The following is a 144179-nucleotide window of genomic DNA, read 5'->3' as shown; positions in this document are numbered from 1 at the left end:
TGGTTTGCGACTGAAAATAACCATACCATAATATAACCGGCTGGCTTCACCAACATTAATGAAATACGTCACGATGTAAGCAGGGCATAACCCTTCAACATTACTGCCTTCTTCTTTGGTATCATGGCATTGTGCATGCCCCCACTTACTGTGTGGTAGTGTTTGTTCATCCTCTTACATTAGTGATATAAAAAGGGGAACAATTGTTTTAAAAAATTGCACACCCAACCCTACACCTATATAACACTATTTAAAAAAATAAACATCTCAAAACATCTTAGAACTCATCTGCAGTAAAATCTCGAACACCCAGGTACTTCTCTGGAGCTGCCACCTACACTCATTAAAAACCCACTACCCCATTCCACTACTTTGACCCTATTTGCTCCTTCACCATGCCAATGGCCTGGGAGGATGGGACATCACCCCACAACACACCCTGTAACTCTTCTGTCAAATCTCATATACCCAAATACTTCTCTGCAGCTGCCACCACAAAATACATTTTCTGTGATTTACGTTCCATTTCTGCAGTACAGTTGATAACCATTGCTATGAACGCTAAGAAGCCAACCATACTTAAGCAATAACGCTCGAGGGGGTGTGGTATATGGCCAATATGCCACGGCTAAGGGCCGTTCTTATGCACGACGCAACGCAGCGTGCCTGTATATAGTCCTTAGTCGTGGTATATTGGCGATATACCACAAACCCCCGAGGTCCCTTATTGCTATTATAAACGGGTTATCAACGTAATTAGAAGAATACAAATAAATGTTTCGTCATACCCATGGTATACTGTCTGATATACCATGACTTTAAGCCAATCAGCGTTCAGGGCTCGAACCACCCAGTTTATAATGAAGCATATATCAGTCGTTGTTCTATCCCTCTGCTGGCTTAAATCCACTACTCACTGGGATCCTCTCAGGATCTCTCACCCTTAACCCAAGCATATGACACCTTCTGCACTATACTCTGACTCTGGCCACTTCAACCTGCCTCTAGCACTTTCGATCCCCAGCAACATGGGCACCCCTACAGTTGACACACACAACTTTATCCACCGAAAACTACACAATCCTCTGTCCCATGCCCTTCTGCACAAGTCCCACATCTTGGAATCTCCCTCCGACACACTGCTGCAACATGACCATAAACGTTCCACCTGAAGCAGCGCAGTGGATTCGACAAAAAAGCTCTAACAGGATAACTGATGTATCCTAACATGACTTTGTCCGGTAGAGACTGACTCAACACTAAAAAGGACTGACAGTGACTGATCTGATGAAGATTCTCTGGTCTGATGAAATCAAGATTGAACTCTTTGCCCTGAATGCCAAGCGTCACATCTGGAGGAAAGTACAGGGAGATCCTTGATGAAAACCTGCTCCAGAGCGCTCAGGATCTCAGACTGGGGCAAATGTTCACCTTCCAACAGGACAACGACCCTTAGCACACAGCCAAGACAATGCAGGAGTGGCTTCGGGACAAGTCTCTGAATGTCCGAGCCAGAGCCCAGACTTGAACCCGATCGAACATCTCTGGAGAGACCTGCATTGTTTCCCACCCACCACCCGCCAACCCCCTCTTTTATGCTACTGCTACTCTCTGTTCATCATATATGCATAGTCACTTTAACCATATCTACATGTACATACTACCTCAATCAACCTGACTAACCGGTGTCTGTATGTAGCCTCGCTATTTTTATAGCCTCGCTTCTGTATACAGCCTGTCTTTTTACTGTTGTTTTATTTCTTTACTTACCTATTGTTCACCTAATACTTTTTTTGCACTCTTGGTTAGAGCCTATAAGTAAGCATTTCACTGTAAGGTATACATACACCTGTTGTATTCGGCGCACGTGACAAATAAACTTTGATTTGAAATAGCTGTGCAGCGACCCTTCCCATCCAACCTGACAGAGCTTGTGAGGATCTGCAGAGAAGAACGGGAGAAACTACCCAAATACAGATGTGCCAATCTTGTAGTGTCATACCCAAGAAGACTCAAGGCTGTAATTGCTGTAGCAAAATGTGGAAAATGTCAACGAGTCTGCATACTTTCCTAAATCACTGTACACATACAGAAACAGAGGGGCGATGTTTCACTCGGTTGGATGCTTTCTCTGGTGAGACAATTTTTATTTGTCACATACGCATGTTTAGCAGATGTTATTGCGGGTGTAGAAAAATGCTTGTGTTTCTAGCTCCAACAGTGCAGTAATATCTAACAAGTAATATATAACAATTTCACAACAATACACACAAATCTAAAGTAAAGGAATGGAATTAAGAATATATAATTATTTGGGCAAGCAGTGTCAGAGCGGCATAGACTAAGATAAAGTAGATTAGGATAGAATACAGTATATACATATGAGATGAGTAATGCAAAATTATTACATTACAAAATTATTACATTACATTATTAAAGTGACTAGTGTTCCATTATTAAAGTGGCCTGTGATTTCAAATCTATGTATATAGGGCAGCATCCTCTAATGTGCCAGTAATGGCTATTTAACAGTCTGATGGCCTTGAGATAGATGTTTTTCAGTCTCTCGGTCCCAACTTTGATGCACCTGTACTGACCTCGCCTTCTGGATGATAGCGGAGTGAACAGGTAGTGGCTCGGGTGGTTGTTGTCCTTGATTAACTTTTTGGCCTTCCTGTGACATTGGGTGCTGTAGGTGTCCTGGAGGGCAGGTAGTTTGCCCCCRGWGATGCGTTGGGCAGATCGCACCACCCTCTGGAGTGCCCTGCGGTTGCGGGCAGTGCAGTTGCCATACCAGGCGGTACAGAATTGAAATTATAAAAACACAGAGACGAAAGAGTTCCTTTTATTCTTGGTACATTTCTTGGGGAAACCTTGGCATCCATGAATACGCGCCACTGGGTGAATGTGCTGCTAAAAAAGCAAAACCGAGCGAACATAAAGAACAAACCACTGTTCATGATTGCACTCGTTCGCAAAGAAGGCAAGCGTGATTAGAACTGTCAGATCAAGAATATAAGCGTTCAGAGCTTTGATCGATGCTGGGAGCAATATTTAGATGTTGACACGTAATTGATTTTCTTTACAAAATTTATATTTTGCACTATTCATTCGTTTTTCAAATTAGAAAAGAATTACGAGACCCGGACCTCGTTGTCCTCATATGTAGTTATGGCTATGAGAGCCCTTTATTGCAATAGAAGGCTCTGGTCTGTAAACTATACAGACAGTCGGACCTATTTTATGAGGCAAGATTCTCTGACACAGATTAGAGACATGGTTCTGTGTCAGGTGATAAATTGTATTAACAATATAATATGTCATGTCATCTTATTACATGAATTTGCATTAAAAGATGGCTTGATGTCTGATAGGATGGTTATTGCTTGAAATACTATTTAAACAAAATTTCACCTTTATGGCTTGATCATGTTTGACAGAAGAATACCTTACATCAGTGGCTCCCAAACTTTTTATAGTCCCGTATCCCTTCAAACATTCAACCTCCAGCTGCGTACCCCCTCTAGCACGAGGTCAGCGCACTCTCAGGGTATAACAACACAAGGCGAGATCCAGATGCAGACACAAGAGGCAGATGGTTTAAACTCTGATATTTATTATAACCCAAGGGGTAGGCAAAAGGCAGGTCGGGGAGGGGCAAGAGTTCATAGCCAGGGCAGAGTCAAAAACGGTACAGGGCGGCAGGCAGGCTCAAGGTCAGGGGCAGGCAGAGTGGTCAGGCAGGCGGGCTCAGAGTCAGGACAGGCAAGGGTCAGAACCAGGAGGACGAGAGAGAAAAAACAGGAGCTAAGAGAAAAACACTGGTTAACTTGGTTGAACTGGCACAGACAGACAGAAAACACAGGTATAAATACACAGGGGATAATGGGGAAGATGGGTGACACCTGGAGGGGGGTGGAGACAAGCACAAAGACAGGGAAAACAGATCAGGGTGTGACACAGGGCCCAAATAATAATAATATGATAATAATGAGTAATGTTGCTCTTTATTTAGCCATCTTACATATAAAACCTTATTGGTTCATGAAAAACTGTGAATAATTCACCACAGGTTCATGAGAAGGGTGTGCTTGAAAGGATGCACATAACTGCAATTTTGGGTTGTATTGGAGAGTCTCAGTCTTTAATCATTTTCCACACACAGTCTGTGCCTGTATTTAGTTTTCATGCTAGTGAGGGCCAAGAATCCACTCTCACATAGATAAGTGGTTGCAAAGGGCATCAGTGTCTTAACAGAGCTATTTGCCAAGCCAAGAACCTCTGAGCGCAGCCTTATCCAGAAAACTGGCAGTGGCTTCTGATTAAATTCAATTTTCACAGAACCGCTTGTTGCAATTTCCATGAGGCTCTCTTGTTCAGATATCAGTAAGTGGACTGGAGGCAGGATAACCAATCCAGTTGTTTGTGTCATCCGTTTCGGGAAAGTACCTGCGTAATTGCACACCCAGCTCACTCACTTTTTTAAAAACCTTTATTTAACTAGGCAAGTCAGTTAAGAACAAATTCTTATTTCCAATGACAGCCTAGGAAGAGTGGGTAAACTGCCTTGTTCAGGGGCAGATCAACAGATTTTCACTTTGTTGCCTCAGGGATTTGATCTTGCAACCTTTCGGTTACTAGTCCAACACTCTAACCACTAGGCTACCTGCCTCCCCAATTTGACATAGTCTATAAGCTTGAGTTAATTTGCACACAAAAAATCATACAATGATGACCTGTGTGTTGTCCTTGTTAATGCAGACAGAAAAGAGCTCCAACTTCTTAATCATTGTCCAGCACATTAAATATAGTTACGGAGACTCCCTGTAATCCTAGATTCAGATCATTCAGGCGAGAAAAAACATCACGCAGATAGGCCAATCGTGTGAGAAACTCGTCATCACTCAAGCGGTGAAAATTGCTGTGAAAATTATGGTAAGTAAAGAAAACTTTAAGCTTGTCTATCAATACATAAAAAACGTGTCAATACTTTGCCCCTTGATAGCCAGCGCACTTCTGTATGTTGTAAAAGCGTTACATGGTCGCTGCCCATATCATTGCATAATGCAGAAAATACACGAGAGTTCAGGGGCCTTGCTTTAACAAAGTTAACCTTTTTCAAAACGTCTTTCAAGCTGTCAGGCATTCCCTTGGCAGCAAAAGCCTCTTAGTGGATGCTGCAGTGTACCTAAGTGGCGCAGGGAGCAACTGCTTGCATTCGTGTTACCACGCCACTATCTCTCCCTGTCATGGCTTTAGTGCCATCAGTACAGATACCAACACATCTTGACCACCAAAGTCCATTTGATGTCACAAAGCTGTACAGTACTTTAGAAATATCCTCTCATGTTGTCCTGGTTTCCAGTGGTTTGCAGAAGAGGATGTCTTCCTTAATTAACCCCCCATAAACATAACGGACATATACCAGGAGCTGTGCCAGGCCTGCCACGTTTATTGACTCAACCAGCTGTAACGCATATAATTCACTGGCTTGTATGCGAAGCAGGAATTGTTTCAAAACATCTCCTGCCATGTCACTGATGCGTCATGAAATAGTCTTGTTTGATGAAGTCATTGTCTGTATAGTTTTTTKGGCCTTTTCCCCCAGCATTGTCCCAGCCATATCCGTGGCAGCAGGAAGAATTAAGTCCTCCACAACAGTATGGGGCTTGCCTATCCTATCCACTTGGTAGCTCACCATATAAGATGCTTCTAGCCCCTTCTTATTAATGGTATCTGTTGCTTTTATACGTCTTACTACTCGAAAGTCATCTTTATTCTTGCAAAAAAACTCCCGTGGCTTATTTTTTAAATTGTCATGTATACGTCTGAGCAAGAGTGAAAGTTTCCCTCGAGAGAGTAACGGTTAATGTGATTGGATGTTAATGATTTGACTAGGCTACCTGTATTTGACATTGTGTTGTTATTTYGCTGAACACTAGAGGGTTTCATTTTATTTTTGGCAGTGAAATGAGGCTACTCAGGCGAGACAAAAAACTCACCCAAATGTATAGCCCTGTTGGAAAATATAAATTTACTGTTAGAAAATGTGAAGAAAAAAAAGAATATTTTTTTAATTTTATTTTTTTAATGTGAATCACATTTTTATTTGGCGTACCCCGGACGGCATTACGCGTACCCCAGTTTGGGAATACCTGCCTTACATCATCTTATATAATGAACATTAACAGCAACCTTCTGGTATATCTGCTTAGTACAACATTTAACAGTGTCACATGTTATGTAAATATATGTTTATTTTTTACATGAAAATAGATACATGAATATACAAGGCATAGACAGTTAGTGCAAACTTGGAACTATTTTGGCATTAAGATTGAGAAGACTACTACTCCAGTCTCATTTTCAGTTAATTTATCACTTGATTTACTTGACAAAAGGAACATATAAATAGGTGGTCCATCAGACCAACCCGTCGAATGGCCTACTCCATGAAGTTTGCACTTGTGTCTAAAAAACTCTAATTTGCTCAAAACATATTGTTTGTACCCTTAAGTGTGTGTATATTACTGTATTTATACGTGGGATATTGTTTTTCAACAGGAAAAGTTGATTTTCTTTAAATAGCTGGAGTGCGCCTTTAAAAAGGGGAGGGGAACTAAAACTAAACACAGTCAATGAGTGCAAATATATGTGAGGTCTGCTTTACTGTATCATAGAAAAATATGCTGCAGACCTTGACCTAATCAGGTCTGCAGCTTGACCTAAAATATGCTGCAGACCTTGACCTAATCAGGTCTGCAGCTTGACCTAAAATATGCTGCAGACCTTGACCTAGTCAGAAATGTTGCAAATGCAGATTATTGGCTTATATAATAATGGTTTAAGGCATTTATTGAAAAAATAATATTATATTAACAATACAAATAAATGAATGACGTATGCTATTATATAAATACATATTTTTATGTAGACAGCGGCAGTATTCCAGTGGCGCATTTTCAATTCTCAAGTCCAGTTATGTTTGTTTTTCCATATTGGTGGCCCATTACTCCGCAGCAGGCCATGTCTTTTGAGGACTAGTGGGGCTTCGAGTCTTGGTCGTCCCCTGAAAGAAATATACCAATGTTTTCAGCCTGATAGTAATAAAACAGGGCAAAAATCACAATGAACAGTAATAAACTGGAGGGAAAAAATACATGGTGCTTTATAGAATATGCTCTATGGGTCACTACTGCTACACATGTCAAGACAGGATCTTTCAACTAGCAGCCAACATACCACACCCAAACTAAACATTGGAGTGTAGCCGAAGCGCTAAAATTACACACTTCAAATAGTAGCAACATTGCGCATGACACAGATATGTTGTGAGTGCGACCTATACTGGATTCAAAGCCTAACTGGCTGTTTGTCATATAAAAAAAGGCAGGCCCCTCGGCCTCCAGACCAGAGTCTGGGGAACTCACAGCTGTCTGGGCTTTGGCGTAGTTCATGTGGGCGTAAAGCAGCACAGCTGTGTCATTGTGAGAGGCCTCCAGGGCGATGGACAGAGCATTACTGCCGTCCTAGAGAGGGAGGAACACGAAAGGGAGAGCAGGCTTAGCTATAAATCCTCTGAGGCGGGATACACATAGCACTCCTGCCCATTCATAGCCACAACACACAGTTTAGGAAGATTAAGAAGCTATATGCCAGAACGTAATTACAAATAATTTGTAGACGCAAATTGACTTGAAAATCTATGGCAAGACCTGAAAATGGTTGTCTAGCAATAATCAACAACCAATTTGACAGAGCTTGAAGAATTTTGAAAAGAATAATGGGCAAATGTTGCACAATCCAGGCCTGGAAAGCTCTCAAGAGACATAACCAGAAAGACTCAAAGCTGTAATCGCTGCCAAAGATGCTTCGACAAAGTATTGAGGGGTGTGAATACTTTGACATTTCTGTATTTAATTTCCCAAAATTTCTAAAAATATGTTTTCATTTTGTCATTATGGGGTATTGTGTGTAGATGGGTGAGATTTATTTTTATTTAATCAATTTTGAATTCAGGCTGTAACGCAACAAAATGAGGAATAAGTCAAGGGGTATGAATACTTTCTGATTAGAGTATTCTACCCCCTGAGTCAATAGATGTTAGAATCACCTTTGGCAGCGATTACAGCGGTGAGTCCTTCTCTAAGAGCTTGGCACACCTTGATTGTACAATATTTGCACATTATTCTATTTTGAATTTAGTTATTGATCATTGCTAGAAAGCCATTTTCAAGTCTTGCCATAGATTTTCAAGCTGATTTAAGTCAAAACTGTAACTAGGCCACTCAGAAACATTCAGTGTTGACTTGGTAAGCAACTCCAGTGTGTATTTGGCCCTGTGTTTTAGGTTATTGTCCTGCTGAAAGGTGAATTTGTCTCCCAGTGTCTGTTGGAAAGCAGACTGAACCAGATTTTCCTCTAGGATTTTGCCTGTGCTTAGCTCTAATCTATTTATTTTTATCCTAAAAACTTCCTAGTCCTTGCCAATGACAAGCATATTCATAACATGATGCAGCCACCACCATACTTGAAAATATGAAGAGTAGTGCTCAGTGATGTGTTGTGTTGGATTTGCCCAAACATAACACTTTGTATTCAGGACATAACGTTAATTTCTTTGCCACATTTTAGTGCCTAATTGCAAACAGGACGCATGTTTTGGAATATTTTTTATTCTGTACAGGCTTCCTTCTTTTCACTCTGTCATTTAAGTTGGTATTGTGGAGTAACTACAATGTTGTTCATCGTCAGTTTTCTCCTATCACATCCACTCTGTAACTGTTTTAAAATCCCCATTGGCCTCATGCCTGTATCCTTGTAGTGACTGGGTATATGGATACACCATCCAAAGTGTAATTAATAACTTCACCATGCTCAAAGGGATATTCAATGTCTGATATTTGTTTTTACCCATCTACCAATAGGTGCCCTTCTTTCCGAGGCATTGGAAAAACTCCCTGGTCTTGAGGGTTGAATCTGTGTTTGACATTCACTGCTCAAATTAGGGTTTTTACAGATAATTGTATGGGTGGGGTACAGAGATGACGTAGTCATTCAAAAATCTGGTTAAACACTATTAATTGCACACAGAGTGAGTCCATGCAACTTATTATGTTAAGTTATTTAGGCTTACCATTACAAAGGGGTTAAATACTTAACATTTCTGCTCTTCATTTTATTTTAGTACTTTTACCCCTTTTTCTCCCCAATAGGTAGTTACAGTCTTGTCCCATCACTGCAAGCCCCCTACGGACTTGGGAGAGGCAAAGGTCGAGAGCCATGCTTCCTCCTAAACACGACCCTGCCAAGCCGCACTGCTTCTTAACACACTGCTCGCTTAACATGGAAGCCATCCGCACCAATGTGTCTGAGGAAACATCGTCCCGCAGGCAACCGAGGTCAGCTTGCAGGCACCTAGCCCGCCACAAGGAGTCGCTAGAGCACGATGGGACAAGGAAATCTCGGCCAGCCAAACCCTCACCTAACCTGGTCGACGCTGGACCAATTGCGCGCCACCTCATGGGTCTCCCGGTCACGGCTGGCTGTCACACATATTGGGATCGAACCCGGGTCTGTTGTGACGCTTCAAGCACTACGATGCAGTGCCTTAGACCACTGCGCCACTTGAGAGGCCTTCTGCTTTTCATTTGTTATTAATTTGTCAACATTTCTAAAAACATGATTCCACTTTGACATTATGGGGTCTGTAGGCCAATGACACAAAATCTCAATGTAATCCGTTCTAAATTCAGGCTGTAACACCATTTTTTGGGGAAAAAGTCAAGGGGTGTGAATACTTTCTGAAGGCACAGTATATATATATATTGTCCTCAGAAAACTTGGGGCATCAAATAAAATCACCTGCGGGCCAAATTTGGCCAATGGGCTGCCAGTTGGGGAACACTGGTATATTGTCTATGTGAGGTGTGGCCACTCTTAAGGATCTGCCCCTTTTTTTTAATTTTCACCTAAAATGACATACCCAAATCTAACTGCCTGTAGCTCAGGACCTGAAGCAAGGATATGCATATTCGTGATACCATTTGAAAGGAAACACATTGAAGTTTGTGGAGAATATAACACATCAGATCTGGTAAAAGATAATACAAAGAAAAAAGCACATGTTCTTTTAATATTTTTTTTGTTCCATCATCTTTCAATTGCAAGAGAAAGGCCACAATGTATTATTCCAGCCCAGGCGCAATTTAGTTTTTGGCCACTAGATGGCAGCAGTGTGTGTGTGTGCAAAGATGTAGACTGATCCAATGAACCATTGAAAATATGTTCAAGATTTTTTATCAAGACTGCCCAAATGTGCCTAATTGGTTTATTAATACATTTTCAAGTTCATAACTGCACTCTCCTCAAACAATAGAATGGTATTCTTTCACTGTAATAGCTACTGTAAATTGGACAGTGCAGTTAGATTAACAAGAATTTAAGCTTTCTGCCAATATCAGATACAGTGGGGCAAAAAAGTATTTAGTCAGCCACCAATTGTGCAAGTTCTCCCACTTAAAAAGATGAGAGAGGCCTGTAATTTTCATCATAGGTACACTTCAACTATGACAGACAAAATGAGAAAAAAAATCCAGAAAATCACATTGAAGGATTTTTAATGAATTTATTTGGAAATTATGGTGGAAAATAAGTATTTGGTCACCTACAAACAAGCAAGATTTCTGGCTCTCACAGACCTGTAACGTCTTCTTTAAGAGGCTCCTCTGTCCTCCACCGTTACCTGTATTAATGGCACCTGTTTGAACTTGTTATCAGTATAAAAGACACCTGTCCACAACCTCAAACAGTCACACTCCAAACTCCACATGGTCAAGACCAAAGAAGCTGTCAAAGGACACCAGAAACAAAAGTGTAGACCTGCACCAGGCTGGAAGACTGAATCTGCAATAGGTAAGCAGCTTGGTTGAAGAAATCAACTGTGGGAGCAATTATTAGGAAATGGAAGACATACAAGACCACTGATAATCTCCCTTGATCTGGGGCTCCATGCAAGATCTCACCCCGTGGGGTCAAAATGATCACAAGAGCGGTGAGCAAAAATCCCAGAACCACACGGGGGACCTAGTGAATGACCTGCAGAGAGCTGGGACCAAAGTAACAAAGCCTACCATCAGTAACACACTACGCCGCCAGGGACTCAAATCCTGCAGTGCCAGACGTGTCCCCCTGCTTAAGCCAGTACATGTCCAGGCCCGTCTGAAGTTTGCTAGAGAGCATTTGGATGATCCAGAAGAAGATTGGGAGAATGTCATATGGTCAGATGAAACCAAAAAATAAACTTTTTGGTAAAAACTCAACTCCTCGTGTTTGGAGGACAAAGAATGCTGAGTTGCATCCAAAGAACACCATACCTACTGTGAAGCATGGGGGTGGAAACATCATGCTTTGGGGCTGTTTTTCTGCAAAGGGACCAGGACGACTGATCCGTGTAAAGGAAAGAATGAATGGGGCCATGTATCGTGAGATTTTGAGTGAAAACCTCCTCCATCAGCAAGGGCATTGAAGATGAAACGTGGCTGGGTCTTTCAGCATGACAATGATCCCAAACACACCGCCCGGGCAACGAAGGAGTGGCTTCGTAAGAAGCATTTCAAGGTCCTGGAGTGGCCTAGCCAATCTCCAGATCTCAACCCCATAGAAATTTTGGGAGGGAGTTGAAAGTCCGTGTTGCCCAGCAACAGCCCCAAACATCACTGCTCTAGAGGAGATCTGCATGGAGGAATGGGCCAAAATACCAGCAACAGTGTGTGAAGACTTACAGAAAACGTTTGACCTCTGTCATTGCCAACAAAGGGTATATAACAAAGTATTGAGATAAACTTTTTGTTATTGACCAAATACTTATTTTTCACCATAATTTGCAAATAAGGATGTTGCATTAAAAATCCTACAATGTGATTTTCTGGATTTTTTTTCTCATTTTGTCTGTCATAGTTGAAGTGTACCTATGATGAAAATTACAGGCCTCCCTCATCTTTTTAAGTGGGAGAACTTGCACAATTGGTGGCTGACTAAATACTTTTTTGCCCCACTGTATGTCTATGTCCTGGTAAAAAAAATTGTTACATACAAGCTCATGCCATTCGCATTAACCTCTACGTTAGCGCAACCGTCCCGCGGGGGACCCACCGATCCTGTAGAGGTTTTAAACTGCTGGGCTGGTGTGGGTACAGGCTTTTCTTCTAGGCAGCTAAGCAACACACCAACTAAATGAAGCTGGAATCAGGCTGGAACAAAACCCTGCACCCACACTGGCCCTTAAGGTTGCCCACCCCCGCTCTAGGTTACACACCAGCAAAGTGTTAACCCACATCTCTGTCTGTCTCCCAGTCCTCAACAATTAGCTGTATCCAATTGTCACAGGGTTGGGAAAAAAAGCATGTTCCCAAATACTTTCCCAGCCCCTCTCAGCCCAGCTGTGTCCTACTGAAACCCAATCCATGTGCTGTACGGCTAACACATTTCCCCCCAGATATGAGTCTGGACTGGAGGTTCAAAGTAGTCTGAGAAAAATGTATTATAAAGTCATACTGTAGAAAAACACTTGGTGTATAGATTATAAAATGATTATCTCTTATTGTGAAAATAAAAGTGTTCATACAAACAAGAATTTATAAAATAAATAAATAAAATAAATAAATTTTGTATTCACTTCTTGGGTGCATCTCAATAATCAATTGTGGTTTCCTCCCCTGCTCTCCTGTCCTTCATCTGCAGCTCTGATGTTAAGATGGGAAATATCGCTAAAGCCTATCAGAGCATTTGCTTTGATCTGCTTAGTTTTTTCAGTTCAGCGTGAAACGGAAAAGAAGTAGAGAATGAGGAAAGTGGACAGGAAGAGGAAGCCAGGTAAGCATATCAAGAAACACTCTGTGAGTGTACAGGGTAAACAGACAGGTGTACAGGGTAAACAGACAGACAGACAGCAAAGGAACTCACATTGTCCACAATGGAGATGTCACAGCCCGGCTGGTCCAGGAGCAGTGAGACAATCTCGGCGCGGCCGTGCTCGCTGGCGCACATGAGCGCCGTGGAGCCCTCGTCATCCTGCACGTTCACGTCAGCCCCGCAGTCTAGCAACGCCCGCACCATCTCCTGCCGTCCATGGCTAACAGCTAGCATCAGCCCCGTCTGGCCAGCCTAAACACAACTTAGCCCAGTTAGCATAGTGGTAGTGAAACACACATAAGCAGTACTGACTGAGGGGATAGACTGGATGTGAAGTGATTGAGAAGGACTTGCCTGGCTGGCCTTGGCGTTGACGTTGCCCTGACTGAAGAGCTTCCTGACCACCACCATGTCATCCTCCTCTTTCACAGCTGAGAGGGCCGCCAGCATGATCGCAGTGTAGCCAGCCTTGTTCTGCTTATCTACACAACACATGCCTGCACAGAGCACACACACACACACCTTATTGAAACCCCGGGGCATGGCATAACTAATGTAATTTTATGCCTGTAGTTAAACCATAAATAACCAACCTTCTGAAGATTCATTATAATAGGCCCTCTTCACTAAGGTCATAAACCTTGACCCTAACACAACTTCCCAAAGATAAGTGAGGACTCCTCACTCAAACTAACCTGTGTCCAGCAGTAGCCCCACCACGGTGAAATTGGAGTGGGAGACGCTGTAGTGCAAGGCTGTGTTGCCATTGCCATCAGTCATGTTGACGACGTGGGCCAGCAAGGCAGAGGAGACCTCTGTGAGGGCCATTAGGTAGTCTGAGACACGGGGCGGCTGGGCCAGCTTGGCACTGGAGATGCGGAACCATTCCAGCTGCACAGTGTGAGTGCTGGAGATCTATAGGACAAGACAAGGGAGAAGAAGAGAGGACGTGGGATAAGATCAAGGATGTAATACTACTACATAAAGGTTATCATACTAACATGATTATAAACACTTCAAGTCATGGAACTTTAAAATATCACTCTTAATACTGAGAGGGAACACTTGAGAGATTATGTGCATTTTGGGAAAAAACTAGCCGGAAATTGTAAAGGAAATTTAAGATTTCCAGGATATTATCAAACAGAGAAATTAGAGGCATGCTGAAACCCACCACTTCTTTACTCTTCAGTGTTTTGACATCATCATTCAGATGGTTCTTCAAAATGAGACAAGCTTCACGCATTTTTGCACTCAGCTCAAACCTAGGACAAAGGATTACTGCAATTAGATGTGGAAGTTATCTATGGGTTGTGACAAACGGGGGATCTAACACTTGTGCAGTTAGCCAATGGATGAGGCTCCTATATAAAGTATTCAACTCATTTTTGTAAACATCTTGGCTATAATTCCTCGGCAATATTATACACATGCATAGCTTCACAGATGATAATGTTGCGAAATAACTTTGACTGCAGTAATATTAGGGTTTCATATGTTAATTCAGGACTGATTTGCTCCAATTACTTTGACATTTATGCTAACTTTTGCAAATGCAGGCTACCTATAGGCTACAAACCAAAATAAAGGATTCAAGTTTTACTACCAACAGACTTCTTTCGAGGAAAGCAAACTATCAACAAAATATGAAAATTCTGTTAATTATCCCTTTAAAATTATGTTGAATACCCATTTACATTTTTTACAGTGCCTTCAGGAAGTATTCACACTCCTTGACATTTCCAGATTTTGTTGTTGTACAGCCTGATTTTTTTTGTCATTGTCCTACACATAATACCCCATTAACGTCAAAGTGGAATTATGTTTTTAAAAAATTTAACAAATGAATTCTAAGTGAAAAGCTGAAATGTCTTGAGTCAATATGTATTTGTTACGGCAAGCCTAAATAAGTTCAGGAGTAAAAATGTGCTTAACAAGTCACATATGTTGCATGGACTCACTTTGTGTGCAATAATAGTGTTTAACATGATTTTTGAATCTCTGTACCAGACATACAATTATCTGAAATGCAGGGCAATGAATTTCAAACAGATTCAACCACAAAGACCAGGGAGGTTTTCCAATGCCTCACAAAGAAGGGCACCTATTGGTAGATGGGTAAAAAAAAAAAAATATTAAAAGCAGACATTGAATATCCCTTTAAGCATGGTGAAGTTATTAATTACACTTTGGATGGTGTATACACCCAGTCACTACAAAGATACAGGCGTCCTTCCTAACTCAGTGGCCGGAGAGGAAGGAAACCGCTTAGGGTTTTCACCATGTGGTCAATGATGACTTTAAAACAGTTACAGAGTTCAATGGCTGTGATAGGAGAACACTTAAGATAGATCAACAACATTGTAAAAACTCCACAATACTTACCTAATTGACAGCGTGAAAATAACAATGCCTGTACAGAATAACAACATCCTGAGACCAAGGCCATGGAGGAGTACACAGAGGACTCTCTGGCTGCTGGGAGCATTCGTCCTTCTGCCTTCTCTGCCAGCGCAGGGTTCTTCTTCATGAAAAAAAAGGACAAGACCCTGCGTCCATGTATCGACTACCGGGGCCTCAATGACACCACTCCTCTCCTTGACTTTCAAACCTCTCCAGGGGGCAACCATGGAGTGGAAGACGGCCTTCAACACAGCTAGTGGACACTATGAGTACCTGGTCATGCCGTTTGGACGCTCCCGCAGTGTTCCATGCCCTGGTCACCGATGTGCTCCGTGACATGTTGAATCGATTTGTGTTTGTCTACCTCGACGACATCCTTGTTTCTCCTGTTCTGCTCAAGAACACGTTCTCCATGTCCGACAAGTCCTTCAGCGCCTCCTAGAGAACCAGTTGTTCGTGAAAGCAGAGGTGCGAATTCACCGCTCCACTATCTCCTTTCTGGGATACGTCACCGCTGAAGGGAATGTTCACATAGATCATGAAAAGGTGAGAGAGGTGGTGGATTTGGGATTTCTACCGCCGCTTCATTCGGGGCTACAGCACCCTGGCTGCTCCCCTCTCTGCACTCACTTCTCCCAAGGTGCCGTTCACATGGTACCCAGCTGTTGACATGGCGTTTTTGGACCTTACGCATCGGTTTACTACAGCCCCCAACCTCATCCATCCAGACCCGTCCCGTCAGTTGGTGGTTGAGGTCGAGGCTTCTGACGTTGTAGTGGGGTCTGTCCTGTCTTAGCAGTCTGCCCAGAACCAAAAGCTGTATCCCTGTGCCTTCATGTCCCATCGTCTCAACCCCACTGAGAGAAACTACGACGTAGGAAATCGGGAACTTCTGACTGTCAAGATGGCGTTGGAGGAGTGGAGGCACTGGCTGGAAGGGGCAGAACATCAATTTTTGGTGTGGACCGACCATAAGAATTTAGAATATCTTCGCATCGCCAAGCGCCTTAACTCTAGGCAGGCCCGTTGGGCTCTGCTATTCACCAGGTTCAACTTCACCATCTCCTACTGCCCAGGGTCCAAGAATGTGAAGCCGGACGCTCTCTCTCTCACCTGTATAGTCCCGTTGCCACACCTTCTGACTCTGAGATCATCCTCCCTACCTCATGTCTTGCAGCTACAGTTGTCTGGGGTATCAAGAGCCAGGTTCGCAAGGCACAACATTCCCAGCCGGACCCTAGGGGGGCCCTGCTAACCGGATGCTTGTCCCTAATTTGGTCCGATCTCAGGTGCTGGAATGGGCTCATTCCTCCAAGCTCACCTGCCATCCCGGCTCCCGTCGAACCCTGGCCTTCCTCCGACAACGCTTCTGGTGGCGCACTAAGGTTCCTGACGTCTCAGCCTTCGTCGCCGCATGCACGGTGTGTGCTTAGAATAAGACTCCGTGGCAAGCTCCGGCTGGCCTCCTTCAGCCACTCCCTGTTCCTCTGGTCCCATATATCCCTGGATTTTGTCACTGGGCTTCCTCCATCTGATGGCAACACCACTATCCTGACAGTAGTGGATAGGTTCTCTAAAGCCGCCCATTTCATCCCTCTCCCCAAGTTACCTTCAGCCAAGGAGACGGCCCAGCTCATAGTGCAGCAGGTCTTCCGAATCCATGGAGTCTCTGTCGACATTGTGTCTGATTGTGGTCCTCAAATCTCGTCCCGATTCTGGAAAGCGCTCTGCACCCTCATTGGGTCGTCGGCCTTCCTGTCCTCCGGGTATCATCCCCAGTCCAACGGCCAGTCGGAACATGCCAATCAAGACCTGGAGACGACGCTTAGGTGCCTTGTCTCGACCAACCCCACCACCTGGAGCCGGCAACTTGTGTGGGTGGAGTACGCCCGGAACACTCTTCACTGCTCGGCCACTGGGCTCTCGCCCATCGAGTCCATAGGGTATCAGCCCCTGCTCTTCCCAGAGCAAGAAGAAGAGATCAACATACCCTCGGCCCAGATGTTTGTCCGCCGCTGTCGGCTTACCTAGAAGAGAGCTCGGTCTGCTCTTCTCAAGACCACCTCCAGGTATTGTCGACAAGACGACCCCCACCGGACTCCAGCTCCCCGCTATCGTCTCGGGCAGAGGGTATGGCTGCCCACTGCTGTTTATCTTCTGTTTCCCCGTACCCTCCATATACATCCCACTTTCATGTGTCCAGGATTAAGCACTTGTCTCACAGCTCTTTGTCTCCTGTTTCCAAGCCCACCCCTCCTCCCCGTCTCATCGACAGCCATCCGCCCTACACGGGGAGACGCCTACTGAGTGTTTGACATAGGGGCAGGGTTTTCCAATACCTGGTTGACTGGGAGGGTTATGGCCCGGAGGAGAGGTGCTGGGTCCCCACTAAGGACATCCTGGACCCGGCCCTCATTGCCGACTGTCACCACATGCACCCCGGTCAACCATGTATGCACCCAGGTAGCACACCAGGTGGCGCCCCTAGAGGGGGGGGTACTGTCACACCCTGATCTGTTTTACCTGTCTTTGTGCTTGTCTCCACCCCCTTCCAGGTGTCGCCCATCTTCCCCATTATCCCCAGTGAATTTATACCTGTTCTCTGTTTGTCTGTTGCCAGTTCGTCTTGTCTCGTCAAGCCTACCAGCGTGTTTTTCCGTGCTCCTGTTTTCCTAGTCTCCGTTTTCTAGCCCTCCCAGTTCCGACCTATTCTGCCTGCCCTGACACTGAGCCCGCCTGCCTGACCATTCAGCCTGCCCTGACCTCGAGCCTGCTTGCCGCCCTGTACCCTTCGGACTCTGATCTGGTTAATGAACTTCTGCATGTCCTCAACCTGCCTATTGCCTGCCCCTTGTATTTTAATAAATATGAGAGACTCTAACCATCTGCCTCCTGTGTCTGCATCTGGGTCTCGCCCTGTGTTGTTATAATTCCAAAACATGCATCCTGTTTGCAACAAGGCACTAAAGTAATACTGCAAAAAATTTGGCCTGAATAAGTGTTATGTTTGGGGCATATCCAATACAACACATTACTGAGTACCACTCTCCATATTTTCAAGCATAGTGGTAGCTGCATCATGATATGGGTATGTTTGTAATTGTTGAGGAAAACCTGGTTCAGTCTGCTTTCCATCAGACACCGGGAGATGAACAGTGCATGGGTAAAATCACCAGGGAAGCCAATCCAGAACAAAAAAAGCCATATTACAACCTATGTGTTGTGATAATTGCATTGTTTGCTCTATAACCTGTTAGTTCATATGCCTTGACATCGTGATATATAGGCCTAAGGCCGAGACAATAAGAAGACACAGTGGCAGAATAAATTCAACCACACATGAATTCAACCACACAAGCAAGATAATGTTTCCGACATTTCGGACTATTAAACAACTATTGATTTAGAACCATGGAGATTTACCGCAAGTCGCAAAGAAAACAGGAGCTGCCGCCACTATTCCAGCATGTAACGATGTTCGTCTGAGGAAGAAGGAGTAGACCAAGGTGCAGCGTGGTACGTGTTCATGATTTTTAATAAAGCTGAACACTAGAACAAAAAATAACAAAGCGGAACAAACGAAACAGTTCTGTCTGGTGCAGACACACAAAACAGAAAACAACTACACACAAAACACAGGTGGGAAAAGGCTACCTAAGTATGGTTCTCAATCAGAGACAACGATAGACAGCTGCCTCTGATTGAGAACCACACCAACTTGGTCCGGTCATTTCCCTGACGACGTTCGTGACAGAACTACCCACCACAAACGGACCAAGCAGCGTCTTGGACATGGACATGGGAGGACATCCTGAATGGGAAAGGATCCTGGACGTGGGAGGAGATCCTGGCGGGAAAGGATCGCATGCCGTTGGAGCAGGTGGAAGCAGCGAGGAAGGCGGAGGCAGCGAGTAAAAGGGCCCAGGATTACACAGGGTCACGGCTGGCACGAAAGACCAAAATGTGGGGTGGCACACGAGGAGATTGGCTGAGTCAGGTTGGAGACCTGAGCCAACTCTGCGTGCTTACCGTAGGGAGCGTAGTACTGGTCAGGCACCATGTTATGCGGTGGAGCGCACGGTGTCTCCAGTGCGCGTTCACAGCCTGGTGCGCTACATTCCAGCTCCCCGCATCGGCCGGGCTAGAGCCAGCCAGGACGGATGGTGCCGGCTCAGCGCATCTGGCCGCCAGTGCGTCTCTACGGCCCAGGGTATCCTGCGCCGGCTCTGCGCACTGTGTCTCCGGTGCGCCTGCACAGCCCAGTGCGTCCTGTGCTAGCGCCCCACATTTGCCGGGCGAAAGTAAACATCCAGCCAGGACGGGTTGTGCCAGCTCTACGCTTGAGACCTCCAGTGCGCCTCCACGGCCCAGTGTATCCGGTGCCTGCCCCACGCACCAGGCCTTCAGTGTGTCTCTCCAGCCCGGTGAGTCCTGTGCCTGCTTCACGGACCAGGCCTCCTGTGTGTCTCCCCAGCCTGGTGCGTCTGTGCCTGCTCCACGGACCAGGCCTCCTGTGTGTCTCCCCAGCCTGGTGAGTCCTGTGCCTGCTCCACGGACCAGGCCTCCTGTGTGTCTCCCCAGCTTGGTGAGTCCTGTGCCTGCTGCACGAACGAAGCCTCCAGTGATGATCCATGGCACGAACTCTCCAGTGGTGATCCATGGCACGAAGCCTCCAGTGATGATCCATAGCACGAAGCCTCCATTGATGATCCATGTCACGAAGCCTCCAGTGATGATCCATGGCACGAAGCCTCCAGTGATGATCCATGGCCCGAAGCCTCCAGTGATGATCCATGGCACGAAGCCTCCAGTGATGATCCATGACACAAAGCCTCGTTTCTCTTGGCATTTATGAATACATGCCACTGGAGATGAATTCACCTTTCAGCAGGACAATAATCTAAAACACAAGGCCTAAACTACACTGGAGTTGCTTACCAAAAAGACAGTGAACGTTCCTGAGTGGCCTAGTTACAGTTTTAACTTAAATCTGCTTGACAATCTATGGCAAGACCTGAAAATGGTTGTCTACCAATTTGTCAGAGCTTTAAGAATTTGTTAAAGAATAATGGGAAAATATTGCATAATCCAGGTATGGAAAGCTCTAAGAGATTTTGCCAGATAGACTCACAGCTGTAATCGCTGCCAAAGGTGATTCTACTGTATTGACTCAGGGAGTTGAATCCTTATCTAATCAAGATATATTAGTGTTTTATTTAGAATTTTTTTACAAATATTTGAATTTTTCTTCCACTTTGACATGACAGAGTATTTTGTGTAGATCGTTGAAAAAAATAAAATAAAATGCAATCCCTTTGAATCTCACTTTGTCAAGGGATCAAGTGATGTGAATACTTTCTGAAGGCACTGTATCTGCCACCACTGAGTTCTATGAGCTGTAGTCATAATCAAGCATACTTCTCTTTCACTGTATCTGGAATCTCCTCAGTGGCTCCAGTCCCTGCTGCTAAGGCCACATCATCACTATCGGTGTCATCCATATTCATGTTCCTCTCCTCATCGGAGGTCTCCTCCAGAGCGGCCGCTGCATCTTCATCATCACTACCGTCTGAGCAATCACCTACTTCACTGCCACCTGAGGAACTCCCCTCTTCCTCATCATCATCCTCCTCCTCTTCACTAGATGTCGACTCATACCTGGACAGAAGCACATGTCTAGTTAGTTATCTTTAAGATTGGTCATAATTTCCTTCGAATATGGCCCGTGTATTGTCAGTGTAATGGTAATATGTGCTATTTGACACATTCATTGATGGCAAAAGCGACACTTACCCCCCGTTGAGAATGCCAACAAACTGCAAGCTTTTCTTGCCGCTGCTGCGTGATTCACTGGAACTACTCCCATCCTTCTTCTTCATGATTGATTTCAACATACCTATGGCCACAACGGATGTGGCGAGTGACCCAACCAGTATGCTAGTACATTGAATTCTATATTACTTTTCTACCTGCTTTATTAGTGTGGGGGAATCATTTATCTTCTATATGAAGTACTACTGTAAAACAGTTAAATAAATACACTTGGCACTCACTTCCAACCGTTGTTGCAGTTGTTGGAGTGCTGGGCGCCATTTCCTCCTCTTTCACTTCCTTTCCTTCGGGTAAACTGACCGTCTCCTTGCCAGGGTTGACCTTGTACTCCGCGATGGTCGTCTGTCTCCTCTTCAGCGCAGTGACTGGAGCTTTCTGCTCTATGTCCTCCTCCTTGTACAGATTCTCCCATTGACTTCCAGTGCTGACCAGTACTACTGGAGTTGATTCCGCTTCTGCAGGGCTCTCCACAGAGTCAGTCTGAGTGCTCTGGTCGTAATATCCGGCTCTCAAATCCTCACCTACACATGCGTCAACCACCTCAGGACAACAGGAGACTGCAACATTCTGTAAAGCTGGTGTGGACATTGTAGAGGCTTCAGTCCCCACTTGGGCATGGGCAGAGTCTGGTTTGGCAAGGACCCCCTTTTCGGACGTTGCCTTGGACTTCCTTTCATTCTCCTGGGCTTTGAGCGCCGCCAGGTCCTCGTCAGCCTGGCCAAGTCGCCCCTCCAGAACCGAGATGGACTCCTGCTGGAACTTGATGTTGTCCTGTAGGGTGTCGATCTCCCTCTGGGCATCGCTGCTTAGCCCCAGCTGGGATTCCATCACCCAAACCGAGGCCTCCTCTGTCTCCACTACAGCCTGCACCCCCTCCTCGCGGATGGCCGGCGCCTCCGTGGCCACTCCTTTCTCGCAGACGTCCATCTGCGGCGTGCCCTCTGAGGCGTCCTTGGTGCCCAGGCTGTAGTAGAAGACCCCAGCATCCAGCAACATGTCGTCCCCGATGGCCACAGACTTCTTCTCCACAACCTTTTCCGGAACTTTCTCAGAATGTGCTCCATCTTTTTCTGTCTTGCCTTCGAACTTCTCTGTCAGCTTTCTGAGGTCCCCTAATTTACTGGGACTCTTTGGACATCTGGGACTCTTAGGGGATAAAATAGGACGTTCCTGACTCCGTGTGCCTGCGTCCAACGTGGTGGTATTAGTACTGCTGTCTACTGTTGTAGCCTGTTGTTGGGCCACCAAAGTCTTCGTCTCCTGCAGTGCCAGCAGGAGCATGTCTTTCTCAGCCCGTAGCTTGGCCACCTCTCTTTCCAGCACTGGGACACCCTTTACTCGCTCCTCCATCTCCTTCAGTTGCTTCAGGGCAGTGGCCATCTGTTCTCTCACCGTCTGCAATTGGCTGGGGGGCAGAGTAGCCATTCCGGTGCTAGAGGCCGGGGTGCTCTTACCGGAGGTGTGGGGACTGGGTCTGTGCAGGCTACTCTGAGATGGGCTGGGAGATGCAGAGGACAGGTGCAAGGGCTGGCCATCCACGCTGGCTGCTGCACTAGCTGGGGTGGCATGGGTAGGGGCAGTTCTGGGGTTTTGCTTTGGTGGGTCTGAGAGCTGGAAACGGGTGCCATTTTGGTGCTGATGGCTCTGCTCCTGCTGCAGTCTCAGGCTGGTCTCCAGGAGGGTCCTCTCTACTCTGGGGTTACGTAGTGGAGGTGGTGGTGGCACTTTGGCGCCGGCTGAGAGAGGAGGGCTGAGGACAGATAGCGAGGACAGGGGTTGCCCCTCACTGGGAGCAGAGCCAATGCGATTCCGTGGGGGCGGGGGAGGGGGCACTCGACCATCTTCGCTGGCGGGCGAGGAGAGGGACTCTGTGGAGGTCCAGCCGCTGGCGCGTCCCCCCACACTCGGGCTCCGCTGGGAGACTTTGACCCCCCGGGATGACCTGCGGGAGTTGACGGGTGCCCGTCTGACGTGGTGGCCGCTTTCTATTTCCTCCACATACTTGAGGAAGTCCAGGTCCAGCTGGAAGCCATACGGTGTCTGGACCGAATAAGAACCCTGTTGATCCGCCTCTTCCTGACTGGAGTATAGAAACGGTGCGCCCAGATCTGCAAGCCGCAATAAAACATTATAATAACAGGTAGCAATTAGACTATATCCATAATTTGTTAACACATAATGACTTGGTAAATACCAGCTGGAACTGAACATCTAATGAAGTGAATAGCGGTGAAATGTGCTTACCAGGCAGCTTTGGGTTGACCTGCACAGACTGAGTCATGGTTGTGGACTGACACCTTTCAGCAGAAGCCCCCTGAGAATCTACTCACAACCTGGGCAGAGAATGGACACACAGACTCAGATACCTGTGTACTGTATGTGTGTTTCTGAGGATAGTTTTCAGACCCCTTGACTTTTTACACATTTTGTTATGTTACAGCCTTATTCTAAAAAGGAAATATCACATTTACATAAGTATTCAGTTTGGCACACCTGTATTTGGGGAGTTTCTCCCATTCTTCTCTGCAGATTCTCTCAAGTTCTGTACAGGTTGGATGGGGAGCATCGCTGCACAGCAATTTTCAGGTCTCTCCAGAGATGTTCGATCGGGTTCAAGTCCAGGCTCTGGCTGGGCAACTCAAGGACATTCAGAGACTTGTCCCGAAGCCACTCGTGCGTTGTCTTGGCTGTGTGCTTAGGGTCGGAGCAGGTTTTCATCAAGGATCTCTCTGTACTTTGCTCTGTTCATCTTTCCCTCAATCCTGAATAGTCTCCCAGTCCCTGCCGCCAAAAAACATCTCCACAGCATGACGCTGCCACCACCATGCTTCACCTTAGGGATGGTGCCAGGTTTCCTCCAGATGTGACGCTTGACATTCAGGCCCTTTTGGGGAGTTTCTCTCATTCTTCTCTGCAGATCCTCTCAAGTTCTGTACAGGTTGGATGGGGAGCATCGCTGCACAGCTATTTTCAGGTCTCTCCAGAGACGTTAGATCGGGTTCAAGTCCAGGCTCTGGCTGGGCCACTCAAGGACATTCAGAGACTTGTCCCGAAGCCACTCGTGTGTTGTCTTGGCTGTGTGCTTAGGGTCGGAGCAGGTTTTCATCAAGGATCTCTCTGTACTTTGCTCCGTTCCTCTTTCCCTCAATCCTGACTAGTCTCCCAGTCAATGCCGCTGAAAAACATCCCCACAGCATGACGCTGCCACCACCATGCTTCACCTTAGGGATGGTGCCAGGTTTCCTCCAGATGTGACTCTTGGCATTCAGGCCAAAGAGTTCAATCTTGGTTTCATCAGACCAGAGAATCTTGTTTCTCATGGTCTGAGAGTCTTTAGGATGATCAATGGGAAAATTATGCACCTGAGCTCAATTTCAAGTCTCATAGCAAAGGGTCTCAATACTTATGTAAATAAGGTATTTCTGTTTTTTTAGTTTTTTTATTTGCAACCATTTCTAAAAAACTGTTTTTGCTTTGTCATTATGGGGTTTTGTATGTAGATTGATGATGAAAATGTTTTATTTAATCAATTTAAAGAATAAGGCTGTAACGTAACAAAATGTGGAAAAAGTCAAGGGGTCTGAATACTTTCCTAATGCACTGTACATACAGTGGGGAGAACAAGTATTTGATACACTGACGATTTTGCAGGTTTTCCTACTTACAAAGCATGTAGAGGTCTGTAATTTTTGTCATAGGTACACTTCAACTGTGAGAGACAGAATCTAAAACAAAAATCCAGAAAATCACATTGTATGATTTTTAAGTAATTAATTTGCATTTTATTGCATAACATAAGTATTTGATAACCTACCAACCAGTAAGAATTCCGGCTCTCACAGACCTGTTAGTTTTTTTTCAGTCATGGCCAAAAGTTTTGAGAATGACACAAATATAAATTTTCACAAAGTCTGCTGCCTCAGTTTGTATGATGGCAATTTGCATATACTCCAGAATGTTATGAAGAGTGATCAGATGAAATGCAATTAATTGCAAAGTCCCTCTTTGTCATGCAAATGAACTGAATCCCAAAAACATTTACACTGCATTTCATCCCTGCCACAAAAGGACCAGCTGACATCATGTCAGTGATTCTCTCGTTAACACAGGTGTGAGTATTGAAGAGGACAAGGCTGGAGGGTACAGCTCTTCCATGCTGATTGAGTTCGATAACAAACTGGAAGCTTCAAAAGGAGGGTGGTGCTTGGAATCATGTTCTTCCTCTGTCAACCATGGTACCTGCAAGGAAACACGTGCCGTCATCATTGCTTTGCAAAAAAGGGCTTCACAGGCAAGGATATTGCTGCCAGTAAGATTGCACCTAAATCAACCATTTATTGGATCATCAAGAACTTCAAGGAGAGCGGTTCAATTGTTGTGAAGAAGGTTTCAGAGCGCCCAAGAAAGTCCAGTAAGCGCCAGGACCGTTTCCTGAAGTTGATTCAGCTGCGGGATCGGGCACCACCAGTACAGAGCTTGCTCAGGAATGGCAGCCGGCAGGTGTGAGTGCATCTGCACGCACAGTGAGGTGAAGACTTTTGGAGGATGGCCTGGTGTCAAGAAGGGCAGCAAAGAAGCCACTTCTCTCCAGGAAAAACATCAGGGACAGACTGATATTCTGCAAACGGTACAGGGATCGGACTGCTGAGGACTGGGTAAAGTCATTTTCTCTGATGAATCCCCTTTCCGATTGTTTGGGGCATCAGGAAAAAAGCTTGTCAAGAGAAGACAAGGTGAGCGCTACCATCAGTCTTGTGTCATGCCAACAGTAAAGCATCCTGAGACCATTCATGTGTGGGGTTGCTTCTCAGCCAAGGGAGTGGGCTCACTCACAATTTTGCTAAGAACACAGCCATGAATAAAGAATGGTACCAACACATCCTCCGAGAGCAACTTCTCCCAACCATCCAGGAACAGTTTGGTGATGAACAATGCCTTTCCAGCATGATGGAGTACCTTGCCATAAGGCAAGCTGCAGCGATCAACCAACTAAGTGGCTCGGGGAACAGAACATCGATATTTTGGGTCCATGGCCAGGAAACTCCCCAGACCTTAATCCCATTGAGAACTTGTGGTCAATCCTCAAGAGGCGGGTGGACAAACAAAAACCCACAAATTCTGACAAATTCCAAGCATTGATTATGCAAGAATGGGCTGCCATCAGTCAGGATGTGGCCCAGAAGTTAATTGACAGCATGCCAGGGCAGATTGCAGAGGTCTTGAAAAAGAAGGGTCAACACTGCAAATATTGACTCTTTGAATCAACTTCATGTAATTGTCAATAAAAGCCTTTGACACTTATGAAATGCTTGTAATTAACTTCAGTATTCCATAGTAACATCTGACAAAAATATCTAAAGACACTGAAGCAGCAAACTTTGTGGAAATTAATATTTGTGTCATTCTCAAAACTTTTGGCCACGACTGTACATATTCGTCGCCAAACCCACTGGCTCCAGGTCATCTATATGTCTTTGCTAGGTAAGCCCGTCCTTAAATCTCAGCTCACTGGTCACCATAGCAACACCCACCCGTAGCACGCGCTCCAGCAGGTATATTTCACTGGTCATCCCCCAAAGCCAACACCTACTTTGGCCGCCGTTCCTTCTAGTTCTCTGCTGCCAATGACTGGAACAAATTGCAAAAATCACTGAAGTTGGAGACTTATATCTCCCTCACTATCTTTAAGCATCAGCTGACAGAGCAGCTTACCGATCGCTGCAGCTGTACACAGCCCATCTGTAAATAGCCCATCCAACCAACTACCTACCTCATCCCATATTTGTTTTTGTTTTTTCTGCTCTTTTGCACACCAGTATTTCTACTTGCACATCCTCATCTGCACATCTATCACCCCAGTGTTAATTGCTAAATTGTAATTACTTCACCACTATGGCCTATTTATTGCCTTACCTCCTTACTTAATTTGCACACACTGTATACAGATTTTTCAATTGTGTTATTGACTGTACGTTTGTTTATCCCATGTATAACTCTGTGTTGTTGTTTTTGTCCCACTGCTTTGCTTTATCTTGGCCAGTTCGCAGTTGTAAATGTGAACTTGTTCTCAACTGGCCTACCTTCTTAAATAAAATAAAAGTATTATTTAAAAAAAAAAGCCAAATGTTAGCTTGCTAGCTAACACCTTCTACAAATTAGCTAAAGTTAAGACTTTGTCAGCTATATGATATGGTAATTATTTGAACTGGCTAGCCAGCTAACTTAAGCTAACTGAACTTAACTTTAGCTAGCCAGCTAACAAGCTAGAAACTAACAAAAATATTGTTTAGAAAGTTGCTTTTAGTTGCCTGGTTTGCTAGATTGACATATACTAAATTCATTTTTAAACGGATGGGTTTATTGGTGTTAAAATAAACCAGTTATGCTATTTTGGAACACCAGGCTGCTGATGCCATGCAGCCTGTCGTTTTGTGTTTATACTTTTTCATAAGAACAACGACAAGTTTGATGTCGAACAACAATAGAATGTTGATGATGTCACTGCGACAACTGTCTACAGACATGTCAATAGAGTATAGTACTAGTATAAACCAGTATTGAAATCTATGGTTGTTTAGCACATGGCCTCAAGTGAATCCATAAAGAGACGGGTGGGGCTAAGGCTTAAGAGGGTGTGACGATGCTGAATGAGTGTAGACAAAGAAGAGCTTTCCAGTAGGTGTACCAAAATATTCAAGGAACATTTTCTCAAAAGTGGTGTTACAAGTTTATCAACTTTCAAAGCAGAATTACTTTCCAATTGTTCCGCAACTGTTGTGTACGATATACCCACTTTCTAGCTCTGAGTCTTTACTGTTATCCAATGTGAAAAACACAATTTCAAATTTTGCTACAGAAGACCGAATTGAGCCAGTCGGTCACATATGTTCTCACATGGCTTACAAGACAGCCTGCTGGGCAAATTAAAAGTAGAGAGAATCCATTTAGCAATATTTCTGAATTCACCCCTTGTTGAAGAGCAATTTCCTACATTGGTCTGGGGTGGGGTTTTTAAAGCCTTCATAGCTAAAGTAGTATGTTTTTTCTCTCACCGACCCAGAATGACAACTCTCGTAGAAAAGCTAACATACACACCAACACATATACAGAGTTCAGAGTTGTGGGTCACATTTCCTTAGACAACTAGACTAAGAAAGAGAGATTGACGCAGGGTCAGAGCACCCTAACACACAAACACACAGATTCTGTTTCCCTATAGCCTCTGGCACATTCCACCACACTTCCCTCTCACAACTTGCTAGCATGGACCAGGCTGGAACATGTAGACCTACATGGTAGTTGTGATAACATAGAAGGATAAATAAAAAAACATCTCCAAATACATGGAAATGTTGACACTGTAACAGCAAAGCCCAGCGTAGCCTACATTAATATTCCACAAAGCAAGGCGTTGGATTAAAATAAAACACAAAAACTGATTGCAGAGGCTAGTCCCTACAGCCCCTTCCCTTCACCTCACCAAGCCAAGCTTATCACAAGAGAATGCCATCCACTGTCACTGGCCATTAGCCTGAGAAGTCAAGTGGAGATTGGTCTGAGGGACTCTGGTTAGCTTCAGACATGCCTGCTGTCACCACTTCGTTCTTCCAGCCAGAGGAAAAACCCTCTCCCTCAAACACAGGGTTCTAAGGCCATCTAGCAAAAACATTTTCCTGGCTAGGGAAAACTCTGGGCCTTAGTTATAGCCTATAACTTTACTAGGGCCAGGATTTCAATTCCCAGTCTGGAATAACTCCAAGGCCTTCTTCACAACATCCAGTCTAATTAGTCAAGGTGCTGCGCAGATTAACCAATCTGTAAATTATCTCAACTTCCAAACAACTCATTTATTTTATTTAGCCAGGATAGTCCACTCAGTAACAATTGCCACTGTTGAACATATCCTTATGTTGGAATGATTAGGTAATCTACACAGCCACAAACTCAGAACCAACCTTGTGAAAAAGCAAGGGGTATCGAGGCAGGATCGACAACACTTAGATAAACACAAAGAAACCCTTAGTCAGGTATTAGCAACCGCCAAATTCCAAGTGTCTCAGATTTGCCCTAGATGCCTGTTCCTCAGATCAGAAGAGTGTAACATAGACAGACACGTAGCCTCCATCCCACCCACTCCCTCTCCTCAGATTAGAGGAGTGTAAAATAGACATGTAGCCGAGCCTCTATGCCACCCACTCCTTCCCTCACTCCTCCTTACTTAGTGTCACCAGCTCCCACTCAGCACAAGCAGGCCAGTTCAAGATGTTTTCCCAGGTCCTGATGACAGGCACCAAATTACAACACACACACAATCAGGGGGAGAAGCCACATCCCTCTGCCTAGTGGTTAGAGTGTTGGGCCAGTAACTGAAAGGTTGCTGGATCAAATCCCCGAGCTGAAAAGGTAAAAATCTGTTGTTCTGCCCCTGAGCAAGGCTGTTCCCCGGGCACCGAGGACGCGGATGTCGATTAATGCAGCCCCCTGCACTTCTCTGATTCAGAGGGGTTGGGTTAAATGTGGAAGACACATTTCAGTTGAAGGCATTCAGTTGTACAACTGACTAGGTATCCCCCTTTCTTTCATCACCAGCAGTGAGCCACAGCCACAGCCATGTCACACACATACACCCGCAGGTGTGACCACACACGCACACACAGACACATGCAAGCGCAACAACAACTGTCTGTTACACAATGTTCTATGTTGTTGTTGCAATCTTGTAGATCATGTCATATGATCCCATAAATGACCAAAACAAATGCCTATGGCTGTAAGTCAATATAAAACGAATAGAATGGTTTAACTTTGTAAAGCCGTCATTGGATTCGGACACAGTGGAATACTCTACAAATTGAAGCCAAGCAACTATAAACTAAGCAATTGCACATATTTCCAATAGCTGTTGATGGTTTCTATAAAGATTTGGCATCCTGTTTAACATAACGACTCTCTACCATTACCGTCATCACTGAGGTGGCTGTTTCCCCGGCATTCACCATAATTCTAACACTGAAGAATACTTTTCAGCGCTGCTTTTCAACAGGAAGTGTTCTGGCCGAGGGCTGCTGGCTACATGGCAGGAGCCATGTTTTGGAAAAGTGACCTCATCCCGGCCACCACCTCCCTTTTCCCTCAACATGAATGAGAGGGTCAACAGCAAGCCCGGCTGACAATAGAGAAAGCAAGGCTTCTAGCTCTACAGATAGACAATAGTCACTCCAGATCAGCTCACACTTATTAACCCAGATTCGGGTCTTAGTGGGCAAGGCTATTCCTTCATCCTTCCAGCCCACCCCACCACAACTACAGGCTCATTTTTACCATCAGACTACTTAACATAACAAAAGCCCCATTCAGAGGAGACACACACTCATAGGGTAGTGCCTCACTCTCGTCCTTGTATGAGTCAGTGTGGCTCAGCTCAGTACAGCTCAGCTGCTGAGATAAATCTGCAGTTTCCTGAAGGGAAGCAGCAGGGGAAACCTCCTATTGTCTCGCAGTAGGAACTCAGGGCCGCTCCAATCCTGACAGGAAACCCATCGCTAAGGCCAAAAAGCTGCTTCCTGCGACACCAGAAGAAAAATCCAGGGAGAAGACATGCAAAAACGAGGAGCTGAACAAACACACTACTGGTGTATTGCCATGCAGGATTAACCCCTGTGTTTTACCCAAAAGGCTCACTTTTCTGTTTCCATCTACACGGGCCGGTACCCGTGCCTCACTGGGCCAAAGCCAGGCTACTGTTACTTTTCAGCTGTAATTTACATAACAATATCTAACTGTGAACTTTAACACCTTCTCACAAAGCAACTATTTTGGTTATGCAGAGGTTGTTGATTATGCACTTCACAAGTTCTCACTCTCAGCCCTAGCTTTGGAAACACAATTTCCCTAGTATAAACAAAGGGGATGTACACTAGTGTAACACTGCTGTTACTGTCGAAAAGCAGCCTAAGTTGCTGCGAAACAAGAACGCACACAGGAACGCAAACACACATTAACGCATATCCACTACAGCTCCTGGTCTTTTCCCGGCGTCCAAGCATCCCATCACGACACATAATGCAGAAATTAGACAACATGCAAATATGTACACAGCATGAAGTGCCTGGGAAGTTTACAGAAATAACCCCCTGCCACCAGATGTTTCCCCAGGTATTTAGGGCCACATCCTTATCCGTAACTCTGTCTCGTAAATCATGCGTTGATGTCAATGAGGGATTTCGAGATACACAAACACAAACACATTACAGTCCAAAGTTTAGCCCTTACAGTCTTAAATAAGCTTCTAGACTAAAACCCTATCTTTTAACTATCAACTTGGGTATCAAACATCACATGCATCCCCCCCTCCCTCACACACATTCAAGCCTCACAATGAGGCATTATGCCACTTCGGTGGTGAGGCTGTTCGCAACAGTTTTCTGAGGTCTCCTTGTTCCTTGTTCAATCTCCCATTCCCGTTCCCCCTCACTCTCCCTCTCTCTCCCCAAAGGGTTCAAAATGTCACAAAGTGAATTCAATCAGGCATTGGGGAAGTCCGTGGCTTTGAATGGTGTTTGGAAGGCCAAGTACAAAACCCAGTCTAACAGGACCTTGTCTTCCCACCCAGATACCATGTTGGCTCCAAGCACCACACTCAAAGTGGAGCTATTTGCATGCAGATTTTACAATGGTCTCAATGTACTGCCCAAGCTCTTTCTAAAATGGTCTGAAGGTCTAGCTCCTCAGCAAGGGTCCTCATATAGGCCTTAGTGGAAAACAGAAATGGTAAGACATTCTGACATGTACTGTCTGTAATGTCACTGGGGAGAAAGTGGATCAAATTAAAATGAGTGCCATGGTTCTGCAACATCTTACTGTTCAACTTCAACCCTGTACTGAGATTGAATTAACTACTTTACTTTTTCAAATTGTTTATTTTCAAACTGTTATATTGTCAACTAAGAAAACTGAGAAAATGACTTGACTGGACTTGGAATGGTCCAATAAATGATGCAATAAAAACATAGCCTAATGTCTAGATCTCCGGAAACATGATCTTATTGACCCATTTGGCAAGCCTAGGAGCTGCATGCAGCATAGAGACTGAACCATTTGAGACTGAACCATTTGAGACTGAACCATTTGCCTTCTTCACAACAGTAGCAAATGAAGCCTCCAGATGTTTTATTTTCATACCTCCAGTAAAAAGACCAGATGTCAGCTAGCCGCAGTTATCTAAAACCACACTCCAAAACCTGTTTATTAGTCACTTATTTCCTTTACTGGTGCAAATTACACTTATCAATCTGTCACGTGTGCTCCCTCTCTGGCCTCTAGGTCACCAGGCTGCTCGTTATGGCGCACACCTATCACCATCGTTACGCGCACCTACGCGTCGTCAGACTCACCTGGACTCCATCACTTCCTTGATTACCTGCCCCATATATGTCACTCCCTTTGGTTCCTTCCCCAGGCGTCATTGTTTCTGTTTCATGTCTCTGCATTGTTCAAGGTTCTTGTTTTGTATTATGTTCTGTTTATTTTATTAAAACACTCCCTGAACTTGCTTCCCGACTCTCAGCGCACATCGTTACACAATCTATATAAAGCAAGCTTGAATAAATTCGAGCCCAGTTACTTTGCTCACTGCATCCTCCTTTGATTGTCTCGTCTGGTTGCCATGAAAAGCCCCCACCTTGGAAACAGTCAATCACATAATTGTGGAGCTGCTGATCTGCACGAAGTGTGTGTGACACTGGCGATGTACTTTGCTGGACCTGCTAGCTGTTCTTGGCTGCGCATCATCACTTCAAACGCATTCCGTCTTGGTGTTATCGGTTGGCCTACTACTACTGGTAGTACCGGTAAAGTTAGTTATGGTAAAGTAAGTTATGAATCGCAAATCACCATACAGCTGACACACTTCAATTTCATCAATCAATTTGACTTCAATTTGGTTGTCCAAAATACTATCAGCTTGCACTGCGTCTTTACTGATGAATGCCCTGATCTCTGGTAGGATGGACAATAGAAAGAGTCAAAATTCACCCAAGGCTAAAAAAACGGCAAAAAAAAACGTTGGCTAAGCTGGAACACTAGCGCGAGCCCATAGCAAATGAATGGAATCAAATGTTCGCAGAGCCTGTTTTGACTGGAGTGGTGCTTAGAATTCCATTTAGACTAAATGGCACAAAAAAATGTATCCCTTTTTATTTTACCACTACAATCTGATAGTCGGACGAAACTGGAAAAAAATTACTTTCTAAAATGTAGAAAGTAAACATCCGCACCTAGATGGTGTCAACTGTGCTTATTTCTGCGTAATGAGAAAGTAGGGAAAAAATAAAAACTTCTGACTATTTCTGGTCTAGTGATCGATGACAAACGAGCTCGCTGCCCAGACTTACATAATTACAAAGAGGAGAGTCCTGATTTAAAATGGTGCCCGACTTGAAAAAATCTAAATATACACATTGTGAGATATTTGGCGAAATTGCCCGGCATGCCTCTCCATAGGAAAACAATGGGGGGAACTCAGCGTTCCAAGGGCAAAAAGTATTTTGGGGCTAGCATTTGATGACAACCGAGCTCGCTGCCCAAACGTACGTAAATCGAAAGAGGAGATTCTCATGATTAAAATGACGTCCGACTTGAAAAAATTAAAGTGTACACATTGTGAGATATTTGGGGAAATAGAAAGACATGCCTATATTTCCCCTATAGGAAACAATGGGACAACCTCAGAGTTCCATAAGTACTTTTTTGTTGTTTACATTTGAACTATAAACAACGTGAGCAGGTCTCATTGCCAACAATAGCGAAGCAGGCATTGTGACATAGAACAATAAGCTTGGAATAGAACGCTTGGAAGGCGAGTTGGTGCCACGGTGCTCAATAGAACTAATAGGAGCTGTCAGGGTGAAAAATGCCCTAAAATAAGGCCTGTTTTTTCGTGATTACTTCAAAACGACGGCAAGCAGCTGGGAAATATGGTCATATTATGAAACTGGTCTCTACGGCGGATGCAATGAACTAGTTTTTATCCGAAAAAAGCGTTGTTAAAAATGTACTGTGTCCAACCTATATCTGGCCAGTCAATTGGTTCAATGACATTGTTGTTTCGTCTATTAATCGCTTCTAATAGATCTGGAAATTATGCATTAACCATGAATTTAACCAAATATTTGTTTATAACGAGGGACGTCGCACGTTAAACCTGGACACATAAATAGTAGGAATATCCGCTGACCTCAGCCATGACAGCATGAGAGAGAAATGAAACATCTGCACGTCGCCTACAGGTGCAAGTGTGTGTGTTTCACTGTCCAATCCGAGGCTCGAACATGATCTGAGCACGTGATCTGAGGCTGTTTGGTCTCTTGCGCATCAACTTGGGAAAACCTCAAGGGAGAGCAGACAATGCATTATAAACAAAGCACCACATATATTGGCCAAAAAATAACACATCTGATTTTTGTTTTTGTTTTTTGCGGGGTGTGGAGAAAAGTAAGGCGGGGCATCCGTTAAACAGTAATTCAACTTTGGCCTTAAGGTAAATCATTAAGTTAACTCATATTAAATGTAATATGACATAATACACTTAAAAGTTGGCTTTGGAAAAATAAATCAATATCAAATGTGCAATTGGCAATTTTCACTCTATGAAATTGTGAAGGTCAAGGTTTCATACAAGTAGAGCTCCAATTCACCTAATTTGTAAATGCGATTGGAGCTCTGTCTGTGTGTTCATGAGATATAACAGAACACTAACTACTGGGCAATACAGTCTGTATATTCCATGAAATAAACACTGAGAACTAAGCGATAGCTTACTCCTCAGTGTCAAACAGATCTTTCACTGTGAATAATGTAAATTAATTCAACCAACTGAACATCAACAACCATAGAGTTATGACCTGCATTAAAGTGATACTTCGGCATGTTAGCAATGAGGCCATTTATCTACTTCCCCAGAGTCAGATGAACTTATGAATACTATTTTTATGTCTCTGTGTCCAGTATGAAGGTAGTTTCGCCATCCAATGCAAACCAGCATTAGTGCAATGACTGGAAGTTTATGGGTTTTTGCTAGTATGGGTATCTAGCGCTAGCATTAGTTAGCAACTTCAAACTGCACTCAGAGACATACAAATGGTATCCACGAGTTCATCTGACTCTCGGGAAGTAGATAAATGGCCTCATTGCCAAAATCACAAATTATCCCTTTAAATGTTTCCAAAAGTGTCCTTGGGGAAATTGTTAGAAGCAGCTGATTGCACTTTAAGCGAGAATAAACAGCATCTCAAGGCACTAGATTCAATTAGTAAATAGGCTCTCTCCCCCAGACCTTATTAGAAAGTTTACATAGGTATTTCATAGGTATTTCATATTTTCATAGGTATTTCATATTTTCACTTTAGTATTGCCAGTGTAACAGTACAGCTTCCGTCCCTCTCCTCGCTCCTACCTGGGCTCGAACCAGGAACACATCGACAACAGCCACCCTCGAAGCAGAGTTACCTATCGCTCCACAAAAGCCGCGGCCCTTGCAGAGCAAGGGGAACAACTACTCCAAGTCTCAGAGTGAGTGACGTTTGAAACGATATTAGCGCGCACCCCGCTAACTAGCTAGCCAACCTAATCTCGGGAGTTGATAGGCTTGAAGTCATAAACGGCGCAATGCTTGAAGCATTGCGAAGAGCTGCTGGCAAAACGCACTAAAGTGCTGTTTGAATGAATGCTTACGAGCCTGCTGGTGCCTACCATCGCTCAGTCAGACTGCTCTATCAAAGCATTAATTATAACATAATAACACACAGAAATACGAGCCTTAGGTCATTAATATGGTCGAATCTGGAAACTATCATCTCGAAAACAAAACGTTTATTCTTTCAGTGAAATACGGATGTCACGTTCCTGACCTGTTTTCCGTTGTTTTTGTATTTGTTTAGTATGGTCAGGGCGTGAGCTGGGTGGGTAGTCTATGTTATGTGTTTCTATGTTGGGTTCAATGTGTTGCCTGATATGGTTCTCAATTAGGGGCAGGTGTTTGACGTTTCCTCTGATTGAGAACCATGTTCTCACTGTTTGTTTGTGGGTGATTGTCTTCCGTGTCAGTGTTTGTTACCACACGGGACTGTTTTGTTTGTCTAGTCTGTTCCTGTTCGTGCGTTCTTCGTTTATATGTAAGTTCTCATGTTCAGGTCGGTCTACGTCGTTTTTTGTTTTGTAATTTCTCAAGTGTATTTCATGTTCGTCTTGTTTAAATAAATTCATCATGTCTTCACAACACGCTGCGTTTTGGTCCGATCCCTACACCTCCTCTTCAGAAGAAGAGGAGGAAAACAGCCGTTACAACGGAACCGTTCCGTATTTTATCTAATGGGTGGCACCCATAAGTCTAAATATTCCTGTTACATTGCACAACCTTCAATGTTATGTCATAATTACGTAAAATTCGGGCAAATTAGTTCGCAAAGAGCCAGGCGGCCCAAACTGTTTCATATACCCTTACTCTGCGTGTAATGAACGCAAGAGAAGTGACACAATTTCACCTGGTTAATATTGCCTGCTAACCTGGATTTCTTTTAGCTAAATATGCAGGTTTAAAATCATCCTCCGTTTGGCGAAGTTGGCTGTCTTTGTTAGGAAGAAATAGTCTTCACACAGTTCGCAACGAGCCAGGCGGCCCAAACTGCTGCATATACCCTGACTCTGTTGCAAGAGAAGTGACACATTTTTCCTAGTTAAAAGAAATTCATTTTAGCAGGCAATATTAATTAAAAATATGCAGGTTTAAAAATATATACACTTGTGTATTGATTTTAAGAAAGGCATTGATGTTTATGGTTAAGTACACGTTGGAGCAACGACAGTCCTTTTTCGCGAATGCTCACCGCATCGATTATATGCAACGCAGGACACGCTAGATAAACTAGCAATATCATCAACCATGTGTACTTAACTAGTGATTATGATTGATTGATTGTATTTTATAAGATAAGTTTAATGCTAGCTAGCAACTTACCGTGGCTTCTTACTGCATTCGCGTAACAGGCAGGAGTGCAATGTAAAGCAGGTGGTTAGAGCGTTGGACTAGTTAACAGTAAGGTTGCAAGATTGAATCCCCGAGCTGACAAGGTAAAAATCTTTCGTTCTGCCCCTGAACAAGGCAGTTAACCCACCGTTCCTAGGCCGTCATTGAAAATAAGAATGTATTCTTAACTGACTTGCCTAGTTAAATAAAGTGTAAAAAGGTGTAAAAAAATAAAACATTTGGCCAAATCGGTGTCCAAAAATACCGATTTCCTATTGTTATGAATACTTGAGATCGGCCCTATTTAATCGGCCAATCCGATTAATCGGTCGACCTCTACTTAGGTTAATTATGTGGATATATTGAAGCAACATCTCAAGATATCAGTCAGGAAGTTAAAGCTTAGTCGCAAATGGATCTTCCAAATGGACAATGACCCCAAGCATACTTCCAAAGTTGTGGCAAAATGGCTTAAGGACAACAGACAAGGTATTGGAATGGTCATCACAAAGCCCTGACCTCAATCCTATAGAAAATTTGTGGGCAGAACTGAAAAAGCATGTGTGAGCAAAGAGGCCTACAAACCTGTTACACCAGCTCTGTCAGGAGGAATGTGCCAAAATTCACCCAACTTATTGTGGGAAGCTTGTGGAAGGCTAACCGAAACATTTGACCCAAGTTAAACAATTTAAAGGCAATGCTACCAAATACTAATTGAGTGTATGTACATTTCTGTGTCACGACTTCGGCCGAAATTGGTACCTCTCCTTGTTTGGGCAGCGTTCGGCGGTCGACGTCACCGCCGATCCATGTTTAATTTTCGTTTTGTTTTGTCTTTATCATACACACCTGGTTTCCATTCCATTAATTATGTTCCTTATTTAAACCTCTGACTTCCCTCTCTGTTTTGTGCGTTATTGTTTGTCATGTGGGTTCGTGTTGTTAGTGCTCTGGATTATTGTGTTTTTTCCTTGTTGGAACTTTACTTATATTTTGAGTACATTTTTGACTATTAATCATATCCGTGTCCTGCGCCTGACTCTGCATTTTCCATTCACCAACACCCTCACATTCTGACCCACTGGGAATGTGATGAAAGAAATAAAAGCTGAAATAAATAATTCTCTATACTATTATTCTGACATTTCACATCCTTAAAATAAAGTGGTGATCCTAACTGACCTAAGACAGGGAATTTTTAATAGGACTAAATGTCAGGAATTGTGAAATACTAAGTTTAAATGTATTTGGCTAAGGTGTATGTAAACTTCCGACTTCAACTGTATGTGGCAGGGTCTACAGACAATCACAGTTAACAAAGGGAAAACCAGCCACGTCGCGGACACCGACGTCTTGCTCCCGAACAAGCTAAATACCTTCTTCGCCAGCTTTGAGGATAACACAGTGCCATCGTAGCACTCATTTCTGTCATCATGAAGTGCTTTGAGAAGCTAGTTAAGGATCATATCACCTCTACCTTACCTGACACCCTAGACCCACTTCAATTTGCTTACCGCCCCAATAGATCCGCAGACTGTGCAATCGCCATTGCACTGCACACTGCCCTATCCCATCTGGACAAGAGGAATACCTATGTAAGAATGCTGTTCATTAACTATAGCTCAGCCTTCAACACCATAGTACCCTCCAAGCTCATCTTCAAGATCGGGGCCCTGGATCTGAACCCTGCCCTGTGCAACTGGGTCCTGGACTTCCTGATGGGCCGCCCCCAGGTGGTGAAGGTAGGAAACAACACCTCCACTTCACTGATCCTCAACACAGGGGCCCCACAGGGAAGTGTGCTCAGCCCCCTCCTGTACTCCCTGTTCACCCATGACTGCGTGGCCACACACACCTCCAACTCAATCATCAAGTTTGCAGACGACACAATCATAGTAGGCCTGATTACTAACAATGATGAGACAGCCCACAGGGAGGAGGTGAGGGGACCGGCAGAGTGGTGCCAGGAGAATAACCTCTCCCTCAACGTCAACAAAACGAAGGAGCTGATCGTGGACTTCAGGAAAAAGCAGAGGGAGCACGCCCCTATCCACATTGGCGGGACAGGAATTGTGAAATACTGAGTTTAAATGTATTTGGCTAACGTGTATGTAAACTTCCGACTTCAACTGTATGTGTGTGACCAATAACATTTTATTTGAATGATAACTCCTCCAATGTCAGAAACAGCCAAGTAGAGGCTTTCTTCGCGGAATATTGGAGCCATTTGCATCATCAACAATAAACAACATGGCCACTGTAGTGAATGATATCACTCTAGTGGTGTGGGGGCTGTGCTTTGGCAAAGTGGGTGGGGTTATATCCTGCCTGTTTGGCCCTGTCTGGGGGCATCGTCGGACAGGGCCACAGTGTCTCCCGACCGCTCCTGTCTCAGCCTCCAGTATTTATGCTGCAATAGTGTATGTGTCAGGGGCTAGGGTCAGTCTGTTATATCTGGAGTATTTCTCCTGTCTCATCTGGTGTCCTGTGTGAATTTAAGTATGCTCCCTCTAATTCTCTCTTTTTTCCCTCTCTCTCTTTCTCTCTCTTCTCTCAGAGGACCTGAGCCCTAGGACCTTGCCTCAGGAATACCTGGCCTGATGACTCCTTGCTGTCCCCAGTCCACCTGGTCATGCTGCTGCTCCAGTTTCAACTGTTCTGCCTGCGGCTATGGAACCCTGACCTGTCACTGGACGCGCTACCTTGTCCTGGACCTGCTGTATTGGACCCTCTCTCTACCACAAATGCTGTCTCTAACTCTGAATGATCGGCTATGAAAATCCAACTGACATTTACTCCTGAGGTGCTGACCTGTTACACCCTCTACAACCACTGTGATTATTATTATCTGACCCTGCAGGTCATCTATGAACGTTTGAACATCTTGGCCATGTTCTGTTATAATCTCCACCCTGCACAGCCAAAATAGGACTGGCCACCCCTCAGAGCCTGGTTGCTCTCTAGGTTTCTTCCTAGGTTCTGGCATTTCTAGGGAGTTTTTCCTAGCCACCGTGCTTCTACATCTGCATTGCTTGCTGTTTGGGGTTTTAGGCTGGGTTTCTGTACAGCACTTTGTGACATCAGCTGATGTAAAAAGGACTTTATAAATACATTTGATTGATTGATTGATTGATGGAGATGCAATAGAAAGACCTCTCTATGGGAGATGGACCCAACTTAACCATGGGGATGCAGACCAAAGGAGATCAAAGGAGATGATTGTACAACTAGTGTTCAGGGAACGGTCAAACCTCAAGTGGCCTTGAATGAATAAGTCAATAGTCTAACTCAATCAAACAATGAACAAAACTCTCTGCAGATTGGATATTCAAGGTGAATGAAAGGTAAAGGGAACAGGCAGAGAAGAAAACTAAACATTTACTATGATGGCATCAAGGTTTCGGAATATAAACCTATATATTACAGAATATAATATATATTTTCTTGTTTTGTTAGACGCTGAGAACGTCCTCAGCATCAGACAGTTTCACTGTCCCCACAACACCCGTCACTACATTTATGGTGGTTCTATTTTTGAAGACAGACACTGTAAGTCATACTCAAGTGTACAGTTGCAGGAACCCGACCATATCCCCCTGTGAGCTCATCAATGTTGCTGAAAGCTTAACATGTTACCGTCCAACACGCGTAATTGTTGTGATTTGCTACAATGAATCTCAAGACATATATAGCAGAACAAGACATCAGTCACTGCTCCTCGAAGGGGTTGACAACAGGCTAAAGCAAGTGCTTTAGCTACTGTCAATCTGAGAAGGGCAATTTCATCTCCTATTAAAGCCTTTAAACCCACTTTTTTGTTTTTTTCCCCACATTGCGTTTTGGTTAAACATCTAACTGAATGACTGAATTAATACAAATGTGCCAACTGCCAACTTTTTACCATTAATATTTTCTTGGATAGGAGGATGTTCACATTGCTATGAAGCTGTTTCATATGGATACTTACTTACAACAACAAAGGTTAAATATGACGTTTTACTAAAACTTTGGGGTTGTTCAAATAGATCTCAGGAGGAAATATTGCTTTCAATAACAGTTTGAAAAGCATTGCATTGATGGTGGGAAAATGTGGAGGCAGTGAAGTCATGCTTAAACATAAATAATCACACTCCAAAACTTCACATAAAACTGTTTGCATATTTTAAGAGACAACAGAAGAAAAGCCACCTATATTTTAACTCTGGAGGCTACTGTCTAAGGGCACAACAAGTCAATGCAAAGTCCTATGTACAATAGAGGCCTCTTGTTTGGACAGATATTTGCTGCTCAAATATGATTCATTCTGTTTTACATCCAACCTTAGCTTAGATCATTTCTTTCCCACATAACCAGTGAAATGTTTAATTATGTTTGTCTGTATATTGTTGTAGAAATTATCTAGCCTGCATCAATGGTTTATGTTCCATTAAAATATAAACAAACAGATTTAGGAATGTACATCATGAACCAGTATGTTCTTGTAGATGCACAACATTTTGTCATCTTACAATTAACATCTACATTTCAAAGAAAGCCCGATAGTTCACAACATGTGAATTCACGATGAAAGCATATGGAAGTTACAAAACAATGATTCAATGAATCCGAGCTGGCAATAAGACAGTTTATAGCATAGAATCACATGACAGACAACATGGGGATGGTTAGCAGTCAAGTGGATGAATTACAGTCTGGACAAGCCATGTCTGGGGCACAACTCACCCAACAATAAGAGAATCAATTGTGATCACAACAAGCCAATTACACGAAGCTGTGATTAATTTTGTAATCCCCATATCACAATGTGATTATCACAATGTGATTATGTGTGTTATTATGAAGCAAGACACAACTTTCTTGTCCTCCACAGAGTGAATACAATTGACAGCACCACAGATTGTTGCCCTAATGGGGGATGTGCACAGGGGTGGGGGGGCAGTTCACTGACAATGGAGTATTTTCATACCATGTCATGTCTTACTGTTTGATGATGACTTTGTTTAGCTACAACTCCAAATATTTTTTGCTTGGTGTAAAAAAGTTTTTTTGACTTCCTGAGTGGATTATAATCTCAAATGTACTTGTCTAAATCTAATGTCACTAATCAACAGACATCCAGCCTCATGTAACACCTTTATAACGCCTATGCGTTCAGTAGCCTATACATCTATGAAGTACTACTTTAACAGTTATCTTGCATGGGGTGTGTCAATTTCTCTCTCTTCTCAAGACTAAATTCACTATAAAAATGTATAATTAATTTTTGTTAAATTCAAACAGATGTTCTTGGACTAGCCCAGTTTTGCTCAAATGGGGCTCTTTGTGGACCTGACGATACTGTCTTTATGCACACATAGGATATTAATTGTGGCGTTTCATGTGCTGTCTCTGAACAGTGAGCTAAATAAATGCACAACGTTATGAACAATTATTCGTATATAACGTTACTTGATTGGTTATACACAAATATAAACGTACAGTTCATGTTTTAAACTATGGCAGACGGTTCGCTACAGATTTTTCAGAATACAGTTGGTTACAGACAAAATGTATCGTAGGGATATGATGGGCTTCGTACGGGTCGGTAACATTCACAACTATCTGAGCACTATTTTCAATGCACTAAATCAGAAGCGCACACGATATGTTATGTAGGCCTACGTAAAAAGGAAAAGAGATAGAAATCAATCAAGGCATGGTCCATACGGTTGATAGAGCGGCAACTTTACCTGTAACTTACCCTTTTGCTTTTACGCAAATGTTGAGCCCATTTGATAGACTATCGTTCGAGGAATATGTAGTGCATGCAATAATGTATCATTGAAATGTGTTTGTCTTACCTTTCAGACTTCCTAAGGCTTTCTTTTAACTTTCACTATAATTTCTCCGAGCATTGTTGGTAATAAAGTTAGGAAGGAAGGAAAAACATGCCACCCCTTGCGCTTTCCCACTCAGGTTTATGAGTCAATGATAGACAGGCGAATCAACCAATCCGTGCAAGGGGATGTGTGCCCAATAGAAGTAGTAGGGGACAGAAACGGTGGGAAGTTCTTTATACCTCAGTGGAAGTGATTTATGCTACGTATTATGATGTTATAGCCATAATATAAATACTTTTTAATATGTTTCGAAAATTAAAATCAACTTTGCATATGTATCACAATATCTAAAAAAATACGTTTGTGGCCAAAATTCTTGAGTCATAATTGAGCAAAAAAAATATTGTCATGTTGTAGTTGGCCTAGACTAGTGCCAGATGTCAATGGGGAAATTTTGTTGCAGTGTCATGTACACTTTAAACATGTACATGACACTGCAACAAAATTTCCCCATGGGGACAAAAAAAGTCAGTAAGTAATGAGAAATACGTTTTTATTGTTTTGCCAACAGATCTTCTTTCTACATTTTATAAAAATGGCGAAAGTTTCACTACCGCTCTAATTCATAAATGTAGTCTCTGAAGTGTAAAATATACTTTATTTATTTGAACAAAGATGTGTTCATGTTTGCCTTCAAGCTATTTAGTGCATAGTGGAATGTTTTGGAATTAAATTAGCTTGTGATAACTGTATGAAAATAATTATGAAGAATACACATTTGTCTGGTCAAATACCAATGTAAATCAGAACACATTGGAAAGCCTGCATAGGAAAGGATATTGCCTTGATTTGCCATGAAAAGGATGTCAGTGACGTTTAATATGTTCTGCTCAATAGCATTATCTATTTAGAACGATCATGCCTTCATAATCAAAAATAATACACTGAACAGTAAGGTTTTGTTGCTATGAATTACTTTTGCATGATGTTTTTATTCTATGTGATTCAATTGTGTTAACTTCAAAGCATTCATAGGATGTCTGCTCTATTGCAAGTCATTTTGAGGTGACTGTAATAGGACATTGAATCAGAATCAGGAAACATTACAGCCATGCAACAAACAATACTAGGAATTTATCTTGGTGTGTTGGCTCAGAACAAAAACATCATCAATTCAACATCGATACAGATATACAATATAACACTGTAGAAACCACCATTTACACAATACATTCACAGGAATGTCCCCAATGTGAGGTAATGTAATGAGGTAAGTGATGCATGTGTGTGTAGAAAGCGCATGGAGGGCAGGAGTGTTTTGGATAAAAGCAATTGAAGTACTTCCCACTTGAGAATGCAAAGATGTTGGATGGGGAAAGTCACCTTAATATTTACCATTCCTACAATGCCTGGTCAGCATAGTGTGTGTGTGTGTGTGTGTGTGTGTGTGTGTGTGTGTGTGTGTGTGTGTGTGTGTGTGTGTGTGTGTGTGTGTGTGTGTGTGTGTGTGTGTGTGTGTGTGTGTGTGTGTGTGTGTGCGTGTGTGCGTGTGTGCGTGTGTGCGTGTGTGCGTGTGCGCATGTGCGTGCATGTGTGTGTGTGTGTGTGTGCGAGTGCGTATATAGCGGAAGCCAGTAAAATGAGAAACTGATTTATTTCATGAGCATCCTTCTTGTACTTGTAGCTGTTCCTTTCTGCTGACCAGCAGTTTTTTAATTACAAACAGAAACAGCTACTACAGATGTTATGTTTTCCAGACAGCAGTAACTATTTTATTGTTCAGTGCTAGTTACAAAAACTCAGTAACTGGGAATAAAATTGCAGTCTGCTAGTATATGTTAAAAAAAATGTAAGCTGAACTATAATCTATAAAGAATTAACCAAGTCTAGGCTTCGCAGAGTAAGAATTAACAAAGTCTATGCTTCGCAAAGTGGGAGGGTCATCTTCAATGCCTTCACTCATCATGTCAACACGTCTCACAATTTCCCCTATTGACCTGGCTGCAACCATATGGCCTAACAGTAGAGAGCACTATTGCATTACAGTTACTGTATTTCTCAGATTGTACAAAGCACTACTTACTGACCAGTAAAGCCTCTAAGGGTAGGGTTAAGATAAATCTGGTCACTGAAGAAAATATTGTTCCATTTTACAAGAGCGTGACAGAGGGAACAGTGCTTGACTAACCACACACGTAGCTGACCAAAGTTTTGTAATGGCTTCCCTGCTCTGTCATGAACATTGAAAATATCTTTGCTTTGATGAATCAGCAGAATGTGTCTTCAAGTAAGAGAGACATCAGCCGTGTTAGAGAGCAGTTGCTGATCAATGATTGAGCAGACTGACTGATCTACAAATAATAATGAGTAGTTATTTAGGATGAAAGGTGATTTGTAGATCATTCAGTCTGCCGTCACCGACTGCTGTGTAGTCGATCTCTGACATAGCCACTATTTTCTAACAGGGTTTTTACTGCGGAAATAGACTGCAAGGAGAAGGCTAAAAGTGGGAAAGGGGATACCAGGGTGAGCACACAGATAGCGCTCCTTCTCTGTGATTTACCAGAGAAACCGAGCCAGTGACACTTACGGGAGATAAATTAAAGGAAAATTTCACCATTATTCAACTTCATATTCATAATCTCCAGCACCACCCCAACATCCATCATATGGGAAAACTGCATGGTTCATTAGTCGTACAACAAAAGGACAGGCAGTGGGGCTGGGGCAAACAAGCACTGATTAATATTGAGATAATTAATAAAGCATATTTTAAAAATCCCTTGGGGATCAACATCCTGAGGAGGAAAAGGAGACTGTTTTTATTGCTCCAATTCTAGGTTACTGTTGACCCTACCTTGGTATGGGTCCAGGTGTAAAACTGACGAGCACAACACGACATTGACACAATGTAACAACAACAAACACTGGCAAAGACCTTCAAGATCCATGAGAGAATGGCATAAGTGATAAATCACTTCAGCTACTAACTTCTACAGTTTCCCATATCTCATTTTAAAATGTCCCTTCCATGTTTAATCACAGTTATGTGTGCCAGTTGAGTAATACAATTAATGTAGGCTAGGTGTCAATGAAGGCCACTGACTAGTTTCCCATGTCTTTTTATTTCCAGGGTTCCTTCTGCCAAGCATTTAGATTAGTTGCGCTTCACAGTTTCATTTTGAGCCATAGATATTAAAAGTCCACGTCTGTTTATTCTTATATCTATGCTCAGAGTGAAATGTTTTGAGTGCGAAAATACTAACATAATATTTCTCTCCCAGATCCTTAGTTCATTGACCTCTAAGGTGGAGTGGAGGATGCCAGAGAATGGAGCCAGGATGAGTGTTGTGGGTTTACCTCCAGGTCAGAAGCTGACCCCCGGTTGATGGCCACAGCAGAATAGAGAACTCCCAGGGGATGAAGAGTCCTGGGGTTACTGTTAGACATTTAGCTGAGGTCACTCTCTGACTGATTACCTTTCAGTGAGCCATGATAACATAGTTAGCTTCCACGCTACTGTTCACTGAGAGGCTAAATTACAACAATTACTAGTCATAATAACATCATCAGTTGACCTCTCTATTTATTTTTCCATTCCTGGGGGACTGTCATGCCAAATAGTGTCCCCCTCAATGGGATTCGATGAGTTCTGACGCAGTGGGGGACACTATTTGAACAGGGACATTATTTGGCATGACAGGCCCCCTTGCTCTGAGACATGGCTGTAGGAGTCTACCATGTCTCAGGGCAAGCAGACCCTTACAGATGTAGGATCTTCATTTGATCACTCTTTTCTTGCCGAGAATTTGCGATACAAACGTGTAGTGTATTCAAGGTTTAAAAATGCTTCTAAAGTTTGTAATTTACACTTAAAATGTCAGACTTGATTTACCCATAACGAAAAATGCATCAACCCCAAAAAACATTTCCATTAATTAAAATCCACATAGTAATTCACATCCTGTTGCTGCAGGATTATTGTCATGCTGTAGCAAACTAGCTCAAATTATGATCCTATATCTGTAGGAGGTTGCATGTTAGTTTGTTTCACCAAGCCCATTTCATTAGTTGAATCAGTTGTGTTAGTGCTGGACTAGAACACAAATATGCACCCTCAGGAATGGAATGTGAAACATTGTTCTGTTATGTAAGTCCCTTATTGTCTATACAAGCTGCAGCAGACAGAGATAGGCTATTTCTAATGTCCTATCTAAAGGAGATAAAGCTTAGTGTGGGTGAAGGTTGTATGGGGGCTTGCCATTGTCTCAGACGCACACTCTCTAACCCCTCAGGTTGGCACAGTATGTTACTGAATATATCCAAAGTTCTATTGTTTCTCTCATCTTATAACAGTAGTTGACTTAGTTGACTTAGCTCCCGAGTGGTGCAGCGGTGTAAGGCACTGCATCTCAGTGCTAGAGGCATCACTACAGACCCTGGTTCGATCCCGGGCTGTATCACAACCGGCCGTGATCAGGATTCCCATAGAGTGACGCACAATTGGTCCAGCGTTGTTCGGGTTGGGGAGGGTTTGGCCTGGGTAGGCCGTCTTTGTAAATAAGAATTTGTTATTAACTGACTTGCTTAGTTAAATAAATGTTAAACAAAATAAAAAGTTGTTTCAGCAGTGTAAAGCCTATGTAAATAGCAGGCGTGATGTGTTTTTTTTTATTTTTATGCATTTACGTAACACTTCGATTTCATCCTAATTGTGATTTACAGACGATATATACACATAAATGATGATTACCTAGTTGATTTTGCCAGCAAAAAACGGTAAGAGGATGACCATTGGGAACAGTTGGCATTGTTGTTCCCTAACTGACTCAGATTTTCCATGAGTGCGCTATCCTCAGCTATGTAATACTGAAACTGCTTGTAAGGAAACCAAATTCAGCAATTACTGGATTATCACACTCTCCCCTGCCATAGGCAGCAACCAAGCTCGCTCTGTCATTAGATTCCAGACTCTAAACTACCACCAACAACTATGGCCCAAACTTCTTCTTCGGAAAATATATTTTCCATATGGCCTGTAAATTAGCCAAAGGGATGACAAGGGATATACACATATTACTCTATAAAGTTCTTAGTTATAATTTCATCTGCTAAAAGTTGAAGCCTAATGGCAGAAAAAAAGCACTCTTTGTACGTCACTCCTTGTCCCATCAATAAGTCATAAAATCCTTTGGATGTTGTGTACTGGCAAGAGAAATGGTGTCGTATCCTACCTACTGTAAGATAAGAAACCAGTCATTTTTAAGGACATGCTAAAGTCCAAAATGGAGAGGAAAACATATTTGTTATATTTGTTGTCCTGGTAAAAGGACTCAAAGAATATTGTATTTGACAGACAGAAAGTTATTTTAAATATCTGAATGAGTTGAACATAGTCATGATAAAAAAACCTTGAGTCACGCCCCCTCTGAAATCTAATTAGCATAATATAAAAAGCCCCATCAAAATCTGTCTGTTTAAGAGATATCTGTTATCTTGCATGGGCTGCGTCTCAATCCACCACATCCACCAATGGTGGCCTTCCGTATCTGCGGTGGAAGGTGGCCGAGCTACAACAGGGTTTGCCAGACCATGAGACATCCCAAAAATTGGTATTCTCACGAAAATGTCTGTAGCGTCTGAACGGTTTGTCCTACAAAACTAATATGACCCCTCTATGGAAAAGTGACTTTCACGAAAAAAATACATGTAATTTGTTTTGCTGTAGGACACCCACAAGCCTCATCTGAAGGTAGCCCGGTACTAGCATATTAAAAAAAAATATGAAAAAAGGATGAAAGTCAAAATATTAGTTATGTCCAGTCCATTTCACACATTTTACCCTGTGGAAATCTCTTTGAGTTGGGATTGGGGTGAATGAAAAATCAAATGACTGTTTTACCACAAGTCCTGGCTCATCAGACCAATGAGCATTGAGGCAGAGTGATGAACCAATGAACTTTACCGGAGCAAATAGATTCAACTAAAGTTGAATGCAACAGGGGTAAGAGTTAAATACATTTCCAGGATACAGTGACTGAAATTGGGCAGAACCCATTTCCAGGTTACAGTGACTGAAATTGGGCAGAATGTAGGAGAGTATCTTCATGTCACCCCACAGTTGCAACATCATGGGAAAATCTATTTGATTAGCTGATTAAGGGTTGAACATGTGTGTATAACCATTTTTTAAGTAATGGTCACAATGTTTGCTCCAGCAGGCATTCCACTCATGACACTTATCTTTAAAAAGTAAGAAAATTCCAGTTGAATCCAGTAGACACATAATGAGGTATTTCTTACCACATCTACAATTAACTTGGGGTGTACATTGATTTGTGGACAAGTATGTGTATGTTACCAATTGACCATGTATCTCATGGCGCATGACATTTCTGTGACATTAAGGGCATGGAAAAGTTTAAATGGAATCCTTGGGATGTCCCAACTCTGACGTCCCCCATTGAAGTTGAAATTTAAAACGGTTAAGGTAAGGGTTAGGTAAGGGTTAAGGGTTAATGATTGAGGTTGGGTAAGGTTAAGGGTAAGGGTTAAGGTCGGGGTAAGGGTAGCGGGTAAGGGTAAGGGTAGTGGTTAAGGTTAGGCTTTAGGTTAGGGACGTCACAATAACCCTGGATAGCACTAACTTGATAGCATTTGGTCACATCACAAAATAGATTTTTCAATGAAAAGAGGCAACAAGTCAATTAACAGTGAGATAGAGAAGATAATCTAGGACACAGTTCATATAAGGCCTATAGAAAGACAAACAACATGCAGAACACAGGTACTATACATTTGGAATCTGGGTGATGGGTCAACATGAAGGTGAATGGAATTTCAGTTCCTGCATTGAAAATAACAGCTGTGTGGTTGCTAACATAAATGTAAATTCCCCCACCACACCCCCTGAAATAAACAAGTGTAACCATGTGTTTCATGGAATGGCGTATATAATAATGGTATATCTACTGTCCTCTAGTCTTCAGCTCAATAACAATTTCTGCAACTTGATGTTTTTAAGATATTGAATGATCCCTTTAAATCAAAATTAACAATGTGAGCGTACATTAATCAAAAATCATAATCAATCTTACAGCCATTACGGCCAAGGATTAACACATTTACACTTAGAAGCCTGTTTGTGGGTTTATAGATCGGAACTAACCAGTCGTAGAACACTCCAGCTGTGCATGTCTAATCAGAAACAGCCATGGTACTTCCCCCCAAAAATAAACATCCCTTTTTCAGGACCTTGTCTTTCAAAGATAATTCGTAAAAATCCAAATAACTCCACATATCTTCATTGTGAAGGGTTTAAACACTGTTTCCCATGCTTGTTCAATGAACCATAAACAATTAATGAACATGCACCTGTGGAACGGTCATTAAAGAGGCCTTTCTACTGAGGCCTTTCTACTGACTCTGAAAAACACCAAAAGAAAGATGCCCAGGGTCCCTGCTCATCTGCGTGAACGTGCCTTAGGCATGCTGTAAGGAGGCATGAGGACTGCAGATGTGGCCAGGGCAATACATTTCAATGTCCGTACTGTGAGACGCCTAAGAGAGCGCTACAGGGAGACAGGACGGACAGCTGATCGTCCTCGCAGTGGCAGACCACGTGTAACAACACCTGCACAGGATCGGTATATCCAAACATCACACCTGCGGGACAGGTACAGGATGGCAACAACAATTGCCCGAGTTACACCAGGAACGGTCTCACCTGGGATGATGGTCGGATTCGCGTTTATCGTCGAAGGAATGAGCGTTACACCGAGGCCTGTACTCTGGAGCGGGATCGATTTGGAGGTGGAGGGTCCGTCATGGTCTGGGGCGGTGTGTCACAGCATCATCGGACTGAGCTTGTTGTCATTGCAGGCAATCTCAACACTGTGCGTTACAAGCAAGACATCCTCCTCCCTCATTTGGTATCCTTCCTGCAGGCTCATCCTGACATGACCCTCCAGCATGACAATGCCACCAGCCATACTGCTCGTTCTGTGCGTGATTTCCTGCAAGACAGGAATGTCAGTGTTCTGCCATGGCCAGCGAAGAGCCCAGATCTCAATCCCATTGAGCATGTCTGAGACCTGTTGGATCAGAGGGTGAGGGCTAGGGCCATTCCCCCCAGAAATGTCCGGGAACTTGCAGGTGCCTTGGTGGAAGAGTGGGGTAACATCTCACAGCAAGAACTGGCAAATCTGGTGCAGTCCATGAGGAGGAGATGCACTGCAGTATTTAATGCAGCTGATGGCCACACCAGATACTGACTGTTTTTGATTTTGACCCTCCCTTTGTTCAGGGACACATTATTCAATTTCTGTTAGTCACATGTCTGTGGAACTTGTTCAGTGTATGTCTCAGTTGTTGAATCTTGTTATGTTCATACAAATATTTACACATGTTAAGTTTGCTGAAAATAAACGCAGTTGACAGTTTTTAATTTTTTTTGCTGATTTTATTTTCTGCCTCAAGAAGCTGATACAACACTCCTGGCACATGATATCATCTTCACCATTCACACACAAACCTGCAAAGGAAAAACAATAATGAGAGTTATTATTGCTGTGGTAGAAATCTAGTCTTCACAATCCCACACCATACCAGGGCCATATGGTATTTAAATGCATATGGCTTTGCACAATACTTGGGTCGCTCCACCAATTCGGTGCCTTTTGAGAAGTGTAACTTGGTCAAAAGAGACGTTTGATTTAACCTCATTTTAACATTCAGACAAAGAGCACATGTTCAACTTCATAAAAAACAAGTTTGCCTATCTCAAGAGGTTAAATAAAAATAACAAAAAAATTCTAGAAATTAACAGATTTGATAATTTTTTCTTTTAACCAGCCATAAATCCCCTTGTGACGGGGGAATGGAAGCTTGTTGTGTACAACAGGAATGCAAAATTTACACACAATTTTTTATATATATATATATATATATATACAGTGGGGAGAACAAGTATTTGATACACTGCCGATTTTGCAGGTTTTCCTACTTACAAAGCATGTAGAGGTCTGTACTTTTTATCATAGGTACACTTCAACTGTGAGAGACGGAATCTAAAACAAAAATCCAGAAAATCACATTGTATGATTTTTAAGTAATTAATTTGCATTTTATTGCATGACATAAGTATTTGATCACCTACCAACCAGTTAAAGAATTCCGGCTCTCACAGACCTGTTAGTTTTTCTTTAAGAAGCCCTCCGTTCTCCCACTCATTACCTGTATTACTGCACCTGTTTGAACTCGTTACCTGTATAAAAGACACCTGTCCACACACTCAATCAAACAGACTCCAACCTCTCCACAATGGCCAAGACCAAGAGAGCTGTGTAAGGACATCAGGGATAAAATTGTAGACCTGCACAAGGCTGGGGTGGGCTACAGGACAATAGGCAAGCAGCTTGGTGAGAAGGCAACAACTGTTGGCGCAATTATTAGAAAATGGAAGAAGTTGAAGATGACGGTCAATCACCCTCGGTCTGGGGCTCCATGCAAGATCTCACCTCGTGGGGCATCAATGATCATGGGGAAGGTGAGGGATCAGCCCAGAACTACACGGCAGGACCTGGTCAATGACCTGAAGAGAGCTGGGACCACAGTCTCAAAGAAAAACCATTAGTACCACACTACGCCGTCATGGATTAAAATCCTGCAGCGCATGCAAGGTCCCCTGCTCAAGCCAGCGCATGTCCAGGCCCGTCTGAAGTTTGCCAATGACCATTTGGATGATCCAGAGGAGGAATGGGAGAGGTCATGTGGTCTGATGAGACAAATAAGAGCTTTTTGGTCTAAACTCCACTCGCCGTGTTTGGAGGAAGAAGAAGGATGAGTACAACCCCAAGAACACCATCCCAACCGTGAAGCATGGAGGTGGAAACATCATCCTTTGGGGATGCTTTTCTGCAAAGGGGACAGGACGACTGCACCGTATTGAGGGGAGGATGGATGGGGCCATGGATCGCGAGATCTTGGCCAACAACCTCCTTCCCTCAGTAAGAGCATTGAAGATGGGTCGTGGCTGGGTCTTCCAGCATGACAACGACCCGAACACCCCAGCCAGGGCAACTAAGGAGTGGCTCCGTAAGAAGCATCTAAAGGTCCTGGAGTGGCCTAGCCAGTCTCCAGACCTGACCCAATAGAAAATCTTTGGAGGGAGCTGAAAGTCCGTATTGCCCAGCGACAGCCCCGAACCTGAAGGATCTGGAGAAGGTCTGTATGGAGGAGTGGGCCAAAATTCCTGCTGCAGTGTGTGCAAACCTGGTCAAGAACTACAGGAAACGTATGATCTCTGTAATTGCAACAAAGGTTTCTGTACCAAATATTAAGTTCTGCTTTTCTGATGTATCAAATACTTATGTCATGCAATAAAATGCAAATTAATTACTTAAAAATCATACAATGTGATTTTCTGTATTTTGTTTAGATTCCGTCTCTCACAGTTGAAGTGTCTATGATAAAAATTACAGACCTCTACATGCTTTGTAAGTAGGAACCTGCAAAATCGGCAGTGTATCAAATACTTGTTCTCCCCACTGTATATATATATATACACACAGTGGGCTCCAAATTACTATAGAAAACAATATAATTATAGAGATACATTTCAAAATACCACATGTAAGAAATACTGTACTTTATTAATGTTTCAATGGAACCAACCAAAATCATTCAATTATTTAATACAAATAAATTTAACCAAAATCAAGGTTTCATAATTATTGGCACTCCTCATTTAGTACTTCGTGCACCACCTCTGGCAAGGATACAGCATGTAGTCTTTTCCTGTAATGTTTGACAAGGTTAAGGACACATTTGGAGGGATTTTGGTCATTCCTCTATGCAGATCCTTTCAAGATCCTTCACATTCTTGGGTTTGCGCTTATCAACTGCCCTCTTCAACTCAGCCCACAGGTTTTCGATTGGATTGAGGTCCAGCGACTGAGATGGCCATGGCAGAACATTGATTTTGCTGTCACAGAACCATTTCTGTGTGGATCTCGAGGTATGTTTTGGGTCATTGTCTTGTTGGAAGGTCCACCTATGGCCAAGTCGCAGCCTTCTGGCAGAGGCAACCAGATTGTCAGCCAAAATTGCCTGATACTTGGTAGAATTCATAATGCCATCAATCTTGCCCCTGGACCTCTGGAATTAAAACAGCCCCAAAACATCACTGATCCCCCTCCATATTTCACTGTGGGTATGAGGTGCCTATCCTTGTATGCATCTCTGTTTCGACGCCAAACATGCCGAATCTGACCAAAACGTTGAATTTTGGTCTCATCTGACCAGAGCACCTTCTTCCAGTCATAATTTAAATGACGTTTGGCAAACTCCAAGCGCTTGCATCTGTGTTTTGGGGTCAGAAAGGGCTTTCTGCTGGCAACCCTTCCAAAGAGCCTGTGGATGTGCAAGGCCTGCAATTCTTTCACAGTGATTCTTGGGGATTTTGTTGATTCTCTCACCATCCTCCTCCCTATCCTGAGGGGCAAAATGCGTTTGTCCTCTACCCGTGAGGTTTTCAACTGTTCCATATCTTTAGAATTTTCTAATATTTGCCCTGACAGTGCTCAGTGGTATATTCAATCGTTTGTGGATCTTCTTGTAGCCATTACCAGATTTATGAAGGTCTATGACCATCTATCTCTTTTGAACTGCTAGTTCTTTTGTTTTCTTCATGGTGTTGGATGACAGCGGGATATTGCATGTGTGTTACCTCGTTTTTATACCCTAGTGAAACAGGAAGTGATGTAATGGCTCAATATAGTTCCTTAAGACTTAGATAAACTTAAATAAGTTGAATTTAATTTGTGGTTTAATTTTGGTAGATGTTATTTACAATAATCGTTCAGGGTGCCATTAATTGTGAAACATTGATTTGGAGGACATTGATTTTTAATTAAATCAAATTATTTTGGTTGGTTCCATTGAAACATTAATAAAGTACAGTATTTCTCACATGTTGGTATTTTGAGTTTCTCTCTATAATTATATTGTTTATATTTGTTTAAGCATTGTTTGTGCATTGCCAGTCATGGGTGCCAGTAATTTTGGAGCCCACTGTATATAGCTGGTCCATCTATGTGTAACAGAGTTGTAGTGTTATGCTGGAACCACTCCATTTTCCACCAAAAAACACCAGAAAACGTCCAAAAAGACTAAAACCAGCTCATATTGAAAAAAATATTTCAAAAGGAATAGTTTCACCATATTAAAACGAGACTTCAGTTCACTTAAGTGTTATTCTTAAAATGAGGGACAGACATAAATGAATCACTAATCACATAAAATAACTTTGTCAAAGCAACTAAATAGGGCCCTACAATGATAGTGAAACTTGGAGACATTATGTGTGTTAAAATCTTCCTAGAAGTGAAACACAATTGACATGTCAAAATGCTTAATTTTGCCACTTAAGCAAATGTTTTTGGGTGGAATTCGCTATTGATCTATTTAAGGGCACTTCATATAAGAACATTGGTACACAATTTCTACATAAAAATATCTAAAAGGCACTCATTTCGTGGAATGACCCACTTATTCTTTAGAATGCTGTGACATTTAAACCTTTGGTTGGGAGCGTTTGCGTCTTGTGAATGTTTCCTACACTGCTTATGAATGAATTTTATCATTATTAGCTACATAGGCCTTATACCAGAATAACGACAGTAGCTCAGTACTGGTACCCTCTGTATAAAGCCTCATTATTTTATTGCGTTACTTTTTTTTAATGTATTTTTTACTTTAGTTTACGTAGTAAATATTTTCTTAACTCCATTTCTTAAACTGCATTGTTGGTTAAGGACTTGTAAGTAAGCATTTCACGGTAAGGTCTACCACTTGTTGTATTCAGAGCTTGTGACAAATACAATTTGATTTGAATAACCAATGCAAAGACCTTGAAACAATGTTGCACTGTACATTGTAAGTACCTTTATCTATACTGAACAAAAATATAAATGCAACAAATGTCCCCAATTTTTTTTGTTGCCCTTTTTCCTCCCCCAATTTTTGTGATATCCAAATTGGTAGTTACAGTCTTGTCCCATCGCTGCAACTCCCGTACGGACTCGGAATAGGCGAAGGTCGAGAGCCATGCGTCCTCTGAAACACGACCCCGCCAAGCCGCACTGCTTAACATACAACAATTTCAACGAGTTACAGTTCATACGTATTTAGGAAATCAGTCAGTTGAAATAAACTCAGACCGTTGTCTATGGATTTCACATGACAGGGGCACAGCACAGCCATGGGTGGGCTTAGACCCACCCACTGGAGAGCCAGGCCCACCCAAACAGAAATAGTTTTCCCCCACAAAAGAGCTTTATTACAGACAGAAATACTCCTCAGTTTCATCAGCTGTCAGGGTGGCTGGACTCATCCGATCCTGCAGGTGAAGAACCTGGATGTGGAGGTCCTAAGCTGGTATGGTTACACATGGTCTGCGGTTGTGAGGCCGGTTGGCCGTACTTCTCTAAAACAACGTTGGAGGTAGAAAAATGAACATTAAGTTCTCTGGCAACAGCTCTGGTGGACATTCCTACAGTCGGCATGCCAATTGTACACTCCCTCAAAACTTGAGACATCTGTGGCATTTTAGAGTTGCCTTTTATTGTCCCCCAGCACAAGGTGCACCGGTGTAATGATCATGCTGTTTAATCAGCTTCTTGATATGCCACACCTGTCAGGTGGATGGATTATCTTGGCAAAGGAGAAATGCTTTGAGAAACTAACAGGGATTCAAAACACATTTGTGAACAACATTTGAGAGAAATCTGCTTTTCGTGTGTACAGAAATTCTGGGATCTTTTATTTCAGCTCATGAAACATAAGACCAACACTTTACATGTGCATTTATATTTTTGTCCAGTATAGTTTGGATGACTTGACTTAAAAACATTTTGTAATATGCAAAACATACAATTTGCAAACATATTCAGATTTACATAATAGTTTGTGTGAAGTTTTTTTTTACTATGAAATATTATTTTTTTACTATGAAATTATTCAAACTTGTAGAAGCAATTGTTTTTACTGGGTCAGGAAAAGCGTAGGTTCATCTAATTACAACTAAGTTGCATCACAAAGTTGACCATTGTGTTCTGGTGTGCATTAAAAAAAAACACTTCCTGGACACTAGTGGACTAGAGGTCAACAACCACAGTATCCTGACCTACAGTATCCTAGCAATACAAGGTGACGTGCAGGATGGCAGTCCAGGATATGTAATTTTATATATATATATATATATATATAAAAAAAAAAATTTTTTACTTTCTTCTTGGACATAAATGACTAAAATGACTAAAATCACCCACAGAGGCATATGTGATCATATCCCAATGTAATCAATGTTTGAAATTACTCTGTTTTTTTCAAATATGTATATCTGTTTAGAATTCTTTCGGTGAATTTTCAGCGCACAAATAATTTATAACTATGTTCCGGCCCGACCACCCAGTCAAGGTAAAAAAAAAAATTGGCTGAATGGAATAGGGGACCCCTGCTTTAAAGTTTCCCTCAGATAGTTTTGGAAAAACTCTTAGGATGCTTATTATGTTGCATAAACATAGATGCTTTTTTATTCCCCACAGGAACTTTTCTGGTTTCAATACAGCACTATGTTCTCTTCAGTCTCTTGTTCGAAACAATGGTTTCTAGTCAATATAACCTTGACTATGTGTCATAACCTAGCTTGTGAAAAAGGTTATGCAACTTGTGTACAACCGAAGATGCTGTCAAAATGCTACCATTCACTGACATATGGAACGTAAGCATCATATTAATTTTAATTAGCCAACTACATAAATACACAGTAATATGTATAAAACCATTTCATAAAAGTACTTCAAGTAAAATTCTTAGTCAAAAGTACCATTGATGGAACAGAAAAACATAGTATTAATTAAATAAATATCCTCACAAATGTTTGGCATAGTGGATCTATCAAAACAAACTTGAGTGTCTAATGCAAGTCAAATGCTGTCACCACTTGTTTCATCAAATTGATATTCCCCAAAATACCACTATTCTCTGAGCCTGAACTTTCCCCTAATTCACACTGCCTCTGTTTGAATCAGCTTTCCACAACACATAATGATGATCACGACTGTCCTGCTAGCTAGACACTTGAGTGCACCAGAATAACAGGATCTAATAGGATAGGCTATATCTATGTTGTGCAACACTGCTAAACAAACAATAATGAATGTGAAACATAATTTAGTTTAACAGCAACTTCCTTTAGAGATGAGACAATTACGGAGGTGAAAACTAACTTCCTTAAAAGGAAAATCAAGATAGATAAACACATCATCTCACATCTTCTTTCCCAAAATACTTTCAGCAATAAACATTTTTGTTGAATATGGCCCAGAGATTGGGAGGTTGGGAAAATGGGACCTGATGAGTCTCTGCTTGGCACTCAGCATTGAGATAGATTGACGGTAAAGTCCTGAGATAGAATAGCATCCTATCCAGGGGGTGTACTTGTACATCAAGCTGCCTCAGGCTACTGAAACTCATTTGAGCCGTTCTGGATCACACAAGCCAAAGCTAGTTACTTTATTTTTTATAACGTCACATAATGCATACTGGTCCTGTCAATAATGTACTATGAGGGTGTATTATGTATATTTTTTGTTCAATAGGAGGTAAAGTTTGATTGATATATCAAAGTTGCACAGACAGCTTATTGCTCATCAAGGTGCATGTTCCCTAAAAGAATGTGACTAGAGTGACAATGGAGAGTTAGACTTTGCTTGCTACACCCCTACTACCCGAGGAGCATCCAATCAGAACTGCCTAGTATCCGCAGCATGTGACCAACAGGATATATAAACCTCTGAGGCTGTATAACAGAAGAAAGAACAAGACTTCTCCAGCTGAGCTGAACCAAGATCAGCATTGTCGCTTCGACCAAAGACACTAGTGAAAACAAAATATGAAGCCAACACTGGCATTCCTACTGCTGTTAGCAGCCATCTTGGTCCATATGGTGACCAGTTTCTCATTTGGGAGAGACAGGGCTCAGTACGCCTCCTGGGATGACGTGAACGTGGTGGCCCACCGGCTTCTTCAGCTGGGCCAGGGCCTCAAAGAACACGTTGAGAAAACCAAGAGCCAGATGAGAGACATCTCCATCAAGCTGAAAGCCTTCAATGGCACAGTGGCCAACTTGGGCAGGGAGACCAAGAGCCTGTAGGAGGGTGGAGAGGCACTGAAGACCAGAGCCCAGGAGATGGTGGTGAACATGTCTGCTGAGGTGCATGCGAGTGCTGAGGAGCTGAGGGCAGAGCGCCAGAGAATCCACACCAGGATGGACAGGCTAGAAGAGCGGGTGGATGGAATGCAGCAAGGACGGGGGCTGAAGCTGAACAACAGCAGTAACAACCGCAGTGATGATGCCAACTTCATCCAGGTAAGAGAATAATCTGCCACTTTTTCCACAATGCACTGTGGGTGATATCTAAAATATTATCGGGGAGTAAATCTTCCATTACTTAATTAAAATGATTAATAACATGCTAAACAGAATAAAACAAAAACGTGTTGACTCACATCATAGGGTTCCAATACATGTTTTTTTAAATACTTTTTTGTATTTTAATATTTTCAAATAATGTGGGCCAAATAAACTAATTCTATGGAAGTATTTTAAAGATGTTTCAAATACTTTCCTATAAATAGCCTACTATTTGAAAGTATTTTCAAAAACGGAATTCAAATACAGTACCAAACAGACTTGATTCATATGCATGAGAGTATTTTTATATTTCTATAAATACTGTGTATTTGAGTAATTTCAAAGTGTATTTCCAACTACATTCTAATTCCTAGTTGTTTTTTTAAAGATTGAAATACTTTCAAATGTCTTTGGAAGTCATTGAAGTACCCTAAATAGTATTTGAACCCAGGTTTCACTAACATTGACAGTTTGATCTTGTGATGGACAGTGAAGTTATACAAGTCAAGCTTCAATATACTGCAATTACAGAAAGTACATCCGTGTCCCACATTATGAATATAGTCGGAAGAAGAGATTGTGAACAACGAAAAACAGAAAACAGATCTCATGTGTCACTTCTTTCCTCAACGGTTACTGGAGGCACAGAATAAACGGATAGATTACCTGGTGGACAGAATAAGGCAACAGCAGGACAAACTGGAGAAACAGAACATGCACCTACAGGCACTCCAGGGCGAGGTATGTACTGTACAATAACCCCTATTGTGTGTAGGTGTGTGTACAATATCTGATGGTACATGTTTGTCTTTTCCCTCAGGTTAAACAGAGGAGAGTGAAGTCTGTTGTAAGGCGGAAACATCAGGAAATATCAATGAAGGATTACACTAAAGGAGACGCTTCTCTAACTGGTAAGCCTAATACATCCTAATAGAATATGGACATTGAATTACCGCTAGTCAATTTCGTTGAATTTCCAAAACTCCAATTCACACTACCTATTCTTCAACACAAAACCTTTTCTCCAGTTTGTCAAAAGCCAGACCATATCCCTCTGAGTTCCTCTTCTACACCATCCTGAACTGTTACAGCTGTTGAAAGGGAGGAGAACGCTACAAAAGCTGAAAAACACTACAGTCGTGGCCAAAAGTTTTGAGAATGACAAATATTAATTTCCACAAAGTTTGCTGTTTCAGTGTCTTTAGATATTTTTGTCAGATGTTACTATGGAATACTGAAGTATAATTACAAGCATTTCATAAGTGTCAAAGGCTTTTATTGACAATTACATGAAGTTGGTGCAAAGAGTCAATATTTGCAGTGTTGACCCTTCTTTTTCAAGACCTCTGCAATCTGCTCTGGCATGCTGTCAATTAACTTCTGGGCCACATCCTGACTGATGGCAGCCCATTCTTGCATAATCAATGCTTGGAATTTGTCAGAATTTGTGGGTTTTTGTTTGTCTACCCATCTCTTGAGGATTGACCACAAGTTCTCAATGGGATTAAGGTCTGGGGAGTTTCCTGGCCATGGACACAACATAGATGTTTTGTTCCCCGAGCCACTTAGTTATCACTTTTGCCTTATGGCAAGGTGCTCCATCATGCTGGAAAAGGCATTGTTCGTCACCAAACTGTTCCTGGATGGTTGGGAGAAGTTGCTCTCGGAGGATGTGTTGGTACCATTCTTTATTCATGGCTGTGTTCTTAGGCAAAATTATGAGTGAGCCCACTCCCTTGGCTGAGAAGCAACCCCACACATGAATGGTCTCAGGATGCTTTACTGTTGGCATGACACAGGACTGATGGTAGCGCTCACCTTGTCTTCTCCGGACAAGCTTTTTTCCGGATGCCCCAAACAATCGGAAAGGGGATTCATCAGAGAAAATGACTTTACCCCAGTCCTCAGCAGTCCAATCCCTGTACCGTTTGTAGAATATCAGTCTGTCCCTGATGTTGTCCTGGAGAGAAGTGGCTTCTTTGCTGCCCTTCTTGACACCAGGCCATCCTCCAAAAGTCTTCGCCTCACTGTGTGTGCAGATACACTCACACCTGCCTGCTGCCATTCCTGAGCAAGCTCTGTACTGGTGGTGCCCCGATCCCGCAGCTGAATCAACTTCAGGAAACGGTCCTGGCGCTTGCTGGACTTTCTTGGGCTCCCTGAAGCCTTCTTCACAACAATTGAACCGCTCTCCTTGAAGTTCTTAATGATCCGATAAATGGTTGATTTAGGTGCAATCTTACTGGCAGCAATATCCTTGCCTGTGAAGCCCTTTTTTTGCAAAGCAATGATGACGGCACGTGTTTCCTTGCAGGTAACCATGGTTGACAGAGGAAGAACAATGATTCCAAGCACCACCCTCCTTTTGAAGCTTCCAGTCTGTTATTCGAATTCAATCAGCATGACAGAGTGATCTCCAGCCTTGTCCTCGTCAACACTCACACCTGTGTTAATGAGAGAATCACTGACATGATGTCAGCTGGTCCTTTTGTGGCAGGGCTGAAATGCAGTGGACATTTTTGGGGGGGATTCAGTTCATTTGCATGGCAAAGAGGGACTTTGCAATTAATTGCAATTCCTCTGATCACTCTTCATAACAATTCTGGAGCATATGCAAATTGCCATCATACAAACTGAAACTGTGAAAATTTATATTTGTGTCATTCTCAATACTGTCGTGGCCACGACAGTAGACATCTATCTTTCAGTCCTTTGTATATAGTCATTGATAAACATGTGCATTGCCCTAGACCAGGAATACCCAAAGTGGGGTACGTGCAATGCCGTCTGGGGTAGCAAGAAAAATATTTTTTTCTTTTTTTATTTCTTCACATTTTCTAACAGCCCATTTATATTTTCCAACGGGGCTATACATTTGGGTGAGGTTCTATCCCCCCTCGCAGAGTAGCCTTGTTTCACTGCCAATTTTTTTTTTACCATCTAGTATTCAGCGAAATAACAACAATAAAAAAGGTAAAAAAGCCTAGTCAAATAACATCCAATCACATTAACCGTTACTCTCTCGCGGGAATTCCACTAACGGTTCGTGTGTAGCCAAACGTAGCTGCTACTCATTCCGTTTGCTCGAAAATGGATTAACGGTTAAGAAAAGGGCCTGCGTCCATAGAGCCACATACCAGCTCTACTGGTAGTACTGCTACTACCAGCAGTACTACACCTGCACCTGCAGACAACATAAGTTGTTCTATTTCCACGAGCAGATCCAATGCTAGCATCAGTAATTCTACATTTGTTGTTAGCCCAGCTAGCATGGACACTGACAGTTGTGAATCTGATGCAGCCGAAGAGCTACTGCCCCCTTACCCGGGAAAGCACCGAGCAACAGACAGGGAAGTTGAACCATCAAAGAAGCTCAAATATGAGGAGAACTACATTGATTTGGGGTTCACTTATATTGGGAGTAGTGTCTTTCCTCAGTACTTTTGCACATATAACACACTGTGGCTATCGCACAACTCGATGAAACCTTCACTTTTGTGCAGATTTTTTAAAACAAAGCATGCCAATTTGAAAAATAAGCCACAGGAGTTTGAGCGAGAATTAAGACTACGTTTGAGTAGTAAGACATGGATAAAAGCAACAGATAACATTAATAGGAAGGGGCTAGAAGCGTCTTATAATGGTGAGCTACCGAGTAGCTAGGACAGGCAAGCACCATAATATTGTGGAGGACTTTATTCTTCCTGGTGCCGCAGATATGGCTGGTACAATGCTGGGGTAAAAGGCCCAAAAAACTATGCAGACAATGACTCCATCAAACAACACTGTTTCACGACGCATCATGGCAGGCGATGTTTTGAAACAATTACTGCTTCGCATACAAGCCAGTGAATTTTATGCGTTACACTAAATACAGGCACAGACTGTGTGTGGAAAATGATTTAAGACTGAGACTCTCCAATACAACCCAACATTGCAGAGTTATGTGCATCTTTTCAAGCACACCCTTCTCATTAACCTGTGGTGAGTTATTCACAATTCTTGATGAACAAATAAGGTTTTGTGTGTAAGATGGTTAAATACAGAGCAAAATTATTGATTATTATTGTTTGTGCCCTGGTCCCAACTTTGTCACTTCCCACAAGCCGGGTTGTGACAAAAACTCACACTCATTCTTATGTTTAATAAATGTATCGTATAGTGTGTGTGTGGCAGGTGTAACAGTATTGCTTCCGTCACTCTCCTCGCCCCGAACCAAGGACCCTCTGCACACATCAACAACAGTCACCCACGAAGCATCGTTACCCAGCGCTCCACAAAAGCCACGGCCCTTGCAGAGCAAGGGGAACAACTACTTCAGGTCTCAGAGCGAGTGACGTCACCGACTGAAACGCTATTAGCGCACACCACCGCTAACTAGCTAGCCATTTCACATCGGTTACACAGGCTTACAATGATGGTTAAAAAAATATATTTAAAAAATCAGAGTGCGCTGACCCTGGTGCTAGAGGGGGTACGCAGCTGGAGGTTGAATGTTTGGAGGGGTACGGGACTATAAAAAGTTTGTGAACCACTGCCCTAGACCATTATACAAGTTGCCACCGAATAGGTTTAATGAATGGTTACTGATCAACGTGTATCATTTTTGTTGTTTCAGAGTTGGCCACGGACTGCCATGAGTTGTTCCTGAAAGGGGAGAGAAATAATGGAGTGTACGCCATCCGGCCTCGCAACTCTCAGCCCTTTGACGTCTTCTGTGAAATGACTGCTGGTGAGTGAAAGGGAAACAAAATCGCCTTGTTCTTGGTTGCTCTAAACTTCTATATCGCCATTGGCTGGAATTTGTCCTTGCGGATACAGGCTTCTCCAAGAAAAGTTGCTTTGCACAGAAAACCCCATCGGCTGTGGAACAATTGGAACATTACTTGGCTAATTCCTTCTCTTCCCGTCTTTTCTTTTACAGAAGGTGGATGGACGGTCATCCAACGACGGCAAGATGGATCCCAAAATTTCAATCAATTATGGGAGGCCTATCAAAAAGGCTTTGGCAGCCTGAATGGTGTTATTTCATTAGAGCAAATGTATATGGAAACCCTTTCAATACAGCCAATATTTATGTTTAAATAATGCACACGTTCATGTGAATAATCCGGATTCTAATTCTCTTTTAGGCGAGTTTTGGCTGGGACTGGACAATATCCACACTCTGACCAAACAGGAAGAGCTCACACTGCTGGTGGAGCTGTCTGATTGGATGGGAGACGCTCAGTCTGTGCAGTATACATTCCGATTGGATGGAGAAGAGAGTAACTACACCCTTAACCACCGGGCCCTCAGGTCTGTCCTTCTCCACTATTGACAGAGACAACGATCTTAACACAGACGTCAACTGTGCCAAGCAACTCTCAGGTATTTTAGTGCTTCTTGAACATTTTACTCTAAAAATTGCCAATTTTTTTTTTACCTTACTGAACTTTTTATCTAAAAGTATGTCCTCTAACAAGTGTCTTGTTTCCTCATAGGTGGCTGGTGGTTCAGCAACTGCGGCCAATCCAACCTGAATGGCAAGTACCCTAGAAAACCCAACATACTTCAAAGACAACAGCAAAGGAAGGAACTGATATTTTGGAAGACCACTGTATTGAAGATTGCCCCAGCTACAGTGGATCACGGTTATTATTAGACCTTCAGTATAAAAATAGTATACAAAAAGTGTACAATATTGAGCCTGTGAGTTTAAGAACTTATTTCCCACCGTCAACAAGATGTTAGCAGAATTACCATGAATTTTGTTGTTCATAACATCTGCTTTTGTGTAGCAATCTTGCAAGAACATCCCATTCACATTGGATCAATGTCATATTTCACTCTCAGTGGACACTAGTTCAGTCACATCGCCTGATACATTGTAGCACTTTACACCCTTTGGAAGGGTCCAACTGTTTATTTTAGTTGTTATACTTTGTCTGTCGAATGTGAGAAACTCAACGTCATATTGTCACTTCTATACTTCCAATAGTAATATATTGTACATTAATATCCATTAAAAAAATTATTTGAATGTAACTACTTCAAACAAAATATCTTAAAGAAATGTAAAAGTGACAGTTATATTTGCAATGTTTGATTGTTTGGGTGAAATGAGTCCTTAAATCTACTATGACTTATTTTGTCTGGATCCTGCAGGTTTATAGGTTGTACTCAAGATGGCACAAAGAATAATAAAAAATACCGCTCCCCTTGTGAAATAAACGACGATACAACCGCTTCCCTTAAAATTACAGACAGATACAACCACAACCAAGCTTAGTATTCCCCAAGTTATAAATTAAGGGTTATCATGTCTCATTTGCATAAATGGCCAATGCCCCATAGAAACAGAACACAGTGCATAGAACATAAATTACAGACATCCTTACAATAAAGACATAAGAATTCCAGCGGTTGTTTTTGTACCATATGGCTGATAACCGAGTTACAGAGCATTCGGAAAGTATTCAGACCCCTTGACTTTTTCCGCATTTTGTCACGATACAGCCTTATTCTTTTTTTTTACCCCCTTTTTCATGATATCCAATTGCCATCTTGTCTCATCTCTGCAACTCCTCAACAGGCTCAGGAGAGGCGAAGGTCGAGTCACGCGTTTCCCAAAACATGAACTGCCACCCGCTTGCTTAACCTGGATGTTACCCACACAAAAAAAGTATGAAACAAATCAAAATATATTTTGTATTTGAGATTCTTGAAAGTAGCCACCCTTTTCCTTGATGACAGCTTTGCACACTCTTGGCATTCTCTCAACCAGCTTCATGAGGTAGTCACCTGGAATGCATTTCAATGCTCTTAAGGATCAGACCCTTTTTAAAATTTTCGCCTAAAATAACATACCCAAATCTAACTGCTTGTAGCTCAGGACCTGAAGCAAGGATATGCATATTCTTGATACTATTTGAAAGGAAACACTGAAGTTTGTGGAAATGTGAAATTGATGTAAGAGAATATAACATTAGATCTGGTAAAAGATAATACAAAGAAAAGAACATGCGTGTGTCATCTTTGAAATGCAAGAGAAAAGCTATGCATTAGTCCAGGTTAGGCACGATTCTGGCCACTAGATGGCAGCAGTGTATGTGCAAACTTGTAGAGTGATCCAATGAACCATTGTATTTCTGTTCAAAATGATGTATCAAGACTGCCCAAAATTGCCAACTGGTTTATTGATACATTTTCAAGTTCATAACTGTGCACTCTCCTCAAACAATAGCATGGTATTCTTTCACTGAAATAGCTACTCTAAATTGGACAGTGCAGTTAGATTAACAAGAATTTTAATAAAGCTTTCTGCCCATATCAGATATGTCTATGTCCTGGGAAATTCTCTTGTTACTTACAACCTCTTGCTAATCCCATAAGCCTATGTTAGCTCAACAGACCCGCAGGGGGACACACACACACCGATCCTGTATTAACAGGTGTGCCTTGTAAAAAGTTAATTTGTGGGATTTATTTCCTTCTTAATGCATTTGAGCCAATTTATTTTGTGGCAAGGTAGGGGTGGTATACAGAAGATAGCCCTATTTGGTAAAAGACCAAATTCATATTATGGCAAGAACAGCTGAAATAAGCAAAGAGAAAGGACAGACCATTACTTTAAGACATGGTCAGTCTATAGGGAAAATTTCAAGAACTTTGAAAGTTTCTTCAAGTGCAGTTGCAAAAACCATCAAGCGCTATGATGAAACGGTCTCTCATGAGGACTGCCACAGGGAAGGAAGATCCAGAGTTACCTCTGCTGCAGAGGATAAGTTCATTAGAGTTACCAGCCTCAGATATTGCAGCCCAAATAAATGCTTCACAGAGTTCAAGTAAGACACATCTCAACATCAACTATTCAGAGGAGACTGCTTCATTGTCAAATTTCTGCAAAGAAGCCACTACTAAAGGACACCAATAAGAAGAAGTGACTTGATAGGGCCAAGAAACACGAGCAATGGACATTAGACCGGTGGAAATCTGTCCTTTGATCTGATGAGTCCAAATTTGAGATTTGATTCCAACTGCCGTGTCTTAGAGACACACAGAGTAGGTGAACGGATGATCTCTGCATGTGTCCCACCGTGAAGCATGGAGGATGAGGTGTGATGGTGTTTTGCTGGTGACACTGATTTATTTTGAATTCAAGGCACACTTAACCAGCATGGCAACCACAGAATTCTGCTGTGATACGCTATCCTATCTGGTTTGCGCTTAGTGGGACAATCATTTGTTTTTCAACAGGACACTGACCTAATACGCCTCCAGGCTGTGTAAGGGCTATTTGACCAAGGAGAGGGATGGAGTGCTGCATCAGATGACCTGGCCTCCACAATCACCCGACCTCAATCCAATTGAGATGGTTTGGGATGAGTTGGACTGCAGAGTGAAGGAAAAGCAGCCAACAAGTGCTCAGCATATGTGGGAACCCCTTCAAGACTGTTGGAAAAGCATTCCAGGTGACTACCTCATGAAGCTGGTTGAGCGAATACCAAGTGTGTCCAAAGCTGTCATCAAGGCAAAGGGTGGCTCCTTTGAAGAATATCAATATATTTTGATTTGTTTAACACTTTAGGTTACTACATGATTCCATGTGTTATTTCATAGTTGATGTCTTCACTAATATTCTCCAATGCAGAAAATAGTAAAAAATAAAGAAAAACCCTCGAATGATTAGGTGTGTCGCTTCACAGCTATTTTCAGGTCTCTCCAGAGATGTTTGATCGGGTTAAGTCCGGGCCACTCAGAGACTTGTCCCGAAGCCACTCCTGCGGTGTCTTGGCTGTGTGCCTAGGGTCGTTCTCCTGTTGGAAGGTGAACATTCGCACCAGTCTGATTTCCTGAGCGCTCTGGAGCAGGTTTTCATAAAGGATCTCTCCATTCATATTTCCCTCGATCCCGACTAGTCTCCCAGTCCCTGCTGCTGAAAAACATCCCCACAGCATGATGCTGCCACCACCATGCTGCACCGTAGGGATGGTGCCAGGTTTTCGTCCAGATGTGACCCTTGGCATTCAGGCCAAAGAGTTCAATCTTGGTTTCATCAGATCAGAGAATCTTGTTTCTCATGGTTTGAGAATCCTTTAGGTGCCTTTTGGCAAACTCCAAGCGGGCTGTCATGTGCCTTTTACTGAGGACTGGCTTCTGTCTGGCCACTCTACCATTAAGGTCTAATTGTTGGAGTGCTGCAGAGACGGTTGTCCTTCTGGAAGGTTCTACCATCTCCACAGAGGCACTCTGGAGCTCTGTCAGTGACCATTGGGTCTTGGTCAGCTACCTGACCAAGGCCCTTCTCCTCCGATTGCTCAGTTTGGCCAGGTGGCCAGCTCTAGGAAGAGTCTTGGTGGTTCCAAACCTCTTCCATTTAAAAATGATGGTGGCCACTGTGTTCTTGGGGACTTTCAATGCTGCAGAAATGTTTTCGTACCATTCCACAGATCTGTGCCTTGACACAATCTTGTCTTGGAGCTCTACGGACAATTCCTTCGACATCATGGCTTGGCTTTTGCTCTGACATGCACTGTCAACTGTGGGACCTTATATAGACAGGTGTGTGCCTTTCCAAATCATGTCCAATCAATTGAATTTACCACAGGTGGACTCCAATCAAGTTGTAGAAACATCTCAAGGATGATCAATGGAAACATGATGCACCTGAGCTCAATTTCGAGTCTCATAGCAAAGGGTCTGAATACTAATGTAAATAAGGTAACTGTTTATTTTGAATAAATTATCAAAAATGTCTAAAAACCAATTTTCCCTTTGTCATTATGGGGTATTGTGTGTCGACTGATGAGGGGAAAAAAATAAATAATCAATTTTAGAATAAGGCTGTAATGTTAAAAATGTGAAGGTCTGAATACTTTCCGAATGCACTGTACATGTGAGCCTATTGATACATTTAACATTGCGATTGAGATGAAAGTCAGTGAAAGTTTTCAAAAGCTAAAGAAGCCTGCGTCTTCTGAGGCGACAAGCTGAGCAAAGACTTGATCACTACAGTGAAATGGCATTGGAGATAGTAGTCTTAATGACTTACTACATTTAGACACTCGTTATAAAATAAGAATTCCTTTTTATTTTAATACACACTTAAAATACCAGTTGCAGGTAGTGTGTAAATTCCGTCCTCAGCGGCCACGCCATTTGGCTCACCACACAACACTGTAATCCACCATGACTTACAACAGCACAGTCCAAAGTATGAACAAACAAAACACTTACATTTTAGTCATTTGCAGACGCTCTTATCCAGAGCGACTAAAAGTAGTCCATATATTTTCATACTGGTCCCCCTTGCTAACAGGGTGTGGCACAAAAATCCCAAATAAAAACAGAAAATCACTCCAAGATGCTAACAAGCTCTTTTTCTCAAAATGCTCAATGTTTGTTCTATATTTTCTACTTCTCTCCTTCTCTGCAGTCATTGTCCAGTTAAAAACTGACAGGTGACAACCCTCTGCTCTCAGCGTGGGAAGGGGTTGGTAGCATGGGAGGGCTTCTCCAGGCTGTTATAAAAAATCTCGTTTTTTAAGAGTGGTGTGAGGGATCGGATGCAAATGGCAGATGATGGGGCACACAGTGTGTTTATCACAGGTGGCACCTTAATTGGGGAGGACCAGCTCATAGTAATGGATGGAACGGTTTCAAATACATCAGACATGTTTGATACCATTCCATTCACTCCATTCCAGCTATTATGACCAGTCTGCCACTCACCAGCCTCCTGTGGTATATGTGAAGGGGCATGGTAACATTGGGCAATGGGGGGGGGGGGCAGGGGCTCTGTTCATTCAACTGCAGCCCTCAGAGGTACTGCTGGAGGAAGTGCAGCAGCATAATCTCATAGTGCTCTCCAGACTCTGGGCAGCGGATGCTGTGTCTCTCGTTGGGGTAGATCTGAAGAGATGGAGACAAAGGAACAAATGGAGGAAAGAGAGCTTTCTTTCCCCAGAAAGGAAGCACCCATCTTCCTCATTTATAAAATGTTTATTTTAATGTGCTCTGAAAAGAGGCCTTGAAAAATAAATGAGTCCCACACTTTTCTTCTTTGTAGCGAATGCATTTGTTTTCAGCAACATATCAGCTAAAGCCTGGGAAAAGGTTCCACTGCACATATTCAATTCTCTCATCATCGCTCGCCATTTTATACAATGAAGTTGAATGAACACTGTATTGTAGGTCTGTGTAAGATGGGGTACATGTACACAACTAAACCCACTGCCCTCCTACCTGTAGCTGATACGGCTTCCCCGCACGGATCAGTTGAGACACCAGGAAGTTGGTGTGGAAAAAGTGCACATTCTCGTCAAGGAATCCATGTAATATAAGTAACCGGTTAGGCCTGGGTAGGAAAACAAAATATAAAAGATTATCTCTAGAAAAGTTTTAAAAAACACATTTTTAATTTCCCCTCGCATCAGAACTTATCCTGGTCCCAGATCTGTTCGTTATGTATAGCCAACTCCTATGGTCATTGTCATAAGAGTTGCCTATACAGTACAAACAGATCTGGGATCAGGCTAATTGAGACATACATTCCAAGCAAGTCTGTCCCATCAGGACCATATCAAAAACAAGTGATGAACAGTATTGCAGGACAGCTGCACTTTGGAGTCTCTTTACTGCTGCCTTTACTTATTGCCTGTGAAGCACCCTGAGGTTGACAGTAAACGGTAATGAATGGTGATGACTCACTCGCTGGGCAGCTTGTCTACGTGCAAGGCAACAGAGCCGGCTTCGTATCCCTGCTGGTTGTTCTCAGGTAGGTCCATGTAGCGCTCCGTGTAACCGGTGTCATAGGCCATCCACACCGTCACAGGTGCACCCGCTATGGCCACCTGGACCATACAAGGACAGCTCAAATCAACCAGGCTTTTAAATTAATGCTAAAATGGCTTCATTTTAACTGATTCAGAGTGAACAGTAACCATATGTACAGTACAACTAGTCAAGACTTTGGAGCGTTAAATTCAGTTTTAGAGTCAATATTTTGAGCTTGTTGACTTAAACCAGGGCTGGGCCACATTACTACCCCTTCATGGTTCAAAGCCATAGAACTACACAGCCTGCCGTCACAATTCATTTCTTACACAGAACGCATGTCAGGTGAAGTTGTGACATAGTCCAAAAGAATAATCCCCTAACATTCTTCAGCGGAGACTTCGAACTTTCCTCTCACCTTGAAGACATTGGGCCTGTGGACAAGGCCCATGAGGGAGAGGAAGCCGCCGTAAGACCAGCCGTGGATGGCCACGCGACTCAGGTCCACAAAAGTGTACTTTTCAGCCACGTACTGCAGCCCCTCCACCTGGTCCTCGATCTCCACCTGGCCCTGAGAACAGCAGACGGGGAAAGGAATGTCACGACTGGCATGAAGGCAAACAGGAGAACACTTTTTTAAACATAGTACATCCCCATTTCACTATCTGGACTGGTCCAATAAGAATGCCCTTTTTGCTACATTGTGCCTTACTGAACACAACTCTGGTAATAAAGATCGATCACAAACTGGCAATGCAAAAATCTAATTTTTTCAATACCTCAGTGTTTCCCCTAAATTAATTTAGCAGTAGCGCACTGCAAAAAAATTAAACGCTGCTGATAAAGAACCTAGGTGAAAGACTGACACCTACAACACTTGTGTATGGTTAGTAGAGTAGTTACTGTTTACCATTTTGTTTTTCAGAGCCCCCTCGAACTTGAGGCCTCTCTGACAGGAGCCTCTCCCGTCAATGACCACGACGGCGTAGCCTAGTGACGCTAGCGTATTCAGCCTCAGGTACTTCACTCCTTTGTATGTGTTATTTACTAACTGCACCTGGAGCACACAACCCCCCCCCCCTCAACATTAAAAACATTTGAGATAAAACCTTTAACATTATCTTTTTTTTATTTTATATAACTAGCCTTGAAATCCAAACGGTCACAAACAAGACTATATTACAGAATTTAAAAAAATGTATTGAACAAACCTGGGGGCCTCCATACACAAAGAGGATTGTAGGGTGCTTCCTGCCAGGAACCAAGTTGTGTGGTTTGTACAACATGCCGTAGAGGTGGAACCCTGAATTCCCTGGGAAAGTAAAGATCTCTGGTGGGATGTAATCTCCTGGGCGCCCTGAGACATAACATTAACACCAATATGAAGTCAAATGCATATCACTATCGAGGTCAACTGTAGATACTATAGCTGTTCATTCCATTGGGTTATTATTGCAAGGGCCGATTCTATTGATGTGACTGCCCTTGGGAAAGTGACTCATTCAACTATAAATAAGCAACATTGAATTTGCAGGGCCATTCTGTAGTCTCAACATGTGAGTTAAGTGTGATGGCGACAGAGTGCTTATGGTAACACAGTTCATTGATACAGTCATGTTTTGTAGTCAGGTGAAAAGCCAACAGAAGATTTCAATGCAGTGATGGGGGGATACTTACATATTACAATATTATTTTGGACGATATTATAAAATCGATATTTTCACACACACACAGAAAATATTCAGACCCCTTGACTTTTCCCACATTGTTAATTTAGCCGTATTCTAAAATTGATTAAATAGTTCCCCCCCTCAATCTACACACAATACTACATAATGACAAAACAGGTTTAGACATTTTTGCAAATGTATAAAAATTTAAAAAAATATTAAAACCTCGGAAATACCACATTTACATAAGAATTCAGACCCTTTACTAAGTACTTTGTTGAAGCACCTTTGGCAGCGATTACAGCATCGAGTCTTCTTGGCCCCTTTTCTCTCAATTTCCGCCTGAATGACATGCCCAAAGTAAACTGCCTGTTGCTCAGGCCCTGAAGCCAAGATATGCATATAATTGGTACCATTGGAAAGAAAACATTTCTACAAACTTCAAAGTGTTAAAATAATGTAGGAAAATATAACACAATAGATATGGTAGGAGAAAATCCAAAGAAAAACCAACCAGAATATTTTTGAGAGAGAGACCATCCTCTTACAATGGCAAGTATAAGGTCACACTGAATATTAGCTTCCACAGGGTGTCAGTCTATTTTCAAGGTTTCAGGCTTGTAACTTCAAAAACGGATAAGAAATAACAGTTTTAGTAGAAGGACAGTCTTGGAAATTCATGTTTGCGCACGCCATGAAGACATTACGCACCTGCTAAAATTTGCTTCCTATTGAACATACTTCTTTCCATAAGAAATATTAAAGTTTGATTACATTTTAGGGTATGAGGAGTAAATAGAAACTTATTTTGACTTGTTGAAACAAAGTTTAGGGGTAGATTTTTGGATTCCTTTCTCTGCAAGTTGAATGGGTGGACTACTCAAATCGATGGCGCCCACTTAACTGACTTTTTGGGATATAAAGAAGGATTTTATCTAACAAAACGACACTACATGTTATAGATGGGACCCTTTGGATGACAAATCAGACGAAGATTTTCAAAAAGTAAGTGAATATTTAAATCGCTATTTGTGAATTTATGAAACCTGTGGCGGTGAGAAAATATTTTGATGTGGGGCGCCGCCCTCAGACAATCGCATGGCATGTTTCGCTGTAATAGCTACTGTAAATCAGACAGTGCAGTTAGATCAACAAGAATTTAAGCTTTCAAACGATATGACTCTTATGAACCTAAATGCTTAATATCCATAATTTTTATGATTATTTATTTTAATTGCTCCCACCAGTTTCACTGGAAGTTGTCCCGCTAGCTGGAGGCCTAGCCCTAAAAGGTTAGCCTTATTCTAAAATGGATTCAAATGTCTTCCCCCCCTCAATCTACACACAATACCCTATAATGACAAAGCAAAGCAAAAACAGGTTAGACATTTTTGCAAATGTATTCAAAGAATATATACAAATAAATAAATGGAAACATCACATTTACATAAGCATTCAGACCCTTTACTAAGTGCTTTGTTGAAGCACCATTGGCAGCGATTACAGCATCGAGTCTTCTTGGGTATGACGCTACAAGCTTGGCCCACCTGTAATTGGGGAGTTTCTCCCATTCTTCTCTGCAGATCCTCTCCATCTCTGTCTGGTTGGATGGGGAGCATTGCTGCACAGCTATTTTCAGGTCTCTCCAGAGATGTTAGATTGGGTTCAAGTCCAGGCTCTGGCTAGGCCACTCAAGAATATTCAGAGACTTGTCCCTGAAGCCACTTCTGTGTTGTCTTGGCTGTGTGCTTAGGGTCATTGTCCTGTTGGAAGGTAAACCTTCGCCCCAGTCTGAGGTCCTGAGCACTGTGGAGCAGGTTTTCATCAAGGATCTCTGTATTTGCTCCGCTCATCTTTTCCTCAATCTGACTAGTCTCCCAGTCCCTGCTGCTGACGAACATTCCCACAGCATGATGCTGCCACCACCATGCTTATTTGCTTGACAATCACCGGCTGACTAAATTTTGTGACCGCCACAGACCTAGCAACCACCATGCTTCACCGTAGGGATGGTGCCAGGTTTCCTCCAGACGTGACGCTTGGCATTCAGGCCAAAGAGTTCAATCTTGGTTTCATCAGACCAGAGAATCTTGTTTCTCATGGTCTGAGGGTCTTGAGGTGCCTTTGGCAAACTCCAAGCGGGCTGTCATGTGCCTTTTACTGAGGACTGGCTTCAGTCTGGACACTATACCATAAAGGCCTGATTGGTAGGGTGCTGCAGAGATGGGATAATCTTCCAGAAGGACAACCATCTCCACAGAGGAACTCTGGAGCTCTGTCAGCATGACCATCGGGCTCTTGGTCACCTCCCTGACCAAGACTCTTCTCCCCCAATTGCTCAGTTTGGGCGGGGCGTTCAGCACTAGGAAGAGTCTTTGTGGTTCCAAACTTCTTCCACTTAAGAATGGAGGCCACTGTGTTCTTGGGGACCTTCAATGCTGCAGAAATGTTTTGGTACCCTTCACCAGATCTGTGCATCGACACAATCCTGTCTCGAAGCTATATGGTCAATTCCTTTGACCTCATTGCCTGGTTTTCACTCTGAAATAAAAGGTGGGACCTTATATAGAAAGGTGTGTTAGGACACCTACTCATTTAAGGGTTTTTCTTTTTACTATTTTAAAATAATAGTGAGGACATCAAAACTATGAAATAACACATATGGAATCATGTAGTAAGCAAAAAAGTGTTAACAAATCAAAATATATTCTATATTTGAGATTCTTCAAAGTAGCCACACTTTGCCTTGATAACAGCTTTGCACACTCCTGGCATTCTCAACCAGCTTCACCTGGAATGCTTTTCCAATAGTCTTGAAGGAGTTCCCACATACGCAGAGCACTTGTTGGCTGCTTTTCCTTCACTCTGTGGGGTCAAACTCCTCCCAAACCATCTCAATTGGGTTCAGGTCGGGTGACTAGATGCCAAGTTCACTGATGCAGCACTCCATCACTCTCCTTATTGGGCAAATAGCCCTTACACAGCCTGGAGGTGTGTTGGGTTATTATCATGTTGAAAAACAAATGATAGTCCCACTAAGCGCAAACCAGATGGGATGGCGTATTGCTGCAGACTACTGTGGTAGCCATGCTGGTTAAGTGTGCCTTGAATTGTAAATAAATCACCAACAATGTCACCAGCAAAGCACCCCCACACCACCTCCTCCATGCTTCACGGTGGGAACCACACATGCAGAAATCATCCGTTCACCTACTCTGCGTCTCACAAAGACACAGTGGTTGGAATCAAAAAACTCAAATTTGGACTATTCAGACCAAAGGACACATTTCCACCAGTCTAATGTCCATTGCTCGTGTTTCTTGGCCCAAGCAAGTCACTTCGTATTATTGGTGTCCTTTAGTAGTGGTTTCTTTGCAGCAATTCAACCATGAAGGCCTGATTCACGCAGTCTCCTCTGAACAGTTGATGAATCAGATGCGTCTGCTACTTGAACTCTGTGAAGCATTTATTTGGGCTGCAATTACTGAGGCTGGTAACTCTAATGAACGTATCCTCTGCAGCAGAGGTAACTCTGGGTCTTCCTTTCCTGTGTCAGTCCTCATGATAGCCAGTTTCAACATAGCGCTTGTTGGTTTTTGTGACTGCACTTGAAGAAACGTTCAAAGTGCTTGAAATTTTCCAGATTGACTGACCTTCACGTCTTAGAGTAATGAAGGACTGTCGTTTCTCTTTGATTATTTGAGCTGTTCTTGCCATAATATGGACTTGGTCTATTACCAAATAGGGCTATCTTCTGTTTACCATCACTACCTTGTCACAACACTACTGATTGGCTCAAACAAATCAACTTAACAAGGCACACCTGTTAATTGAAATGCATTCCAGGTGACTACCTCAAAGCTGGTTGAGAGAAAGCCAAGAGTGTGCAAAGCTGTCATCAAGGCATAGGTTGGTTACTTGGAAAAATCTCAAAATGTAAAATATATTTAGATTTGTTTAGCACTTTTTTGGTTACTACATGATTCCATATGTGATATTTCATAGTTGATGTCTTCACTATTATTCTACAATGTAGACAATAGTAAAACATAAAGAAAAAGCCTGGAATGAGTAGGTGTGTCCAAACTTTGTACTGGTAGACTGTGTGGTGTATGTATGTATGTATGTATGTATGTATGTATGTATGTATGTATGTATGTATGTATGTATGTATGTATGTATGTATGTATGTATGTATGTATGTGTGTTTGTATACACATACATACACACACGCCGGTATTTTTCATCCTATAGCTTGTTCTCCATCTTTTTAAATAGTGAGCCAACATATTTTCAGCACTTTTATTTCCATAACTGATCAAACTAATTTTCTCATGCTCTCTCGTCTCTCTGCAGCAGACATATCGTGAGCAATATGTTTGCAGCACTAAAATCGCAATAAAATTGCAGCATTGAATCGCAATACATATCGTATCGGCACCCAAGTATCGTTATAATATCGTACCGTGAGGTCCCTGGCAATTCCCAACCCTAACTGACCCCCCTTTCTTACTCACCTGTGGCCTCCATCATGCTAGCCCAGAACTCAGGCTCTTTGTGCAGTGGGTCACTCTCTGGGCCCATCAGCTTGTAGATGTGGACGCAGGGAGGTGTGCTGACATTACTGTAATGGCTGACAAACATGTCAAAATTCTACAGAAAGAGAGAGCAGAAACATAAGAACAGGTGAGGTCAACTAAATCTTCAAAAAGCTAAAACCTCCAAGCTTAATTTCAAGGAAAAAAGAACATGCCAGAGCTTGTCGCTAAGGTAATGTACCTACCTGGCTTACGGAGCAGCTGTGGGAGAAGCCTGGCTTGGTCAGCCTGACCATGTCCCCCGGGGAGTCGTAGCTCACAGTGTATAGGTGATGCTCCAGGGGTGTGTCCCGCGTGCCTTGGAAGTACACCAGCTGGGTAGCCTCGTTCACCCAGATCTGAGTTGGGAGGGAGGGGAGACAATGAATGGGATGTTTACCTTATGCACATCACCTTTCTACTGTGATAGCTGATGAGCGGTGACAAAGGGCTGTGGCACAAAAGAAAATGGGGTGATTTCCATGCTCCCCACCTTAAAATGTTAAAACCCTTTAGGTGTTCATTTTAGATAAGAGGTGTGTGTCTAGGGCTTACCTTGGAGCCATGTCTGGCCAACACCTCCCACTCCCCACTGGTTAATGTCACCTCTTCCTTAATCGGGCACTTAAAGTCCTCTGAAAGGAAAAACCAGTAGACTAAATGAGTTGACCACAGGTGGCTGGAGGCACCTTAACTGCAGAGGATGTGCTCATAGTAATGGCTGGAACGGAATAAATGGAATGGTATCAAACAAACCAAACACGTGGTTTCCATGCATTTGATACCCATTCCATTCCAGACATTATTATCAGCCGTCCTCCCCTCAGCAGCCTTCTATGGAGTTGACCTCCCAATACATTATCAGAAATAGATTTGGGAAGGTGCACCTCTATTCACATCTTTACCATTAATCCATAAATCAAACAGAGTATAAACAGTGTATTCTGCTACCCTCTGTCTGCATGTAGTCTCTGGTCCACTGGTAGCAGCCCTGTTGTAACAGCGTGGTGACTTTGTACAAATGGCAAAAGCCAGTTTTGGACTCGTTCGCCCAGAGGAAGGTGATCTCATCATCGTTTGTTTGAATGAAAGGATAAAATATGTCATGGACCTGAAACAAAGAAAAAGCCCTGACATAACATGAGCCCTAGAAGAAAGAGCATTTGCTGATTTTAAAAGGTTAAGACTAAATCTTTTCATTTTAAAATGTATAATTGGAAGAGAATTTCAACTAAACATTCATGTGACTACAAATTAACCAATAAAAACTACAGTACAAGTAACAGCCATATCAAACAAAGGCATGCAACAACAACTTCGTGCAAATAAGGGCACTGCAAGCAGTACGGATGATTTCTATTACATTTCGAGTTCCATGCTTAGATCTCAAGTCAAAATCTAGGCCTTAGAGCCGAAGCCAGAGTTATTTTAACTCACGTTGATCCAGATGTCGGTGATCTCCTCGTAGATGATGAAGGGGTGGACCCCCTCTGGCACAGCCTCCACACTCTCCTCCCGTTGGGCCTGGTCCTGGGTTACAGGGATGAATAGGGCCGGGGGGAGCAGGACCAACTGGAGCCTCTGTTGACTCCTGTCCAGCAGTACCGCCCATGCACTGCACAGAGGAATAGTGGGTTGTCAGGGTCAAATAATTAGCTGGCTAATGTTGCTAAATAGCCTCATGAATTTCATATTTCCTAGTTGATGTAGAGAAAGACGGCCTTGAAATTGAAAGGGTATATATACTATTTTAATTAAATGAAAAATAATTTGTTACAGTATATCTGAAGTTCAAATCAAAGTTAATGTAGCTGGCTAACTTTTTGGTCATGCTCTGGCTAACTTTTTGGTCATGCTCTGTGATATACCCCTCTGGAGAGAAGAGATAGGTGCTGTTCAACAGATAATCAGCCCGCATAACCAGCCCGCATTAAGATTGATTGGCTATTGGTTTCTGGATGCGGTGACGTTTGCCTTAGCGGGGACTTCAAGACAACTGTCGCCCACCAGGAGTGGTTAACTTGCCATTTCAGCCCAGCCGGTAGCACAATGGTGTGAGAACTAGTACAGATTGCTGGTGAGTGTGGGATGGAATAGAACTTTAGGTGGTGTTGACCTACGTAACACGATCGGGCTGTCATTGTAAATATACATTTGGTCTTAACTGACTCGCCTGGTTAAATAAAGGCTAAATTAAAAAATATCTGAGATGAAACCACAAGGCTTGGTGCAGTTTTCATATTTACAAGGACTTTACTCAATGATAGGAACAATTACACCTTTACATCGCAGATATAATCCGCTCCACGGCATAGATAGCTTTGCTTAGTTGTGTCTGTTCCAGTTTTGAACTCACTATTTGCCGTCTTTTGTCCAGCCGGCGCGGGCGATGTACTCGACCCCAGGGAACAGGGTGGTAAAAGGCAGGACCAACTCCTTGTCCTGGGTGCTTACAATCTAATGATAACAAGGACTCATAAGAATAGGCAGATAGGCATTGAATGCCATACAGAAACATACGGAACACATAAAAGACCACAAAAAGGGAACAGAAGGCAACATACAAGTAGACATGCAGAATACGAAACCAGATCAATACAGTTCAAAACCATGAGAACTTATTAAGCTGTTCTTACTCTGCCAAGGTGGTCGGTTCTGATTTCTACCAGTTTGAAAGTAATTTGAGGATTCTTACTCCCTGAAAAGAAAAATGGAGAGGAGGGCAATACAAGTTACACGTCTTAGATATCACATCTTGTCTGGTACTCCTGTCTAATAGCTCAAGATACTCAAATGTACAGTACCAGACACCTACTCATTCAAGGGTTTTGATTTATTTTTACTCTTTTCTACATTGTAGAAGAATAGTGAAGACATCAACTATGAAATAACACATATGGAATCATGTAGTAACCAAAAAAGTATTAAACAAATCAAATATATTTTATATTTGAGATTCTTCAAAGTAGCCACCCTTTGCCAAGAGTGTGCAAAGCTGTCAAGGCATTCTCTCAACCAGCTTCATGAGGTAGTCATCTGGAATGCATTTCAATTAACAGGTGTGCCTAGTTAAAAGTTAATTTGTGGAATTTCTTTCCTTCTTAATGCGTTTGAGCCAATCAGTTGTGTTGTGACATGGTAGGGGTGGTATACAGAAGATATCCCTATTTTGTAAAAGACCAAGTTCATATTACGGCAAGAACAGCTCAAATAAGCAAAGAGAAATGACAGTCCATCATTACTTTAAGACATGAAGGTCAGTCAATACATAAGATTCCAATAACTTTGAAAGTGTCTTCAAGTGCAGTCGCAAAAAACGCCAATCGCTATGATGAAACTGGCTCTCATGAGGACCGACACAGGAATGGAAGACCCCAGAGTTACCTCTGCTGCAGAGGATAAGTTCATTAGAGTTACCAGCCACAGAAATTGCAGCCCAAATAAATGTTTCACAGAGTTCAAGTAACAGACACATCTCAACATCAACTGTTCAGAGGAGACTGCATGAATCAGGCCTTCATGATCAAATTGCTGCAGAGAAACAACTACTAAAGGACACCAATAAGAAGAAGAGACTTGCTTGGGCCAAGAAACACGAGTAATGGACATTAGACCGGTGGAAATCTGTGCTCTAATGAGTCCAAATTTGAGAATTTTGGTTCCAACCGCCTTGTCTTTGAGAGACAGAGTAGGTGAAAAAAATACCATGATATAATATTTTGGCCATATCGCCCAGCCCTAGCTCAGCATATATGGGAACTCCTTCAAGACGGTTGGAAAAGCATTCCAGGTGAAGCTGGTTAAGAGAATGCCAAGAGTGTGCAAGGCTGTCATCAAGGCAAAGGGTGGCTACTTTAAAGATTCTAAAATATATTTTGATTTGTTTAACACTTTTTAAGCTTACTACATGACTCCATATGTTATTTCATAGTTTTGATGTTTTTGCTATTATTGTACAATGTAGGAAATAATACAAATCAAGAAAAACCCTTGAAAGAGTAGGTGTCTGCAAACTTTTGACTGGTACTGTATATTGAAGTATAAAATCCAACTCTGCCTAGCCACAATAGTCACATGAAAATGTAGATAGTAGCCAATACGTTCAATAAAAAGTTATGAATCAGTACTACTAATACTTAAAAAAGGCAATTTGGGGTGGGGATGAGGGTGAGAGCGGACCTGTGCGGGGGTATCTGTAAACATCAGCCTTGCGCTCCTCCAGGGCTGGGGAGGGAACGTGAATTAACTCCACCTCTGACTCATCCACCTCCTCATACAGTAACTGGAGGGTCTTCCCTCCATCTGGGTCTGAAAGAGAAACTTATTGAGTTGGCCATTTTATTCAAAAGCAAGTATGTGCTAAAGTTTTTTTGGGTATCTGTATTTCACTATTTATATTTTTGCAACTTTTACTTCACTACATTCCTAAAGAAAATGATGTACTTTTTACTCCATACATTTTCCCTGACACCCAAAAGTACTCATAACATTTTGAATGCTTAGCAAAACAGGAAAATGGTCTAATTCACACACTTATCAAGAGAACATCCCTGGTCATCAATACTGCTTCTGATCTGGCGGACTCACTAAACACATGCTTCGTTTGTAAATTATGTCTGAGTTTTGGAATGTGCCCCTAGCTAATGTGCCCCTAGCTATTTGCTTAATATAATATAAGACATTTGAAATGTTTTGTACTTTTGATACTTAAGTATATTTTACCAATTACATTTACTTTTGATACTTAACTATATTTAAAACCAAATACTTTTAGACTTTTACTCAAGTAGTATTTTACTGGGTGACTAACTTTTACTTGAGTCATTTCCATTAAGGCATCTTTACTTCGACCCAAGTATGACAACTGGGTACCCACCACTATGTGCTTTGTGTTTGAATGGCCTAACCTAGTTGAATTTGTCTTCAACAATCCAGTAAGATTTAACTAACCTTTGTTAAATTAATATTATTAAACTTAAAGTAGTAATGAAAAACAAAATGCATTTTATTGATAAGATACAGAGAAATCTGGAGTCCCTGTTCAGTCAAAAGCTACATCTCTGGTAGAGGGAAAGGAAACATAAGGACAAGCATCACAAAAACCATCCAGAAAAGACTAACCTTCAGGAGCAGCTGGCGACCACCAGTAGCCCGTGAAGCGGTCAAACTCCTCCTGGATTACAAAGGTGGCAATGCCTGCAGACTTGGGGTCCTCCTTCACATTATTCAGCCCTAAGAAAGGTAGAGAAGGATGCACTGTCAGGAGACCGCTCTCTGCTTTCCATTTTACATTAAAAGATGATGCCCTTTCATGAACAAACTTAATTTAAAAGATTCAAATCATTAAAAAAAAAATTGGTTATCAACACTACAGAATACTTTTTTAAAGAAAACTTTTGCTAGTATATTCACACATCATATATACCCTGTGCTTCACGGTTGGGATGGTGTTCTTCGGCTTGCAAGCCTCCCCCTTTTTCCTCCAAACATAACGATGGTCATTATGACCAAACAGTTCTATTTTTGTTTCATCAGACCAGAGGACATTTCTCCAAAAAGTACAATCTTTGTCCCCATGTGCAGTTGCAAACCATAGTCTGGCTTTTCATGGCGGTTTTGGAGCAGTGGCTTCCTCCTTGCTGAGCGCGATTTCACGTTGTGTCGATATAGGATTCGTTTTACTGTGGATATAGAAACTTTTGTACCGGTTTCCTCCAGCATCTTCACAAGGTCCTTTGCTGTTGTTCTAGGATTGATTTGCAATTTTCGCACCAAAGTACGTTCATCTCTAAGAGACAGAACGCGTCTCCTTCCTGAGCGGTATGACGGCTGCATGGTCCCATGGTGTATATACCTGCGTACTATTGTTTGTACAGATGAACATGGTACCTTTAGGCGTTTGGAAATTGCTCCCAAGGATGAACCAGACTTGTGCAGGTCTACAATTTTTTTTCCTGAGGTCTTGGCTGATTTCTTTTGATTTTCACATTTTCAAGCAAGGAGGCACTGAGTTTGAAGGTAGGCCTTGAAATACATCCACAGGTACACCTCCAATTGACTCAAATTAAGTCAATTAGCTTATCAGAAGCTTCTACAGCCATGACATTTTCTGGAATTTTCCAAGCTGTTTAAAGGCACAGTCAACTTAGTGTATGTAAACTTCTGACCCACTGGAATTGTGATACAGTGAATTATAAGTGAAATAAACTGTCTGTAAACAATTGTTGCAAAAATTATTTGTGTCATGCACAAAATAGATGTCCTAACTGACTTGCTAAAACTATAGTTTGTTAACAATAAATTTGTGGAGTGGTTGAAAAACGAGTTTTAATGACTTTAATGACCATCGCTGCAACTACCCTACGGACTCGGGTGAGGCGAAGGTCGAGAGCCATGCGTCCTTTCAAACACGACGCTGCCAAGCCGAACTGCTTCTTGAAACACTGCTCGCTTAACCCGGAAACAAGCCACACCAATGTGTCGGAGGAAACACTGTCTTGCTGGTGACCGAAGTCAGCTTGCAGGCGCCCAGCACGCCACAAGGAGTCGCTAGAGCGCGATGGGACAAGGAAATCCCAGCCGGACAAACCCTCCCCTAAGCCAGACGATGGCTGGGCCAATTGTGCGCCGCCTCATGGGTCTCCCAGTCACGGCCAGCTGTGACACAGCCTGGGATCGAACCCTGGGCTGTAGTGACGCCTCAAGCACTGCTATACAGTGCCTTAGACCGCTGCACCACTTGGGAGGCCCTGTGCAGTCAATATTTAACTTTTGCTCCAAATCCACTTGGCGTGGCAGACTGCGATATCAGGTTTAGAACCAAATGAAAATAGTCTAATTGAAACCCTCAAATATCTTTCCGGTACAAGGTGGCCTGCCCATGCACAATCAACAAAAGCATTATGCCTCAATTATGCCAATGTTAGTCAGTCTCTTCTAGAAGTATCTGAGGATGAAAATCTAACAAGGCTCTACCACTCTACACCCAAATGGATAAACTTGAAATAACTTTCTCTGTAACTTGTGAAACATAATACTCCAACGTTTTCAGAATACAAGCACTACACTTAATTAAGGTAGCCAAACCGGACCTGTCTAAGTGTGTTTGTTTGGTGGCCTCCTTTAGAGATTGTGGCTGTGCTCCGGGATCAGTTTGATAGCTTTGAGGCAAAAGGAAAGGACATGTGACCAAGCGTTCTATCGCTTTACAGACCTAACACGACTGAGAAGATGACAAGAACACACTGATAAGTCGTAAGAGGCAGAGCCTGACTGTCGTTAATCAATGACAGGTTAGCAGAAATTTGCTGTCTGTGTTCACCGTTGTGATTGACACACTTATTGATGAGTTGGATGGGAGGTATGACTCATACAAAGAGCTAAAACAACTGCTTTGGATTCTTTAACAATATACCTTCACTTTCCACATAAGACCTACATTGATCTGCACTCAACCTTCAAAGTAAATATCAATCTGACTTGCAACATGATTTTCCAGATGAAATTGTCCAGTTTAAAGAATGTATTAAAAGTAGGGGGGGAAATTAATTCACATGTTCTAACAGAGCAATCTACAAGCAGTCTTTCACAATGTTGACATTGCCTTGCGAATATTCTTGACTTTACCCGTTACCTATGCATCAAGCCAGTGGTGCTTTTCAAAGCTTGCTCGTCAAAAACAGACAAATCAACGATGGGACAGGAAAAGACAAACATTTTAATCTTATGGCTCTTGGGAATGATCTACTCTGGGCACTTGATTTCAAGGACATAGTTGCAGATTTCGCTGCTTGGAAAATAAGGAACAAAACCATTAAGATAAGCCATGATGACACTTTTTGTAACAGTCCGCTGGAGAGGCTGTCCAGGCAGCTGGTAGTGCTGAAATGGCGGAAGCCGGCTCTTGTTCTCTTTGCGAAGGCTGTCTGGATGGTATCTGTCCATGGTCCTCCTGAATTAATATTGTGACCATGCTGTGTAGCCTAGGTTATGCAACTGTAATAATATGCTTTGTGGACTTTAATGTTGCACTCTGATTTTAACTGTGATAATTATGAAACACAAACATATAAAATATTCTGCTTTACTGTGCTGTATTGTAGCCTAGGCCCAATTTATTTAGTTTATTTCGAGAAGACACACACGTATATAATCCTGTGCATGAGCGGCACGTTCATCAAGCTAGGTGAAGCTAAGCTCTCTAAATAAATTGAATTAAATTTGCCAAAATGATATAGCTCATGATTAGCCTACTCCTGTCTATACAGAAATAAAATAATTCAAAAAAGGCTACTAAAGCATGATTTGGCCACAGAGAATCATTAGACTCTTAAAAAAATAAGTTGTGGATTGTTTTACGTCGCATTGCCTACAGTCAGAAGGAAAGGCAGCACGCACAATATGGGCAGATGATTGTTGAGTTGTGACTGTCAGTGAAAAGTAGAGGCCCAGCCAGGCATATCGCAATATTTAAAAATACAATCATTGGAAAACATAGTTTGGAAAGCAAATGGTTATTGATGTAATGAGAAGGCAATGAAAAGACTAAATCTGTCTTTTAGTTATCCAAATTCTCAACTTAATTGAGGGAACAACAGTATAACCCATCTTATTGGCACCAGTGGAGAGCATCGGCCATATCCCCGGTGAGTGTGCACTACGCATATTCACACTATCATTGTTGGGTCAGTGCAAAGTTTGTTTTTGGACAATTTCCTCCTCCAGTTGAGATGGACATTATATTCTGTTTGTGTCTCCCCTTCTTGTAGGCCTATTTATATGGACATAATTTATATTGATATGTTTGTCAGTGTCAGTAAAGTAGGCTATTGGTAATTTGTCGTACTAAAAAAGATTCTGCCAATGCCTCTAGTCATATAAAGTGTAGTAGAATTACAGGAAATGTGTTTATAAAAAGCCAAAAAAGAAATTCTGTGCAAAGAAAGGTAGGTAGGCTATCTGATATAGCCTAGGCCTACTCTACGCTATACGTGCTCAGCCATGCATTGAACGGTCTTTTTTGCAAACAGTGAATATTAGCCCTTTTTTATCGTTAAAAAAAACAACCTATTTTTTTGGCAGGCCATCTAACGATTTGTCCAGGTAAAAATGTACTTGAACACGCATTTCACAATCTGACATAATGGTCTCCTACCTTTTGGGCTTTACATTGCAGATAGTACATTTGTTCATGGTTCTAGGTCGTTTAAGCATTTTGAACAAAGAGCCGTTTGGGAGCCAACTTTAGCAGTCTCTTTTACGTGAATGGAGCCAAATGAGCCGGCTCTCCGAAAAGACTCGGAATGCCCATCACTACCCTCCCTCCCCTCACACTGACTATCAGATGCAGGCCTTCAGTCCAAAAAAAAAAAAAAGATAATTATGCTCACTCAGCTGTGCCTCACAAGTAATACAACAATTGATCCATTACGTGTGATCATATACCTAAAATGTTGAATAATATTGTATTGGGCCTATAGCCTACTGCACAAACCTCATTGCTATAGAACTATTTTTATATGGTTAATGTTGCAAAAGCTTAAGTAAAGTTTTTTTTTTTTTTTAATCTGAGAGGTAGAACTCGGCTTGAATTGTGACTCAGAAAGTGATCTTGAATCAGTAAAGGTTGGTGACCACTGCTATACATTATTTGTGCCAACCTTTATGGCAGTAGGTGAGTCTCCTCTCCTCCCCAGTCTCGATGCTGGCCACCCACAGGTCGTTGCTGTTGATGAAGGCCATGAAGGTGGGGTCGCCTGGAGAGATCTTGGGGTCCATTCGAGTGCCTGAGCATTGGGTCTTAATCTCTACAGGCTTCATGGGGGACGCCTGCTAAACATCACACAGACTTTCAGGCATAGAAGTTACCATGCAACAGACAGGTTGGTTACCAGAGTGCCTACATGTCAAAGCCTTTACTGTCACAAACACTTGTAGGTGACCACTTGGTACACTTCTTTATTTTAGAAGTGTATAAGGCACTTCGTATACTTCACTTTAGAAATGTACAGTCGTGGCCAAAAGTTTTGAGAATGACACAAATATTAATTTCCACAAAGTTTGCTGCTTCAGTGTCTTTGGATATTTTTGTCAGATGTTACTATGGAATACTGAAGTATAATTACAAGCATTTCATAAGTGTCAAAGGCTTTTATTGACAATTACATGAAGTTGATGCAAAGAGTCAATATTTGCAGTGTTGACCCTTCTTTTTCAAGACCTCTGCAATCTGCCCTGGCATGCTGTCAATTAACTTCTGGGCCACATCCTGACTGATGACAGCCCATTCTTGCATAATCAATGCTTGGAGTTTGTCAGAATGTGTGGGCTTTTGTTTGTCCACCCGCCTCTTGAGGATTGACCACAAGTTCTCAATGGGATTACGGTCTGGGGAGTTTCCTGGCCATGGACTCCCTTGGCTGAGAAGCAACCCCACACATGAATGGTCTCAGGATGCTTTACTGTTGGCATGACACAGGACTGATGGTAGCGCTCACCTCGTCTTCTCTGGACAAGCTTTTATCCAGATGCCCCAATCAATCGGAAAGGGGATTCATCAGAGAAAATGACTTTACCCCAGTCCTCAGCAGTCCAATCCCTGTACCTTTTGCAGAATATCAGTCTGTCCCTGATGTTGTCCTGGAGAGAAGTGGCTTCTTTGCTTCCCTTCTTGACACCAGGCCATCCTCCAAAAGTCTTCACCTCACTGTGCGTGCAGATGCACTCACACCTGCCTGCTGCCATTTCTGAGCAAGCTCTGTACTGGTGGTGCCCCGATCCCGCAGCTGAATCAACTTYAGGAGACGGTCCTGGCGCTTGCTRGAYTTTCTTGGGCWCCCTGAAGCCTTCTTCACAACAATTGAACCGCTCTCCTTGAAGTTCTTGATGATCCGATAAATGGTTGATTTAGGTGCAATCTTACTGGCAGCAATATCCTTGCCTGTGAAGCCCTTTTTGTGCAAAGCAATGACGGCGGCACGTGTTTCTTTGCAGGTAACCATGTTTGACAGAGGAAGAACAATGATTCCAAGCACCACCCTCCTTTTGAAGCTTCCAGTCTGTTATTCAAACTCAATCAGCGTGACAGTGATCTCCAGCCATGTCCTCGTCAACACTCACACCTGTGTTAACGAGAGAATCACTGACATGATGTCAGCTGGTCCTTTTGTGTCAGGCTTGAAATGCAGTGGAAATGTTTTTTGGGGATTCAGTTCATTTGCATGGCAAAGAGGGATTTTGCAATTCATTGCAATTCATCTGATCACTCTTCATAACATTCTAGAGTATATGCTATTTGCCATCATATAAACTGAGGCAGCAGACTTTGTGAAAATGAATATTTGTGTCATTCTCAAAACCTTTGGCCACGACTGTACAGAGCACTTTGAACAATTCTTTCCTTTAAAAATGCACAGAGCACTTTGACACTTCTTCATTTTCACAATGTACAAGTTTCGACTATCGTATATATATTTGAAGGACTTTGCTTTCATGACCACCTAAATAACCAAGATAACTGTATTGGGATAACAACAGTATGATCCTAACTTTAACACGAAGGTATGAGCTGTGTCCTGTAAATAATACTCACAATGAAGCCATTATGGCCTCCGTCCCGACAGTAGAACAGGCTGTTGCTGGCCTGGAACAGGAAAAGGCCGCTCTCGGCGTGATAATCATACGATGTGATCCCAAAGACCCCCAGACGCTTTCTCTCCCTCAGCAGCTCCTCCTCCCGGGAGTACACCCCATGATGAGGGGTGGCCTGACGGTCAGGGAAGATACGTAGCAGACAGTGAGACAGCGATGCAGTGAACACCAGCGTGTTCTGGCTTTAGCCAAAGTGCAGTTTTGGCTAAAGCCAAAAACAATAGCGGTACCTTCATTTTGCCACTCGTGTTTACAGGGGAAATTAATTATAATATGTTTTTTTGGGGGGCATAGTATTGATGGCTGTGTCATCTACAGAGCATAGACAAACATAGGCACTCCCAAAGGTCGGAAGTACAGTACTATTCCATTAGGTGCCAACTGAGCTGACCCGTGTATGTCCTCCTCTACATAGTACACATCAGTGCTGTGGATGAGGACATGCATGCAGAAATGCCTTGTGAATGTGTGACGAATTTCTTGAGGTGAACAACATTTATGTTTAGATTTCCCAGAAATCCGACAAGTGACAAAAGGGAGCCCAGCGGAAGGGGCTGAGGGTTCATTACCTGAAAGTGATCTAGCATCTGTTTCCACGACAACACCAGAAGGGCCTCTTTCCGAATCTTCTTGGGAATCTCTGAGTAAAGTAACGAGTTTTCCCTACTTCCATAGGGCATTCCTAAATTAACATGGAGCGGAAGAAACGGGTTGAGTTAAAGAATATATTTGCATCGCTAAGTCTGTTTATCTTTTGTCTGTGTAACCACAAAGTTCCCAAGGATATTGTCAATGATATTGGTTGTTGAGGTTGTTCCTTTCCATTGTAATGTTCCCTATAGCCTACCTTCTAACATTAATGGTGCAGAGGGAATCAAACACAAGTGAAGAAATCAAATATACATGAGATTCCTCCATTTCCCACCCCTCTTCAGATTAGTTAATTATGATACACCGTACTGTCACCATTGCGGTGATGTTTGTTGACAGAAATTATGACGACTCCTCAAAATCCATAATGGGATTTCCAGTGAGGGTGTGGAGGTGACCTCACCGAGGTAGTAGAGTCGATGGGAGTACGGGCCTGACTCGTCCTGCCTCTGGACAAACTGGAAGTCGTGTGGGGCCTTGTTGATGACCATGCCCGTGTACTTGCGGCTACTATGGATGATGTTCCGCAGGCCATCCCACGAGTGCTTCTCCACAAAGAACTGGGAGGGCACGTCCTCCATCTCCACTACCTCCGTGCTGTCCGAGAGCTCATCTACAGCAGTCATTCTGAAAGCTGAATAACTGACCCATAACAATAGAAGTCACCAACAAAATGATACAAAGCTGAATATAAGTACATACATGTAACTGAGTATTGAATACAAGTAAATGATGAGAACAGACGGACCAGCTAGTTGTATAGGTTAAAAAGGTCAAACATGTAACATTAAGCCACATTTTACCAAATGAGCACTGTAGAATGCAAGATTAGTTACGCACCTTTTCCAACTACCTTCTGTTTCGTCTTCAAGTTTCACCCTCTTAACTCTATGCATTAACCGGCCAACAAGCCTGAACCAGATTTGGAAACCTAAAACAGAGACATTGGATTTCTTGGATACTATAATACATGCCCATCATCTTAAGGCACATTACAGTGTGAAACAAAAGCAAAAAAATAATAATAATCACATTAAGGCACAAAATAGAATACGTAGGAGACTGACACCAGACTGAAAATTCCCTGCATGAAAGAGGATTATCGTACAAGGACAAGCCAGAGAAACAGCACAGAATCTGCCATAAACATCCCGGATGAACAAGACTTCACAAAACAATTCCCTAAAAACTGCTATACTGAAGAAATCTCCACACCATTGTTCTTTGACCTGCTTCATTGAGGCACAGCTCAGCGACTCACTTGGGAAAAACCTTTCTCCTGCGATCGTCTAACTATGTGTGACTCAGGACAATGCTAGAGAATGCTACATGCCTCTAATGTCTCAACACGAATATATCACCAGAGTGAGGAATGTTTGGCTATTACTCTACAATTCAGAGGCTAGTCAGGCTTGTTGATCTGCCCTCATTGTTTAGGCCTAAATGAGGTCATTCACATAGCCTACAGTACATTAACATAACCATCCACTTAATATTGAAAGGAAGTAGGGTTGCAAAGAGTCAGAAATTTTCCCGGAAAATTTCCATGGGAAGTTAAGCCTGGGAATCTTGCTTAAATTCATTTTTTTTAAGTTAGCTTATAACAGTGAACCTTTTTTGTGGGATACAAAAGGCAATTCTAGGTCTTGTGGCATATTTTGGTTGAACTATCCCCAATTCAATGGAATTGCAACCCTCTGCATGCACAGTGCATTCTTCCATCACATGTACAGCTGATTCTCAAGACCCTGCACACTAATGAGATGCTATTGAGCCCACACTACTACACTGTCTGAGCCAAGGACTAAATGCGTTCTGTTAAGTTTTGATTACAATACTGGGTGGGGTGAATATATTTTATATGACATACATGATTTTTTGTTAACTAGTAAATAGCTACCATGTGGGTTTTAGCTTGCTTGAGCCTGCTAACTGAGTGTTAATTCATTTATTTAAAAAATGGATCTTACAAAGGAGTTGTTTAATCCAACTGCTTAACTATTTATCTGTACATGGAATTGTATTTTTATTTATTTTTTATTACAATCTTTACAGGAAATTGCCACGGGCACTATCTGATGTGTGGAGACATTTCACTGCAGCTAATGTAGAAGGAAAAGCTGTGTACATTTGCAAATACTGTGCCAAATCATATGTGCCGAATGCAACAAAGATACAGAATCATCTGGCCAAGTGCATACAGTACCCTCAGCGCTCACAAGAAGCAACCTCTGACAAAAATCTGTCTGCTTCTATTTGAGGTGAAAATGATGAATCAGATACCTTATCAATAGCAACAGCTCATGGTCCTCCTGGAATCAGAAGTGTTTTTGACTCAATGGAGGAATGTAGACAGAGAAATGCTGATGAATGTCTTGCTCGAGCTGTGTATGCAACTGGTTCACCTCTGATGCTCACAGGCAATGTGTATTGGAAGAGATTTCTGAATGTTCTTTGCCCAGCATACACCCCTCCAACCAGACATGCTTTATCTACTCATTTGCTGTATGCAGAGTTCAGAGTTCAAGTGAAGGTCAAGCAAATCATAGAGAAAGCAGACTGTATTGCAATCATCTCTGATGGGTGGTCGAATGTTCGTGGGCAAGGAATAATTAACAACATCATCTCCACCCCTCACCAGTATTCTACAAGAGCACAGACACAAGGGAAAACAGACACACCGGTCTCTACATTGCATGAGCTGGAGGCGGTCATCAATGACCATGGACCACAGAAGGTATTTGCACTGGTGACTGACAATGCTGCGAACATGAAGGCTGCTTGGTCTAAAGTGGAGGAGTCCTACCCTCGCATCACACCCATTGGCTGTGCTGCTCATGCATTGAACCTGCACCTCAAGGACATCATGGCACTAAAAACAATGGATACACTCTACAAGAGAGCCAAGGAAATAGTTAGGCATGTGAAGGGTCATCAAGTTATAGCAGCAATCTACCTCACCAAGAAAAGTGAGAAGAGGGGGTTGTCGAGGACTCCGGCCACCCTGGTCGTGGACTGTTCTCTCTGCTGCCGCACGGCAAGCCAGTCTGGGTCCAGGAGGCTTCTGGACAGCTTCTACCGACCAAGCCATAAGACTCCTGGACATCTAGTCAGGTGGCTGCCCCACCGCCACTCTGTTGTCATCTATGCATGGTCGCTTTAATTGGCTCTACCTACATGTACATACTACCTCAGCTGGCCAGTGCCCCTGCGCATTGACTCTGTACCGGCGCATGTGACTAATAAAATTTGATTTGAATAAGGGCACCACATTGAAGCTGCCCACCAACACCCGTTGGGATGGTGTTGTCATCATGTTTGACAGTCTCCTGAAGGGGAAGGAGTCTCTCCAAGAAATTACCATATCACAGTCTGACCTGCCCACTTCACTGTTGCTCCAAACAGAGGAAACTGCAGTTCTGAAATACATCAAAAAGCGTGAAAACTTCTGCCTGAAGCCCATACACGCCACAGCGAACATGTTGGACCCAAAGTATGCTGGCCAGAGCATCCTGTCTAGTGCAGAGATCAACAAGGCCTATGGTGTCATCACTACCGCGTCTCGCCAACTAGGCCTGGATGAGGGGAAGGTTCTTGGCAGTCTGGCAAAGTACACTTCCAAGCAAACGCTTTGGGATGGAGATGCAATATGGCAGTCGTACCAACATATCTCATCAGCCACCTAGTGGAAGGGACTTTGTGGATATGAGGCTCTTTCCCCTGTTGTCTCCAACATCCTACAAAACCCAGCAACATCAGCCACCATCAGAGCGCAACTGGTCCTTGTTTGGGAACACACACACCAAAGCATGCAACAGGCTGACCAATACAAGGGTTGAAAAATGTATGGCCATCCGGGCAAATTTGAGGCTTTTTGAGCCTGACGAGCCATCGTCAACAAGGATGGAAAGTGACAGTGAAGATGAGGCCTCAGAGTCTGATGTTCAAGAGGTGGACATTGAGGAGGTCCAGGGAGAAGACATGGAAGCCTGAGAGGAAGACAACCAAAGCTTTAGTTTATAGACTATCATTTTACAGATGTATGTTGAAACCGTTTTTGGGAGATGTGATGGATCATTGGGGATCATTCAATATTCCCTTTCTTTTGTTGTTCAGTGAAATCCTCCCATGTGAAGAGTCAACTAACTTAAAGTTCAATTCGTAACTAAATAGTTTTTTTATTTCTATTAGAAGGATTTAATCATTTGCAATTATGTCTACTTATGATAAGGTAAAAGGTTTATGTTTCTGTCTCAATATGATATGGTAAATATATCCAATGCAAAAAACAAACATTTAAACAGTATTAATATTAATTTGCATATATTGCCATTAATTCCCGTGGAAAGTTTCCACCTCTGAATATTCCCCAAAATGTGCAACCCTAAAAGGAAGAATATGTGTGCTTTTATCCTCAATGAGCTACACAATCCCCTTTGAAAGCTGAACATGTAAGCATATCCAACACTGAAAAGGGAACAGGTTAGTGGGTTAACAGCTTAGTATGCAGCTCTGTCTAAACCCCTCATGGTGGTGTTTTTGATGGTGACCGTGGCGTGAACTAAACTATTCTCATGAAAATTTGAATATCTCCATAGAGAGACTGAAACAGCCAGAAGGAAGAACCCCAACTCACAAAAACCCAGAAGAGCTTCAATGACTGTAAGTAAACAATGATGGGTTTGTGGTGGTACTATGGGCTTTTAGCAAAGCGGGTGTATTTACACTAGCGTTGCTTTCAATTGTATTGGGTTGCACAAAAACAGTCCATGGGAAGCCAGAATTTAAATACATTTCAACTGAATTCTTATCAATACATCGCCTGCGCTACTCGCTCATCATTCTTCTCCTCCGTCCTATTGGCAGAAACTTAAACAGGAAGTACCCGTGGAAAGGACTGTTCAACATTCGTCTGACCAATCAGAATCTATACTTCAAGATTGTTTTGATCATGACGACAGGAATATGTTCTGGGTTACCTCAGAATAACATTGATGTATACTGACTCGTTCACTGAGTTGTGCCCCCACCCACTGTGATGATTAGAACTTATCCAAACACCATGGATAGATGGAAGCATTTGCACAAAACTGTAAGCATGAACCACCGCATTTAACCACAGTAAGGTGACTGGGAACATGGACGAGTACAAACAGTCCAACTTTGCCCTCTAAGGCAACCAAACAGGCAAAACGTCAGTACAGAGACAAAGTCGAGTCGCAATTCAACTGCTCAGACACGACATGTATTTGGCAAGGAGTTCGGACAATCACGGATTATAAAGGAAAAACCAGCCACGTCAAGGACACCGACACCTTGCTCCAGTACCAGCTAAACACCTTTGCCTGCTTTGAGGAAAACAGTCATACTGATGGGGGACCACCGCCCCTCACGAAGTTTGTGAGCTCTCGTTATCCATGGCCGACTTGAGTAAGACAGTTAAGCGTGTTAACCCTTGCAAGGCTGCCGGCCCAGACGGCATCCCTAGCCGCATCCTCAGAGCATGTGCAGACCAGCTGGCTGAATTGTTTACGGATATATTCAATCGCTCCCCATCCAGGTCGGTTGTCCCCACTTCCTCCAAAATGTACACCATTGTTCATGTAGCCAAGAAAGCAAAGGTACCCTAACTGAACTAAATGACTATCACTTCTGTCATCATGAAGTGCTTTCAGAGGCTAGTTAAGGATCATATCACCTCCACCTTACCCACCACCATAGACCCACTACAATTTGCATACCGCCCCAACAAATCCATGGATGACACAATCGCCATTGAACTGCACACTGCCCTATCCCATCTGGACAAGAGGAATACCTATGTAAGAATGCTGTTCAACTACAACTCAGCTTTCAACACCATAGTGACCTCCAAGCCCGGTCTGAACCACACTCTGTGCAACTGGGTTCTGGACTTACTGACGAGCCGACTCCAGGTGGTGAAGGTAGGCAACCTCCGCTGATCCTCAACACATGAGCCCCACAAGGGTGCATGCTCAGCCCTCTCCTGAACTATATGTTCACACGTCTCAACTCAACCATCAAAATTGCAGACGATACAACATCGACGAGACAGCCTACAGGCAGGAGGTGAGGGCCCTTAAACAGACTTCCCAAATGTGGGACCCACTTCCTCTCTGCTTACCTCATGTCAAAATAAAGTCCTGCATGTCTGCCATATGTGGACAAAAAAGGAATAACTTGTTTTTGACATGAGGTAAGTAGAGAGGAAGTGGTTCTACAACAGACTCATGTTTGGAAGTCTGTTGAATAACAAAAGCCTTTAGATATTTTGTCTCAAATTCCCCCAATCATAATGACCAACCTAGAAAGTTGAAATAGAATTGCATTTAACATCTGGCTTACCACGGAGTGTTTTTATGCAACCCAATACATTAGAAAGCAACGCTAGTGAATGTAAATACCCCTGCGTTGCTAAAAGCACCTACCGTGGTACATGGCCGTTGATCATGACTCAGTTCCATTACATTACACATAAGAGTCATTGGACGGAGGCATCTACTGTACCGGGGAGTTTTGTTAAGAGCTGCGACGCTCGGTCTAAACATTAACAAGCATCGCTTGCAGTACGGTTTTTGGTAGCATAAGAACCTTATCAAAAAACAAAAAGGTTCAATTGATACACACCTTTATAGGGTTAGTGTTCCCACACGGCCATATATCCATGTTACAGTGCGTGTTTACTGAAGACAGAGGTGCTAATTAGCATGCTCCGAACAAATCAAAATGTATGTCACATGCGCCGAATACAACAAGTGTAAACCTTACAGTGAAATGCTTACTTACAAGCCCTTAACCAACAATGCACTTTTAAGAAAAAAATTAAGAAACAATTAAAAATATAATAATAATAATAAAGAGCAGCAGTAAAATAACAATAGCGAGGCTTTTTACAGAGGGTACCGGTACACCGGTGTTTAACGGAAGAAGGCCGCCAGAAACGTGTTGTCACTGAAAAATACTGTCCGCTGCAACTCTGATAACGCCGGGAGTCCATAGTTAGCAACGCTCCATTGTTATTTTTATTATTTAAAACTCCTAATGTTAGGGGTTGGTGGCATTGGCAGTGTCAACACAGCCCATACATTCACTTACATTAAACATGCCCAAGTGTGGATTGTAATCTGTCCAGGTCCATAAAAAGCTATTTTATTAACTAGCTAGTAAAAGTTACATAGATTCATCCTCGGCTACTGACCATGACGAATGGAGCTAGGTAACGTTAGTTGGTTCTATGACTAACTAGCTAACGTGAACTAGTACGTTTTATCGTTAACGTTATATGTCACGCCATTAGCAATCCAACAAACTCTAAACTTAACGCAAATAAAATGTTTTAACAAGGACCCGTTTTCAGTAATTCATTTCAGGATAAATTTAAGCAATTGTCGGAGCTTTACTAGCTACAGCAGGGGGCTGTTCTGGCTAGCGAGTTAGCCTCAGCGGCTAGTAAGCTAACGGTTAGAAACTGATCTAGAACTGTCCGTTTACTGAAATAACATCAGTGTTGGTACTTACAGGTTCAGCCTTAGATTTTCTCTCACACGTTTCTAACTTCTGCTTTAATGGTGCGATTAAATGTTAACCAGTTATAACTGCGTCCATGGCCTGTAGTTCATGAGAAAAAACAATCACGGAAACGAATTTAGGAAGTCTTAACGAAAGCGACCCTTCAACCGGAAATCATACATATTTCAGCATCAACCAATGATAATATCAGAGACGGAAGAGGAAGCGAGACACCCCACAGGCTGCGTTTTCTTTTTTTTCAACAAAAAAACAAAACAACAAAAAACAGGCTGCATTTTCTTCTTCTGGTTCAATCAAAGTCAATTGACTAAGTAGACCAGACCCAGCTGATTGCGTTGATGGGTTGGTTGTTTAGCAACAAAACTTTAGGTTACGACCGTAACACCGTTCTCTGATAGTATGAGTGAGGTATGTATTCGTCAGAAGCCTTTAAGAAGAAGCCTTTAAGCCAGCATGATTGGCTGGACGTCGAGACGTGTGTGTCGGGGAAAAGTGTCTATCCTACCCTAAAAAGGTCCAAGGCAGCGTCTCTGAGTCTTTCAAAAATAAGCAACACCTAGTCCTCGCACATGCAAAGAGGGTGATCCAGTGACCTAGAGTTCTTTTTCAAGTATTTGTTTTGGTATTTCACTTATGGGATATACTGACTCCTGTATTGCCAGACAAGCTCCGGACGACCGACTGCCCTGTGCGATATTTCACACAAGTATTTGTTTCGGTATTTCACTTATGGGATATACTGACTCCTGTATTGCCAGACAAGCTCCGGACGACCGACTGCCCTGTGCGATATTTCACACAAATGGGCTTTGCCACCAGAAGATCCAACACGTAAAACAGTATGTGCCAGGGTCGGTGCAGTGACATCGAGCCTATAAAACTTCGCAAATGTATGAGGTGAAGTCCAACTCGCTGCTGAGCAAATATCTTGGATAGATATGGCCTTAAATAAATCGCAGAACGTAGCCATTCCTCTAGTGCAGTGGTTCCCAAACTCTTTACAGTCGTGGCCAAAAGTTGAGAATTACACAAATATTAATTTCAACAAAGTTTGCTGCTTCAGTGTCTTTAGATATTTTTGTCAGATGTTACTATGGAATACTGAAGTATAATTACAAGCATTTCATAAGGGTCAAAGGCTTTTATTGACAATTACATGAAGTTGATGCAAAGAGTCAATATTTGCAGTGTTGACCCTTCTTTTTCAAGACCTCTGAAATTTGCCCCTGGCATGCTGTCAATTAACTTCTGGGCCACATCCTGACTGATGGCAGCCCATTCTTGCATAATCAATGCTTGAAATTTGTCAGAATTTGTGGGTTTTTGTTTGTCCACTCGCCTCTTGAGGATTGACCACAAGTTCTCAATGGGATTAAGGTCTGGGGAGTTTCCTGGCCATGGACCCAAAATATCGATGTTTTGTTCCCCGAGCCACTTAGTTATCACTTTTGCCTTATGGCAAGGTGCTCCATCATGCTGGAAAAGGCATTGTTCGTCACCAAACTGTTCCTGGATGGTTGGGAGAAGTTGCTCTCGGAGGATGTGTTGGTACCATTCTTTATTCATGGCTGTGTTCTTAGGCAAAATTGTGAGTGAGCCCACTCCCTTGGCTGAGAAGCAACCTCACACATGAATGGTCTCAGGATGCTTTACTGTTGGCATGACACAGGACTGATGGTAGCGCTCACCTTGTCTTCTCCGGACAAGCTTTTTTCCTGATGCCCCAAACAATCAGAAAGGGGATTCATCAGAGAAAATGACTTTACCCCAGTCCTCAGCAGTCCAATCCCTGTACCTTTTGCAGAATATCAGTCTGTCCCTGATGTTGTCCTGGAGAGAAGTGGCTTCTTTGCTTCCCTTCTTGACACCAGGCCATCCTCCAAAAGTCGTCGCCTCACTGTGCGTGCAGATGCACTCACACCTGCCTGCTGCCATTCCTGAGCAAGCTCTGTACTGGTGGTGCCCCGATTCCGCAGTTGAATCAACTTTAGGAGACAGTCCTGGCACTTGCTGGACTTTCTTGGGTGCCCTGAAGCCTTCTTCACAACAATTGAACCGCTCTCCTTGAAGTTCTTGATGATCCGATAAATGGTTGCAATCTTACTTAGGTGCAATCTTACTGGCAGCAATATCCTTGCCTGTGAAGCCCTTTTTGTGCAAAGCAATGATGACGGCACATGTTTCCTTGCAGGTAACCATGGTTGACAGAGGAAGAACAATGATTTCAAGCACCACCCTCCTTTTGAAGCTTCTAGTTTGTTATTCGAACTCAATCAGCATGACAGAGTGATCTCCAGCCTTGTCCTCGTCAACACTCACACCTGTGTTAACGAGAGAATCACTAACATGATGTCAGCTGGTCCTTTTGTGGCAGGGCTGAAATGCAATGGAAATGTTTTTGGGCGATTCAGTTCATTTGCATGGCAAAGAGGGACTTTGCAATTAATTGCAATTCATGTGATCACTCTTCATAACATTCTGGAGTATATGCAAATTGTCATCATACAAACTGAGGCAGCAGACTTTGTGAAAATGTATATTTGTGTCATTCTCAAAACTTTTGGCCACGACTGTATAGTCCCGTACCCCTTCGAACATTTAACCTCCAGCTGCGTACCACCTCCAGCACCAGGGTCAGCGCACTCTAAAATGTTGTTTTTTGCCATCATTGTAATAAGCCTGCCACACACACACTATACGACACATTTATTAAACATAAGAATGAGTGAGTTTTTGTCACAACCCAACTTGTGGGAAGTGACATAGAGCTCTTATAGGACCAGGACACAAATAATATAATAAATAATTTTGCTCTTTATTGAACCATCTTACGTATGAAACCTTATTTGTTAATCGAAAATTACAGGTTAATGAGAAGGGTGTTCTTGAAGGGATGCACATAACTCTGCAATGTTGGGTTGTATTGGAGAGATTCTCAGTCTTAAATCATTTTCCACACACAGTCTGTGCCTGTATTTCGTTTTCATGCTGGAGAGGGCCGAGAATCCACTCTCACATACAGTGCCTTGCAAAAGTATTCACCCCCCTTGGCATTTTTCCTATTTTGTTGCATTACAACCTGTAATTTAAATGGATTTCATGTGATGGACATACACAAAATAGTCACATTTGGTGAAGTGAAATGAAAGAAATTACTTGTTTAAAAAAAGAAACAACAGAAAAGTGGTGCATGCATATGTATTCACCCCCTTTGCTATGAAGCCTCTAAACAATATCTGGTGCAACCAATTACCTTCAGAAGTCACATAATTAGTTAAATAAAGTCCACCTGTGTGCAATCTAAGTGTCACATGATCTGTCACATGATCTCAGTAGATATACACCTGTTCTGAAAGGCCCCAGAGTCTGCAACACCACTAAGCAAGTGGCACCATGAAGACCAAGGAGCTCTCCAAACAGGTCAGGGACAAAGTTGTGGAGAAGTACAGATCAGAGTTGGGTTATAAAAAAATATCCAAAACGTTGAACATCCCAGGAAGCACCATTAAATCCATTATTAAAAAATTGAAAGAATATGGCACCACAACAAACCTGCCAAGAGAGGGCCGCCCACCAAAACTCACGAACCAGGCAAGGAAGGCATTAATCAGAGAGGCAACAAAGAGACCAAAGATAACCCTAAAGGAGCTGCAAAGCTCCACAGCGGAGATTGGAGTATCTGTCCACAGGACCACTTTAAGCTGTACATTCCACAGAGTTGGGCTTTACGCAAAAGTGTCCAGAAAAAATCCATTACTTAAGAAAAAATAAGCAAACACGTTTGGTGTTTGCCAATAGGCATGTGGGATACTCCCCAAACATATGGAAGAAGATACTCTGGTTAGATGAGACATAAAATTGAGCTTTTTGCCCATCAAGGAAAGCGCTATGTCTGGCACAAACCCAACACCTCTCATCACCCCGAGAACACCATGCCCACAGTGAAGCATGGTGGTGGCAGATTCATGCTGTGGGGATGTTTTTCCATCGGTAGGGACTGGGAAACTGGTCAGAATTGAAGGAATGATGGATGGTGCTAAATACAGGGAAATTCTTGAGGGAAACCTGTTTCAGTGTTCAAGAGATTTGAGACTGGGACGGAGGTTCACCTTTCAGCAGGACAATGGCCCTAAGCATACTACTAAAGCAACACTCGAGTGGTTTAAGCGGAAACATTTAATGTCTTGGAATGGCCTAGTCAAAGCCCAGACCTCAATCCAATTGAGAATCTGTGGTATGACTTAAAGATTGCTGTACACCAGCGGAACCCATCCAACTTGAAGAAGCTGGAGCAGTTTTGCCTTGAAGATTGGGCAAAAATCCCAGTGGTTAGATGTGCCAAGCTTATCGAGATATACCCCAAGAGACTTGCAGCTGTAATTGCTGCAAAAGGTGTCTCTACAAAGTATTGACTTTGGGGGGTGAATAGTTATGCACGCTCAAGTCTTCTTGTTTGTTTCACCCCCAAAAAATATTTTGCATCTTCAAACTGGTAGACATGTTGTGTAAATCAAATGATACAAACCCCACAAAAATCTATTTTAATTCCAGGTTGTAAGGCAACAAAATAGAAAAAATGCCATGGGGGGTGAATACTTTCGCAAGCCACTGTAGGTTGCAAAGGGCATCAGTGTCTTAACAGCACGATTTGCCAAAGCAGGATACTCTGAGCGCAGCCCAATCCAGAAATCTGGCTGTGGCTTCTGATTAAATTAAATTTTCCCAGAACTGCATGTTGCAATTTCGATGAGGCTCTCTTGTTGAGATATCTGTAAGTGGACTGAAGGCAGGGCATGAAAGGGATAACAAATCCAGTTGTTTGTGTCATCAGTTTCGGGAAAGTACCTGCGTAATTGCGCACCCAACGTCAAATGTTTCGCTCATTTGACATTGTGCGTAAGCTTGAGTTCATTTGCACACAAAAAATCATACAATGATGGAAAGACCTGTGTGTTGTCCTTGTTAATGCAGACAAAGAAGTGCTCCAACTTATTAATCATAGCCTCAATTTTGTCCCGCACATTGAATATAGTTGCGGAGAGTCCCTGTAATCCTAGATTCAGATCATTCAGGTGAGAAAAAACATCACCCAGATAGGCCAATCGTGTGAGAAACTTGTCATCATGCAAGTGTTCAGACAAGTGAAAATTATGATCAGTAAAGAAAACTTTAAGCTTGTCTTTCTCAACAACAAAAAAATGTAAATACTTTGCCCCTTGATAGCTAGCGCTATATGTTGTTGTAAAAGTGTTACATGGTCGCTGCCCATATCATTGCATAGTGCAGAAAATACACGAGAGTTCAGGGGCCTTTCTTTAACAAAGTTAACCATTTTCACTGTTGTGTCCAAAAGTATTTCAAGCTGTCAGGCATTCCCTTGGCAGCAAGAGCCACTCGGTGGATCCTGCAGTGTACCCAGGTGGCGTCAGCAGCAACTGCTTGCATGCGCGTTACCACTCCACCATGTCTCCCTGTCATGGCTTTTGCGCCATCAGTACATTTACCAACATGAGCAGCAGCAGCTACGTTTGGCTACATACAGACCGTTAGTGGAATTCCCACGAGAGAGTAACGGTTAATGTGATTGGATGTTAATTATTTGACTAGGCTACCTGTATCTGACATTGTGTTGTTATTTAGCTGAAAACTAGATGGTTTAATTTAATTTTTGGCAGTGAAATGAGGCTACTCAGGCGAGAGAAAAAACTCACCCAAATGTATAACCCCGTTGGAAAATATACATGGACTGTTTGAAAATGTGAAGAAATAAAAAATATATATATACGCGCAATGCCGTACCCCCGACGGCATTGCGGGTACCCCAGTTTGGGAATACCTTCTCTAGTGGAATGAGCCTGTAGGCCAGCAGGAGACTGAAGACCCATAGTTGTGTAGGCCAAAGCGATAGCCCCCACTATCCAGTAGGAGAGGTGTTGTTTAGTGAACGCTTTACCTGTTCACATTTTCTGAATCCCTTAGTCCTGTCCATGTAGATTGGCAGAGTGTGTACTGGGCACAACATATGCAATTGTTGATGTTCCGGAGAGGAAAACGGTGGGGGATAAAAAGCTACCAGCCGCAATGATACCCTATTGTTACTGGGTGCAAATTGTGCACATGGCGAGTGCACTGAGAGTGCGTGAATGTCACTTACATGCTTGGCGGAGGCCAATGTTAGTAATAGCAAGGTCTTAAATTAAAGCATCTTCAGTTCCACCTGATCCAGGGGCTCAAAAAGATGTTGGCATAGAGCATCCAAAACAATTGATAAATCCCATGATGGGCAAGCTGTTTGGACACTGGATACAAACGACAGGCACCCTTCATGAAACGGGCGACAAGGGGGTGTTGTCCCACTGTCGTGCTCCCAAAACCCACACTACAAGCCAAAATAGATGCTAGATATACCTTAATAGTAGAAAAAGCATGTCCTTTTTCTAATAATTCCTGTACAAACGACAGGATTACCGGGACAGAGCACTGGAATGACACTGTCTGTGTTTTAATGCACCATTCCTCAAATACAAGCCATTTACAATTATAAAGGGACCTGGTGGATGAGGCTCTAGCACTCTGAATTGTCAAATTACATTTTGGGGAAGCCCAGCATTGTTCAAGTTGAACCATTCACGGGCCAGGCCCAGAGTGCCAACCGTTCTGGTTGAGGATGGAAAATCTACCCTCGCGCCTGGCACAGTAGGTCACGACGCAGGGGGAGGGGCCACGAATGAACGCATAGTAGGTGAGTGATCTCCACTAACCAGTGTTTCTCTGGCCAATGTGGGGCTATTAGTATGAGAGATAGACCCTTCTCCCGCATCCTGGCTAGGGTGGGGGAAATCAGGGCTAGTGGGGGGAATGCATACAGGAGGATGCGTGACCACCCGTGCACCAATGCGTCCACACCCATCGGTGCATCCCGATCCCTCAGGGAAAAGAACAGTGAACACTGAGTATTCTCCATTGATGCATAAAGATCTGCTGGCATGCCAAAGTGCATCCAAGCCTGATTAGTTACCTCTGGGGGGAGCTTCCACTCTCCGTATAGAGGGTTCCCCCTGGAAAGTAAATCTGCCCCCAGATTCAGTACTCCCGGTACATGAGTAGCTCTCAGTGACTGGAGATGCACACTGCTCCACATAATCAGTCTGTGTGCCAGTGTGTGTAAGTGAGGGGATTGCAGTCCCCCTTGTCTGTTTATGTAAGCCACAACAGTGGTATTGTCTGTTCTGACTAGAACATGACGACCCTCCAGAAATGGGAGGAATTACTTTAATACTAGGGACACTGCACGGAGTTCCAGGCAGTTTATGTGAGTAGATCGGAGATGGGGTCCCCACACCCCGTTGACTGTTCTGCCCTCATGGGTCGCACCCCAACCCGAGAGATGAGTCCATTGTGACTACGTCTCTGGATAAAACAGTGGCCATCTGGGCACCCTGTGACAGAAACGTACGGTGTCTCCAGGAGGACAGTGCTACCATGCAGTCTATAAGATCTGTACACGGTGATGTTTGTGACATATTGGGGTCAGACCTAGAGAAGAGACCCAGCCTTGAAACCCTCCCATATGCAACCGTCCTAATGGGATGACTACTGATGCATCAACCAGCGGCTTTCAGCAGACGCAGGTTGAGGTCTGTGGCAATATAGATCTCATCCCACAGACCTGGCTCCGGTGTGACCGCTAGCTCCTCCTGTAGCTCAGCTTGGTATGCCAAGAGCATGGAGGCGGTGCTGAGAGCCCTCACCGCTGTGGCGACCGATCTGTAGACCTTCCCTGTCGCAAAGGACTGGAAGCACTCGTACTTGGTTGGTAAGGTGGGGCCAGTCAAGGTCATTGAGGACTTCTGGCTAGGGTGTAGATGGGAAGCCACAAAGGGGTTCGATGGGGGGCATGTAGGCAAGCCCAATCCCCACCATGTCAACACAGTCCAACACCGACCCACCTTGGACAGGGTACTTGGAGGAGAAAGGTGTACTCCAGGTACGGGTAACCTCTTCCAGGGATTCTGGGAAGACTGGTAGTAATTGCCTGTTTTCCCATTTTATTTTTGGGTAGCGGGACGTGGTGGTCTCTGCTAATACATTTGCCAGGGAATCACTAGTTTATTCGCAGCGCGCTTGCACACGTCCTGCAGGTTCACACCAGGAACTGGTAGGGATGGCGCCCCGCCTGCGTGACCGGTTTCAGATTCCCCGGCAGGAGGCTTGATGGCCTGACGGGGATGAATGAGTCTTTGTCTCCATCTGATGATTCTGAAAGAAGGCTGCCGCAAAACCCTGTGGAGTCGTTATCATCTCCAATCAGGAAGCCTGGCAGGGAGTCCTCCAACAGCGGGGCAATGGCGTTGAGCTGGTCGCCCCAGCTAGCATTAGCCGTCGATCCACGATTCCACGTGGGGATATCCATCGCCTCTGGTGAGCCATCGGGGACGCCGGCCCCCATGTTAGGGCCCTGTTGACTCAGGCTAGCTTGGCGTGCTAGCCTGCGATGGAGGCTCTTCACATTGAAGAAGGCACAGCGTGGACAGTAGCCAGGGGAGGCTAAGGCTTCCTGGGCATGTTGCAGCACAAGGCAAGCGGAGCACACCGAGTGGGTGTCTTTGGGCGATATCTTGTTTCCACAAGAGCAGATTTGTGCCAGGAGCTTCTCCTTGTTTGGGGTGGGAGATGCTTTTGTTGTCATAGCTTGGATGCTATGTTTTTATTTTAGCTGTCAGAAAAACACTAGAGTTGTAGGCTAGTCCAATAGCTAGCGATTAGTGGGTTATGTGCGACGGTGGCACTCGGTGTGATGGCCGGATACCGTTTTCAAAACAACAGGTTAGAAAAGATAGCTTGGTGTAGCTATCAAAAATGTTTCTTGTCGAAGTAAAACCACAAAAGCTAGCTAGCGTGGTGGCTTGCTTGCTAACGACTAGTCGCTGTTTGGATACAGCTAACTTGGTTGTGAACAAGTTAGCCGTGTCACAGCTGTACCCGTTCCTCCCTCAAATAATTTCCTCTAACTATGGTGAAGGAAAAGGAAAATTGTGACCACCACACAGTCCCGATGAATAGCGCCCGGTGAGCGAGTTGTAAGCTCACGTCTGTGGACAGTTTAGCTAGTTCTGGAAAATGCAGTCGTGTCGAGGTAAGTTTTATGATGAAAAGCGAGAAGAGGTGTTTGAATGACAAAGAGATGCTGCATTGGACCCTTTATAGGTTAGGAGGGACACCCTTCCCCGACGCACATGTCTCGACGTCCAGCCAATCAAGGCAGGCGAAGTGTAATAAAGGCTTCTGATGAATACGCTGGGGGCATATCCCATAAGTGAAATACCGAAACGAATACTTGAAAGAAAGTTGCGCACACGTCAGTTATGTGGCAAAACAGACAGGGTTGGCTAGGATTGCTGACAACATATAAATTATATTTTGTCTCCAATGTTCGTTGAAAACAAATACATTTGCACAAGGAGCACTTGTTGTCTCTCAAATTGTCACGCCCTGACCATAGTTAGCTGTTTTTCTCTGTGTTGGTTGGGGCGTGATAGTGTCTAGGGTGGGTCATCTAGGGTTTTTTGTATGTCTATGTTGGCCTGATATGGTTCCCAATCAGAGACATCTGTTTATCGTTGTCTCTGATTGGGGATCATATTTAGGTAGCCATTTCCCTTTTGTGTTTGTGGGATCTTGTCTATGTCTAGTTGCCTGTCTGCTCTATTTGTATAGCTTCACGTTTCAATCGTTAATTTTGTTGTTTTTTGTGTAGTGTTTATTCATTAAAAGAGAATGTACGCATACCATGCTGCGCCTTGGTCTCACTCATACGACGATCGTGACAGAAGATCCCACCAAAAAAGGACCAAGCAGCGTGTACAGGAGGAGTGGACTTGGGAAGAGATCCAGGATGGAAAAGGACCCTGGACGCAGGCCGGGGAGTATCGCCGTCCTAAGGAAGAGATAGAGGCAGCGAAAGCGGAACGGCGACGTACCGGTCGCCGGTCCCACGCATCAGGTCTCCAGTGCGCCTCCACAGTCTAGTAGGTCCTGTGCCTCCTCCCCGCACTCGTCCTGAGGTGCGTGTCATCAGCCCGGTTGCCACCTATACCGGTCCCACACATCAGGTCTCCAGTGCGCCTCCACAGTCCAGTACGTCCTGTGCCTCCTCCCCGCACTCGCCCTGAGGTGCGTGTCATCAGCCCGGTGCCACCTATACCGGTCCCACGCATCAGGTCTCCAGTNGGTGCGTGTCATCAGCCCGGTGCCACCTATACCGGTCCCACGCATCAGGTCTCCAGTGCGCCTCCACAGTCCAGTACGTCCTGTGCCTCCTCTCCACACTCGCCCTGAGGTGCGTGTCATCAGCCCGGGGCCACCTATACCGGTCCCACGCATCAGGTCTCCAGTGCGCCTCCACAGTCCAGTACGTCCTGTGCCTCCTCTCCGCAATCGCACTGAGGTGCGTGTCATCAGCACTGTGCCACCTGTACCAGTCCCACGCATCAGGCCTCCAGCGCACCTCCACAGTCCAGAGCTTCAGGCGACAGTTCCCAGTCCAGAGCTTCCGGCGACAGTTCCCAGTCCAGAGCTTCCGGCGACAGTTCCCAGTCCAGACCTTCCGGCGACAGTTCCCAGTCCAGAGCTCCCGGCGACAGTTCCCAGTCCAGAGCTTCCGGCGACGTTTCACAGTCCGGAACCTCCAACGACGGGCCACAGTCCGGAACCTCCAACAACTGGCCACGGTCCGGAACCTCCAACGACGGTCCACAGTCCGGAATCTCCTGAGACGGTCCACGGTTCAGAGCCTCCAGCGACGGTCGGCGGTCCGGAGCCTCCAGCGACGTTTGGCGGTCCGGAGCATCCAGTGATGGTCGGCGGTAAGGAGCATCCAGCGACGGTCGGCGGTCCGGAGCATCCAGCGACGGTCGGCGGTCCGGAGCCTTCAGCAGGGGTTCTCAGTCCAGAGACTCCTGCGACGATCTACGGTCCGGAGCCTCTGGCGACGATCCGCGGTCCGGAGCCTCCGGAGCCTGACAAGGCCCAAATCCCCGTTATTCGCATGAAGAGAATCCGCCGATACAGGGCACACAGGTCCGGGTGCCTTGTGAGAATTAATTTGCGAGTGGGTAACCCGCCTCTACCATCTGTCCTATTGGCCAACGTGCAATCATTGGAGAATAAACTGGATGAGTTCCGTTCAAGACTATCCTACCAACGGGACATTAAAAATGGAAATATCTTATGTTTCACCGAGTCGTGGCTGAACGACAACATGGATAATATACATTTGGCTGTTTTTTCCGTGCATCGGCAAGACAGAACAGCTGCCTCCGGTAAGACAATGGGTGGCGGTCTTGAGGTTTTGCTCACCTGAGGAAGAGTATCTCATGATAAGCTGTAGACCACACTATTTACCAAGAGAGTTTTCGAAGCTGTGTATTTACCACCACAAACCGATGCTGGTACTAAGACCACACCCAAGAAGCTGTATAAAGCCAGGCGGCACTCCTAGTGGCCGGGGACCTTAATACAGGGAAACTTAAATCCGTTTGACCTCATTTCTACCAGCATGTTACATGTGCAAAAAGAGGGGGAAAACACTCTAGACCACCTTTATTCGATGCACAGAGATGCATAAAAAGCTCTCCCTTGCCCTCCATTTGGCAAATCTGACCATAATTCTATCCTCCTGATTCCTGCTTACAAGCAAAAACTAAAGCAGGAAGTACCGACAACGATGATACAGCCTATAGGGATGAGGTCAGAGACCTGGAAGTGTGGTGCCAGGACAACAACCTCTCCCGCAACGTGAGCAAGACAAAGGAGATGATTGTGGACTACAGGAAAAGGAGGACCGAGCACACCCCCATTCTCATCAACAGGGCTGTAGTGGAGCAGGTTGAGAGCTTCAAGTTCCTTGGTGTCCACATCACCAATAAACGATCATGGTCCAAACACACCAAGACAGTCGTGAAGAGGGCACGACAATGCCTATACCCCCTGAGGAGAATGAAAAGATTTTGCATGGGTCCTCAGATCCTCAAAAAATTATACAGCTGCACCATCGAGAGCATCCTGAATGGTATGGCAACTGCTCGGCCTCCGACCGCAAGGTACTACAGAGGGTAGTCCGTACGGCCCAGTACATAACTGGGGCCAAGCTTCCTGCCATCCAGGACCTCTATACCAGGCGGTATCAGAGGAAGGCCCTAAAAATTGCCAAAGACTTCAGCCACCCTAGTAATAGACTGTTCTCTCTGCTACCATACGGCAAGCGGTACCGGAGCGCCAAGTCTAGGTCCAAAAGGCTTCTTAACAGCTTCTACCCCCAGCCATAAGACTGCTGAACAGCTAATCAAATGGCTACGCGGACTATTTGCATTGACACACCCCCCCTTTTTTTACGATGCTGCTACTCACTGTTTATGATCTATTATCTATGCATAGTCACCTTACCCCTACCTATATGTACTGTAAATATTACCTCAATTACCTCGACTAACCTGTGCCCTCGCACCTTGACTTGGTACCGGTACCCCCTGTATATAGCCTTGTTATTGTTATTTTATTGTTGCTCTTTTATTTTTTACTTTAGTTTAGTAAATATTTTTCTTAATTCTTATTTTTCTAAAAACTGCATTGTTGGTTAAGGGCTTGTAAGTAAGCATTTCACGGCGCATTTGACGAATAACATTTCGGAATGTATACGCTGATTCGGTGAGCGAGTTCATTAGAAAGTGCATTGAAGATGTCGTACCCACAGCAACGATTAAAACATTCCCAAACCAGAAATCGTGGATTGATGGCAGCATTCGCGTGAAACTGAAAGCGCAAACCACTGCTTTTAACCAGGGCAAGGTGACCGGAAACATGACCGAATACAAACAGTGTAGCTATTCTCTCCGCAAGGCAATCAAACWAGCTAAGTCCCAGTATAGAGACAAAGTCGAGTCGCAATTCAACAGCTCAGACACAAGAGGTATGTGGCTGGGTCTACAGTCAATCACGGATTACAAAAAGAAAACCAGCCCCGTTGCGGACCAGGATGTCTTGCTCCCAGACAGGCTAAATAACTTTTTTGCTCGCTTTGAGGACAATACAGTGCCACTGACACGGCCCGCTACCAAAACCTGCGGGCTCTCCTTCACTGCAGCCGAGGTGAGTAAAACATTTAAACGTGTTAACCCTCGCAAGGCTGCAGGCCCAGACGCATTCCCAGCCGCGTCCTCAGAGCATGCGCAGACCAGCTGGCTGGTGTGTTTAAGGACATATTCAATCAATCCTGTATCCCAGTCTGCTGTTCCCACATGCTTCAAGAGGGCCACCATGTTCCTGTTCCAAGAAAGCTTAAGGTAAACTGAGCTAAACTGACTACCGCCCCGTAGCCTCACTTCCGTCAATCATGAAGGCTTTGAGGACTAGTCAAGACCATATACACCTCCACGCCTACCGACACCTCAGACCCACTCCAATTGTCTTACCGACCCAATAGGTCCACAGACGAGCAATCGCAACCACACTGCACACTGCCCTAACCCATCTGACAAGAGGAATACCTATGTGAGAATGCTGTTCATCGACTACAGCTCAGCATTTAACACCATAGTACCCCAAACTCGTCATCAAGCTCGAGACCCTGGGTCTCGACCCCGCCCTGTGCCACTGGTCCTGGACTTCCTGACGGCCGCCCCCAGGTGGTGAGGGTAGTAACAACATCTCCACCCCGCTGATCCTCAACACCGGTGCCCACAAGGGTGCGTTCTGAGCCCTCCCTGTACTCCCTGTTCACCACGACTGTGTGGCCATGCACGCTCCAACTCACATCATCAAGTTTGCGGAGACACTACAGTGGTAGGCTTGATTACCAACAACGACGAGACGGCCTACAGGGAGGAGGTGAGGGCCCTCGGAGTGTGGTGTCAGAGGAAATACCTCAACTCAACGTCAACAAAACAAAGGAGATGATTGTGGACTTCAGGAAACAGCAGAGGGAGCACCCCCCTATCCACATCAACGGGACAGTAGTGGAGAAGGTGGATAAGTTCTCGGTGTACACATCACGGACAAACTGATTGGTCCACCCACACAACAGCGTTGTGAAGAAGGCGCAGCAGCGCCTCTTCAACCTCAGGAGGCTGAAGAAATTCGGCTTGTCACCAAAGCACTCACAAACTTCTACAGATGCACAATCGAGAGCATCCTGTCGGGCTGTATCACCGCCGGTACGGCAACTGCTCTGCCCACAACCGTAAGGCTCTCCAGGGGTAGTGATGTGCACAACGCATCACCGGGGAAACTACCCGCCCTCCAGGACACATACACCACCCGATGTCACAGGAGCCGTAAAGATCATCAAGGACAACAACCACCCAAGCCACTCTGTTCACCCCGCTATCATCCAGAAGGCGAGGTCAGTACAGGCATCAAAGCAGGACCGAGAGACTGAAAAACAGCTTCTTCTCAAGGCATCAGACTGTTAAACAGCACACTAACATTTGTGGCCGCTGCCAACATACTGACTCAATCCAGCCACTTTAATAATGGGAGTTGATGGAAATTATGTAAAAATGTACCACTAGCCACTTTAAACAATGCCATTAATAAATGTTTACATACCTACATTACTCATCTCATATGTATATGTATATACTGTACTCATATCATCTACTGCATCTTGCCACTTTATGTAATACATGATCACTACCACTTTAAACTATGCCACTTTATGTTTACATACCCTACATTACTCATCTCATATGTATATACTGTACTCTATACCATCTACGCATCTTGCCTATGCCGTTCTGTACCATCACTCATTCATATATCTTTATGTACATATTCTTTATCCTTTACACTTGTGTGTATAAGGTAGTGTTGTGAATTGTTAGGTTTAGATTTACTTTGTTGGTTATTACTGCATTGTCGGAACTAGAAGCACAAGCATTTCGCTACACTCGCATTAACATCTGCTAACCATGTGTATGTGACAAAGACATTTTTTATTTGATTTTATTTGAGTTGATTTGACAAATATCAGCAGTTAAAATCATGAAGTTGATTACTTTAAACGTCTTCTTCTCCAGAACCGCTTGACCGATTGCCACCAAATTTGGTATATAGTATCTATGGATGAACACCTTCAAACACATTTTCCAAGAGTCTAGCTAAAACAATGTGGTCGCTATGAGCCAATGAGTTTGTATGAATGGTTTTCCCTTTCCAACAGCGCCACAATGTGACCAAACTCAACCACACTTTACAGGTTAGCTAGAGTCATATCATTGAGTCAAACAGATCAAGAAATATAAATATGTGCCTGTTATAGCACCACCGTGTGGTCGATATAAAGGTGCTTGCATATCTTGAATGTTGACACTGTTTGCAACATGTGTACCAAACGTGAGTGATTTATAGGCATTTATGTGCGAGACCACACCCACATTAATGTTTATTGGTCAATAACGGCCATGTTGTTTTTGGTATAAGTCTGGAAAATATAGCTTTGAGAGATCTTGGTCCATAGATACCACGTACCAAGTTTTGTGCAGATCGGTCATTCGATGCCAGAGGAGTCGCATTTTAAGTGGCGGAAAATCCATCATGGTTGACTTAATGGGTCCTTCAGACAAATGTGTTCCTTGTGAGAATGACCTATGTACCGAATTTCATGATTCTAGCTCAAACAGGGTAAAATTAGACATATTGCCCTCGGATGAACTACTTCTGTACTGTTTACCACACTTGCCAAATTTCAGAACTCAACATCAAACTGACCCTGCAAAATAATATGCTTTTGATGTATTTTGGACCATTTTCAATGCTGTTGACTACTTTAAACGTTTTCATCTCCAGAATCGCTCGACCGATCGGCAACAAATTTGGTATATAGCATCTATGGATGAACATCTTTAAACACACTATTGTCCAAGATTCTAGCTGAAATAATATGGCTGCTATGAGGCAACAAGCTTAAGTGAATGTTTTTCCCTATCCAACAGCGCTACAATGTGACCAAACTCAACCCTATTTTACAGGTTAGCTAGACTCACACCCTTGAGCATTTGTGCCAAATTTCATCAGATAAAGAGATATAAAAATGTGCCCACCGTGTGGTCGATATGAATGTGCTTGCATAGGTTGAGTCTTCACAGTGTTTGGAACATGTACCAAATTTCGTTAAACGTACGAATATCTGTGGCTGATTTACAGTATATGCATTTATGTGACAGACCACACCCATGTGAATGTTTATTGGTCATGTTGTTTGACATACTATCCTGGATTATAGTGTGTTTACAGACCTTGGTCCATAGATACCATATATCAAGTTTCGTGAAGATCGGTCATTTGGTGGAAGAGGAGTAGCATTGGAACTGTTTTTCTGAAAATTCTAAATGGTGGAAAATCCTTCATGGTGAACCTTATGGGTTCTTGAGGCAAATGTGTTCCTTATGAGGAGATGGACCCACAGTATGTACCACATTTCATGACTAGGTCACACAGGGTGAGGGGCATGGCCTTTCAAAGTTTGCATTTTCAATCGCTTGTTATAGGCCCACCATGTTGCCAATTGTCATGGCATTGCATGGGAGGGTGTGGCTTTTGGCCCTTTACCATCATGCCAGGTTGCACCCTTCGGGGACTTACCTTCTCACGAAATGTGCATGTGAATTTCGGCCTTACAGAAGATTAAACAGAAGAATGAACCAGAACAAAAACAATAGGGTTTCACCAGCTTTGCTGCTTGAACCCCTAACTAGCTGAAACGATCCACCTACGATTCCCTATATGGCATCTTCTTGTCATTAACCACGTTTCCACTCAATTTTTATGCAAGAAAAGTCATACCGGGCTCCCGAATGGCGAAGCGGTCTAAGGCACTGCATCTCAGTGCTAGATGTGTCACTACAGACCCTGGTTCGATTCCAGGCTGTATCACAACCGGACATGATTGGGAGTCCAAAATGGGTGGTCCTATAGGGTGGCACACAATTGGCCCAGCGTTAGGGTTTGGCCTGGGTAGGCCGTCATTATAAATAAGAATTTGTTCTTAACTTACTTGCCTAGTTAAAGGTAAAATAATACTGTCATGACAGCTGTGATGGGAATAGGAAGTTTCGGTCAAATTTTATAAATGCCGACACATAATTTGTTCGTTTGACATGGTGGGATCTTTTTGTGTCGGTAATTAATTATATGAGAAATCTGCCTTTATGCGCAAATATTGACATAATAACCATCATATTGAAGTAAACTTGGAGTCACGTGATGGTATGGCGTGTGGCTTCCCACTGCGACTCTTGAAACCATGCCGTTTATTAGGCTGCAGATTAAATACAGTACATTGGGGTGGTGAACGTGCACGATGATGAGCTTGATGCTCATTTCCAATAAATATTGAGGTTCTTATTCTGGTGACATGATGATGGATGCTTGACTGCTTTTTGACAAATAAAAATATTCTCGCTCTTATCCATAATAATATCATCATGTAAACTAGCCTACCCGCACCGTATCTGCGAGCTGTTGGCTAGAGCGCACGTAAAACCAGAATATGCACATTTGCTATTTAACGCAACCGTTTTTGTGGCAAAACTATCCGTAGAGGTGAAAATCAGATGCAAACAATTCACTTTAGATATTTATTCAGCACATGAACACGAAAAAGTACATTTTGGTTACACTATGTCATTCATCAAGCAATGATTTCTAATAGCAACAAAACAGTTTGTTGGGAACACCACTGGTGGGAAAATTTTCCACCAGCAGATTTTTGAATATTCGCATGAAAATCTTTCGCCAATTGGATGGAAACCTAGTTATTGTTACGAACTATCTGGCCACACAGAATCACAAGACCCAGACTTTTGACCCCTTGAAGCGTGCGCATCTAAATTTATCCACCATCTTTGATAATATAGTCAATGAACAAAAATATAAACACAACACGTAAAGTGTTGGTCCCATGTCTCATGAGATGAAATAAAAGATCCCAGAAATGTTCCATATTCTTATCTCAAATTGTGTGCACAAATTTGTTTACATCCCTGAGCATTTCTCCTTTGCCAAGATAATCCATCCACCTGACAGCTGTGGCATATCGAGAAGCTGATTAAACAGCATGATCATTACAGGTGCACCTTGTGCTGGAGATAATAAAAGGCCACTAAAATGTGCAGTTTTGTCACACAATGCCACAGATGTCTCAAGTTTTGAGGGACTGCAATTGGCATGGTGACTGCAGGAATGTCCACCAGAGTTGTTGCCAGAGAATTGAATGTTCATTTCTCAACCATAAGCCGCCTCCAAAGTCATTTTAGAGAAATTGTCAGTACGTACAACTGTCCTCACAACCGCAGACATGAACGGCGTCGTGTGGGCGAGCGGTTTGCGTTGTGAACAGAGTGCCCCATAGTAGTGGTGGGGTTATGGTATGGGCAGGCATAAGCTACAGACAATAAACAATGGCAATTTGAATGCAGAGATACCGTGACAAGATCCTGAGACCTATTGTTGTGCCATACATCCGCTGCCATCACCTCGTGTTTCAGCATGATAATTCACGTCACCATGTCGCAAGGATCTGTACACAATTCCTGGAAGCTAAAAATGGCCCAGTTCTTCCATGGCCTGCATACTCACAAGACATGCCATCGATTGAGCATGTTTGGTATGCTCTGGATCGATGTGTACAACAGCATGTCCCAGTTCCCGCCAATATCCAGCAACTTCACACAGCCATTGAAGAGTGCGACAACATTCCACAATCAACACCCTGATTAACTATATGTGAAGATGTAGCGCTGCATGAGGCAAATGGTGGTCACACCAGATACTCACTGGTTTTCTGATCCACGCCCCTACTTTTTTTTTAAAGGAAGCTGTGACCAACAGATGCATATTTGTATCCCCATGTGAAATCCATAGATTAGGGCCTAATGAATTTATTAAAATTGACTGATTTCCTTGTATGAACAGTAACTCAGTAAAATCTTTGAAATTGTTGCATGTATATTTTTCAGTATAGATTTTACAACTAAACCAAAAATTCCAAAGCTGGAACTAGAGCACCCTTGGGAAAACTGCCCTTTGAATTTCTAGATAAAAAGTCACCCAAAAGTTCTGTGCCATGATAATGTAGTTAGGCTAATGATAGGTAAAATAATCTTTCATGATGGCTATTCCACGGTACAAGCATGAGACCAACTGGGTTTGAAAATGTGTCGTCTGCACAACGCAGAATTGTTAGCCCGCTGAGCTAAAGCCTATTGGCATTACCTTGGGAGAGAAAACCATTGACATGTTCAGTGTTTATATGTATGCAAATATATATTTTTGATCATCTAGGGGGGCCTACCTGATTGGGTGTGACAGAACATTCAGGTTTTTGTTGATATAGTAAGTGAAACGTGGTCCATTATTATAATTCCACTGTATTTAACCCTTGAAAATTTCCATGGATGTTTTTTGCCCAGACTGTGGCCCTGTCCAGAAACACAGCTCCTACCCCTTCATGATTCATGTAAATACAAAATAATTTGATAGGTGTAAGCAACATGGTATTCAATCCAAGCTGATACCAAACATACAGTACATTGTGATACTAGATAATAATTTTTAGCACTAGTACGCCATCTACTGATGATTGTCCAAATCATTCACTTCCACGGAGGACTCAGCAGTTTAAATGCATCATATTGTCAGGTTTTAGGAAAATTAGGCTATTATCTGGCCTAGTAAGTCATTTGTACAACTTTAACACCACACTATGTGGTCTTTTATCTAATTTATTTGAATGGTTTTAGTCATTTTAGTGTAGTACAGGTACGGTAGTGCATGAGTAAGTAGCCTTGCACGAGCCTTGGCTTGTCCAAGTCGGAACAGCTCATAGGGCAAGAGCCTAAGTGCCAAGCAGAGACGCATCAGGTCCCATTTTTACAGTCTTCGGTATGACTTGGCCGGGGAACAAATTCACAAACTTCCAATCTCAGGGTAGCAACACTAACCCCAAGGCCACTGGGGGTAGAAGAATCCGGTAGTCTTAACCAATACCTAGTAGTTATACTCCAACGTATTTTGTGACATTTAAGTTGAAGCATTGATGGCCAAGATGCAGGACAGCAACAAGAGGCAGGATATCTTTTATTTGAAATAAGTTCCTTTTCTTTTTGCATAAGTGCAAAATGCACTCAAACAGCCACCTGAGGGAAGTCTACATCTTTAAATAAAAAACAAGCAAAGTGTACATTTTTAGTACAAAATTGTCTTAAAAAATTGCACAGATTGTGTATAATATATATTCATATTTTCCATTTTAAACAAACTTTAAAATAAAGGCTCAGAAAGTAAACAAAATCCACCAAATGAAAAATAAAAACATTTTCCCTAGAATTTAAAGCTGAGGAAACTTGAGACCCTGTTTTCATTTCTGTATCCAGCATAAATATACATATCCTTATATATATATATATAATTTTTCCATTCTCTGTGCTATTGTTTGACCAGAAAATCAAAACCTATTGCAAAGTAGTTAAGTCCTACTATAAAACATGGGGGGAGAAACAAAGGTTCTTTCATTTCAACAGGTTATGCAAAAGTCTTACATCAACATTTACATCAAGTGACATTGTAACAGAAGTAATTGGAATCCCTGGTTTTATGAGTTCACTTTTTCTCAAATTGTGTGTATTTGTGTTCCAAAAAACATCAATCCAGAAATCCAGTTTTGCTTATCACCAGAACACATTTCCCTGACTTTAGAACCGAGCGCTGTGGCGGTTGAAGACGCTCAGCGCCGGTATGGATGGAAGCCCGTTACGTTGTGATTCTGTACTCGAGCAAAAACGGCTGCGGTAGCCTGGGGTCCCACTGCCGGTTGTGCTGTTGGTGCCCCGTAAGAGGCAGTCTGCTGGCTGGGGTCTGCGAAAGTATGCCCAAACCCACTCAGGTCCTGACCATAACCTGTGAGGGTGGGTAGGTGGAGAACAGGGAAGAGAGGTTCATTATCAGGATCGTAAATGGTGCTAAGTGAAAGTCCCTTATTTGACCTATAATAAATACATTAATCATAGTTTCAGAGCCTTCTAATGTTCATGTTAAATATTGTATTCCTTCCTTCGTGAGCCTCCATGAACCTACATTCAGAGTTTGGTTAGCCAATTAGGAATGAGCGCTTCCAGTGTAAATCAATTGACTTATAATTGAGGATTCAAAGATGTAATCTAAACTCTTGTGAAAGGCATAAACAAAAGGAAAACAGTATAACAAATACTTAAATCAGTTCAGTCACACAAGCACACACGTTTTTCCCCCAGACACTGGATGGCACCATCTCCCTGCAATCCACTGTAGTCGGAGAAGCAGGGAACTGCATACATTCAGTGAAGACAGGTCTGAACAGTTCCAACTCATGTCGGACAGTACAGAGTAACGAAAAAATAAATGAAATGAAACAATAGAAATGGTAGAATACAAGGCTGGAAGAAAGAATTAAGAAGAGCTAATAGCAGAGGGGCTAATATGACCAGAGAAATCAAATATAATTGGGTATTCGTTCACCAGCCAAAAGTTATTTTTTCTTCATACGCTTAGATTATCATTCTTTTAGCTGTCATAAGGAGATGGCATATGAAAAACAACAAGTGAATTGACTGCCATCACATTGAATAACAGCGCAAAATAACAGAGAGCAAGATAAAAAATAAACAATGTTGAACATAGTACACCACGAACGCATTTTGCCAATTAGATCATCCCCTTTATAACAGCAAAGCTATGCAGAGAGAGAGTGGACAAAGTGAGGATGCAGGTGTTGTTAGTATAACAAACTACAGCTACTATAGGAAATGAGATGTGTAACAGTTAGATTGAATATTCATACCTTGAGATATGGACAAAAAGAACTCAACCTCAAGTCAATGAATACTGTAGCTGTATTTTAGTATACTCTAGAACAGTGGTATTCGAAGTCGGGGTCGTGGGGGAACAAAAGGTCATGTGTAGAGATTATTGTATGGGACAATATACAAATGTTTTTGAGAATGAATTAGAAAATGTATTTATTGGTTTATTTTAATTTTGATAAGAGATGAAAATTAATGTTAGATTATTTGTTGATGTAAAATTTTAAAGTTAACAATTTTAAGGCTGTGTCATTAGATTTGGGGTGGGGTCCCTAGAAATTCTGGAGGGGGAAAAAAAAATGGGGTGCCCGCTGAAAAAGTGTGACTACCACTGATCTAGGAGTATGTACTTTGTATGCACAAACATACCAAAGTACATGCAGGGCAAAAGTATGCAAGGGAACATTAAAGTTGCAGTTATATGTCTATGTACTGAACTGTACTTTTGGTGGTTGGAAAAGACGATGCTCACACCTACCTGCACTATTTTCTCCCTGCACATCCTGACCATTACTGTGAGAAGGACGCGTTGGTCCGTAGGAAGAGGGCTCCTGAGGGTAGTTACCCAAGCCTATCAGGGAGACGAGGAGACTAGGTTGACTGAACCCAGAGAGAGTCTACTTTACTTTAAAATTGTCCCCTTCTTAGACCTGCCACCTGGGGCTTGGCTTAAATTAACACTATCTCTGACTGCTGTGAGACTCCTGCTAAAATCAGTGCACCCATCCTTATTACACACTCTCTGACTGCCGTGAGACTCCTGCTAAATCAGTGCACACATCCTTACACTCTCTCTATCTGCTGTTAGACTCCTGCTAAATCACATACATCTGGAATTAGAAACACATAGGGTAGATGGGCTACTTGCTAATGCCCTTTGCTGCCTGTGGCTATGGTTACTGTACTAAATTATTCTAAAATCAGTCGGCTGACGCTAATGGTTAAGAGCAGGATGGGTATGCAAAGCACAAGCATGAAACACCGAACAAGATGGGAATCTCACACCTGACAGTTACAGGGAAATATACAATTTATATAGTCAAATATAAATTATGGTAGAATATAGATATACACACAGTGACCAGTTTATTAGGTACACCACCCCGTTCACGAAAATGGTTAGCTCCTACAGACAGTGAGTCATGTGGCAGTGGCTTGCTATATAAAGCAGGCAGACAGGCATCGAGGCATTCAGTTACTGTTCGATTGAACGTTAGAATGAGCAAAATGAGTGACCTAAGCGACTTTGGGCGTGGCATGATCATTGGTGCCAGTATCTCAGAAGCGGCCGCCCCCTATGGCTTTTCACGCACCACAGTATCTAAGGTATACCAAGAATAGTGCGACAAACAAGAACACATCCAGTGAGCGTCAGTCCTGTGGACGAAAACAGCTCCTTGATGAGAGGTCGAAGGAGAATGGCAAGAATCGTGCAAGCTAACAGGTGGGCCACAAACAGACAAATAATGGAACAGTACAACAGTTGTGTGCAGAAGGGCATCTCGGAACACACAACTTGTCAGTCCTTGTCACAGATGGGCTGTTGCAGCAGACGACGAGTTCCACTCATATCAGCTAAAAACAAGAAGAAGCGGCTCCAGTGGGCACCTGATCACCAACATCGGACAATTGAGGAGTGGAAAAAACATCTCCTGGTCCGACGAATCCCGGTTCCTGTTGCGCCATGCTGATGGCGGTCAGGATTTGGCGTAAGCAGCATGAGGCCATGGCCCCATAATGCCTGGTGTCAACGGTACAGGCTGGTGGCGGTGGTGGTGTAATTTTGTGGGGAATGTTTCCTGACACACGTTAGGTCCCTTGTTACCAATTGAGCAACATTTGAACGCCACACCTTGTAGGATCCATGCCCCAAATAATATGGCTGTTCTGGAGGCAAAGAGGGGACAGACCCAGTACTAGATGGATGTACCTAATAAACTGGCCACTGAGTGTATACTGTCTTGAAGAGCTATACACTAACAAAGCAATATATCCAAGTCTGTGTCTCCCCATTGTATTTAGTTTACGAAGGATAAATGCCAGTAGGAAATGAGGGGGAACACAGAATGAACTAACTAGGCTACATAAATTAACCTTCCAAAAAGCAAGGATTTACCAATGCATTTTGTTTAAAGAGGGAGAGACCTTGTGCAAAAGCCCCGCAATTGATGACAATGCTGGATTTATTGGTACAATAAGTATAATTGGAGAGTAATTGGAAAAATCCTGATACATTTCATACTGATGTATTGCATTGAGTCTTCTCATAACAGCTATAATCGGTTTGTAGGAAAATATTGGTTTCAGGACAATTATGCTCAAGAGAAAAATAACATGCAGGATCCATCGACACCATCTGCCAGGAGAGAAAAGCCAACCAAGTCAGTGACAAAAAGGGAACAGTTGGCTAAACTGCCTGTCACTTTTGCTAGTAAAATATCTACCTGGTTTATCTGCAGTTTGATGGGCATTCAAACTCCTCTCAAAAACATTGAGGCAGGATGATCAAATTCAAACCTACCATGGGTTACCCATCCCCATTATTCCACAGCCCCACCTGGAAAAATGCTGAAAAAGAAGGTGGCACTGAAGATTCCTGGGTATGGTGGGACTTCTATAGCATCTCCATGGCCTGGAGGGTATGTATGCAAGCGTGTGTATGCATGTGATGCCATTAAAGCTAAATTGTACCAAAAGGCAAGCTCCTGCTTGTTTGAGGGTTGCAGTAATGAGCTTTGGCAAGGGAGCGGTTGACCCAATAAAGCATCCAACATAATGGATCCATCCAGTATAGGCCATAATAACAGTAGGGTTGAGGGCGGGGCTGAGGACTGCATGGAGGCTCTACTTACCATACTGGCTGTAAGGGAAGTCCGGCTGTCCCGTGGGTGCTTTGCTCATGTCCTGAGTAGGTGTGGTGGCTGGAGCAAACCCTAGCGGCCCTGTTCCTGGAGTCGTGGGCGGGGGCGGCACTCCTTGTGGTGCATACTGGTCACCATGAGGCGTGCCAAAACTGTACCCTAAACCAGTGCCAGATGGAAGAATCATTATAATGTTGTACATTCTGAACTATCAATGATAAAATGTTAATGTCTCATACAGGTTATAATAATCAAAAGAAACATAACATGATTATTGTTGTAGGAGATGCAACCCTAGGCAGTAGGATTGGGCGATATTAGTAATATAAAGTAATATATTGTGAAGACTATATTAACGTTCTTGTGAAGACAACATTAAAATATATTTCAGAACCATAAACGTGTGTGTTACTGTTGGTGTTGCAGCACTGCTAGTGCTGCAGACCTGCTATCAATTTATTCAAGACAAAGCTGGCGGTGAAAGTACAATGATTTTCCTCCTTCATTTTCTGTTTTAGCTGACTTTCATCAATGCCTGCATATGAAACTCGCACGGACCTTTCAGAGTTACTTAAGAGGTATTTGTAAATGTGTGTAGACGTTTTTAACAAAGCAAAACACTGCAATCATATTCTGGCCCATAATATTGTTAATCACAATATTTACGATATGAAAACAAAATAATGTACATAAATGTAAACACTTTTTTTAAATATTTTTTTTTATGACAATACAGCACAGCTACTGACCAAACTGAGGTGGTGTACTGTATCCCTGTTGAGCGTAGGCCTGAGGTGCCCCAAACCCCCCCGCCGGGGCCGCTGTGACGAGGAACGCGTTGAATGGCGAGGGGGGCTGTGTGGGAGCTCCACGACCCGCAGATAAAGGGGGCCCGTACCCACCTGAGACAGAACACAACGTATAGTTACGTATATACATACACACACGATGACAGGTGTCTATTGCTACATGTTCAGTCTCAGATATACCCTAGATGAAACCGACCGTCAGTAGTCAGTAGACACTGCATATTAGACAATATTTTCAACATGGGGAGAACAGTGTCAAAAATAACAAAAATGCAACTTGTATATGAATGTGGTGCATTCTAGAACTCCAGCATTAAAGCTACAATAGCACTTGCTTGACCTAAGATACAGGAACACCGCTAGGATTGTTTGGGGGTTGGTTGTATGATACATGACAAGCGAGGGTGAAGGGAGGTAAGAATCATTAAGCCCATTATCTGTCTTGAGAGGGAAATGAGCAGTGACCTCAGCCATTACAGCTGACACCGTGATAACACTGGTGCTTAACGGACAATACCTAATTGGTCAATATGGAAAATACAAAGTGCAAGGCAATGTCTGTCACAATACTTTCTTGATAAGCTAACTGTCACAAGACAATTTACTATTTAAAACAGCAAGTTAGTGAGATGTCTGAAACGGTCAAGTGATTCAAGGACAAAACATACCCAAGGGCTGGCCTGTAGACACCCAAACTCCTTCAAAGAGAAAATAGTTGACAGTTTATTTATGCTGGCACAAAACCAATCTTGCCATATGTAATTGGTAACTACGGTACTGTTGTCAGTAAGTTGACCATTCCTCAAAGTTACATTTCAGTGCTGACCCAGAAATACAATGTTAATGTTATAACATAAGGCGTCAGACATTGTAACAGTTTCCAATGCTATCTTTCTTCTAGTTATAAAATAATGTCATGTTCCTGGTCTGAGAGATCGAGCCGTGCCTGGCTGGTCTCCCACTCACCCGGAGGGCCATAACTCTGCTGCCAGCCCTGGGCAGGCTGTGCCGACCAACCATTGGCTGCACTCAGGATGCCTCTGGGTCCCCATTGGTTAGGTCCAAGCTGGCCAGGAGCGTTGCTGTCCCGAGGTTCAGCCTTTTTCACTTCCACCTGGACAAAGGACAAGGAGGACACACATTGCAAGACCAGTAATTTATCTCCAAAATCCCTTCCTTATCTAAACTCACCCATTACTAATATTTATCTTTAACATATCAGCTTGAGAGGGTTTCTGTTTTACATCTTACCTGAGCCAACACTGCTGCCTAATACAGATAAAAAGTTGCTTAACAATATGTTTCTCAGGTATTTCAGTCACAATAAGGTTTAGATAAATCAATTGCATAAAAATTATGTAAAATGGTGCTAAAAATGTCATGAAAACTACAGTACAACTGGTCTACCTGAGAAACATAGAATTCCTATTTCCTGTTTTTTTATGCCCTTTAATTTTTATAAAAACATCTAATGGAAGGTCAAGACTTACCTTTCCCGGGCTAACGCTTAAATAATCTCAATTATGTTTAACTTGGAGTAGAATTTCAGAGGGAAATGGATGTAGAAAGAAATGTGTATCATATCTATCAGAATAAGAGGTAAAACATGCAGAGAATAGAAATGGATAGTCATAAGTCAAATATAGAAATGAATCTTCATACCGTGTCAGATAATGGAGAAAATTGCAATGGTGCTTAATTGACTAATACCCATCTGATTTGCTCATCTCACACAGAATAGAAGCACCTGGTATTGGACTGGTCTAACGTTCAATGAGGTTGAAAAGCCTGTTCTTTTAACATGCCAGATGGTTTGTGAGGCTACCAGCCATTATCTGCCCTAAAAAAAAATGGTAGTGTCACTTGCTGTAGCTAGCCAGCAACAGAGATACCAGCAGTTTACCAGAGCGAAAAATGTGTTTAAAACTAGGGGGGAGACTAGATAGAAATAGACTAGGCTCTATAGAGGTTGAGTTATTGGGGTCACCTTGCATGAGGAAAACAAATCGCAATTCTTCCCCTGCTTTAAGGTGGTGCTACTTTCTTTGGCTCCCCTCTTTCTTCTCTGTYGACCTAATTACAGGCACGTTTCCATGAGTGGCCCCCCCGCCTATAGCGCAGATACCTGGGTCCTCTCCCTCGGGCATCGCGGCTGGAGTGATGGATACAACGACTTCGGTACACTCCCCAACAGCAGACCTGGGATTTGTGCCACAGTTTGATGTGCTCCACTTTCTAATTTTATAACTTTTATTCCCCAAAGGCCCAGCCTAAGGTAATGTCAACTCAAGAAAAATATCTCAAGTCGAGCCCCAATTCCTGCTGGAAATCAGGACAAAGTCAAGGAGAGTCGGTATGAGTACAGCAGAATGTAGGTAGGGTCTCATACATCAATTCTGAACAGACATGGCTTTAGTTTGTACATTTAACGAGGTCAGAAAGGGTTAAAATATGAAACATTTGTAAATAAGTCAAAAATGTCCACGTGGACATTTAATGTTCTCTTCCAATAAAAGACGTTACGTATCCTCGCTTGGGGGGGGGGGGGGGGTCGGAGTATTGAACGCAATTTTTCCCAAATGTTTAAAATTGATTTTGTCAAAAGATAATTACTGCTATAAGAGAGGATGGCTCAGAAGTAGCTAAGCTAAAGTGTTTTGTTAAAACTATAAATTATGAATAAATAAACTCTGCTGGTATCACAAAACGTGTGCTTAGGACCCAATTAGCTAAGAAATCTCCATTGGGAGAAAGTAGTGAATGAATAGGGGCTTCAACTAGCCCTTGGAAAAGACCCACCCATTTTGGTGTGTCAGAATTGATCGACACAGTATGAGATTCTTAAACTGAGGTCACTTAATGAGGGTGTTTCACTTTTTAACAAGTTGAATAGGAAATAATCAAATAGCTCAAAAAGTAAGTGACCTGCCAACAAAATAAGAAAAAAATATTAACTGAACAAGACCAATCCTTTAGTGATTTTTTGTGGTTAAAAAAACACACTTATCTCCAGGGGTGAAAGTAAGCCGGTACGTCTTCCCGGCAAAAAGAAAGTGGACTTACACCGTACCGGTAAAACATGAGCCTATCACAATAATTAAAAACAAAATGTCAAGAAAACTGTAGGCTTTTACAACATTTATCATGACAGCATGCAGCCGGATGAAAAATTAGCGAACGGACTTGAAAATGGCGTGGTTATACAGGCCTACGATGCAAATGCGGTGTTCAACGAGAACAACTGACATTCTATAAAGGCAGATACTGATGTCTGCGCGTGTCAGTCTCAGCCATCAAGCTCAAGTGTGGCATAATAATGTATAGCTGAAATGTCAATGTACCATTTTTGGTGTGTTTACAAGGATGTTTGGCAATTGTGGCCCTTTATCATATCATCTTTTTTGGCAATGTGTCCATATATCATATCATCTGGTCCTTTTGCAAGTTGGCCCTTTATCATCATCAGTCTCTTTTGGCTATGTGGCCCTTTATCATGCATCATCTTCCTTTTGGCTATGTGGCCCTTTATCATCATCATCATCATCTTCCTTTTGGCAATGTGGCCCTTTATCATCATCATCTTCCTTTTGGCAATGTGGCCCTTTATCATCTTCTTCCCGAGTCTGATGAACTTGTGGATATAAATGTTTATGTACGGTGGAGTTCAATATGATTGACACCCTTGATACAGATTAGCAATTATTATACTGAGCTATATTGTATTAAAAAAACAACAACATTATTTTATACTAATACAATTGCCCAGAGAAATAGATTTAGTTGAACAAGTCACACTTTTTTTCCTCACAAAAAGGTTACGGTCAAAATATATGACACCCCTTTTTTCAATAGCTCACCATGGGAGAATAACAACACAGAGTCAATTAACAATTTCTTAATGTGTGCTTGCGCTTAATGTCTTGCCAGAAGATCCACTTGCGGACAAGTTTCAGCCTCCTGGAAGAGGCAACCAAGTTTTTGGATAAAATGTCCTGGTACTGGGTAAAGTTCATGATGCCGTTGACCTTAACAAGGGCCCCAGGACCAGTGGAAGTAAAATTATCCTCGTAAGGTGAATTATTGAAAGGTATTGAAAACAGGGGTGTCAATTGTTACACAAAATTATTTTTTTATGATTGTCAAACAAAATCTTTCTCTGAGCAACAATTAGCATAAAATAAAAAAATGTTGTATACAATAACTCAGTATTTTAATTATTTATTTTATACAGTCATTTTTGCTAATCTTTATCAAGGGTGTCAATAATTTCAGACTCCACTGTATCTGCGTCCAGTATGAAGGTAGAGATAGTTTCGCGAGCCAACACTAACTAGCATTAGCACAATGACTGGAAGTCTACAGGAACAGCTAGCATATGTTTGACAATCAGATTGAAAACATCATGACTGGTTGTGTTTATGCTACATGAAAAGGTAGCATAAATTTAGTAAAATTAGAGATCCTATTAAATTAATAGGGATTCTATTTATAATTCTATGATCAGGCCCTCGTAATCGCGTGCAAACATATGAGATTCCGTACCGGGAAGAAATAAAATCTACTTTCACCCCTGCTTATCTACCATTATATGCTCCAAAACTGTCAACTTGAATCTCCAATGCCAGAGTAAATATTGTATTTGAAATAAGATATGGAATACCTTTAACACCCTAAAGGAGAGGTCAAAATAAACAAAGCCTTGGGCGACTACAGGAGTTGTACATAATATTTCAGAGGGGAGACCAAGTCTTATTTGCAACAAGTACAAGGCCAACCAGGCCATTGAAAGGTTGCAGCCAAGAAAAAAAATTGTGCCCTGATCTTTAGGAAAATATTTGGAGTACCAAATTTCAGTAATCTTCAGCCGTGTCATTATCATATGAGGTTTACAGGAGCTTTAGCCATTCATGAAAGAGGAACCAACCTCATTGGTGGCCCCTGGAAATAAGAGCTGTAACTCCAAAAGGTAACAGCGCCAAACAATGCTTCCCGTCGCCCAAGCCTCTGTTTGATCTTGAGGGTAAAATAAAACTACAACTACACACTTTTTTGCCCATGATGTCGTGAAAATGCATGTTGACAGCCTGGTCCACTGATTGTTCGGCCTCGAAAGTAATAAATCCAAAACCTAGCCAACGACCAAGAGTGAATCAAGGTAGCAGGGTGTTGTGACAACACAAGATGAAGAACAGTATTGGGGTCAGCAAGACAGGGATCCATCAAGATTGAGCTGGAGGCTCCTGGGGCTTGGATGCTGTCGCTGACTTGCAGCAATACACAAGTTGAAGTTTGGGGGCGGAGGCACTTTTATCATCCAATAAACTGTGCACCAATCCTCTCCATGCTAACTCTCGGGTTTCAGTATTTTAAAATATTTGTAAATACTTCTAACATAGCAAAGTAAATTTAAGTAACATTTGCTTGTACTGCATTCATGTATTATATAGGGGATTGAAAATGTAATTTATATACAACTGTAATATATTTACATGCAGTGCAGTCAGTGGAACTACTGAGGAATATAAAAACTATAGATTTCGAGACACATTTGAGTGGTCTCAAAGCATTCATTTCTATATTGGATTCCAATTTGACCTGTGCTATTGATGTGACTTCATGCCGTTTCATCCAAACCCCACCTTGATCTGCCCCTTGGTATATTTCTGTGCAGCACAAACTGGCAGCATCCAATGTTAATGCATAACAAAAAATGGAGAAACAGAAACTGTACAATGTCTAAAGATTTCTCCAAGCTTTCCCAAATTTGGTTTTATGTTTTGAGTCAGCCAGGATAAGCCTAAATGGAAAATTACAATATTACTTACAACAGCAACACAAAGATATAGGCCATTTTGTCTTCCGAATGTGTAAGTAACAACTATTGATGCTGTCAAGAGTTTACATGGGGGATAAACAAAGTTCCCTTCAAAACAAGGAGAAAAACCCCACTCTGTCAGGATTTAACACTTACTATATAAAACAAAAACAGTGAAATTAAGTAGCAAATCAACAAAGGCTTGATAAAGGATTGATGGTGAATCCTCTGGTAGCTTTACATTGAAATAGACAAAGTCTAACATAGACCCTAGGTTATTCTCACACCCTTTAAACACAATGACTAGTCTCTTCATGATATGAAAAAGAGCTCTAGCTGAACTTATGGATATACAGCACTGTAATTTAGCATAGCCATACCATCTTTGATTCAACTGTACATTTAGAAGGCAAACATTGGCAAAATGTCCTGGTTCTGATAAGGTCTATGGGGATTTCACATCCAAGGCTCTAAAAAACTTTTCAGAGTTTGCAGTTGCAAAAGCACACAACACTGAACCAGTTTCATTTTGATAAATGTATACCAGTGGCAGAATTGGGTTGTGAGAACATCTCCACTGAGGGGCCTAACCTGATTCCAATTCAATGTCCTTTGAGACAAAATAGACTTTGAAACCTCTAATATCATGTCAAGCCTTCCCAAGCCGCCTGATCTACAACTAAAAATACCATCCATCGATGACCTGTCCTTATTCTAGATTCAAAACTTAGTTCAAGCATTTAGAGACATATTGGTAACATTCAAGTCGAACATTTGCTGCAAACTGAAAGCCGCAAACATTCCTAGAAAATAATGCAAGTGTCAAAACATCCTAGGTCCTGCTCAGCGCAACAAAACTCAGTTCATATGATGAATCTAAACTTTGTATACACCCCAAATTGACAGCCTGCACATTCCATTTGGGGATTTTACATCTGGCCTGTACCTCTGTGATACCACTCAGTACACAATAACCTAAAGGAGAAAAGACAAATCTTAAGAGACACCATTAATCACATTCAAACCATTCACAAGAAGGAGAAGAGAGAAAGAAAAATAGAAAGGGCTTACTTACAAAAATACTTAACTTTCTACATACGGGAAAACACATAATATATATATTTTTTAGATATATCAGACATGTCTAAATTAAACAAAAAGAAAACTTAGTTCAATGCCGGACTTTAAGAGTATTTTATTAAAAGAAAAGTCTGGATATTATCCTTGATTATCTTAGGGTTATTGCTGTGTATCATCGTGTAAATTCAGATGACAAACTATTCTGTTTGTCTCCCCAAAGAGATCAATGGATTCTGAAGGAGAAGAGGGGGGAATAAATTATGGAAGTCATTCATGACCACTGCATCATTGCTATGTAGGACAAGTGCAAAAGAAACAGCTCTGAGCAAACAGACCAAACTAATGTATATTTAAACTGTTCTGAGAGAACTGACCAGCCTAAACTACATCAACCCATGCTTGTCTTGTCATTCTAACTGTCAACTAATTTAAACAGATGGAATTGAGTAAGGACTTCCACTTAAAGCACGTGTCAAACTCATTCCACGGACGACCGAGTGGCTGTGGGTTTTCGCAACACACTTGTACTTAATTCATCAATCAAGGTTACTAATTAGTAAAGAACTCCCCTCACCTGGTTGTCTGTCTTAATTGACAGGAAAAACCAAAAACCTGCAGATACTCGGCCCGCCGTGGAATGAGTTGAACACCCCTGACTTAAAGGGATACTTTGGGATTTTGGCAATGCACCCTTTTATCTACTTCCCAGAGTCAGATTAACTTGTGGATACTATTTGTATGTTTCTGTGTCCGGTATGAAGAAAGTTAGAGGTAGTTTTGCAGAATCATCTGCATAATTGTCCTTGTTTTCTATCAATACACAGGTGAAGCTCTGTTATTTCAACATTTAAGTCAAACTAAACGAGGAATGTTAGCACTTACGTCAAAGAATATGAAAGTTTGAAATGAGACCCAAAATCTATTCACACATCCTGAATAACAAAAAACAATAACCTTCATCTCAATAAGCTTATTTCAAACTACATGTATTACTATAGCATGTTAACATGTTCCTAATTGAACTAAAACGTCTAGGGGCTACGTCTACACAGGCAGCCCAATTCTGATATTCTTTCCACCAATCAGATGGGCTCTTTAGCCAATAATAGGGCAAAAGATCAGAATTAGGCTACCTGTGTAAATGTAGTACACAGGCAGCCCAATTCTGATATTCTTTCCACCAAATTGGTCTTTTGACCAATCAGATGGGCTCTTTAGCCAATAATAGGGCAAAAGATCAGAATTAGGCTACCTGTGTAAATGTAGTCTATACGCATCAGAAGCTGATTCTGTCACACAAAGTCAAGGGAAGATGTCTTAAATGAATGCCAACGTCATTCAACTTTCTCACCATGTAAACAGGTCTGCATGGGGAAAGTTCAATGGTTAAGGATGAAAAAGATGTTCCACCACAAGACACAGGGGATATAGTTATAATTGAGGGTGGGTGGAGGGGGAATGAATGTGCTTATCCTATTTGGGTCAGAATAGTTTGTCATGAGATTTAGAGATGGGAGGTATGGAAGAGAAAAACGAGATCAGCTTTTACCTCGGGGCCTCTGTTTCTCCGCGTCATAGATCATTACCACCTCTGTGACCTTGGATTACACAAAGGAGAACATGGGCTGCATTAGGATTCAGACCACTAGTATTGCCATAGCATGCATCTCTCAGTTGGAACCATAGAATTAGGAATTAGAATACTAATTTAATAGGATCTCTATGGTTTGAACACTGACACGTTCTACATCCTCAAATTGATGGCATTTTAACAGAAAAATATATTTTTCCTGTGGTCTTCCAAGAAGCAGTTCCTGTATTGGATCCTGGTAACTGTTTTAGGTATAAAACAAATATATAAAGCTATACAATACAGTATACAGCATCTTAACAAGACTCACCACTCCAAATCTATTGAAATATTCCCGGAGTTCTGGTTCACCACAGTTATGGGGGATTCCACCGACAAATATCTTCTTTGATTTATTGCTGTCAGCTTTGCTGCCCTTCTGAAACAAAGAATGGGGTCTCAAAGCCAGATCGAGAATCACACTGAAGACGAGGCAATTCACCATCATCTAGCTAGACAGTCGAGAAGAAATTAGCTTCTCTCTCCTTTTGCCCTGAGGTATAAATGTCACGTCGATGCAAACACTAGTCCACACAGATCAGGGTGCACTAGTGCCTTCGCTTCAGCATTACTGAGACAAGCTATTTCAGGATTGCAGCGTAATTCATTTTTACAGAATCACTTAGTCTAACAATTACATTTTAAGCTCTTTAGCAGAAGTCATGTTAACAGCAATAAGCCTCAGTGTGACAGACGCGATTTCTAGAGGCAGATAGGACCCAGCTTATCAAAGGACAAAAAGGATCCAATTCAATCCATTCTACCCAGGCGTGGTGCCCTATTTCTATAGAGGACATACAGTACCTAGCCTCCACGAAATGAAATACGCTCCTTACCCAGCCGTCCTTGGTTCGTACTTTTTCAGGTTGCATTCCTCTGGGAGTACATGGCTTGGGGTCAATCTAAAGGCAAAGGATGAAATCTCAGCCTTCAATGAAAAAGCACCTTCAAATGTTCCCTACAATTTATCAGGTGAATTATCCTACTCAATAAGGCCACATACAAATGGAATAAATTAAATATGTGCAATACAATTAACTTGTGAATCACAATTTAAAATAAATCAATTTAATTGCAAGAAAATAACCTTCATTATAGAAAAATGGCCATGTTAATATTGCTGCATATAAAACGCACTGTCTGCAGTTAATTATCTGTTACATGTTGTTAAGCATCTGAACAGGCAACATTCAGCCTGCTTTACATATAGCTCATCAGAACAGTCCAGGGATGTCCTTCAGAGAGCCAGCCTTTTGTTTTCTGAAGATCCCAGTGTGCGCTATGGGTTCACTATTACTTCATTAGCTCTGTGTAATACTTTACTGAAAAAAGTCCCCATTCCCATTCAGTGCTTAATCCTTATCTCACACTTTACAAAAGGCATCATCGGAAAGACACGTATTTCACACTCACATTTCTGCCATCGAGATTATGGGGTTTGGTCTCCAGTACAGTCCGGACACAGTTGGGGTCTTTGAATTTGACAAAACCAAAGCCCCGCGACTGATTTGTGGTTTTGTCCTTCATGATGACACAATCAACTACTTCCCCATACTGCGAGAAATAGTTTCTCAAAGTTTCTGATAGAAAAGAGGACATTGACATGAGTCGGACGATGCCGTTACAGAATCCTTCAGGGATATATACATAGCCTAGTGTCCTGACATTATGGGTAATGTGTTTAAAAGTTCACTGGATGCAAAGCATGAATAATACATTTACATTACAGGCATGTATCTTTGGAGGCAGGGCATAGAGATTTCAACAAATAAGAGTCATATCATTCACATTGAAAGCCCCCCCCACAAGGTAATCCCAAGGAAGGACACACAGAAATACATAGTACTGTGGCTACTGCTCATAACTTCAGAAAACACTGTCAGAGTGAAGAGTGTTGCGCAAAGACACACACTGTCTAATCAAGCATGATACAGAGAAGGGCTCTGAATGCCTGTGGCTGAAGACAAACTCATGTAAAGCTACTAGGTCTGAGCAATTATGAGAAAAGCCTGCATGTGTGGTTTAACTGCAATACATGATAACATGCAACCCTTTGGGTACTCCAGAACAACATTTCCATGCAGACACTTTCATGTTCAAGCACAACACTATCTGCATTGCAATACACCTAATATTGACAGGTTGGTAAGTAGACAGCTGACTCACCCTGTGTTGTACTCCAGTCCAAGCCACCCACAAACAGTTTCCTATAAAATTAAGAAAAAAGCCGTCCTTTGAGGACACTTGAGATGGTCCATCAGTCCTTGGACACAATAAACCATTCTCAAATGGTTTGTGGCGTTAATGTGTGACTATTAGTTAAGTGACTGTGCCACATAGCTATACTTTTTATGCAACCTTACAATAGCTTGAGTTGTATTTGAGCGGGTGTTTCTGTAGGTAGCTGATGATTCGTATCAACACAAAACGTCCTAACGTTAGTCCTACACGTGGCTCATTATGCATAGCTATGAACCCTAGGTACTTTCTATTAAAAGGCTGGAATATAGAGGGTGACTTGTTTAGCCCCGACAATACTTCAGGTCTTTTTTTGTTTTATTCCTCCTGCGACGTATCCAGGGCAGGCTAAAATAAACCAGGCAAGAGAGACGTTAGCTAGCTAGCTAAAATACATGATCCCTGCTGGATCTTGAAAATAGCGTTAACTGCACATCGATCTAGGCTAGCTAATGTTAGCTACATATTTGACATTATACTCTTATCAGCTGTATGCCGACATTCAAAACTAGGCAAGTTACCATAGCCTCAACTATAATTTCGTATGGATAATTTAGATAGATCAAACCAACATTATCCAAATCCTCTCAATCCAATGCCCTGAGAGTCCTCTATCAAGTTCATCAAGTGAGTAACAGCGCAATAAAACTCGCGCCATCAACCAGCTACAATTGAAGACGTTAGCTAGCTAACGTTAGCTAGTTGTCTCTAATATTTTTGGGGGAAAATCTGTTAATCTGTCAACTTCAATCAAAGTTCTACCATCACACTCAAAATAAATTGGCAACAACTAACGTAAACATGAAGATAGCAAAGCTTCGACCCCTGATGGTGCGGTGCCCACATTTTTACCACACAATAGCTAACGTTCGCTAAATATAGTAGCTTGCTAGTTAGCCGCTAACATTGTAGCTGCTGACTCGTTTCAGTTTCTATTTAGCTAGGTGGCTTGTTAGCTAAATAGTTGAGTTGTTCAATGAATTATTCAATGACAACTTGAAAAGTAATGTTTAAATGGTATCTAAACCAATGTCATGCGTTTCAAAATGATTAGCTAGTAGTAGCTAGGCTAAAGTCAACTAACGTTCGCTTACTATCTAGCTAGCTACCAGTACATATACTTAACAAAATGCTAGCTGAGTAAAAGTGGTGATGCGGGTGAGATCTACCACAGTAATAATTGAATCAAGTTCAAATGTATATAGCTATTTAACTAATTGTCATTAATTATATGGAGATCACATCTTACCCAACTTCATCTCCGGCTAAGTTGCTGTTCATTTCTAGGCTAGTGTGCAGGGAACTGGTGTGCTGTCACCTGTTCGGTGTATTGCTTCAGTAGCTACTACCGCCCCTCTACTGTAGCTACTGTACTGATACCAGAGGAAGGTCACTCTGCTTTTGGTTCAAACTGAATCTGCGCAATGACGACATGTTTGCCACGGGGCCACCTGCAAGGGGTAAAAAAAAGAAACGAACAGTTCTGGGATATGTAGTTGAAATTCAAGATGTAGTCTCTTCATTTACAAATTAGATCAGAAAATAAAATAATACTGACCTGCACAGGCACATAGACTGAGTGCATGCCCTTGACCATGGACCAAGGAGATAGAATGGGTGACTTTGTAAGCCTACTAGCCTGCACAAAATAAGCAGCCTGGTTGATTTTGTTCCAGTAGGTCAGGAGCTACATTTTTCACAAGGATCCCTTTAACAATAGTTTATAGCTTATGTTTTCTATGAGTGCAGATTATTGTGTAGTAGGCCTAGATCTACATCAATCAGGGGTGCAGATTTAGTTGATCAAGTCTTGACTCTCCAAGATGACAATCTTGTATCACACTCAGTATCCTTTCATTGTTCTTTGATCTGATTGACAATGACAGCATTATCATCAAAGAGTTCACTGCCACAACCATTGCTACACAGGTGACTGATTATACCTCTGACCTATTACAGTGGTCAACGTGGTCTTGCACTTTGACGCGCATTCATGGATTTACCTGAGAGGACAGCAGTGGAGGCCATGCAGTGACTTGGCTCTGAAGGGTTGACATAATGATATACATTGAACAAAAATATAAACGCAACATACAACAATTTCTAAGATTTGACTGAGTTACAGTTCATATAAGGAAATAAGTCAATTGAAATAAATTCATTCGGCCCTAATCTATGGATTTCACATGACTGGGAATACAAATATTTGTTGGTCAAAGATACACTACATGGTCAAAAGTATATAGACACAATTAGTGGATTCGGCTATTTCAGCCACACTCATTGCTGACAAGTGTATAAAATCGAGCACACAGCCATGCAATCTCTATAGACAAACATTGTCAGTAGAATGGCCCGTACTACAGTGGCTTTAAGCATGGCATGGCATGGCATCGTCATTTTTATTTTGTATTTATATTGAACCATTATTTAACTAAGCGTGGCACCGTCATAGGATGCCACCTTTCCAACAAATTAGTTAGTCAAATTTCTGCCCTGCTGTTATTGCGAAGTGGAAATGTCTAGAATAGAATAAAACTAGGAGCAACAACGGCTCAGCCGCTGAAGTAGTAGGCAACACAAGCTCACAGAACGTGACCACCGAGTGCTGAAGTGCGTAGCGCATAAAAATCGCCGTAATTGGACTCTGGAGCAGTGGAAACATGTTCTCTGGAGTGAGGAATCAGGCTTCACCATCCGGTAGTCCGACAGACAAATCAGGGTTTGGCGGATGCCAGGAGAACGCTACTTGCCCAAATGCATAGTGCCAACTGTAAAGTTTGGTGGAGGAGGAATAATGGTCTTGGGCTGTTTTTCATAGTTCGGGCTAGGTTCCTTAGTTCCAGTGAAGGGAAATCTTAACGGTAAAGCATACAATGACATTCCAGACGATTCTAAGCTTCCAACTATGTGGCAACAGTTTGGGGAAGGCCCTTCCTGTTTCAGCATGAGGTCCATACAGAAATGGTTTGTTGAGATCGGTGTGGAAGAAATTGACTGGCCTGCACAGAGCCCTGACCTCAACCCCATTGAACACCTTTGGGATGAATTGGGACATAGACTGTGAGCCAGGCCGAATCGCACAACGTCAGTGCCTGACCTCACTAATGCTCTTGTGGCTGAATGGAAGCATGTCCCTGCACAAGGAGTCACTAGAGCGCGATGGAACAAGGACATCCCGGCCGGCCAAACCCTCCCCTAACCCAGACGATGCTGGGCCAATTGTGTGCCACCTCATGGGTCTCCCCGGCTACGGCTGGCTGTGATACAGCCTGGGATCGAACCCGGGTCTGTAGTGAAGCCTCAAGCACTGCGATGCAGTGCCTTAGACCGCTGCGCCACTCAATGATTTTCACATTACTTGTGTTCCATTTCAGACAGTGATCAGTGTTTTGAATCAGTTTAGTAGTAATTGACACACTCAAACACACCGCAAACAGGCCTTTAAGGATTAGGTAGTCTAACAATAATAATAATAATGTAAACCTTCACTGTAATTACCTGCCTACAAGTCTATGTAGGCCTAATTACTGTATTTAAAATAAATAGAATATATCTGGTGTGAACTTCAGGGGACTGGTTTATGATTAGGTGTTAACAATACGTTTTTCTCAGTGTTAGTCAATGGCAGCCTAAAGACTCCCACCGATGATTTATTCACTTCCTATGATTTTTTTACTCCCTTACAGTCGGACAGACGGTATAGGAGCATGAGGTCTGATACCAACAGGCTCAGAGACAGTTTCTATCTACAAGCCATAAGACTGCTGAATAGGGTTGCACATTTTGGGGAATATTCAGAGGTGGAAACTTTCTGTGGGAATTAACGGGAATATATGGGAATTAACAGGAATATGTGGTAATTAACGGAAATATATGCAAATTTATATTAATACCATTTAAATGTAGATTTTTTTTGCATTGGATATATTTACCATATCATATGGAGACAGAAACATAAACCTTTTACCTTATCATAAGTAGACATAATTGCAAATGATTAAATCCTTCCAATAGAAATAAAAACTATTTAGTTACAAATTGAAATGTAATTAAATGAGTTGACTCTTCACATGGGATGATTTCACTGAACAACAAAAGAAAGGGAATATTGAATGATCCCCAATGATCCATCGCATCTCCCAATAACATTTTCAACATACATCTGTAAAATAATAGTCTAGGAACTAAAGCCTTGGTTGTATTCCTCTCAGACTTTCATGTCTTCTCCCTGGACCTCCTCAATGTCCTCCTCTTGAACATCAGACTCTGAGGCCTCATCTTCACTGTCACTTTCCATCCTTGTTGATGATGGCTCATTGTCAGGCTCAAAAAGCCTCAAATTTGCCCGGATGGCCACCAATTTTTCAACCCTTGTATTGGTCAGCCTATTGCGTGCTTTGGTGTGTGTGTTCCCAAACAAGGACCAGTTGCGCTCTGAGTTGGCTGATGTTGGTGGGATTTGGAGGATGATGGAGGCAACAGGGGAAAGAGCCTCAGATCCACAAAGTCCCTTCCACCAGGTGGCTGATGAGATATGTTGGCACAACTGTCATATTGCATCTCCATCCCAAAGCCCTTGCTTGGAAGTGTACTTTGCCAGACTGCCAAGACCCTTGCCCTCATCCAGGCCAAGGTGGCGAGGCACGGTAGTGATGACACCATAGGCGTTTTTGATCTCTGCACCAGACAGGATGCTCTTGCCAGCATACTTGGGGTCCAACATGTACGCTGCAGTATATGGGCTTCAGGCAGAAGTCTTCACGCTCTTTGATGTATTTTAGAACTGCAGTTTCCTCTGCTTGGAGCAACAGTGGAGTGGGCAGGGTAGTACAGATTTCTTCTCTTACCTCTGCAAGCAGAGTCTGGATATCAGACAGGATGGCATTGTCTCCCTCAATCTGTGCAATGGCTACTGCTATAGGTTTCAGGAATTTCAGGCTGCTTACCACTCTCTCCCAAAATACATAATCCAGGCGGATTCCCTTGACGGGGCTGTCCATGTCGGCAGACTGTGATATGGCCATTTCTTGGAGAGACTCCTTCCCCTCCAGGAGACTGTCAAACATGATAACAACACCACCCCAACGGGTGTTGGTGGGCAGCTTCAATGTGGTGCTCTTATTCTTCTCACTTTGCTTGGTGAGGTAGATTGCTGCTATAACTTGATGACCCTTCACATACCTAACCATTTCCTTGGCTCTCTTGTAGAGTGTATCCATTGTTTTCAGTGCCATGATGTCCTTGMGGAGCASATTCAATGCATGAGMAGCACAGYCAATGGGTGTGATGTGARGGTAGGACTCCTCCACTTTAGACCAAGCAGCCTTCATGTTTGCAGCATTGTCTGTCACCAGTGCAAATACCTTCTGTGGTCCAAGGTCATTGATGACTGCTTTCAGCTAATCTGCAATGTAGAGACCGGTGTGTCTGTTGTCCCTTGTGTCTGTGCTCTTGTAGAATACTGGTTGAGGGGTGGAGATGATGTAGTTCATTATTCCTTGCCCACGAACTATCGACCACCCATCAGAGATGATTGCAATACAGTCTGCTTTCTCTATGATTTGCTTGACCTTCACTTGAACTCTGTTGAACTCTGCATCCAGCAAATGAGTAGATAAAGCATGTCTGGTTGGAGGGGTGTATGCTGGGCAAAGAACATTCAGAAATCTCTTCCAATACACATTGCCTGTGAGCATCAGAGGTGAACCAGTTGCATACACAGCTTGAGCAAGACATTCATCAGCATTTCTGACTACGTTCCTCCATTGAGTCAAAAACACTTCTGATTCCAGGAGGACCATGAGCTGTTGCTATCAATAAGGTGTCTGATTCACCATTTTCACCTCGAATAGAAGTAGCGGGACTTTTGTCAGAGGTTGCTTGTTGTGAGCGCTGAGGGAACTTTATGCACTTGGCCAGATGATTCTGCATCTTTGTTGCATTCTTCACATATGATTTGGCACAGTATTTGCAAATGTACACCGCTTTTCCTTCTACATTAGCTGCAGTGAAATGTCTCCACACATCTGAAAGTGCCCGTGGCATTTTCCTGTAAAGATTTGAAAACAATTAGGAAAACCCTAATACAATTCCATGTACAGATAAATAGTTAAGCATTTAGATTAAACAACTCCTTTGTAAAATAAATGTTTTAAAATGAAATGTATGGAAACCGGTGAATTAACACCCCGCAGTTAGCTGGCTCAAGCAAGCTAAAACCCACATGGTAGAAAAACTAACTAGCAGAAATTGTTAACAAGTTAGACATTATTTAAACACACTTTGCTGTAGGCTACTATTTACTAGTTAACAAAAAATCATGTATGTCATATAAAATATATTCACCCCACCCAGTATTGTAATCAAAAACTTAAAAGAAAGCATGTAGTTCTTGGCTCAGACAGTGTAGTAGTGTGGGCTCAATAGCATCTCATTAGTGTGCAAGATTTTGAGAATCAGCTGTACATGTGATAGAAGAGTGCAATGCACATGTGATGGAAGAATGCACTGTGCATGCAGAGGGTTGCAATTCCATTGAATTGGGGATAGTTCAACCAAAATATGCCACAATACCTAGAATTGCCTTGTGAATCCCACAAAAACAGGTTCACTGTTATAAGCTAACTTTTTTCATGAATTTAAGCAAAATTCCCCAAATTCCCGGGCTTAATTTACCATGGGAAAGTTTCCTGAAATTTCCCGTAAAGTTTCCGACCCTTTGCAACCCTACTGCTGAACACAGGAACTGGACTGACCACCTGCTCTGATTCTCCGCACCTTAGCACACACTCACTCACGCACACATCCACACAGACATTCAGTACACACATCCATCCATACACACACACGTCATAACTGCTGCTACCACTCTTATTATATAATAGCTAAATACTGAACAATTTAAACATGGACACCAATCTCCTCTTCCCCAAAATACGTGTAAATATTGGACTATAAATTGTGCCTTCCTGTATTATACTTATGCTAAAATATGTATTATATTCTATTCTACTGTGCCATTTCTCTACACTTGCAATAACATCTGCTAACCATGTGTATGTGACCAATACAATTTGATTTGACAGTTTGTATTCTTATCTTATATTATTTCTTATTGTTGTTGCATTGTCAAGAAGGAACCTGCAAGTAAGCATTTTGTTGGACGGCGTATTCCATGTGTGTCCTGTACATAAGTCTAATAAAACTTGAAACGTATGTGAAAGTTAGAAGAAAAAAGTGATGGCAATGGGGATCGCTGTGGAAACTGCTGGTAGATACAGTTTGATAATTGCAGACCTCTCTCTGCCTGCTCCACTAAAAGGCTAAATTAGTTCTGGTCAGTATAATGTTGTTAATGAAATAGTTATAGTTGTAAATATGTAGCCCATCATACTTTCAAATTAATTGTATTTTTTATTATTCTGTGATTTTATGTTTTATGTAGCTGCCTTTTACCAAATAAATTTCCCCCTGTGGGATAATAAAGATTATCAAATAATCTAGACTAAACTAGGGTGCAATACAATGCTGTAAAACAGACTGTAATATGCCACGATTATGAAAATACAATACAGCATGTTTTTTTTCTCTCAGTTTTCCACACTAAGGACGTCAGTGACCCCGACGACACTCCTTGGAATGCCACCTATTGACCAGCAGTAGTACGCCTCGTTGACATTGCAAACACGTCTTGCAGAGTCAGCAATTCTGACCCATATAAATCCACACCGCCGCAAAATCTCACTTTCCTCTGGCACGACGTGGAAACAGCAACCGTCTATTCCCCAGCGATTAGAGAAAAACAATCACCAAAATGACCACGGGACAACCCATATTTTCCAAGGGAGAAGACTGCAAAGCTGGTTGGCACGACGCTAGTGCTGGTTACAATGAGACCGACACTCATCTCGAGATTTTGGGCAAGCCYGTWATGGAACGTTGGGAAACTCCGTACATGCACTCGCTGGCAACTGTAGCCTCCTCAAAAGGTACAACGCACAATGTGCAAGCTGGTGGTCCCTGTGAACGCACTGGGACCACTAGATAGTAATTAATTCCAGTATTCTATGATCATTTATAGTTCTATAATAACCTTTTACATTATTGTAATACTTTTTTTCTTACAAATGTGTGAAATAAATAAGCCGTAAAGGACAGCCTATTTGCCTATAGCGTAATCATTGGCTAGGTTTACACTTAATTCAGAGCTGCAATATAGTCAAATCAGATTATCAATAAATCAGCAATTAGGCTATTGGGAAAAGTTTATGAAACAAATGCATTGACTTTCTGTATTACTTCTGAGTTGTTTCACCCAATGTACATGCTAGTGGAGTTTAAAAGCATGGTGGAGTTAGACATATGTTGGACATAATGCTTGTGGTTGCAGCAGGTGTTACTCTACCCATGGAATCGTGCCAAGTGAGGACTTGGGAGTGCCAATCATTTATGACGACATGCCATTCAATACGTTTTATAACTACAACTGTTGATCACTGATTTGACTTTTAATTGCACACAATACGAGCACAGACTAGAATTCAACGTTTTGCACGTAAAAGTTGTTTTGGAGTTGTTTGCGCGCTCATGTCACCATAGCACACACGTTGCTGCATGTAGTAGGAATGCAGTCCATTGAGTTTATTAAATAGGGTATTATACTTTCTTTATATTGCTTTATATTGTAAAATACTCATATATGGTGGAAATTTGAGTATAAGCCTGATAATAGTATAGGTCGATGCAAAACCAAATCGTATTTTTCTCTAATCTATTTTTACACATCACTGAAAGACTATTCTATTCTGTGGAAATCCTTGAAGTGGCCTTTCTATCACGTGCCACCACCTCGTTCTTTCCCCCATACATTTCTATACTGTGGTTCTCAGAGAGGTCTCTCAAATAAACAAAAACAGTCCATTATTTTTGTTTTGCTTTTCATGAAGGGTGCCACAGCATTGGAAATACTTCAATACAGGTCAGACCTGGGTTCAAATACCATTTCACGTATTTCAATTACTTTTCAATACATTTCAAAGCAAGTACTCAGATAACCTTTATTTGGAATAAGTAAGTAGTTGAATATTGGAATGTATTTGGAAATGTTCAAATACACTGAATCAAATGCGCTATGCATTTAACCTCGGAATTTGAAATGACAAATTTGGTTGACTATTTGTTTTTTACAAATAACCATTAAAATACTCAAATAAAAGTATTTGTTTTGGGCTATGTATTTGAAAATACTCAAATACCAAGAACAAATATTTAATAACAAATACACGTATTTGAAACCAAGTCTTGATACATGTAGATACTTAAACACCAATTGAGATCCTTGTTCTGCTTTCCCCCACAGGTGGACGGGTTCTGGAGATTGGATTTGGCATGGCCATCGCCGCAACTAAAGTCGAGTCCTTCCCCATTGAGGAGCACTGGATCATTGAGTGCAATGATGGCGTGTTCGCGAGATTGCAGGAGTGGGCCAAGGCTCAGCCACATAGAGTGAGACATCTTCAACTTCACATTAGGATCTATTTAGACTTTTCCCTCATTTAATGTGAATAAAATGTATCTAAATTATTCTCCACTCATAGATTGTGCCCCTCAAAGGACTGTGGGAACAGGTAGTGGGCGGCCTGCCTGACAACCACTTTGATGGTACGTTTCAAAAGGCATTCTATTGGCGTATCCATTGTATCTTTGTATTCTTAAGCGGGTAAATTGCTTCAGACACATAACTAAGTAATTTTAATAATGCCTCTTCTATCAAAGGCATTCTGTACGACACATACCCTCTGTCTGAAGACACATGGCACACTCACCAGTTTGACTTCATCAAGGTAAGTACAACACTTCTATGACAAAGACTGCACATTACAAATATATTAGCAAAAGCACCAGAACCAACAGCGGAATGGGGATTTCTCCTGTATTAAAGACTGTATAAAACACAAACATGTTTGGTATTACATATGATATTGTAGCTGAATCCAACGCAAACATATGGCAGATGTTTAGGGTGGCAACCAAAAGGTTGCTAGTTCGAATCCCAGAGCCATCAAGGAGAAAATAAACTGTTGATGTGCCCTTGAGAAAGGCACTTAATACTAATTGCTCCAGAGTTGCCATTGCCCACTTTTCGAGGGTGTCTCGGGGAGAGTTGGGATATGCAAAAAGCACTTTTACGTATTAATACACATTTGTACATCTGAAATAGGACAAATATAAGCACCCACGAAATTAATTAATTAATAAACAAATTAATCCAAATGGAATGAAATATTTCTTAATGGAATCTGATTCCTATCACTCATTACAAACATTGCCTATCGTGTCACAATGACGTTTCCATTATAATAAGAATTTTGAATTGTGTCTCTATAGGGTCATGCCCATAGGCTGCTGAAGCCCGGTGGTGTCCTCACCTACTGCAACCTAACCTCTTGGGGTGAACTTCTCAAGTCCAAATATGACAACATCGACAACATGTTCCAGGTGAGCCGGCTCTCAGCCAATCAATGATCAACAA

The 144179-nt window shown here is 42.6% G+C and overlaps 5 protein-coding genes and 1 pseudogene across 14 annotated transcripts in view; 3 read left to right on the top strand and 3 right to left on the bottom strand.

Annotated features, from left to right (window-relative positions):
• Positions 1-6239: 6239 nt before the first annotated feature.
• Positions 6240-43141, bottom strand: LOC111952633 (KN motif and ankyrin repeat domain-containing protein 3). Of its 4 annotated transcripts, XM_070435099.1 has the most exons (12): positions 43009-43141; positions 24813-24872; positions 23392-23480; positions 21369-23255; positions 21109-21211; positions 20734-20973; positions 14087-14177; positions 13608-13827; positions 13267-13409; positions 12964-13164; positions 7431-7529; positions 6240-7069 (listed from the first exon to the last, which is right to left on the bottom strand). In XM_070435099.1, exons 3-12 carry the CDS (start codon positions 23426-23428, stop codon positions 7010-7012), a joined length of 3081 nt encoding a protein of 1026 aa, XP_070291200.1. In that variant the 5' UTR covers positions 23429-23480; positions 24813-24872; positions 43009-43141; the 3' UTR covers positions 6240-7009. The 4 variants fall into 4 exon arrangements, with proteins under 4 accessions (XP_070291200.1, XP_023827274.1, XP_023827277.1 ...); XM_023971506.2 differs by lacking the exon at positions 24813-24872; XM_023971509.2 differs by lacking the exons at positions 24813-24872; positions 43009-43141 and adding an exon at positions 30108-30217.
• Positions 43142-58877: 15736 nt separating this feature from the next.
• LOC111953084 (angiopoietin-related protein 3-like) lies at positions 58878-59781 on the top strand (annotated as a pseudogene).
• A 42-nt stretch (positions 59782-59823) lies between these two features.
• On the top strand, positions 59824-66782 carry LOC111953082 (angiopoietin-related protein 4-like). The gene is made up of 6 exons (XM_070435105.1): positions 59824-60205; positions 60285-60375; positions 64083-64196; positions 64389-64506; positions 64597-64834; positions 64948-66782. Exons 1-5 carry the CDS (start codon positions 60074-60076, stop codon positions 64673-64675), a joined length of 534 nt encoding a protein of 177 aa, XP_070291206.1. The 5' UTR covers positions 59824-60073; the 3' UTR covers positions 64676-64834; positions 64948-66782.
• A 2374-nt stretch (positions 66783-69156) lies between these two features.
• Positions 69157-97478, bottom strand: LOC111952629 (dipeptidyl peptidase 9). Of its 3 annotated transcripts, none has more exons than XM_023971498.2 (21): positions 97308-97478; positions 90609-90699; positions 90172-90410; positions 89687-89799; positions 89059-89232; positions 87128-87296; positions 82590-82700; positions 81648-81776; positions 80105-80166; positions 79825-79925; positions 78906-79083; positions 78420-78579; positions 78024-78103; positions 77675-77827; positions 77409-77544; positions 72433-72578; positions 72132-72278; positions 71640-71792; positions 71156-71298; positions 70691-70802; positions 69157-70357 (listed from the first exon to the last, which is right to left on the bottom strand). In XM_023971498.2, exons 2-21 carry the CDS (start codon positions 90662-90664, stop codon positions 70265-70267), a joined length of 2655 nt encoding a protein of 884 aa, XP_023827266.1. In that variant the 5' UTR covers positions 90665-90699; positions 97308-97478; the 3' UTR covers positions 69157-70264. The 3 variants fall into 3 exon arrangements, with proteins under 3 accessions (XP_023827266.1, XP_023827265.1, XP_023827267.1); XM_023971497.2 differs by having other exon boundaries at positions 87128-87299; positions 97308-97477; XM_023971499.2 differs by lacking the exon at positions 97308-97478 and having other exon boundaries at positions 87128-87299; positions 90172-90402.
• A 19957-nt stretch (positions 97479-117435) lies between these two features.
• dazap1 (DAZ associated protein 1) lies at positions 117436-135053 on the bottom strand. 5 transcript variants are annotated; one of them, XM_070435095.1, is made up of 13 exons: positions 134895-135051; positions 133574-133614; positions 132821-132987; positions 132244-132309; positions 131679-131783; positions 131327-131375; positions 127928-128010; positions 123849-123996; positions 123551-123580; positions 122823-122975; positions 122065-122232; positions 119691-119783; positions 117436-118271 (listed from the first exon to the last, which is right to left on the bottom strand). In XM_070435095.1, the coding sequence occupies exons 1-13, from the start codon at positions 134924-134926 to the stop codon at positions 118099-118101; spliced, it is 1308 nt and encodes a 435-aa protein (XP_070291196.1). In that variant the 5' UTR covers positions 134927-135051; the 3' UTR covers positions 117436-118098. The 5 variants fall into 5 exon arrangements, with proteins under 5 accessions (XP_070291196.1, XP_023827878.1, XP_023827880.1 ...); XM_023972110.2 differs by having other exon boundaries at positions 131679-131786; positions 134895-135050; XM_070435097.1 differs by lacking the exon at positions 117436-118271 and adding an exon at positions 118279-118677 and having other exon boundaries at positions 131679-131786; positions 134895-135053.
• A 6315-nt stretch (positions 135054-141368) lies between these two features.
• Positions 141369-144179, top strand: part of gamt (guanidinoacetate N-methyltransferase) — a 4278-nt gene continuing 1467 nt past the window's right edge. Inside the window, exons 1-5 of the mRNA XM_023971396.2 lie at positions 141369-141636; positions 143007-143152; positions 143245-143308; positions 143423-143490; positions 144035-144145. Of these exons, the coding sequence (XP_023827164.1) occupies positions 141462-141636; positions 143007-143152; positions 143245-143308; positions 143423-143490; positions 144035-144145 (564 nt within the window). The 5' untranslated portion in view covers positions 141369-141461. The remainder of the gene's footprint in view (positions 141637-143006; positions 143153-143244; positions 143309-143422; positions 143491-144034; positions 144146-144179) is intronic.

Source organism: Salvelinus sp. IW2-2015, linkage group LG26, assembly GCF_002910315.2.
Source record: "Salvelinus sp. IW2-2015 linkage group LG26, ASM291031v2, whole genome shotgun sequence".
NCBI lineage: Eukaryota > Metazoa > Chordata > Actinopteri > Salmoniformes > Salmonidae > Salvelinus > Salvelinus sp. IW2-2015.
This window is presented reverse-complemented; position numbering and strand designations above follow the sequence as displayed.

What these genes read in the sequence shown, in the direction of transcription:
- LOC111952633 (XM_070435099.1), bottom strand. Translation starts at nt 23,428, where the DNA reads ATGACTCAGTCTGTGCAGGTCAACCCAAAGCTGCCTG. An exon ending in AACTGCAACAACGGTTGGAA is followed by an intron (nt 21,212 to 21,368) that starts GTGAGTGCCAAG and finishes TTGTGGCCATAG; the next exon opens with GTATGTTGAAATCAATCATG. An exon ending in ACGCCAAAGCCCAGACAGCT is followed by an intron (nt 7,070 to 7,430) that starts GTGAGTTCCCCA and finishes TATTTCTTTCAG; the next exon opens with GGGACGACCAAGACTCGAAG.
- LOC111953082 (XM_070435105.1), top strand. Translation starts at nt 60,074, where the DNA reads ATGTGTCACTTCTTTCCTCAACGGTTACTGGAGGCACAGAATAAACGG. An exon ending in TACAGGCACTCCAGGGCGAG is followed by an intron (nt 60,206 to 60,284) that starts GTATGTACTGTA and finishes CTTTTCCCTCAG; the next exon opens with GTTAAACAGAGGAGAGTGAA. An exon ending in GTTATTTCATTAGAGCAAAT is followed by an intron (nt 64,507 to 64,596) that starts GTATATGGAAAC and finishes ATTCTCTTTTAG; the next exon opens with GCGAGTTTTGGCTGGGACTG.
- LOC111952629 (XM_023971497.2), bottom strand. Translation starts at nt 90,664, where the DNA reads ATGCATAGAGTTAAGAGGGTGAAACTTGAAGACGAAACAGAAGGTAGT. An exon ending in TAGCATGATGGAGGCCACAG is followed by an intron (nt 72,579 to 77,408) that starts GTGAGTAAGAAA and finishes GTTATGTCTCAG; the next exon opens with GGCGCCCAGGAGATTACATC. An exon ending in ACAGGCCCAATGTCTTCAAG is followed by an intron (nt 71,299 to 71,639) that starts GTGAGAGGAAAG and finishes TGTATGGTCCAG; the next exon opens with GTGGCCATAGCGGGTGCACC.
- dazap1 (XM_023972110.2), bottom strand. Translation starts at nt 134,926, where the DNA reads ATGAACAGCAACTTAGCCGGAGATGAAGTTGG. An exon ending in GGACTGGAGTACAACACAGG is followed by an intron (nt 132,988 to 133,573) that starts GTGAGTCAGCTG and finishes CTTTTCTATCAG; the next exon opens with AAACTTTGAGAAACTATTTC. An exon ending in TACGAACCAAGGACGGCTGG is followed by an intron (nt 131,787 to 132,243) that starts GTAAGGAGCGTA and finishes TCTTTGTTTCAG; the next exon opens with AAGGGCAGCAAAGCTGACAG.